Source organism: Paroedura picta, chromosome 1 (assembly GCF_049243985.1).
Source record: "Paroedura picta isolate Pp20150507F chromosome 1, Ppicta_v3.0, whole genome shotgun sequence".
Lineage (NCBI taxonomy): Eukaryota > Metazoa > Chordata > Lepidosauria > Squamata > Gekkonidae > Paroedura > Paroedura picta.
This window is the reverse complement of record NC_135369.1, coordinates 86,805,601-86,949,779: the sequence shown is the minus strand read 5'-3', so window position 1 is coordinate 86,949,779 and position 144,179 is coordinate 86,805,601. Positions and strand designations below refer to the sequence as shown.

The following is a 144,179-nucleotide window of genomic DNA, read 5'->3' as shown; positions in this document are numbered from 1 at the left end:
CATTCACCTTTTTTACCGCTGCATCACACTGCCTACTCATGTTTAGTTTACAATCCACAAGTACCCCAAGGTCTGGTTGACATACTCTCATTCTGGAGTATTTGCCAGTCCTCCCAATTTGGTGTCATCTGCAAACTTGATTAGTAGTCCCTCCACCCCCTCATCTAGATCATTAATAAATATATTAAAAAGTACCGGACCGAGCACCAAGCCCTGAGGTACCCTGCTACTCACCTCCCTCCAATCTGATGAAAAACCATTGACAACAACTCTTTGAGTGCGGTTCTCTAACCAATTCCCTATCCACCTAACTATCTGAAAATCCAGATTGCAGTCCTTCAATTTATCCATCAGAACATCATGGGGAACCTTATCAAAAGCTTTACTAAAATCCAAGTAAACGACATCAACCGAATTTCCACGATCCAGCAAACCTGTCACTTGGTCAAAAAAGGAAACTAGGTTGGTCTGACAGGACCTATTGGAGACAAATCCATGCTGACTTCCTTGGATCACCAAATTGTCCTCCAGATGTTTGCAGATCGCTCCCTTTAATATCTGCTCCATTATCTTACCCACAACAGAGGTCAGACGCACTGGTCTATAGTTTCCCGGGTCATCCTTCCTCCCTTTCTTGAAGATTGGAACAATGTTTGCTCTCTTCCAGTCCTCCGGGACATCTCCAGTCTTTAAAGAGGTCCTGAAGATTATGGACAAGGGCTCTGCAAGTTCTCCGGAAATTTCTTTGAGCACTCTCGGGTGCATTTCATCCGGCCAAGAGGATTTGAACTCATCCAGTGCAGCTAAATGCCTCTCAACAACCTCTCTGTCCATGTCAACCTGCCACCCAGACACTATCTCTTGGCTACTGCCATCTCTAGATGTGCCTAAACCCTTTGACCTGTGGGAAAAAACAGATGTAAAATAGGCGCTGAGCCTTTTCTGCTTTCTCTGCATCCTCTGTTAGAGTTTGTCCATCTGTACCCAACAGTGGGCCTATTGCCTCCTTTACTTTACGTTTGCTCCTCACATAACTGAAAAATCTTTTCTTGTTAAAGTGGGCTTCCCTGGCCAATCTTAGCTCACTCTCAGCTTTGGCCTTTCTGATGATTGATCTACAGTGCCTAGTAACCTGTAAGTACTCTTCTTTAGAGCTCTGTCCTTCCCTCCATTTCCTGAACATTTCCCTTTTCTTTCTTAGTTCCTCTTATTCTCTGTTCATCCAAATAGGCTTCTTAGAGCTCCTGCAGTGTTTTTGTCTTTCTGGGATAGTCATTTATTGAGCATGCAATAGCTCTTGTTTGAGTAGCGCCCACCTTTCACATGCTCCCTTCCCTTCCAGCATTCTCGTCCATGGTATGACACTCATCATGTCTCTGAGTTTATTAAAGTTTGCCCTACGAAAATCCAACATCCGTGTCTGGCTACAAGCTTCCTTGGCTCCCCATCTCAAAAGGAATTCTATGAGGACATGGTCACTTCCCCCTAGGGTCCCCACCTCCTTCACCTCATCCACCAACTCTTGCCTGTTGGTCAGTATTAAGTCCAGTATGGCTGAACCTCTTGTGGGTTCATCTACCATTTGATAAATGAAATTGTCAGCCAGGGAGGTCAGAATGTTGCATGACTGATGTTGCATTCCTCATGCTTAACTATATATTTGGGTATTTATTCCTTGCCCTGCCGTGGATGGCTCAGGTTAGTCCATGTTGGAAGCTAAGCAGGGTCAGATTACCTCATTAGGAGACCACCAGGGAAGTCCAGGGTTGCTACACAGAGGCAGGTAATGGCAAACCACCTGTTTGTCTCCATAAGGTGGCCACAATGTGACAACACTTTCTACCACCATTTATTCTCCACTTCCCTCAAAAACACCTTACAACCTCCTTGTCCCCTCCTTCAGTTATCTTCACAACAATCTTGTGAGGAAATTAGGCTGAGAGAGAGAGAGTGAGTGGACTGAGGTTACCCAAATTGCTTCTGCATAACTGATTAGGCTGCAATAATTATGTGTTCGTGGGTGGGGTTTCCACTTCTACATGGAATTGGGCCACTTCCCCCCTCAGTTGGCCCATGTCAAGGGAACACTCAGAAATCTGCATTCCATTTTTTGCTGCAGGATCCAACTGGGTTTATATTGGGGCTGGGCCATGTAGAAACAGGAAAACTCAGGCTGTCCCCTGTTGGGCATTGCTCCCATCCCCACCCCCAAGTGTCGCTCCTGTCATCTACCTTCACAACCATCCCCGGCTTTTCCCCCCCCCTTAAATTGCTGATTGCAGTACAATGCAATTCCAACATAACGAAATAGCAGCCCCCATGTTTGGTTGGTACCTTTCCTTCTTTCTCTTTTGTCGTTAGGATTCAACTTCATACTTGGTTTTAGTAAGATCGGGAACAGTCTGTGTGTGTTTGGATGGATGAAGAATGGCACAATAAAACAGCCCACTTTTTGTATCCCCTTTTTGTGTTGTTATGTTTTTTGTTATAATGTGATTGTACTCATATGCAACAAAATGATGCTACAAGATGATGAGTTTTTGCTACATGACTATGAGTGACAAGTAGGAAAAAATGGCGGAAAGTTTTTACTTCCTTTTCCAATCATGTGTAGACCCCAGTCTGAGGGCAAATGGAAGGGGGGGGACAGACCAAAGTCTCCCCCATACAGATGTGGGAAAATATCAGGAGAGCTAACCTGAGACAAAAAAACAAACAAGCCCAGGGGATAATAGCTGGGAGAATCCTTCATGTGGGAAAGGTCTCAGAGAGCTTCCCTGGCAGAATAGCGATTTAAACCTGGCTCTCCCAGATCCTAGTCCAGCACTCTAACCACTATACTTGCTGCCTCTCTTGCTGTCCATGAGGGTTCATTGATATCTAGGGGCATGATGTGGGAGGGTATAACAAGCTGCAGCAGGATGGGGAGAGACAAAGTTCCCCGTCATCTAATGTAGGAATAGAAAGAGCTGTGTGCAGGCATAGAAAGCAGGGACAATGCAGCAGGGCAAAATGGAGAAGCTGAGGCCAGGGTAGATAAAATTGTCCAGGAAGCAGAGATAATAATAGAATCATAGAGTTAGAATGTCCATAAAGGTCATCTAGTCCAACCCTATGTTCAGAGACAAATAGATGACCATCCCCCCCAAATATAATACCCCTGAAGACAGAGTAAGAAGTGGGTTGAGAGGCAGGGACCTGAGGGATAGTCAGGAAACAGGCCTGAGAGAGAAGGTGGTTGGTGAGAAGTAGCCCTCTCTCCTTATTTCAGCCCCAATCCTTTCCTGATCTCCTGCACAACAAAACCCGGACAGCTTCAGGGTGGGGTTGGGCTGTTTTTAAAAAGAGGAATAGCTTTTCTGTTCATGACAGCTCCTGAGGAAAGAATAACCCAGGCTCTGAAGGGCAGCAAAATTTTTCTCCACATATTGAAAGAGAACTTTTTTCCGCCTTGTTTTTTTTTTTTTTAGAGGGTGGTGGTGGTGGTTGCGAGATTTTAAAAAGGTTATATCTTTAAAATCCCTTTGCCTGTGGAGAGTCATAGAAGTGCTCGATCCAGCCAGCCGCAGGAGAGACAGGGCCTTTTCGCACAGGGATCTTTGTTGCAAATTGTTTGCGGAATGAAAAATCACCATTTAAAATAGTGGAATTCGTCGTTATGCATACCTGCCTTTGTAGTGGAATCAGTTGCATTTTTTAGCGTTTCCCACAGGCTTCCGGTCTCGGCAGAAATCGCTAGAAAGGAAGCGCTATTGCCAAGCTCGTCCCGCCCCTGGCCGTCAAGCAGCCAATGGGCAGCCGTTAGCATGCTCCCAAACAGCCCCTTTCCCTTTAAGAAAGGTTTTAAAAAAAAAAAACGACCCATAGCAACGAATCTCTGTAGATTCGTTGCTACGGAGAGACCCATCCAGCTGCCTAATGTGAGCTGTCGTTTGATTGTATGATCGTTTGCACGCTGCCTCGAGTGATAAAAAAAAAATCCCCCCCCCCTCTCATGGGCCCGATTTTCGGCTGAATTTATTTGTAAAAAATAAAGGGACTTTATTTCAGCAAACGGGCTTTTCAGTGGTTTGTGCTTAGTGACTAAAGGTGAAGGACTGAAGCCAGGGAAGCCTCTAAACAGAAAGAGGCTCGCTGGTGCGTTTATCCCCGCTCGCTCGGAGAAAAAAAAATGGCGATCGCTTCGCTGGAAGTTTGGAGGAGAGAGCCAGGGGGAGGGACTTTGAAGAACCAGCAACAATGGTAACGCACAGGTCTTTAGCGCTACTGTTGCAGATTGGTTGCAGGAGTGTATCGCTATCCGGAGGGTGAATCCACTTTTCTGGATTCCCCTGAAAGCGCCACAACGAAGCGCTTTTTGCTGATTGGTTTCAGGATTGTTGCAGATTGTCTACGACGTCGTGGGTTATGGCAAATTAGTAGCGTTTCCAAATAGCAACCATTGTGCTACTTTGAAGCCGTGCGAAATGGCCCACAGTATCTTCTCCCCCTGGTGCCTGTCCGGTCTTTATTCACCACACAGCGCCTCCCCACCACCTTCCCTGCCCCTGTCGTGTCTGTCTCCATTCAAGGTTATTGCAGCCTTCCGCGTTACACATGTTGCATCCCAAAGTTAAAGCCAAAACCAGCACTGGAGTGGTGGCTGGTCACCTGCAGCAGGAGGGGGGGGGATATCAAAGTCTCTGGGCAAGCTCAGGAGCCCCACAATTGCCACAGTGCTCCTCGACAGAACAGTTCTTTTATTTTGGGCATTGCCTACACGCCTGTCCACCTATTTATTGCTCCAGGCATGTTGCTATTTTTAAAAAGAAATTCCCATCCCGGGAGAGGGTGGGATGATGCAGACAACTCTAGCATGTTTAAGCCTCCTTACCTTCCTTCTGCTGGTTGCTTGTTGGTTGCTCTCCAGTCGCTAACGCTTTTTAGGATGGTGAATTGACTTTTGCAATTCCCAAAGAAGCACTTTAAAAAGAAGGATGTAACGACCAGTTAGCTGGCCAGATGCTGGATGTGGGCAACGTCATGTGAAGGGTCCGGAATATTCAGGGCCATTCCTCACAACTTAAATGTAGCAGAAGTCTTGCTTTTGGTAAACACTATTAATTCAACATGACATGGTACCACATGACATTGTACACAGTCTGCAGCACTCCTGCAACACTCCCGCAAAAATCGCTTCATTGTAGCACTTTTCGGGAAATCCAGAAAAGTGGATTCCCCCCCAAAAAACCACTAGACTCTTCAGAACAACCTGCAACACATCTGAAAAAGACATATGCATTCTCAATATAATGGCAGAAAGAATGTCCCTCCCTCACTCTCATCTCTGAGCTTCCGGAGACGCGATCGCCATTTTTTTTTGTTTTAGACCGGCGAAAGCAACTAACGAGCGACACTTCTCCAGATTAAGTCCCTCTACAGAAGTGATTAACAGTAAAACAAATCTCCCTATTGCAAGTGTCTTTAAAGTTTCCTGTTCGACACTGCCCGTAATTTCGGCCACAAATCCCACCCATGGGGGGGGTTAAGCGTGTAAACGATTAAGCGCCAGCTCCTACACCAGCAAAAAAGGTCATTCTGACCAGCAAATATTCATTGCTACTGGTGTGTTTGGGTTTTTAAAAAACAGTTCATAAAGGAAAGGGGCTTTTCTGGAGCACGAACACAACAGTTCATTGGCTGTTCTATTGGATTGACGGCCAGGGGCGGGAAGAAGCATGAAAAAAGATCACTTCCTTTGTTGCGATTCCAGCAAGACCGGAAACATGTGGGGAATGAATAGATCACTACTGGGACTTCAATATTCCACTAGAATTAAAGGTATGCGGAATGACGAAATTTCACTATTAAATGCAGCATTTCTGCATACTGAAAACATTTAGCAAAACTGGTCCTTTTGCGGAAAGCCCCTCAGCTTTCATTTGACTGGCATGACATTACATTTAATGGGTGCAGAAAAGCCCTGACATCTTCTTTTGGAGAAGGCCTTGTAATTCCAAGATTAGATGAGTGGATACTGGGAAGATTGTCTGATTGCACCCCAGTTTATGGAATTTTTTTTCACAGTCATTATTTTTATTATCCATGATGCTGAAATTGGATTATTTACTAAATGTCCTTCTATTTGTTAATTGTTATTAGTATGGTATTTTATTTTTTGTAAAATGCTTTGAGAACATTCTTTTATGCGTGAAGGCAGAGCATATTTACTCTAAAAAGAAAAAGTATAATTTGAGGTACCAAAACTTTGATTTTTTTTAAAGCAATACTATGCTATGGCATTAAAGTTAGAAATGCCAGTTTAAGGTCACACAAGCATGTTTACTATACTTTTGTATTAAAATAGCCCTCAGTCTATTGAGTTCTCTCATAACTGAAATTTTTGAAAGCTTGACTTTGAATAAGTTAAAGGCATAATCATCAAGGCTGAGAAATATCTCTTTACCATAGACCTGTACTGGGTGATCAGGCAAGCAGAGACACATATTTACCTGGCATCTGAAAACTGGTTTGTCACTTCTTTTTCCCCGCAGGGGCTTTCTACTTTCAATTGCTATGTTACAACCAGAAAATTTGTTGAAAATCTAGCTTTTTAAAACAAAGCCATTTTCAAGAAAAATGGTAGCAATCACGGAACATATGTTCCCCAACTTCAAAGCAACATTAGCTGATTCTTTGTAATAGATTGTGGTGAATAGAAAGCTTGTTATCCATGAAGGAAAACAGAATTTGTAACACTGATTACCAGGTAACAGAGGGAGAAGGCCTTTCTCTCTGATTCATAGGGGTTAATTGGACTTCCATGGTTTTATTTACATTATTTCTTTAGAACTGTTATATTATTTCTTTAAAACTCCCACACATAAAGGCGAAAGGCACCATAAAATGTATTTGTTCTATCTCCACTTAAAAACATTGGCTGCCCATGTCTATTAATCCTGCACAGCTAATATGTAACCCAACCAGCCAGTAACGCAATGGAAAAGAAAGAGGCTGTCCTGCCCTCCCAGTGAGTCCATGCCAGCAAGAGAACAACACTCACAAAAAATGTGGTTTTTTGTACACATGATAACATTTTTACTATTATTTCTTAAACAGACTAGTGATCTTGAGATTGGTAATGTGCCACCTCTATGCTAACAGGACATTATATTCTGTGGAGTGTAGGTTGATGGGGAGGTGAACAGCCCTCTCCAAACTGTGAGATCTATAAATTCCTGTGTGATCTCTTCTAATTCAAAACTGTTGAAGACAAAATGTGCCCAAAGTTCTCAGATCTACACAGTCCAAAAACTTCCTGTTAATAAACCTTTTTAATGCAAGGAGCTGTCCAAGCCATGGGGCTATTCCGCACGACTTAAATGTAGCAGAAGTCTTACCTTTGGTAAATGCTACTAATTCAACGTTCCGCATGACATCGCACACAATCTGCAACATTCCTACAACACTCCCGCAAAAATCGCTTTTCGGGAAATCGGGAAAAGTGGATTCCTCCTGAAAAAATCGCTACACTTCTGAGCACAAGCTGCAACACATCAGCGAAAGACATGTGCATTCTCAATGTAGTGATAGAAAGAATGTCCCTCCCCCACTCTCGCCCCCGAACTTCCGGAGAAGCAATCGCCATTTTTTCCCCCTTAGACTGGGGAAAGCAACGAACGAGCGAGGCTTCTCTGGCTAAAGTCCCTCCACAGAAGTGATTAACACAGTAAAACAAAGCTCCCTACTGCAAGTGTCTTTAAAGTTCCCAAGCACAATACAGCCCCTGTTCGACACTGCCCATAATTTCAGCCACAAATTGCGCCCATGGGGGTGGGTTTACTTGAGCGTGTAAACGATTAAGCACCAGCTGATATGCCAGCAAAAAAGGTCTTTCTAAAGCAATGATTGAACACATATTCATTGCAATGGGTGTGTTTGCATTTTTAAAAAACAGTTCTTAAAGGGAAAGGGGCTTTTCGGGAGCATGAACACAACAGCCCATTGGCTGTTCCATTTGATTGACGCCCAGGGCTGGGAATAAGCACAGAAAAATCTTGCTTGCTTTGTTGCAATTCCTGCAAGACCGGAAACCTGTGGGGAATGAATGCAACGCTACTGGGACTTCTATATTCCACTAAATGTAAAGGTATGCAGAATGATGAAATTCCACTATTTAATATAGCGTTTCTGCATTCTGAAAACATTTGGTAACATTGGTCCTTGTGCGGAAAACCCCATGATTTTCTACTGCTGCTTATTCTGGAATGACTTCTTGAGACCAAACAGAGCTGCCATGTATTTATTGTGTTAGTGCTTTCAGACAGTCCAGCGTTCAACCAAATCAATTCTATTTAGTGAGAGGTTAACCCAATGCCTTTTGGTTGTTGTTATTTCAGAGCATCTAAAGCAAAGATCCAAGACAGCCTTGTTGGGAGCCCAAAGGAGCCTTGGATTTTCCCAACTCCAACTCATGATCCCAGGGCCCCCCAATTCAGCCTCTTTCTCCCAAGCTTAAATACATATAACATAATAGGCCAAATAGTCTTATGTATCTCATTGGGCCTGCATACTCTTTCATATGAGTGGCTAACGAATCTGTGTCAAACTTTATTGCTATTCACTTTAGGAAGGATGGACTATGGAACCATTAGCCATTGTTTTGGGTTTCTAGCCCTTCAGCCCCTGAATTCTTCAAAATGTGGACCCTGGTTTTAAAAAAAAATCGTTGCTAAACAGGCTCTTCCATCGTCAGTGGCCAAGCACTACATCATAGGAAGTTCCAGAGTGCCTTAAATCTGAACCACCCAAAGACATAGCACTTTTTGGACTCTGAATCTGTAGTTCCAAGGCCACACAGGAAGTCATTGGGTTTGTTCATTTTAAGGTTTTTGTTAGCATTTATAATTTCATCAAAAGTTCTTAGGTATTATTTGCCATACCATCTCTTAGCACAAATCAGACTGTTGATAGATGATGTCATTTACTTGGATTTTAGTAAAGCTTTTGACAAGGTTCCCCATGATGTTCTGATGGATAAGTTGAAGGACTGCAATCTGGATTTTCAGATAGTCAGGTGGATAGGGAATTGGTTAGAGAACTGCACTCAAAGAGTTGTTGTCAATAGTGTTTCATCAGACTGGAGAGAGGTGAGTAGCAGGGTACCTCAGGGCTCGGTGCTCGGCCCGGTACTTTTTAACATATTTATTAATGATCTAGATGAGGGAGTGGAGGGACTACTCATCAAGTTTGCAGATGACACCAAATTGGGAGGACTGGCAAATACTCCGGAAGATAGAGACAGAGTTCAACGAGATCTGAACACAATGGAAAAATGGGCAAATGAGAACATGATGCAATTTAATAAAGATAAGTGTAAAGTTCTGCATCTGGGTCAGAAAAATGAAAAGCATGCCTACTGGATGGGGGATACGCTTCTAGGTAACACTGTGTGTGAACGAGACCTTGGATTGTAAACTAAACATAAGCAGGCAGTGTGATGCAGCGGTAAAAAAGGCAAATGCCATTTTGGGCTGTATCAACAGGGGCATCACATCAAAATCACAAGATGTCATAGTCCCATTGTATACGGCACTGGTCAGACCGCACCTGGAGTACTGTGTGCAGTTCTGGAGGTCTCACTTCAAGAAGGATGTAGATAAAATTGAAAGGGTACAGAGGAGAGCGACAAAGATGATCTGGGGCCAAGGAACCAATCCCTATGAAGATAGGTTGAGGGACTTGAGAATGTTCAGCCTGGAGAAAAGGAGGTTGAGAGGGGACATGATAGCCCTCTTTAAGTATTTGAAAGTTTGTCACTTGGAGGAGGGCAGGATGCTGTTTCTGTTGGCTGCAGAGGAGAGGACACGCAGTAATGGGTTTAAACTTCAAGTACAACGATATAGGCTAGATATCAGGAAAAAAATTTCACAGTCAGAGTAGTTCAGCAGTGGAATCAGCTGCCTAAGGAGGTGGTGAGCTCCCCCTCACTGGCAGTCTTCAAGCAAAAGTTGGATACACACTTTTCTTGGATGCTTTAGGATGCTTAGGGCTGATCCTGCGTAGAGCAGGGGGTTGGACTAGATGGCCTGTATGGCCCCTTCCAACTCTATGATTCTATGATTCTATGATCATGGAAATAGTATGGGACATTCCGCACAACTTTAATATAGCACTAGTTTTGCATTTTGTTTTCGCCACTAAAACTATGTTCTGCATGACGTCGTGAGCAATCTGCAACACTCCTGCAACATTAGCGCCAAAATGGGTTCATTGTAGCGATTTCCAGGGAATTGGGAAAGTGGATTCACCCTCAGAAAATCGCTACACTCTTGCCAACAACCTGCAACACTTGCAAAAAAGACATGTGCGTTCTCAATGTAGCGGTTGCAACAAAGTCCCTCCCCCTGGCTCTCTCCTCCGAACTTCTGGCGAAGCGATCGCCATTTCTTTTCCCTTGGAGCGGGGAAAGCAACGAACCAGCGAGGCTTCTCCGGCTACAGTCCCTCCACAGAAGTGCTTTAAAGCTCCCCTAAGTCCCCAAGCACAACACAGCCCCCTGTTTGCCAGTTCCCTTTAATTTTGGCCAAAACCCGCGCCCGTGCAGGGGGGGATTTTTTTTTTCCACTCGGGGGAGCGTGGTAATGATGAATCGCCAGCTCACACGCTAGCTAGATGGGTCTCTACGTTGCAAAAAATAAAGGCAAATTCGTTGCAATGTGTTTAAAAAAATAAACTGTGCTTAAAGGGAAAGGGGCTTTTCGGGAGCATGATAACAACCGCCCATTGGCTGTTCCATTTGATTGACGGCCACGGGTGGGTACAAGCACAGAAAAAAATCGCTTCCTTTCTAGCGATTCCTGCGAGACCGGAAACCTGTGGGGAATGAATGAAACGCTACTGGATTCCACTACAAATGCAGGTATGCGGAACGCCGAGATTCCACTATTTAAAATAGTGTTTCCGCTTTGTGAAAGCAATTGGCAACATTGGTCCTTGTGCGGAATGGGCCTATGAATCAGACTGTTGATAGATGATCATAGAAACAGCAGTATGCAAAATTAACAAATGTTTTCCATGTGGCAGTAGCTCATTTCCTCCAGTGACAGATATTTCTAGCAAGGCAGGGATTGAATGGGGATCATCCAGGCAAACCATTCTCCCTTATGAATCAAATAACATTCTGTTAGTCAAACCAAGTACTTGCCTAACTTGCTGTTGATAGAGATACTAGCACAGCCCTGGGAATATAGTTTCAGTGCCTCTCTACTCTTGAATTAGAGAGAGTTCTACTGCTATCACAATAGAATAATCATGTATTTATTTACATTCATAGCCTGCCTTGCTCACTGAGACTCAAAGTGTTTTACCCAATTAAAACTAATGTAGTCGAAAAAGTAAAATCAACAGTATAATAGAATGGGCTAGTGTCAGAGTTGGTTACAGGGATTCTACCATTCCTGTGTGGGTTATCCTGTTATTATGATGCCTTCATAGACATCTAAATGCACAACAGCAAGATTCCAGAGTTCTAATTCTTTCCTCACTAGATAATATGTGGGAGCATTATATTTTTCTAAAAAGACCTAAGTGGAAAGATAATATTAAAAGTAGATTTTTTAACAAAGAAAAGACATAATATTCCATAACAAATAGAAAAAAATTCAAATCAAAGTTAATCATTGTCTTTTATGCCCACATAAAAAATAATTACTGGAATAATGAAGGGGGGAGGTTTTCTACTATATTGAGGCCTTATGGTGTTTTCTCCTTTTGAAATCTAATTTCCATGAAACGCTTCTACAGAGTGCACATTTTTTGAATATGAATTTCTTAGTTGACTTGCTAATATGAATTCCTTAATGCCAGAGTTGAGAGAGAGAGAGAGAGAGAGAGAGAGAGAGAGAGAGATGGGAGAGTATATTTTAAAGGAATCCACGATTTTGTGCAAGACACCTTTACTGGTCAGAACCCAAACAGTAAACATAGTACACAGTACAAAGTTTGAGTCCAGTGGCACCTTTAAGACCAATGAAGTTTGATTCTAAGCTTTTGTGTGCATGCACATTTCTTCAGATACACGGTGACAGAGATAATAGTATACACACCCCAACAGAGAGGCATGACTTATACCCTAGTATGATGTTTGTAGATGCACCTACTGACACCTTTCCAGGCCCTAACAAAGTATTTTTAGAAAGTGGGCAGGCAGAGCCAGGGGGGCCTTTTTTCCAGCATGGCTTCTAATTGGCCATCCGACATTTTTTAAGATGTTACTTTTGGCAACAGCTGCCTCCACAGCACAAGGATCTTCACTGTGTGACTGAAGGTAAGCTGTGGCAGCCATTTTGCAGCAGGTTCTGCCGCCTGCAGTAACCATTTTGCAGCTGCACCCACCACATACCATCAGAATTCCAAAGGTGCCTTCAGGTTTAAAAGGTTTGTGGACCCTACCTTATACTGTACTATCAATAACATTTCCTTCATGTGAATAACAAATAGACTCATCTCAATAATTTTGTTTTTTTCTAGGGACATGTGCCCAGGATGACGTCCTTGCCAGTATCTTTTCATAGGCAGCTCCAGCCTGGTTCAGTTTGCATCTCTAAAAAGGTTGTTTACAATAGATTACTGATGAATGCATTTGGCTTCAGTCAGGCGATGCATGTCAAGTTTTTATGTGTTTGTGGGTGTTTTTTATTTTTTTTTATTTTGTGTGTGTTTTTTTGCATTTTATGCTCCCATTCTTACTTTGCACATACTTCTCCCACACATCTTTGTGTGATGCATGCACAGACATCTTTTCAGCTCAATGGTTTAATTTTTGTTTAAGTGGCATTAAGTATTTTGTTGTTGTTAATATAGGATCTGTCATCAGTGATGAGGCCCCATGGAGTAAGGGGTCTGGGAGGAACTAATTGTCAGTCAAATAGGGCCAGAGGAGGCTAGTTTTTTAGGATAAACCTGAGGTTAATTTCTAAAGACTCCAGGGGAAGGGCACAAGGCACTGTTTGCCAAACAACTTTCTTTCCAGCCAAATAATGCAGAGTGAAAATCCAGCTCAGAAACTTAGTAAGACTCCAAAGTGGTTCTTAAGATTAGCAGAATGAATGCTGTCAGATGGTGGGGTTTCTGTGACAGCCTAGATGATGTCCTTGAGAAATACTGTTCAGTCTTCAATGCAGAAATGGGAGCAGAACCAAATAGGGAGCTCCAGTTTGAGGGAACATTCAAACATCACAGCCCTACCTCAGCCTGTCTGTCCATACATTTTGTCATTTATGGCAGACAGCAATTAACAATCCTTGAGCTTTCTGCATATTATTGTCAGGAAGCAATTCCAACTCACTCCAATAATCAGACAAGTGGATATTTGTAAGCCTACTTTGGACAACTAGAAATAATCTAAATAAACTCATTGAGTGCCAAGCAACTTGTGAAAAATGCTCACTCTGCCCCTAAAAATAGCTATCTAGCTATAGGGATCTGGATCAGAGCCATGTTCCAATGGAAGGTGGAGCTTAATGTTTTCCCACCACAGCACCATGTCTATGCACTGCTTTATGCTCTGCTGTGGCTTAACACAATCCATAGAGCATCCTTATTGATCATTTTTTCAATCTATTTGAGCTACGGACTTCCAACATCACAAGCAGTTTGACTTGAAGTTCCCATTTCTCTGTGTCTGCTGCCAGTACCATTTCCAGGTCTTAACATAATTCACATAATGCCTGCCACACTGGTGATATTAAATACATGTTAAATAGTTTCATATGTGAGGCTTTAGTCTAACTACTCTGATTGCAGTTTCTGCACAAAAGAGAGAAAAAGGAGGCATAAAGAAATGTATTCTAGCCTATGTGGGTTATGCGCTCCCTTTACAAATGAGTTTTTGGGCCCGGCTCCTCCCCCAACCTATGGCGTCTCTGCAGGGATTATACACAGGGCTAGCCCGACCTAGCCCACGCCTGCTCCCACAGTGGTTCTGGGCCTATAGAAGAATCTGTGTTTTCCTAACGTGGGTCTTCCAAGGGCCTGGGTTGGGCCAGGCAACGAATGGTGGTGACGTCATGCATAATCGGGGATTTTCCCCAAAGACCTGTTGCCGCCATCACGGGCATTCCAGTCTGTGCATAATTGGTCACAACTTACCTTCAGTCACACTGTGAAGCTCCTTAGTATTTTAGGTTTAAATTAAAAGTGTGAGGAAACATCCCAGTATATCTTTCTTTTTTACTCCCTGAATAGGTGCTTACATGGACAGAATACATCCCAGAATTACAGCTGTGCACAGTGTGTGCTTTGAGGGGCCAGAAGAGATTACTTCAGTAGAAGCATCTTCCGGTGTTCTAGAGTTTCCAGTCTGGAAGGGACAGGACACAGTGCCCCCTTTTAGATAGTGGGAGTCATCTTTTCAGATTCCTGTAGGCCACTTGATATACAAGGCATCTAAGGAAGGGGCCCCACTACGCTGCGGCAACTCAGACCCAAATACTCATACTCAGCCAGTTTGGTGTAGCGGTTAGGAGTGCGGACTTCTAATCTGGCATGCCGGGTTCGATTCTGTGCTCCCCCACATGCAACCAGCTGGGTGACCTTGGGCTCGCCACGGTGCTGATAAAACTGTTCTGACCGAGCAGTGATATCAGCGCTCTCTCAGCCTCACCCACCCCACAGGGTGTCTGTTGTGGGGAGAGGAAAGGGAAGGCAATTGTAAGCCGCTTTGAGCCTCCTTCGGGTAGGGAAAAGCGGCATATAAGAACCAACTCTTCTTCTTCTTCATATTCAAAAAGAAGTCAGACTAAAGTCTAAGGAACAGACAAGTGTGCTTAGGACTGCAACTTCAATTAGTTTGTCAGTGCAATAAATTAAATAAAGCTTTAACTAAAGTTTCTTTTTTAAAGCATAGCATCTAATTGGGAAAGTCACTACTGCTTATTGAACAAACCCTTTTTGTACTCCAAAAAGTACGCTTGATTGAATGAATGCTGCTCAGACAAAGAAAACTCTGTGTTTATCACAGCCGCACTGAAAAGGGATTCAGCCCAGCTGGCATTATTGCAAACAAGTCAAACACATCTCTGGACTCTGCAGACATTAAAGGTCAAACCAGACAATATACAAGATGTATGAATAATTTGCCTTTATAAATAATACGTATTATTACTATTACTATTTTTTCACTGGAAAGCAGCATTACATGCTGTGACTGGAAGTAGAAGAGTGACTTAACCCTTACCCTTCCTTTTGCTTTATTTAATCTCCTACTCCAGTCTGCTTTCTCGCTCCCAGAAGTTTGGAGTCACTGTATCTTGATGTCTGCAAGGTGGTGGGGGGGGGGGGGGTGAGCAGTTCTCCTCTCACTGTTGTACCTGTACTAATGCCATTTTTCAGTAAGAAAAAGATAGGGAGTTGATTCATCTACATTTCACAGATCATTGAAAAATGTTAACAAATATATTAGCTGAATTGTCAGATTATCAATTTTTCACCCTAGAACCTCGAATGACTTGGTTTTGGTGAGGAGGCATGTAAATGCCAGCCTTAGGTTCTTCACACTTTACTTCAGGAAAATGCCTGGGAGCAGCAAAATTGCCAAATTCTGCAGGTGATATCCCTTTCTCACCTCAAGTAGCCAATACCCCAGACATATCTGCTGCTCTTTACAGATGGGTGAACTGAGGGTACTTGGGTGGGGGAGGGGGGAATTGTTACTGCCAAAGCGTGGGGTTATATAGGGATTTTATCATTGTTTTTAGGGGATTTTAATTCTATTGAACTACCCCACTACCCCACAATGGGGTAGTTACTGACCTGGAGCCAGACATCCTGTGCAACCATCTGTGCATGCACAAAACATTTGCAATGCGATTTAGAATAATTGTGAGTGTCTGATAAAAAGTGCACATGATTTCAAGACTTCAGTGTTTCTGCTTGCAATTTGCCATCAAGTTGCAGTTCAAGGAGAAGAGCTTCCTCAATGACAGTAACACATAGGCTGTGTCACCAGCTGTCGAGTCAGGCACCCTTTGAGACTTCATTGTGTTGAAATAAAGAAAAGCATTGATTCTGGCTCCAGGATGGTGTAATCCAAGTACCCTACACAGGATAGTCATTTTGTTATGGTGGTCAACAAAGGAGCATGTAATTAGTGATACTGCTCAAATGTGCAGTTACCTGATCAATGCACAGTTTGGGTCAGCTCTTAAAGCTCAGCTGCATTATGAACCAAGCATCATTTCTCACAGATGCTCTTCATCTTGAAACATTAAGGAAGGTTGCTGTGCATGTTCATTCATGGCATTCAGATGGTTAAGCATCCAAAGCCAGCATCCCCTTGATAAAACTTTCATTGATTGCTCCGCACTACATAGCCAGACTCTGTGACAAAACAACCTTTTATTCATCAAGTTTTCCCTCTATTCAGATTAGGATGAGAATCAGGGACCAGTACAGGCAAGCACCTGATGAAATGCATAGGCCAGCGGAGGGTCCAGTGCCTCCAGTGTCCCCTGATCAGAGCCCATTATGCACACGTTGGTTAATGCACTTCTAATGCACTTTAGAAGTAGATTATCCTGTTCTGCACAGGAAAATCCAGCTGCAAATGACTTTGAAAGTGCATTACCCAACATGCGAATAATGGACCCAGGAAGTGGGAAGTTCCTGAGAGAGAGAGAACTGCCAAGCACAGCTCTCTGACAGATCTGCTGGCTCCTTCAGGGGCAGACATAAATTATCTGAAACACTTTTATGTCACATCTCTACCCAATTAGGATCTCCAAAGCAGCAAACCTGAAAACATGTCAGCATTAAAAATGGCATTTAAAATTATAAAATGATTCAGTAAACACTAAAACTAAAGAGGTGGACCAATAACAGTGATTGGGGTATGCCAAACAAAACAAAAAGGATTTCACCTGCTGGCAGGAGACACTGATAGGGAGAAGCAGATGAATCTCCCTGGCATTCTTTTACATTGTACTGAGGGAGAGGACTGGGATTGATACTGGAGCAGCAGGTGAGAATTAGTAAGGAGCAATGGAAAGGGGCGAGGCCAGCCAAGGGCTGGGTATCTCAACAATTGGGGTATGAGGGAAGTATGGCGGTGGGAGGAGGTGGTGATGAAGAGGAAAGAGTAGGAGATATGATAAGACTCATACTCCTTCTAACCTCCATCCCATCCTGAGAGACGTTAGTGGTGGGGTAAGAAAGAACACCCAACTCTCCAACATTGATGTTGTGCAATGTGTCGTGGTTCGGTCCTTGGTGGCTTGGGAACCGGACCGAACCCCGCCATCAGAGGCGCCCGCGATCACGGAGGTAGGGCATGGTGATCATAGGCAAGCCGGCAGCTGGGCGCCCCACCCGATCGTTGAGGTGGCAATGGCCGCTAAAGAACCTCAATGTCCCCCTCCACCTTTTGACAAGGGCCCGGAGATGGCCCTTTGTTCCAGGAAAATGGGCCATCAGGAACCCCGGAAAACCTCGCATATGTGCATGAGTCATGATTGTATCAGCATGTTCCCTCCGCAAGTACTGGGTGGGGCAATACAGCCTAAGGAGGTGGGTTTTGTATAAAAGGGAGCTTCCACCTGGAGTTCGGTGGAAGCTCTTACTCCATACCAGCGGACTCCACGTTGCTGAAATAAAGCTTGTTCCTGTTGTATCGTTCACCAGGCCTGGCGTGACGTTTTCTTCAAAGGGGCACCCTGTTTTTTTTCAGTTAGCAAGCGGGTCCCCGACATCGTAAGAGCTTCCACCGAACTCCAGGGTCGGCATCGCATCCGAGCGCTTATCGGGACGGATCCAGAGATGGCGTTTTCAAGCAACGGGGCGGTCTCGACCCCCACGAACCCCGGGAACATGAGTTTAATGTCCCCGGGAGATTTCCTCCGAAAATCGGGGGGCCAGGAGCAGCTGTCCGGGACCCCGAGACCCTCGGCAGCGGCGGCCAAGGGAAGGCGCCGGGCCATGGGGTTCCCAAGCACGGCGGGGAGCGCGCCGAGGTCTGGGGGGTTGGCCCCAACCTGGGACACCCAGCTGAGGCAGGCGCTTCGCCCGGTAGGACCTGAGGAATCCCTAGAGGACCTGCGGCGGGCCATGGCGGACTTGGCCAGGCGCTTGCAGGCAGCTGAAGCCCGTGAGCAAGCTCGGGCCGGGCCCGGAGGGACTGGTAATACAACGGCGGAGGGGATCGCGTCGAGTGAGGACGTCTCCAGCGACGAGGACGAGCCCGGCACTGGTGAGCGGGACCCGGACCCCGACCCGGAGCAGTTTTCAGTCCCGAGTAGGCGAGACGGCCAGCGGAGAGGCGAGACAGCAGAGGATCTCGGGGGAGCGGGTGAGCCGACGGGGCGGCGAGAGCCGGACCAACGCAGGAGCGACGTGCAAGGCAGGGAGCGGCACGGCGTCGTTGGGCAAGTTGGTAGCCGGTGGAGCGGAGCAGGACGAGACGGCGGACGCCGAGAATCCCGGATCCGGAGGGGGTCGGACTACTCTCCAAAACGTTCCCCCCCAGAGCTTAAGGCGCGTTTCGACGGGACGCCGGACGACCTCCCGCAGTTCCTCCTCCACGCGCTGACGCATGCCCGGAGGTATGGAGACCGGTATGAGGACTCCGAGGACTTGGTCTGGGGGGTGGCCTCGTGTCTCCAGGGCAAGGCGGGTCAGTGGTACCTAGGGTTGGCCGAGCGCGGCGACCCGGCAACTCGGGACCTGCAGGACTTCGTGGTCGCGCTCCGCCGACGATTCCAGGACCCCCAGGCTGAGGACAAGGCAAAGAGTCGGATCAAGGGACTTCGACAGGGTACTAGGGGGGTTATGGACTATATAGACATTTTCCGGAGGGAAGCAGGCAAGGTGTTCTCCTGGAACGAGGAGACCCAAATCGAGTACTTCCGGGAGGGCCTTAACCCGAAGCTCAGGGAATGGGCCGTGATCAAGGGGACGGAAGAAGATCTGTCTACACTGGAGGGGTGGTGTTTTGTGGTCGCCAAGCTGGAAGCCAGCCTGGGTTGGGCCGCCGCACCCCCCCGGGAGGCCAAAGGCGGGTCAGCCGAGGCGCCGAGACCGGGCCCCGACAACTCTCGCCCCAAACGACCCCCGAACCCCGAGCGGGAAAGGAGACGCCGGGAAGGTCTGTGCCTGAAATGCGGGGGGTCAGGACATTTCGCAGCAGCGTGCCAACGGCAAGGGGGGGAGGACCGCGGGCTCTCCCAGGGGGAGAGGTGCGACACGCCCCCAGCAGGCACGCCGGGCGGAGGACCTCCGCAACGAACCGGGAAGCGCCCAGGCGACGGGAAACGGCCAGGACCTGCTGTAGACGGCGCCGGGCAGCAGGTCCCGCGGTGCGAGGGAAAACCCCTACAGCATGAGGCGCGACCTCCGAACGTGGTAATTTTAGAGCTCCGGAACCCGGAGAACGGACTAAGTTGGGTGGGGGAGGCTCTTTTGGACTCTGGATGCGACCACAGCATGGTCCACCCCCAGATAGCCCGGGCTTTGGGGCTACCGAAGCGCATTCGGAAGGTTCCCCTGGTTTTCGTCCAGATGGACGGCAGCCCGATTCAGGGGGGACCTTTCGGGGAGGAGGTGGGTCCTATCGCCATCCACATAGGGGACCACCAAGAGCTGCGGTGGCTGATCCAGGTCCCCGTAGCGGGATATCGGGCGGTGTTGGGCCTGGATTGGCTGAAGGAACACAACCCCGTGGTGGACTGGCGGGCGGGGACCCTGAAGTTCGACTTGACGGTGGGTGCACGGCATCGGGTCCCCCACGAGAATTCCAGCCACAAGAGGACGGCGGCGCGTCCCAGGGGAGCGGCGGCGGCGCAGCAGGAGATACCAGAGCCCGAGGTCCCGCCAGAGTACCGAGACCTCGCAGCCGTTTTCAGCGAGCGGGAAGCGGACGAGCTACCCCCACACCGCCGCACGGACTGCGCTATCAACATCCCAGAGGGGGCGGTACTACCCAAAGGGCGCATCTACAAGATGAGTGAGGGTGAGCTCAAGGACCTCCGGGAGTTTTTGGGTAAAAATCTGGCCCGAGGTTTCATCCGGCCCGCTTCCAGTCCCATGGGAGCTCCAGTCTTGTTCGTCCGGAAAAAGGATGGGTCCCGACGGCTGTGCCAGGACTACCGGGGCCTCAACGCCATCGCAGCGGGGAACGCTTACCCCCTCCCGCTGATCCCGGATTTGCTGGCCCGGCTGGGCAAAGGGACTCTGTTCACTAAGCTGGACCTAAGGGAGGCGTACTACCGGGTACGCATCCGGGAGGGGGATGAGTGGAAAACAGCGTTTAACTGTCAATTGGGACAATTCGAATTTAAAGTGATGCCGTTCGGTTTAAGCGGGGCACCGGGGGTTTTCATGAGTCTAATTAATGAGGTGTTGCAGGATCTTCTGTTTCAGGGGGTGGTTGTTTATTTGGATGACGTCCTGATCTACAGCCAAGATCCCCAAGAGCACGTGACCCTGGTGAGGGAGGTGTTAAAGCGCCTGCTGGCAAACCACCTATACGTGAAGCTGGCTAAGTGCGAATTCCACCGTCCCTCCCTGGACTATTTGGGCTACCGCATCTCAGCCCAGGGCATAGCTATGGACCCCGAGAAGGTGCAGGCGGTGCTGGCCTGGGAAAGGCCCCGCACCCGGAAACAGCTACAAAGCTTCCTGGGGTTTGCTAACTTTTTTAGAGGCTTCATCCCCAGATACTCCTCCGTAGTGGCTCCCCTCACGGACTTGCTAGGTACCAAGGGGAGAGGTCCTCGCGCCACGCGGCCCAGCGCAGCGCTCGGCTGGAATGAGAAATCGGAGGCAGCGTTCCTGGCCCTCAAGCAAGCTTTCGCGTCTGAGCCCACGCTACTGCACGTCGACCCAACCCAGCCGATGGTGGTACAAGTCGACGCCAGCGACGCAGCAGCCGGGGCGGTTCTCCTGCAGCGAGACAAGGCGGGACAGCTGAGGCCGGCGGCCTACCTCTCACGAAAATTCGCCGAAACGGAGCGGAACTGGTCTACCTGGGAGAAGGAGGCGTTTGCGATTAAGTTCGCCCTCACCGAATGGCGGCATTGGCTGGAGGAAACAGAGGAGCCGTTCGAGGTCTGGACAGATCACAAGAATCTGGAGGCGCTCCGGCAACCGCGATCCCTGAACGCCAAGCAGATGAGGTGGGCGGAGTTCTTTTCGCGGTACAATTTCAAGCTTGGTCACATCCCCGGCAAAGAGAATTTCCTCGCGGACGCCCTCTCCCGTCTGCCGCATTATGGGGAGGGGTACGCTCCCTGCACCAGGTCCGTGTTTGGTGAGGAGCAGCTGGGACGGGGGGTCGTCACTAGGCGTCGGGCCAGGGAGGGATGGGAGCCCGACCCGGCGACCGCCCCGCTCCGAGACCGCCTAGTGGCAGCCTACGGGACAGACGAGGAGCTGGCTGAGCTCCGGGACTCTTTGATTTTGGACTCCGGTCTCTGGCGGAGGGGGGAGGCTGTCTACGTCCCGGAAGGGCTACGACGGGAAGCCCTCAGCCTCTGCCACGATGCTAAGACCGCCGGGCACTTCGGTTTCGTAAAATCCTGGAAGTTGGCCCGGCGGCGGTTTTGGTGGCCCAGTCTGCGGCGGGACACAAAAGCTTACGTCAGTGGTTGTCCTGTCTGCCTGACCTGCAAGCCGGGGGTTGGCAAGCCGAAAGGTCTGCTGCACCCGCTCGAGGTCCCGACCCGGCCGTGGTCAGTGATCTCCATGGACTTTATAACAGACTTGCCTCCCAGCAAGGGGAAAACGGTGATCTGGGTGGTGGTAGATCTATTTTCCAAACAGGCCCATTTCATTCCTTGCGCCAGTGTCCCCAGTGCTTCACAGTTGGCTCGGATGTTCCTGGATCACGTGTTCCGACTGCACGGGCTGCCGGACAAGGTGATTTCCGATCGGGGCTCACAATTCGTGTCCCGGTTTTGGCAAGCTTTCCTGCGCCTGTTAGACATCGAGCAAGGGCTGAGCTCCGCTTACCACCCCCAGACGGACGGGCAGACCGAGCGGGTTAATCAAGTACTGGAGCAGTACTTGCGGTGTTTCGGTTCCTATCATCAAGACACCTGGGTGCCCCTGCTCCCCCTGGCCGAGTTCGCGTACAACAACGCAGACCACAGCAGCACGGAGATGTCGCCTTTTGCCGTCGTCTACGGGACAGACCTGAGACACTTCCCGGAGCTTGGAGAGGTCCCCGCCCGGGAATCGGCCGACCTTCGCGAGTGGGGGAAGCGTGCCGGGAGCTGCTGGAAGTCGCTGCAGGAGCAGCTCCACAAAGTCAAGGCAGCGCAGAAAGAGGACGCCGACCGGAAGAGACGACCAGCTGAAGAGATCCGACCGGGGGATCGAGTTTACCTTTCCACCCGGAACCTACGGTTGAATTTGCCCAGCAAGAAGCTAGGCCCTCGGTTTTTGGGGCCTTTCGAGGTCTTGGCCCCGATCAACGAAGTTTCGGTCAAGCTCAAGCTCCCCAAGAACCTCCGGCACATCCATCCCGTCTTTCACGTGAGCCTTCTAAAAAAAACTCCGGACGGTGACGTTTGGCACCCCGTGTTTTCCCCGCCAGCGCCCGAGGTCCTGCCGGGGGGGGAGCACCACGAGGTGGCGGATATCCTGGACTCTAGACTCCACAGGGGGAAGTTGCAGTACCTCGTGGAATGGAAGGACTTCGCTTTGGGGGACCGGGAATGGGTCTGGGCAGCGGACGTCCTTGCGCCCCGACTCACTGAACGTTTCCACAAGCGGTATCCTGGCCGTCCCGGGGGGTTGGAGAATGGACCTTTGGGGGGGCAGAATGTCGTGGTTCGGTCCTTGGTGGCTTGGGAACCGGACCGAACCCCGCCATCAGAGGCGCCCGCGATCACGGAGGTAGGGCATGGTGATCATAGGCAAGCCGGCAGCTGGGCGCCCCACCCGATCGTTGAGGTGGCAATGGCCGCTAAAGAACCTCAATGTCCCCCTCCACCTTTTGACAAGGGCCCGGAGATGGCCCTTTGTTCCAGGAAAATGGGCCATCAGGAACCCCGGAAAACCTCGCATATGTGCATGAGTCATGATTGTATCAGCATGTTCCCTCCGCAAGTACTGGGTGGGGCAATACAGCCTAAGGAGGTGGGTTTTGTATAAAAGGGAGCTTCCACCTGGAGTTCGGTGGAAGCTCTTACTCCATACCAGCGGACTCCACGTTGCTGAAATAAAGCTTGTTCCTGTTGTATCGTTCACCAGGCCTGGCGTGACGTTTTCTTCAAAGGGGCACCCTGTTTTTTTTCAGTTAGCAAGCGGGTCCCCGACACAATGCCAGGTCCATAAACCATAAGACCTCACCTCTGTAAATCGCCCTAGAACAACTGACCCAACCCGGGTTTTCAGTCCTTCATCAATCTTGGACAAGAGGTGGCAATGTTAGTCCGAGGATCTTTTTCCTTCCTGGTACTTCCTGGCCCAAAGATCCTGGGAACTGAATGTGTGGGTCTTGTGTGGGGCACAGTGGAGAGTTTGGCCATCTGCTTCGTGTACCAGCTGCCTAATATACCAGCAGATGCCCTGCTGAACTTCCTGGAGTTAATTGCTGGGAGGAATAAGCAGTTCCCCAAATTATTATTCCTGGGGGACTCAATGTCCATACAGAAAAAATTTACTCCTTGTAGAGCTCAGACCTATTGTCAGCGATGGCAACACTAGGACTCACCCAATTTTTGGTTGGCCCCACACTTCAAGCAGGCCACATCCTGGATTTTATCTTTGGTATGGGGATAAATGTCAGCCCGGTCCAATTGACTAGGGTGCCATGGTCAGACCACTACACCCTGAAGGCTCGGATAGATACACCATCCCTTCCCTGTATAGGCAGAGCGTGGATTTACAATTGCCCAAGAAGATTCAAGGATCCAATTCGATCAATGATCTGCTGGAGGATTGGTGTGTCTGACTCTCTGAAGCCATTGACAAGATTGTTCCCCAATTCCCTCTCATCTGCTGCCCGAAGCCAGCTCCTTGGTATACACCAAAACAGCACAAGTAGAAACAGGAGCTGAGATGGCCAGAGCAAGTCTGGTGGGAAACTTGTCATGAAGAATCAAGAACATCTTAGAGGACACTTATTAATGCTTATGAGATGGCAGTGAAGGCCACTAAGAAGGAATTGTCTGTCTCTGTGAGCTTATGCCCGGCACAACTGTTCAAAACAATTAAATTGTTGACATCTGTAGGATAATCGCAAAGTTTGAAATTGCCTATTAACTGTAAGCCCCCTTCAAGGATCGCTGCCTTGCTGTGGCAAGGGGGCTTGTGTAGCTCAGTGAAACTATGAGCTATGCCGTGCAGGGCCACCCAAGACAGACAGATCATAGCCGAGAGCTCTGACAAAAGGTGATCCACTGGAGAAGGAAATGGCAAACTACTCCAGTATCTTTGCCATGAAAACCCAATGGACAGGTTCAAAAGGCAAAACGAGATGACGCAGGAAGATGAGCCCCTCAGGTCGGGAGGTGTCCAATATGTTACTGGGGATGAGCAGACGGCTAGTACAAATAGCGCCAGAATGAATGAAGCGACTGGGCGAAAGCCGAAAGGACGCTCAGTTGTGGAAGTAACTGGTGGCGAAAAGACAGTCCAATGCTGTAAAGATTTTTATTCCATAGGAACCTGGAACATCAGATCCATGAATCAAGGCAAGCTGGACGTGGTTAAACAAGAGATGACAAGACTGAACATCGACATTTTAGGAATCAGTGAACTAAAATGGACAGGAATGGGTGAATTTAATTCAGATGACCATCAGGTCATAGCAAACACTCTTTTACAACAACCCAAGAGATGACTCTACACATGGACATCACCAGACGGTCAACACAGAAACCAGATTGACTATGTGCTCTGCAGCCAAAGATGGAGAAGTTCTATACAGTCAGTAAAAACAAGACCAGGAGCTGATTGTGGTTCAGATCATCAGCTTAATAGGCTTAAATTGAAGAACGTAGGGAAAAGCACTAGGCCACTCAGGTATGAACTAAATCATATCCCGATGAATATACAGTAGAGGTGACAAATAGATTTAAGGACTTAGATCTGATAGAGTGCCTGAAGAACTATGGACGGAGGTTCGCAACACTGTACAAGAGGTAGCAACTAAAACCATCCCAAAGAAAAAGAAATGCAAGAAATCAAAATGGCTGTCTGAGGAAGCTTTACAAATAGCTAAGGAAAGAAGGGAAGTAAAAGGCAAGGGAGAAAGAGAAAGATACACCCAATTGAATGCAGAATTCCAGAGAAAAGCTAAAAGAGATAAGAATGCCTTCTTAAATGAACAGTGCAAACAAATAGAAGAAAACAATAGAATGGGGAGGACCAGAGATCTTTTCAAGAAAATTGAAGATAATGTTTCATGCAAAGATGAGTATGATAAGGGACCAAAATGATAGGGACCTCACAGAAGCAGAAGAGATTTTTAAAAAAGGTGGCAAAATTATACAGAAGAACTATACAAGAGCAATCTTAACATCCCTGATAACCACAATGGGGTAGTTATTAACCTGGAACCAGACATTCTGGAATGTGAAGTCAAATGGGCCTTCGGAAGTCTGAGCAACACGATGCAGTAAAAGTGCTACACTAAATAAGCCAGCAAATTTGGAAATCTCAACTATGGCAGGATTGGAAAAGGTCAGTTTACATTCCAATCCCAAAGAAGGGCAATGCCAAAGAATGTTCAAACTACCGCACCATTGCACTCATTTCTCATGCTAGCAAAGTTATGCTCAAAATCCTACAAGCTAGGCTCCAGCAATATGTGGACCGAGAACGTCCAGAAGTACAAGCAGGATTTCGAAGAGGCAGAGGAAATAGAGATCAAATTGCCAACATACGTTGGATCATGGAGAAAGCTAGGGAGTTCCAGAGGAATATCTCCTCTGCTTCATTGACTATGCTAAAGCCTTTGATTGTGTGGAGCACAACAAATTGTGGCAAGTTCTTAAAGAGATGGGAATACCAGAGCATCTTATTTGTCTCTTGAGAAATTTATATGCAGGTCAAGAAGCAACAGTGAGAACTGAACATGGAATCACTGACTGGTTCAAAATTGAGAAAGGAGTTCGGCAAGGCTGTATACTGTTGCCTTGCCTATTTAACTTGTATGCGGAGCACATCCTGAGAAAGGTGGGATCAGAGGAGTCACAAATTGGGATCAAGATTGCAGGGAGAAATATCTACAACCTCAGATATGCAGATGATACCACTCTAATGGCATAAAGTGAAGAGGAACTAAAGAGCCTGTTGATGCGGGTGAAGGAGAAGAGTGCAAAAGTTGGCTTGAAACTCAACATCAAGAAAACAAAGATCATGGCATCCAGCCCTCTCAATTCCTGGCAAATAGATGGGGAAGAAATGGAGATAGTGACAGATTTTATTTCCCTGGGCTCCAAGATCACTGTAGATGGAGACTGCAGCAAAGAAATTAAAAGACGCTTGCTCCTGGGGAGGAAAGCTATGGCAAATCTAGACATCACCCTGCCAACAAAAGTGCGTTTAGTCAAGGTTATGGTCTTCCCAGTTGCAATGCATGGCTGCGAAAGTTGGACACACTGCTAGCTGGGGGGTGGGGTGCTGCCTGCCTCCCATCCCTTTCTCCCTCCCCTTCTTTCGCCTTCTTAATTCCTTCCTCCCATCCATTTTCCCCATTCTTTCTTCTTTCCTCCCATCCTTTCCTCCCTCCCTCCCTCCCTTCCTTCCAACTCCACACTTCCAAGCATTACACTCCACCCTAACACCATGCTAGCGCCCGTTGTATTTTCGGCTATAACGGGCTTAAGCTACTAGTGTATGTATGAAATAAATAATTAAAGATCTGGTTTGTGATAATGTTGGATGATTAACTTAGTTGTATCAAAGATGTAAATATTTGTTTAAAACTTAGTGATGCATTTCTCAGTATTAAAAATGAGTTTTATTTTTTCTATTTGTAAATTCATGGTTCCCTTGATCCATCGTTGAATGATGAAATGACATTCCCTTCTTTCTACCTCATGTTTCCAAATGAACATCTTCAGTATGTTGCGATGATTCTGTTGCTTAAGCACTTTGAATGGGCACAGCTTAGCCTCCTCACCTTCAGCAATTTGAATACAGAAACTTTTCCACAGCCCTTGGCACTGAGGTTCCTTCAGATTGATGTTTTTATTACTTTTACATAAATAATACCAGTTATATTGAATGCCCACTAAATAAAATCTTGGAAGGCATTATTGTCTTCTTTCTGGTTTTATACAAAGAAATAAAAATAACAAAGAAAGCTCAATTTGATATGGTATCTCCTTACCCTGGTAAGTAATTGAAATGGAAAAGGAAGTGGTTGGAGAAAGGGGATTGCCTAAATAGAAGGGCTATGGTTGGAGGAAAAAGGGGAAAGGAGGCTGAGTTATACTCCTCGTCCCAAGGGCCCATCCTGCAACTGGCCCTGCTTGTATTTGACTCTTGTTTTCTGAACCAGCTGCTGAAGAAATGCTAAATGTAAATTAGAGCAGATCACTCATTATTTACACCATGTTTGTGCCTGCAGAATACTTGCATTTTGTTGGTGCAGAATGAATGGTATCCCTGAACTTGCCCTGATCATTATTGTTAGTGCATTTGTTTATCTAATGATAGGCGAAGTGATTACTGTTTATGCTGCATAATGATCAGGCTCCTGTGGGTTGGAAGATGCTATTAAATGTAAGGTTTTTATTATTGTGCTTCTTAATTACAAGCCATATCTTAAAATCAATATTTACAACTTAGCCTTTTACATATAGTAACCTGTGATTGCATTTTGTTAACTTGAACAGAGCTTCTTGGACATTGTTGAGGATCAGCTGAGCCCCCAGAAGATCCGGTATCAGTTTTCTACTCCCTGTACCGCTGGATGGAGCTGTCCACTCCCTAAACCACAGAATGGAGTGGCAGGGGTTCAAGAAGAAGAGCAGCTGTTTTTTGTACCCTGATTTTCACTACCCAAAAGAGTTTCAAGGAGGCTTACAATCACCTTCCCTCACTCTCCCCACAAAAGATACCCTGTGAGATAAAGAAAGCTGAGAGAGCTCTGAGAGAAACTGTGACAGGCCCAAGGCCCCTCAGCTGGCTGCCTGTGGAGGAGGAGTGGGGAATCAAGCCAAGCTCACCAGATTAGAGGTCTCCTCTTAACTCTTAACTGCTACACCATGTTAGCTCTCAAAGCACACAATTGACATCAGAAGCCTGCTGGTTCTAGAAATTAAGAGAGCAATCTCAAAATCAGGCCTGGATAACTGCGACCCCTTAAATTGAAAGCGACAGAACAGCTATGGCCATATGGATAATGTTAACCCACCTGAAGTAAAGGCATGGCCCAGTAGGGACTCTGCACTGGCAGCTGTAAGACTGATGGAATGCCCTAGAAGATTGACAGTTGTAGCCTAACATTAAACCTGCTGTAAATGCAGTGGGAGGAATATTCTCTTTAACTTCTGTATCAACCCCAACGACAATTTCTCCTTCAAATAATGATTTGAAATGTAAATCAGCTGATATGTAAATACTTTAGTCCCTCCACACGGGACAATAGGTCTATATGGTCTGTAAAGCCAAAGAAAAATATTTAATTCTGAACATGTTGAATAATGCACTTTCAATGTGCTTTTGCAGCTGGATTTTTGCACTGAAAATGCATTATCCAGCATGCGCAGAATGAGTGCACAAGGAAGTAAGTGAGAGAAATGATGATGTATCCAAAATATATACTGGTACCTCAGTTACTCTTAATAAAAATGACATTTTCTCAACATATTCTGTGTGGGTTTTGAACAATGGGCACAACTTATTTTGTTGTTGTAATGTTCATGTTGCATTTTTTTTCTTTTCTGCACACGTTTTGTTCTCTCTACTGGTTGCTTTGATACTTCATTGCTATATCACCAGTTAATTCCCAAGCACTTGAAAAGTGCAGGGAAATAAACTGCGGACACAGCAAAGCCCAGGTGGTGACTGGCATTTCCCTGGGCATGCAAGAAAGGCCCGCAAGAGCCAAGCACTGACACAATCCCTTCTGCCCACCCATTCGCAATCTGCCTAAGTTCACAGAATCAGCATTTCTGTCAGATGGCTATCTAGCCTCTGCTTTAAAACTTCCAAAGAAGTAGAGGGAACAAAGCACATGTAGAAAAAAAAGCATGTTTAGGGGCACACAACCAACAAAAATGAGAGGTGTGGAAAAGCCCAAGTATTTGCCTGTGCAAGCTTGGAGTATCTGAGCCAAATCTGGCCAGATGAGGAAAAAGTTGTGGTGCAGAGAGAGTAATGTCTTTCATAACCGGCACAAGGAAGGGCAATAGCAGATTCTCCTACCTGCTTAGCCCAGTGACCAAGCCTAGCCCAACACCAGGTGTAGTCAAACTGTGGCCCTCCAGATGTCTATGGACTACAATTCCCATGAGCTCAGGGGCCGCAGTTTGACTACTCCTGCTGAACATTGTGGAGGTTAAAGAATAAGAGACTTACTTTCTGGGTTGCTACAGTTCCATTGCCGGCATCAACTGGGTGATTTTGTGGTGCATGGGATGACACCCCTTTAGTCCCAAATTTCAAATTGGGAAAGGGAGGGGACTTGACTCATGACAGCTTGCAACTTGTGAACAGATGTACTCCAGCACACATGCTCCAGCTGCTGCTTGAAATGCAGGCCAAGGCACCTCTCTAAATTATTTGACTTGTGAATAAGAGCCCCAAACTGGGCCAGACTGTGGGTTAATGCCCAAGTTTATTGTTCAAATGATAGTTGGAGACCTCTGCCGTGCTTCTGTGCCTGACAAGTTCTGTCAAAAGAAGATGAATTCTTCCTTGCATGCAGAGGTACTTACAAGGACACGCATCAGCTTCTCATATGCCCCATTCTCTGTGTTCTGGTCCTTTTAGTCCTCTATGTACGTGTGCGCACATATTGCAAATTTGTAAACAGCAGCACCAGAATCAAGTAAGACAAACAGGCAAAATGGCAGGCAAACAAACAAAATATTTGACAAGGGGCAGAACTGAAAAGCCAAAGTAAAGAGCCATAAGAGCTCACTTAGGGAATCTACGGTTTTCAGTCTCCAGGAGGGATGCAGGGTTTCCCCAGAATTACAACTGGTCTCCAGACAACAGAGATCAATCCCCCAGGAGGAAATCCCTAAAAGAGGGTGGGATCTCATCCCTGCTGGGCTTTCTCTCCCCTCCTCATATTCTAGCCTCTTGGGACACCACCCCCAAATCCCCAGAAATGTGAGCTGGTGACTCTATGGATTACATCTGAATGCGACTGTGAAAGCACACAGGGAAGTATAATGCTATACTAGGCATAATAATTGTGCATATCAATTTTAATATGAGGGCCCTTTCAAACAACTGTTTGCCTTCAGAGATGATATGGTAGAACAGGCCCTTTCTAAATATTTACTTTGGCTTGGTAAGTGTTTTCTTTTGCTCCTTTGTTTGTCTTTAGAGTGAGAGATTTTCAGGAGGCAGGGAATGCCTTGTCCAGAGCCCCTGGAACAAGAAAGCAAAGCTATATAAAAAGGGAGCAGTGAGGGTTTCACTCCTTCAGAGGCAGAATTTAGACATGGAGATCATCCTAAATCCTTCATTTTCAAAGTTTGGGATGAATGTTTTTTATTTTAAGGGAAATCACACTGAGAGCTATCTTGTCAGCACTTGACCAACAGCAAGGCAAGAAGAGAAACATTCCTGAGAAGAAAACAGCTGGGTTTCCTGCAGCTGACTGGAATGGAGACTCTGCAGATAGACTTAGGCTGCCTGGGCCAAAGCCAGAAGGCAGACTGATTGTAAAGACCAAGCCCCCTCCCCTGTCCTTTAGAAAGAAAACCAGCTGTGGAAAGAGCAAGAGCAATGAACGCACTGGCAGTCATTCAATGCATGCCTGTTCCAAAAACCATCCTGCAGACAGTGAGGATCTCAGTGTACCAGGAGACAGCAGCACCTAAGACAATCCTCAGATCAGCGGTGTGTGCATGTGGCTTTATAGAAAACTAATGTCAACAAAAAATAGAGCTAAACTCAAAGGATTACAGATATTACTCCTCTAGAACAGGACTTTCAGCCACAAAGCCAAGAGTGGGCAGTTGCCTCGCTCTTATGTGATATTAAGGTATAAAGTTAGGATTGCCAGCTCTGGGTTGGAAAATGCCTGGAGTTTGGGTGGGCTGTGGTTTGGGGAGGAAAAGGACCCAATGTTGGTACAATTTCAAAGCAGCTTTTTTCTTCAGGGGAACTGATCTCTGTAGCCTGGAGGCCAGTCATAATTCCAAAAAATTTATAACCCTTTGTCAAGCTGATGTATTTTCAACTATTGACCAGTGGTATGCTCTGAGTGTACCATCTGTGAACCAAATATCTGTGAACCAGTTTCGCTGATGGGTGCTTCAGAGGGTAGACTCTGTCGCCTTTTACTCCACTGAAATTTCTGTCCTCCTAAAGCTTCATCCCCAAATGTCCAGAATGTGGCAACTTTACACCGCCCCCCCCCATACCCTGCTGGTGGCAGTTGTCAGGCAAACCTGACAACTCTAAGGGGCTTTTCGCACGCCTTCAAAATCGCACAATGGTTTCCAATTGAAAACGCTACTGATTTGCCATTATGCACAACGTCGTTGACAATCTGCCACACACCTGAAACCGATCCGCAAAAAGCGCTTCCTTGTAGCGCTTTCAGGGAAATCCCCAAAAGTGGATTCACCCTCCGGAAAGCGCTACACTCCTGCAACCAATCTGCAACACTAGCGGGAAAGTTCTGTGCGTTACCATTGTTGTGGTTTCTACAAAGTCCCTCCCCCTGGCTCTCTCCTCTGATCTTCCGGCAAAGCGATAGCCATTTTTTTTTCTCCGAGCGAGCGGGGCTCAACCCACCAGCAAGCCTCTGTTTAGAGGCTTCCCCGGCTTCAGTCCTTCCCCAGAGCTGTTTAGTCACTAAGCACAGAGAAGCCCGTTTGATGATGTATTTTCCCTTTATTTTTTACACTGTTTTCAGCCGAAAATCGGGCCCGTGAGGGGGGGGGATTTTTTTTTTTACTCGGGAGGAGCGTGGCAACGATGAAACGACAGCTCAAACACACCTGCCAGCTGGATGGATCTCTCCGTTGCAACGAATCAACACAGATTCGTTGCAATGGGTGTGTTTTTTTTTTTTAAACCTTTCTTAAAGGGAAAGGGGCTGTTTGGGAGCATGCTAACGGCTGCCCATTGGCTGCTTGACGGCCAGGGGCGGGACGAGCTCGGCAATAGCGCTTCCTTTCTAGCGATTTTTGCTGAGACCGGAAGCCTTTGGGAAACTATAGAAACGCAACTGGATTCCACTACAAAGTCAGGTATGCATAATGACGAATTCCACTATTTTAAATGGCGATTTTTCGTTCAGCAAACAATTTGCTATAAGGATCCCGGTGCGGAAAGCCCCTAATGATTTGCTGTGTCCCAGCTCTTAGACTGCAGAAGTGTTTCCCCTGTTTGCTCCTTGGGGGGGGGGACAGGGGGCCTGTTTTGAAACCTTGACAGTCTGCATGTCACTATAACACTTTACCAATATTTGATCATCTGTGAGCTGAATCCTGGTTGCAAAAACTCAGCATAGGTAACATGAACCATGGCTCCACATGATGTTTGAATGAAGTCAAGGGCCTATTCTGCACACAATAGATAATGTACTTTCTTTTTTTTTATTCTAAGTTTTTTATTTTATTTTCCAAGATTAAAGATAGTACAATGCAAGTAATCTACATTATTGATACAGAAAGAAAAAGATTATGCTCTTCATTTAATACACTTAATACCCCGTTTCAATCCCCTTTTAACTTATTTTCTTAGGTAAATCAGATAAGGGCCCCATTGTTCTTAAAAAGCCTCTTCTCTTCATTTAAGAATATAAGACCCCACATAGCTACAATATTATGGACTTTTACCCAAATCTTATAAACTTTTTCATGTTTCCACCACATTTAGAAGGAGAAGCCTACTTTGATAATGTACTTTCAATGCACTTTAGAAGTAGATTTTCCTGTTCCGCACAGGACAATCCAGCTGTCAAAGCACATTGAAAGTGTATTATCCTATGTGTGTGGAATTGGCCAAGGTGTGTGAAGCACTGAGCAATAGAAATTCAGTGCATAAATGCTCTGATTCATTATGGCTGAGTTGCAGAATCATATTAAATTGTCTCTGTGCTGTGCTGTTTGGTTAAAAGCATCCAAGACATAAAGGTTCACTTTGAAGAAATTCACGCAAGGTAAAACTAACAAAGTGTTTAGGTGTGGCATATGAAGACATGGGGATAGATAGATGGATAGATGTATGTATGGATAGAGAGACAGACAGACAGACAGACAGACAGACAGACAGATAGATAGATAGATAGATAGATCTTAGCAGTGCAATTCTTTATATGCAGAAACAATAAGAACTTCAGCAATTTTCTTTACCTTCTCAATATTTTGTGCATGGGGGGAGTAAATCCCCAATGAAATACTGAAGTATGTTGCCTCTGAACATAAATAGTCTAAATAATAAAACAGATGAGGATGCATACAGTAAAACGAAAGAATTTCCACAGCATCTAATTCCTTTGTATTATACCCCAGTGTCTCATTGTATTTATAATGGCAATTCCATGGTTGCTCCCTTTAATTTCCTATTAAGTATAATTTTGCTTTAAACATATGATAAACAGATTTATGAAAGGCTGGGAAAAGAGAGACAGGTTCAGTCACTTACACTTATAACTGTTGCCAATTCAACATCTTGAAATACCTCTTGAATGTAAGCGAATGAATCAGTTTTTCAGGCTGACTGCAGAACATGTGCCATTTTGATTACAGCCTGGATCTAAAACTTGACTGCCAAAAAGACTTATACAGGGAGAGGTTTCAGAATGATTTTAAAGGGGTGGTGGTGGAAGTTCCATCGATGTAAAGACTAGCAAATTGAACGGTGCGATTTGCTTTTGAAAACCAAATAAATACATGCTTAGCATTGCACTGGAAAATGTGACTTGCTGAGTTAGTCATAATGGTTTCAGCAGGACCAAGTGCCTGCTGGGGACCCTTTTTTCATAAAAAGGCCAGTAATTAATCCCATCTCTTTTATGCATAAAGTTCCACATGTGGCCATGGCAGTTAGGGAAAGGAAAACGACATTCACATTGGAAGGAGCTGCAAAAATCCACATCTTCCCATTCATATGGCATCTAAAGGCTGAGATCTTTCCAGTAAGATCATACCAAACTAGATCAGGAAATGACCACTACAAAGCAGGGGAAAGCAGAGTGAGTGACACATCATGTGGAAGCTCCTGAAAACTGTTGTGGTCAGGATGCCAAGGTGGAGCAAAGCATCCAGCCCGTGACTTCTGAATTTTTGGCACAGTCCCCTGCTTTGTTACCTCAGTTACCTCATTATCCACTTTAAATATGTTTGCTTGCCGCTGGTAGTTCTGTAATCTCAGCCTCAGATTCATGTTGCCATAGAAACCATTTTCCTCCTCCTTGTGTGGCGCCCCTTAGTGAGTCCTTCATTTTTTGCTTATCCACCCCAAATATTCATTCACTACCTACCTCACTTCTCATTATTCTGTCCAATTCCCCTACCTTTTCTCTTATGCAGCTACAGCAAAACATTTCTTCCATAATCCTATTCCACTTTATCTTTGAGTCTGTCAGAACCCCCTAGTGATGTTTCTTCTACTGCTGAGCAGAAATTGGGTGTGGGGGGGGGGAAGGGGGAGGAGAAGGAGACACATTTGGCAAACATCTCACCCAGAGACATATGTTTTAAAAATGCCACCTTTTGTGAAGAGGTGTTGACTTCTTGGGGGCAGAATGTGTCTGCACATCCAAATGTGGACACAGTTTATCTGTACTGCTTTGCTTAGAATCATAGAATCATAGAGTTGGAAGGGGCCATACAGGCCATCTATTCCAACCCCCTGCTCAACGCAGGATTAGCCCTAAGCATCCTAAAGCATCCAAGAAAAGTGTGTATCCAACCTTTGCTTGAAGACTGCCAGTGAGGGGGAGCTCACCACCTCCTTAGGCAGCCTATTCCACTGCTGAACTACTCTGACTGTGAAAAACTTTTTCCTGATATCTAGCCTATATCGTTGTACTTGAAGTTTAAACCCATTACTGCGTGTCCTCTCCTCTGCAGCCAACAGAAACAGCATCCTGCCCTCCTCCAAGTGACAACCTTTCAAATACTTAAAGAGGGCTATCATGTCCCCTCTCAACCTCCTTTTCTCCAGGCTGAACATTCTCAAGTCCCTCAACCTATCTTCATAGGGCTTGGTCCCTTGGCTTGGTCCCTTGGCCCCTTGCTTGGGATGAGATGTGCATTTGGAAGCACACTGCATGTGCATAACCCTCCACCTTTCTTCTCCCTTAGTCATCATTGAATGTTATTCTGATGGCATCATGATTATTACTTGACCACTGATTAACTTGGAACATACAGCAAAGAAGCCCACTTAAAATAGTAAACAACCAGACAGAGCAGACCCATCATCAGGGAAAGATTGGCTACAAACTATCCACGAAGGTGCAAGGACAGGTTCAAAAAGTAGCACTTTAACTACCAAGTTGTAGCAAACAATAGGTAGCCAAAGAGTTCATTTCCCCCACACTTTCAATCCCTGCTTATGGATAAAATGGACCTTACTAATAAGAGAGTGATTTTGAATGCGATGCAGATGCCACAGGCCTATTTCACTTCAATGGGAGCAGTCGCTGCTTCATTTCTTAATGGAGAAAACAGAATAAATGAACAAAGCAAAGGGAAAGTGCCTGTTGGGGCTTCGGTGCAGAATTGAAAGAAGCAATAAAGGCCACAAATCCAATTCTTCCCTTTCATTGATCTTGAAAGCACAGTAATAGGCATGCAGGTCTTTTTGGGGCTCTCCCTGTGTTAAAAATCTGTCTACCATCAGAAATGCATTTAGGAATCTTTTTGGCTTCTTGTTCAGTGAACAATTCAACTGGGCTTTCCTACCCTTTCCCATCCAGACACTACAATCTGTTTACTGTACACAGCTATTAAGATCAACCAAAATGCCTTAACCCCACAAAGCTGTTCCATCTTTTCTGAAACAATCTTCTATACCCTAGATAAATGCAATTCATGTCAAAGATAGTGAATGATGACAAAGTCTAGCCATCCACTCTGTAGCTGTGGTGGGGAAAGGGGAAAGCATGGATGAGAAAAAAGCACATATCTGTATTGTCTTTTACAGGGTCACATGGATCCTTTACAGTTTGGTTTTAGGTCTGGTTATGGGACTGAAACAGCCTTAGTTGCCCTGCACTGAGAGATAGATAGAGGGAATGCAGCTCTAATGATTATCCTGGACCTCTCAGTAGTTCTCGGTACCATTAATCATGATATTCGGGACTGACATTTGGGTTTGGGATTGGGACATACTATTTTGCAGTGTTTTAGAGTTGGCAACTGGGTGGCAGAAGATAGGGGGCAAGGATGAAGGGGAAGCCAGTGTTGTGTGTGGCATGTGATGTCTCTTCCAGAGAAAGCCAGAAGCAACCTCACCATCTTGGAATTACCTGTTTACCACAGAGTCTGGTGATTCCTAGAGAGACATGATATCACTCCTAGATTTCCCCTGGAAGTGACATCACACACTGTGACAGTTTCCACACTGAGGACTCACCCAGCTGTCATGTTGTGATGCTTCCTGTTTTTAAAGTTTGGTATTGCATCCCAGACCATGAGGCATTCTGGGAAAGGTGTAGGGCATTCACTGGGCAGCGGGGTTTCAGAATAGAGAGTTTAAGGACATAAGAAGTAGAGGTGGCCTTTATCAGGTGAGCTTCCAATGCAATCTGGAGCAAGATCACCACTGTGTCCTCTGCACAGCCCACCTCTGTTTTGTTGACTCAGGCTCAGGTCAGGAAAGCGGAAGTGGGCTGTGCCAGGTGAGCCTCCAATATGATCTGGATCTGGATCGCCACAGAGCCTCAATGCTCTCTTCTGACACCCCCCCCCCCATGAAAGCCCCACACCTTTCCTAGAGTCTCCAGCAATGCAGGGTCCGGCCATGGTCACACAAACCACCCAGAATCTGCCATCCAGCACCACTCCCTGAAACCATTTTGCTTGGCTATTGCATTATTGGATGGGGTTGTCTGCCTTCCAGTAACTGTGGGGATCTTAATGGGATTCTGAAGTGGAGGTTAGAATAAACAGGAGTATGTAGCGGTGGGTTGGGAGGAATGAGTTTCTTATAGTGGAATCACATTATAATGCAAATGTGGTTGCATTTCAGAAAAAAAGCAATAAGATTTCAGATGTGGAAGGGGGCATTCAGAGGCAAAAAAAAATGGTGGTAGCAGATTATTGGCTGTTTTCATCAGGATGGACAAGGAGGGGGAAGAGGGGGGGATGTTGGGGTGGTTGCCAAAGGAGGTGATGCTGCAGGGTTTGGGAACAATGTTAGACACATGGAAAACCAGAATTTCCATGTTTCCCCATTGGCCAGACTCAACTCATTCCCCATTAGCTCCCAGTATAAAAAGAGAGAACCAGATTTCTGAGGATTCCCTTGTCACATGCAACTGAGGGGACAAGTCGGGTCTGCATCTGAAAAGGGGAATTTCAATGTGGAAATGGAGGAATAATTTGACCCAATGCAAATGGAAATCCAAGCCAAAACTCTAGTGTGGAAACTGTTTGTGTGACACTGCCAATGTCATTTTTTCTTTCCTTCTGCTAGGAAATGAGCAGTAGCAGGAAGAATGGGTTGCCATCAGGAGGTCTCCCACCATACGGGGAAACCCGAAAATCCTGAAATCTTGCATGCAGAAGGTAGTACTGGAGGACTGCTGCTATGCTTTTTGGCCTGGTTGTCCAACTTTTCACCAATGTTTTTCAGCACCTATATGAAACTGCTGGGTGGGTCACCCAAAGATTTGGATTGAACTGTCACCAATACAAGGATGACACTCATCTTTATATTGTGCTTTCAATGGATCCAAGGGAGGCTGTAGAAACCCTAAACTGGTCTCTGGGGGCAGTTTTGAGGAAGACATGGGCTACTAACCGAAGCTTAATCCTGACAACATGGAAGAGCTGCTGGTGAGTAGAAGGTCTTACCTAGGATTTAAGGGGTCAGTTGTTCTGGATGGTCTTGCATTCCCCTTGAAGAAACAGGTCCATAACATGGGATTGTTCCTAGACCAAGGCCTACTGCTAGATAAGCAGGTAGTAGCTGTGGGTAGGAGTGCCTTTTACCAACCTTGACTGGTTAGCCAGCTGGGCAGCAAAGATGTGGCCACTGTGATGGATGCCATGGCAACATCCAAATTAAATTACCACAGTACACTCTATTCAGAATCATAGACAGATCCGATTTGCTATTTTACACTATATATACAATTGATTTAATCTTATTTTCCACTTGAAAGTATAAACTACTTAATAAATGAATGCAAATCCAAGCCTTTGTCACCCATTGCATGCATAGTTAACAATTGTGTGGCAGTTTGCACCATGGTAACTTCCTTGGCTACATGGCACCTGTACCCAGACCCCTTGTTATTCTAACTCAGCATCAGAGCAGTAGTGGGAGACTTTGAATGGCCTGCACATTGACAAAGATGAAGCATTGATGCTGATATAACAGCCCCTAAGCAGAGTCATATCTTTGCTCCCAGTAGCATTGCTTCCTGCTCTTCTGGAGGTGTTTTAAAGAGATTAGCGAAAAGGAAACTTTCTGTGCAGGCATTGTGCTCAGATCAGGGTGTAAGAGTACAGAGTGGGTAAAAAAAACCTAAAGCTTTCACATTATTTTAGTCTGCCCAGAATGAAAAGGGAATTTAAAATATTATTATACCAATTATATTATACTCCATGATATACTTAAAAGAACGACAAAAACAGAACTAATAGCCAGTTCATACACATTCCATGTATGGCTTGATAAATATTTGAACAAAACATAATAGAGAAAAGTCTCAATTTCTTTTTACTCACATTTGTGTAACTCAATGGATTTCAGCATGATGACTCCCAGGACACCCTGCTAGAAAAGAATTTTATACTTGGTATTCACTGTGATAAGACTTGGCAGTGAGATATATATATGCATTATATAAGAGCCGAGTCTTACACAGCACAATCTGTACACCGCCCATGGCGCCGCGGGCGCCACGGACTATATAAAAGAGTAAAGGGTTGTGGGGAGGAGTTAGGGCGGGACCAGTCCGGGATAAAAACTCGGAAGCGTCCAATCAGGAGCCGCGAAGCAGCTCCTGATTGGGCCCCTCCGAGTGCCACTCAAGGGCCAAGTGGCCAATTGGGAGGCGCACGTAGCGCGCCTCCCTATTGGCCACTTGGCCCTCCCTGGACTCGCCGCCCACATCCACCATTTCCCCATTTGCCGCCGAGCTGGACGCATCTCCGGCAGGAGCTGCGCCTCCTCCTGTCGCCAGCGGGCCGCCTTGCCGCCGTCCCAAACGGCTTCTTCTCGCCCGCCGACACACTCGCCTGCCGCCCACCCGCCGCCGCTTTCAGTTGCCACGCTGGCCCAGTGCCAGCCGCGTCGCCGCCAGAGCCGCGAAGTGCCACCCGACGCCTCAGCCCGCCGCTGCCGCCTGAGGCCCGGGAGCCGCCCGGCAGGAATTGCGCCCAGAAGCCGCCGCCGCCGCATGAGCCCTGGGAGCCGCCCGGCAGCCTTGCTCCCATCGCCAGGGCGGGAATCGTCTCCAGAAACCGCCGCCGCCGCCCCAGCCCCAGGAGCCGCCCAGCGCCCTCGCTCCCTTCCACAGGCCGGGAATCGGCCCCACAAGCCGCCGCCGCCACCGCCCGAGCCCCGGGAGACGCCCACCAGCCTTGCTCCCTTCACCAGCCCGGGGGCGGCCCAGGAGCCGCCCGGCAGCCGCGGCCAGAACACCTACCGGCGGCACGCCCTGAAACGAGTCTTCACCGACGTGCAGCAGCCCCAGCTCGACGCCAGGAGCCCGGTGAGTGATCTGGAGCCAGCGGCGCCGCTGCCAGGGCCTCCCTGCCACGACAGGCTAGCGCCCATTGTATTTAGACATACAATGGGCTTTTTTACTAGTTTAGTATAAAATGTTTATCATTTGGGGGGAAATTCCCAGTGTTTCATGATAAAAGATGATTTATTTTTAAAATATTAATGTCCCTGTGTCAGCATTTTTCTGAGTTATCCTTAGGCAATTTTTGTGGGGGTCAGTTTTCTATTTTATTAACCTGATGTATGTATCTGCAGGGAGGCCATGGCTAATTTTATGTTGGATATTTGCTGGTACACAACCGATCTGTGTGCACAGATCAGTATTGACATCAGATTGCTCAAAACAATGCTCTTCTTGATTTAGCGGACACATGTGGATCTGTGGGAGCCATTGGTTCTTTGGTTATTTTTCTTATGTGCAGTGCTTAATATAGCTATTACCTAAGATGCAGCTTTGATCTTTGGCCATTTTGTTCCCTTGAGTCAAATCCTTTCTCAAATACTCAGCTGCTGCACGTTGCCTACTGGTATTTCCTCTGGGATCATGAACATTAAGGGCACACCTTCATGGCGCTTCCCTTGTTTCATTCTGGTTTGGCATTCTAGTGGAAGGGTTGCCAGAGATAGGTACTGACTGCCCATCTCTAGCTTTTCCAGTGAAAGAAACTCTGGAGAAGATTTCAGAGACATTCTTCTAATCATGGAGAATGCTAGGCTAGATGGGCCACTGGTCTCACACAGTGTTAAAGAAGTTGTTCTTGAACTTTTTCTTAAGAAGAAATTCCCTGGAAAAGTTAGCATATGGTAGGAGAGACCACTGGAACACTTTAATCATTATACCATAGAGGCTACTAATCATAGGTGACTGCTGAGAGCAATAAGTAGTCAAATGTTAGGGTCCATAAGCTTAGATAAGACAGAGGCAGATGGCAATCTGGTTGAGAGAGCTTGACAACTGACCATTTTTAAGAGCCCATCACAGTAGCTTGTGGAGCATGTAATGAAATATGTTGCAGATCTTGGCATTTTGAAAACCAGGTAGCAAATTTTGCTATGCATGGACTGGAAAAACAGATTGTATCCTAGGTAAATGAGCCTTTGTTTAAACAATTTCTTGCAACGCATATGCCTAAATATATGAAATGTCTTGTTTTGCTAGCTCTCAAATTGAGGAAAAGATGAACTTTGCATTCTCAAGGCATTCACAAGCAGACTGTCTCCTCATAATATTACTTTACACTGGCATGTACCTACAATTAAGGAATTGGTCCTTGCCCTCTGGTAACACTCCCGGACCATGCAAAATCATGCATCAATGTCAAATTAAGTTTTGCCCTTCAGGGTACCTTGTAAATATATCTTGCTGAAGGCACCATTTTGTATCAAAGTACTCTCCCACGATGTAGTACCAGGAATGATTGATTAGTTGTCTACAAATAAAGAATTGATCCTTACGTCCCCCAGATCAGTCTTGGGCCACCCTGGATCATGCAACCATGACACCAACTGACTGTTTCCTGTGTTACATCTTGCTAGCATGTTTGGCCCAAAGCTTGAATTTGGTGCCAAATGCCAAGATCCCTCCCCCAGACCACCACTGGTTTGTGATGGAAGAAATGCATGTACAAATAGGGAAATGACCTTTGCATCCCAAAATGTAACATCACTGATACTTCAGCTACAAATATAAGGAACTGTCCTCTGTATCTCAAGCTTTGGGCCAGAACAAATTATACATCTGTACCGCTGGGTGACTGTACTCAATGGTACACTATTAGCATGTCCAGCTTAATTGTGATGTAAACAGTTCTTGAGTGTGCTCCCCTCTCCTCTTGTTCCAGCCGTGGACTGCTCTAAGCATGAAACTGGGCAATGCATCCTAAAATAAACTTTGAGCCACCTTGCCATACCCTTCATTTTCAGCACAGGAAAATGTGAGAGAGAAGAATTAAGAGTAGGGCAGCTATTCATTACATCTATAAATGCACTGGCATCAGGTGCTGCTGTTGGTAAGTCATGATGATTCTGAATGCCATAGAAGCACCTGCAGGCAGTGGAATAAAGACTTGGTTTTCTGCCCATCAGTGATGAGGATGCTGTTGTATGCGTCAGCGCAGTACTGTGAACAACAGGAAAGGTCAGCTTTGCTTCAACTTAAGAATAGTTTTTATTTAGCTCTCTGGCACATTCTCTCTCTGGCTGGGCCTACTTGCAGTCGGCCTCTCCATCAGTTTGCTCAGCCACTTAATTATATACAGGAGCTCTGCATGGCCAAAACTGAAAGCAGAAACTTACAGATTGCTTGTATGCATTACAACAGTAAGGGACTGCATAAAGGAGTTTGAAACCTTTATGAATAAATCCTTGCCAGGAACTTTAGCAGCTGTACTTGTCTGACATTAAATATCTGGACATGAACATGGTATTGGACAGAATATATTAAATCCGTGGGTTCAGTAAGACATGGACACTCAGCTCCAACAACCAACAACTTTATTAGAATCAGAAGTACTGAACACAGACAATCATTACTGGGGAACTTATATACATGCTCGAGACTCCCTCCAAGACATGCAGTTGGCCCTTAACGAAGGCCCATGATGAGTCCATAAGTCTTCTTGCAGATTGGTTGTAAACCAGAACCTGATGAATCCCTAACAAGAGTTCAGGATTCCAGTCCTTGTTCCAAGCTCAAAGTTTCTGAATGTCCACAGGTAGTGAACAGCAAGCAGGTATGTTGTAAAAAACATTGCATAGAAAATATTTAATCTTGCACAAAGAATCTGTCCCTGTGAGTTGCAACCCCATCAAATTCTGAGGAAGAAGCCGTGTGGAGAGTTCTGCCAGGATCAGCACCAGAGCCACAGGCACCATCAGCCGACTCAGAACTGCCCAAGGAGCCCAACTCAGAATCTGAACCAGGAACAAACACTCAGCCTCTGGCAGAGGCACCGGCTTCGTCTCCCGCACCCAGAGAACAACACTGTGGCAAGCAATGCTTTGTTTTATAGGAGAGATGCCAGTCAGCTGGAATAGCAGATCAATGCAGGAGTGGTCTTCGTGAGTGCTTGCAGAGCCTTTACTAATTAGGCAGCTATTGCTGCTTAGCTGAGCATCAAGCTTAAAACTGTGGTGAGGCACAATCTCTCTGTGATGGCAGCGTCACTTATTCCTGAGCCTGTACTTCCTGTCCCTGCTACTTTGCCTTGATTGGATTCTGTGTGCTTTACTGACCTTTACCTAGTGTCCTGGATTACAGACCCTTGTCTGCACTTGTTGGATTTGTCTGTTTGTGTGACTGATTGTTTTGGGTGGACCCAAGACTTGTGTTACAAGTTGGAATTATCTTCCTGGCAGCACGCCACTCCCGGATCATTTATAGAAACTTGACAGAATCAGGGTGGATATATGCCTTGGTGGATATTGTTTATTGCTCTTTGCTTTTGCTGTTAACTTAATTAAATTTAGGTGAGTGCTATGTCTCCTTTTTTGAGACTTAAGTTTTGAGACTTAAGTGTTTATGAACCTTTTGGTGCTCATTTAGGGTCCTCTGCCATGGAACACACTTCCGCTGGGCTCTAGGCACTTCTGCCCACACAAGACCATTATTGTCCAAGGAACCCCAAGTGCCTAAGAAGAACATGGGTTCTGCAGTGGAGGATGGCCTCCACAACAGATGAAGAGAAGCACATGCTGAAAGAAGGTCTAGAATCCAATCCTATACCAAACTTATTCTCTGCAAACTCCTCAGCACCTCTCATTGGCATATGCTGTCTCTTCTCTCAAATGCCCTTTGTGCCTAGGACAAACATTATTAGTAACTAAGTGGTGATTTGCAACATTATTTAAATTGAAGCTAAACATACTTACAGACATGATCTACCCAAAGCTAAGTATGTTTTAAAGTCTACTGATTTCAGTGAAAGAGTCATTTTTTTAGAACTGTGGCTAGATTTTCCTCCATGGTGTTTTTCCCCTCCAGTTCCTTTTTTTTCAGTGTTAGTCAAATACTTCTGTCATGCTTTTGCCATTGAAATACTGCTTTTCCAAAAGAATTTCAATCCAAGGTCATGCTCTGAGTAATTAAATGCTTCACTCCCCCCCCCCATTTGAGTTGTACATCCATTAAGCAGCATATGCATTGATTTGAAACAACAACAACAAAAACCCATATGGGATCCCTAGGTTTCCTATGGACAGATTTATTGCCCTTGGACTATGAAAAAACAATGGACCTTGAAGTTATATCTGTAAAGCACATAGTTCAAATCTAAGTGCTAGTGGGCTTGGAAAAACTGTTATCCTTATGAAGGGTACGGCACAGGGTTCTGGGCTAAAATTCTGGTTCAGCTACTGGTGTTAATTTCTGTGGTCTGTAGTGGAATGAGCATTTAGGGCGATTCTGCACTTCTCAAAAAATCGTATTAAGCCAGCACAATGGCTTAACAATATGAAAAATTGCCCTCCCTCCTTGCTCTCTGGCTTTCTTCTCCCACATCCTGGCACTCCATACAGCTGATTAAAATTGAGGAGAGGGACTCGCTTAAAGGGAAAGCAATCTTTTAAAAAGTGAAACTTCTTCATTGCTATGCCTATGCATCTATTCATAGATGCATAGTGCTTATTTTAATGCAACCCCCCAGCCTTGAAGCTTAGGAGAAGTAATTTTTTCACCTTTTTTGGGGGGTGGGGAGGATTTAAGAGGCATGCTTGTGCATCAACTATTGGGGGAAATTTCTTTTTGGTATTTCCTGGCTGGAGCAATGAGTATGCATTGCTCCAGGCACTTTGCTAAAGAAAAAAATAGCCCCATTGCTGGGAGAAGGGAGAGGGAGGCGGGGGTGGGCAGGCACTTAACAGATCTCCCTACTTTGTTTGCTTTGGTTATGCACAGCCATTTTGCGAGTGATTGCTGGTTGCTGTCCTGCTGCGCTCACTACAAAACTGGGAGAATCCAGTTTTCAGGATTCCCCAGCTAGTGCTTTAAATTGAAGAATGTAGCTGCTGGTTTTCTGCTGGGAAGCTGGATGCAGACGACATCATTTGAAACACCAAAAATACATGCAGATGTTTGCAAAAGGTGACTCATTATATTTTCTGGGCGTGGAATGGCCCTTAATATTCCCAAAGTTGCTGGTAATGTATTTGGGTTTTATTTTACCTTAATGCTATCACCTGACATTTAAAAAGAAAAGACCTAGCCAAAGTTAGATACTTTTATATCCCATTAAAGTTAATATAACCATATGAGTAAATAATCCTCCATTAATATCAATGTTTCTTTAAAATTCTGAACTTTGGCTAGATTGTTTCCAAGTGTAGTGTCCAAAATTATGAATGCTGTGTTAAGGCTTTTCGTGATAGGATCAATGGTTTCTTTGGATTTCACTTTCTGCCCTTCTCACAGAAGCTAGAGAATGTCCCTTTAAGTGAGAAGAAGAGGTTGGGAGATGGAATATAAGGCTTGTACATTAAGACACTGCCAGTGCCAATTGCTGTGTCTGTGCCAAACTGGCTGAGATTTATGCATAACAAAGTACTGTTTTCAGCCATTCTAAATGGCTTCTCTCATGCACCAATTTGTGTTGAGTTGTTCCACAGCATCTCAGTCAATTACTGACCCAAGATTTATTATCTACTAATTTTCTTGTATGAACAACAAAGGAAGCTGGATGTCAAAGAGGATTTCCTTATCAGAGGTATTTAAAACTCAGAGTTAAGAAATACAAGTGGATCTGGAGAGGTTGATACTACTGCCTGTCAATCTTCCATCAGGTATAGGAATTTCAGAAGGATGAACAGATGAATATAAGAATAGATGCATGGATTCAAGAAGGACAGGTACAGGCAACTTCAGGATCTGTGAAATGCCTGAGAGACTGCCTGTCCCAGGATGTTTCCCAGAGAACATTATGCTCTGCAAATACCAACCTGTTGGTGCTCCCTGGCCCCAGAGATATCTGCCTGGCCTTGGCCCTGGATCCAACCTGGTGGAATGACTTGCCAGTTGAAAGCTGGGCCCTGACAGAGCTCAAAATTCTGCAGGGCCTGTAAGATGGCACTCTTCCACTAGGCTTATGATTGAGGTCATAGCAACTGGAAATAATACAGACCTCCTACCTCCCCTTGGCTCTCCCCCCACACCCATGTTCAGTTTGGTCTGAAACAGAAAGGTGTTGGTGTTGGGGATGGAAACCTAACATAGCCAGGAAGCAGTGATATAAAAATCAAATCACAAATAAATAAATAAATGCTTCCCATGATACATAAATTAAAAGTAGAATAACTTCATGTGCATCTGTTAACGGATATCCAAAATTATTTTCTTGTAAACCTGGATTTTCATGTAGTAGACCAACAGGGTGACCCTATTCAGAGTCAAGTGTGCCAAAGTCAATTGATTTAATATATCTAGACATGCCTTCTGCGTTGGCTGGGACTCGTTGAAACATTTAGCTAGGAGCAGAGTTATGATTGGCATGATGGAAGCTTTTTATCCTGTAGGCATTTATGTGGATAGAAAGGGACAGGAACAGACATCATGCTGGGAAAAACTCTCTTTTCTGCTGCAGCCCGACTGAAGGCTGCTGTCAGGATTGTAGAATCTCTGTCATAAATTAGCCTGAGTTCCTCCATGTCAGTTATACTGCTTAATTGAACCTGGCGCCTGCTAGCCCCGGCCTTGTAGTTTGTAGCAATAAAATAGAATAGTGATGTTATTCTAACCTTATCTTGTTATGGGCACACAGGGTTGTTGTCAATTCTCTCAAGGATGGGAGTTTGGAATCCTGTTGTTGTTTCACATATGTCTTTTCTCACTAACCCCCCTCCTTGGGAACTGTCAAGTTTTGGGCGGGAGAAATGTATTGATAAGCTGAGGCAAATCTGGCTTCGAGTCAGATTTGACTTTCAGTCCAATGCGTATAGTGCTAATCAATAAAACTATTTTCTTTTGAATAAGTTTTGTTGTGAGTTTCCTGTGCGTCTGACATCAAGTCAAATCTCACAACTCCTTTCACCTGCAAAATGCAGGGCGAGGGACATACTTTTTCTGAGCAGGGAGAGGGCCTGGATTGGGACCTCTCCCAGGGCGACGGCGCGAGTGCCGGCCCGCACAGCTCGGGCATGATGCGGGCAATCTCGGGGACAACCCCGGGGCCCGAGGAATTTTTGGAACGACACGTCACCCAGCGCAGGCGATTGTCAAAATACGACCGCCCTACTGGGGATGAGAGGTGGCCGGAGCACCTGGGACTGCCTAGCTACGCGCTGGAGCCTGTGGGTGAGACACAGGACTTGCAGTACAAGCTGGACAGGGTGACTAACTGGCTGCAGGATCTTTCGGGTCGGTTGGATCCGGAGGAGAAGCGCCGAACGCAACGCCTGCTGAAGGAAGTGCGTGGTGGTGGTGCGCACGATACCAGCCTGCGACGAGTGAGTGGTGGGCTTGCACTGCGGGAGCACGGCATGGCGGACACGCAAGCGGCAGCGGATGCTGAGGCGTTGGCCAGGGCCAGGGCGCAGCTGGAAATCGAGGCGGAGGCAGAGGCTCGAGCGAGAGAGCAACGCGAACAAGAAGGCGAGGGCGAGGAGCGAGAGGACGAAGGCGGCGCGGGCGGCGATGGAGCCGGAGGAGACGGCGCGGACGGAGGCGAGGACGCAGCGGCGGCGGCAGCAGCGGCGGCGGCGGCGGACGTTGCGGGAGCCGAGGCGGCGGCGGCAGCAGCGGCGCGCGAAGCGGCGCGAGCGGCAGCGCGAGCTGCGGAGGCAGCCCGGGTGGCGGAACGAGCAAGAGTGGCGGCGGGGAGAGGACGAGGCATCGGCCGCGGTGCAAGACCCCCAGCACCGGCCCCGGCACCGGCGGATTGGGGCCCGGGGCGCCTACCAGCCCACCTCCGGGGTGTGGAGATGCGGAGCACCTATAAATTCAAGGCTAAGTTTTCCGGAGACCCCTCCGATTTTCCTACGTTTCTGGTGCACCTCCAGGCCTACATGATGGAAATGGGGTTCACTTTCCAGGATGATGCTGAGAAAGTGCGTTTCGTGGGCCAAGCCCTAGAAGGCAAAGCAGCCAAGTGGTTTGTGGACTTGTACCGCTATCACCCCCAAGCCATTCGTGACTACAACCATTTCATGAGAGCCCTGCGCCAGATGTACGTGGAACCGTTCGAGCGAGAGACCGCGGAGAAGAAACTCAGGGCTCACCGACAAGGGAAGTTGTCAGTGGTCGAGTACGCCAGGGAGTTTAAAGAGCTGGCTTCCTCGGTGCCGGACTGGACGGAGCCCCAGCGTGTGCTGTCGTTTGTGGGGGGCCTCAATCCTACTCTGGCAGACAAATGCCTCCTCCTGGAAGACCCGCTTACAGTCGAAGGTTGGGTCCAATTGGCTGGGGAGATGGAAAATCGATTGGAGCGAGCTTCGATGGTGCAAGTCCTGGCAGGCAAAACCGTGGCGAAAACTTCCACCCCGGCGAAAACCAAGCCCCGAGCCAAGTTGGAGCCGTCTGAGCGCACCCGGCGCATGGAAAAAGGGCTGTGCTTGGGTTGTGGCCAAGCGGGGCACTTTCTCGCAAACTGCCCCTCAAAAGCAACAGCGACCCCGAGGGCCGTGAGCAGCGCCCCACCGAAAGCCCAGCCTGCCAAGAAAACCACTCCCAAGAAAAGTGCCAAGTCTCTCCTGGTGCCAGTGGCTGCCGTGCCAGCAGTGGACGACTCGGAGGAGGGAAGCGGGCTGGAGGACGAGGATCAAGCGGAGGAGCAGTCGGGAAACGAGGACGGTCTGCTGTAAAGGCGCCCCGCCAGCAGGCCGCCAACAGGGGCAAACGCGTGGTGAGTGATTCCCCCTTACTACTCCTACCTGCCAAGCTCTCCAACCCCAAGTCGGGGAAAACAGTGGGAGTCCGGTGTATCGTGGACTCAGGGTGCACCCAATCCCTAGTGAGCCCGGCACTGGCCGAGACTTTGGGGGTGGGAAAGGTGCCGCTGAGGGAACCCTTGCCCATCACCCAATTGGATGGGAAATGTGCTCCCGGAGGGGAGGCCACGGCGAAAACGCGCCCAATGGACTTGGACATAAAAAAACATTGGGAGCAAATCCAGCCTTTGGTAGCCCCTCATTCTGCCTTCCCTTGTGTGTTAGGGTTGGATTGGCTGAAGGAACATGACCCCCTAGTGAAGTGGAAAGAAGGGACCGTGGACTTTACCTCTCCCGCCTGCGAGCAGCACGCTCGACCGCGGGATTCCCCACTGACGGGGGTTGTGGCCGCTTTGGGATCGGGGGGGACAGCGCTCCCTCCTGAGTATCGAGACTTTGCTGATGTGTTCGCGGAGGTAGAGTGCAACCAACTGCCCCCCCACCGTAAAACTGACTGTGCCATTGAATTAAAGAAAGGGGAACCACTCCCCAAAGCCAAACTTTATTCCATGAGCCCCCGGGAAATGGCGGAGCTTAGGGAATTTTTGGATAAGAACTTGGCGAGGGGTTTTATTAGACCGGCCACATCTTCATTGGCGGCCCCGGTCCTTTTTGTAAAAAAGAAGGACGGTTCGCTACGTTTGTGTACTGACTACCGTGGGTTGAATGCGGTCTCCACCTGCAATGCCTACCCGCTCCCCCTGATAAAAGACTTGTTGGGCCACTTGGGGAAGGCACGAATTTTTACGAAATTGGATTTGAGGGAAGCCTATTACCGAGTTCGGATCAAGAAGGGGCACGAATATCTAACGGCTTTTAACACCCCCCTGGGGCAATTTGAGTACACCGTAATGCCGTTCGGCCTCGCCGGCGCTCCGGGCGTGTTCATGAATATGATTAATGAAATTATGCATGATTTATTGTACCAAGGGGTGTTGGTTTACATTGATGATATTCTTGTGTATTCTGAGAATGTTGAGAGTCATGCTGATCTGGTACGCGAAGTGCTCAACCGCTTGCGAAAGCACCAATTGTTTGCTAAACTGTCTAAATGTGAGTTCCACCGCGATGCGGTGGAGTTTCTGGGGTTCCGTGTCTCCCAAGCGGGGATTGAGATGGACCCTGGCAAGGTGCGTGACTTGCTGGCTTGGGAACCTCCCCGCACCAGGAGGCAACTGCAAAGTTTCCTAGGGTTCGCTAATTTTTACAGGACTTTCATCCCCAATTTTGCCAAAGTGGCGCTGCCCCTCACTGACTTGTTGAAAACCAAACAAGGGGGAAAAACGGCGAGCCGCCCGGGGACGCCCCTTCTGTGGACCCCCCCCTGTCAAAACGCATTCGACAAACTAAAGTTATTGTTTACGTCCGAACCCGTACTGGCCCATGCTGACCCTTCTAAGCAATTTACTGTACAAGTAGACTCCTCGGATGTAGCAATGGGGGCCGTGATCCTCCAAGAGGGGGAGGACGGAAAGTTACACCCGCTGGCCTATCTGTCAAAGAAATTCTCGGGGGCAGAGCGAAATTGGGCAATTTGGGAAAAAGAGGCGGCTGCAGTAAAATTGGCCCTTTCCACCTGGAGGCATTGGCTAGAAGGATCCGCGATCCCATTTGTAGTCTGGACGGATCATAAAAACCTTCAGGCACTTAAGCAGCCCCGATCGCTTTCCGCCAAGCAAATGAGATGGGCAGAGTTTTTCGCCCGTTTCAACTTCTCCCTAAAGCATCTGCCGGGTAAAATGAACTTTTTGGCAGATGCATTATCACGCCTGCCCCAGTACAACAGCAAACGAGACCCATTGGTGGACACCGTTTTCACCCCCGCCCAACTAGGGATGGCCGCCGTGACGCGCAGCCACGTAAAGACTGATACGCCCATCCCAGGGGGCTGGGTCCAGAAGGAGATGTCACAAGATCCGGAGTTTTGCTCCCTCCGCCCTGATCTGACTGAGAAGGGGGGGCTCTTTTTTAAGGGCGAGAGACTCTTTGTTCCTGTTGCGGCCAGGGGAAAAGTTTTGAAACTTTGCCACGACGCAAAAACTGCTGGACACTTTGGTTTTGTAAAAACTCTGCACCTAGTCAGGAGACAATATTGGTGGCCGTCCCTACGCAAAGATGTGGAAAAATATGTGCAGGGATGCCCTATTTGTATTGCCTCAAAACCGGTTGGAGGCAAGAAAAAGGGGCTATTGCAACCACAGCCCACCCCCTCTCGTCCATGGACAGATGTTACTATGGACTTTATTACGGACCTCCCTCCCAGTCATGGGAACACCGTTATATGGGTGGTAGTGGATGCTTTTTCCAAACAGGCTCACTTCATTCCCTGCACGGGGGTGCCTTCAGCACCAAAATTGGCTTCTCTTTTCATTGAACACGTGGTACGTCTGCACGGGATCCCGACACGTGTCCTGACGGATCGGGGCCCCCAGTTCGTTTCTAAGTTTTGGAGGGAACTCCTGAGACTTTTGGGGGTGGAGCAAGCCCTCACTTCAGGCTATCACCCTGAATCAAATGGCCAGACTGAAAGGGTAAACCAAATCCTGGAACAGTACTTACGTTGTTTCATCAATCACCAGCAGGACAATTGGGTCTCTTTATTACCGATGGCTGAATTTGCCTACAACAATGGGGTTCACGCCTCAACTGGGGTATCACCTTTCAAAGTAGTGTATGGGACTGATTTAGCAACAGCCCCCACCTGGGAGCTCCACTCCACTGAGGCTCCTGACATAAATAAATGGGCAGCCACCATCAGTACAGGTTGGCCAGAAATTGTAGCTAGCCTCAAGGAGGCAAAACAAGCCTATAAAGCTCAAGCGGATAAGAAAAGAGTACCTGCACCTGACTGGAAAGTAGGAGACCTGGCCTATTTGTCTACTAAGAACCTGAGGTGCCAACAGAAGTCAAAGAAACTTGGCCCTAAATACGTGGGGCCATTTAAAGTGATAAAACTGATTAATACTGTGACTGTTGAGCTAGCTTTACCAAAGACTTATAGGAATGTGCATCCGGTTTTTCATTCCAGCCTGCTGCGGAGAGCTCCGGTCCCTGACGAGTGGCACCCTCCTCCAGACCAGCCTGTGCCAATTTTCATCGATAAAGACACCCACTATGAAGTCAACCAAATTTTAGACTCTCGTTTGCACAAGGGTCGCCTTCAATATCTGGTCGATTGGAAAGATTTCCCCTCGGGGGACAAAGAGTGGGTGGAGGCAAGGAATGTGAAGGCACCCCGCCTCCTCCGGGCTTTCCATCGAGCATTCCCGGATTGTCCTCGCCCGGTAGATGCCGGCTAGATGGAGGAGTGAAGTTAGTTTTAATGCGGAGGGATGTCAGGATTGTAGAATCTCTGTCATAAATTAGCCTGAGTTCCTCCATGTCAGTTATACTGCTTAATTGAACCTGGCGCCTGCTAGCCCCGGCCTTGTAGTTTGTAGCAATAAAATAGAATAGTGATGTTATTCTAACCTTATCTTGTTATGGGCACACAGGGTTGTTGTCAATTCTCTCAAGGATGGGAGTTTGGAATCCTGTTGTTGTTTCACATATGTCTTTTCTCACTAACCCCCCTCCTTGGGAACTGTCAAGTTTTGGGCGGGAGAAATGTATTGATAAGCTGAGGCAAATCTGGCTTCGAGTCAGATTTGACTTTCAGTCCAATGCGTATAGTGCTAATCAATAAAACTATTTTCTTTTGAATAAGTTTTGTTGTGAGTTTCCTGTGCGTCTGACAGCTGCATCGATAGTTGTCTCATCCATTCCCATCTTTCTTCCATCTCCACTGTCCTATAAAATTGCTACTGTTACACTGGACCAACCAGGATGTGCTTTTTAAAAAGAGAGATAACTCTGTTGCTCACACAGTCATGCTACAGCTATGTCCATGCTTATGGAGCAGCCAAAACAGGGAAATAATTCTCCTTCCATTGCCATTGAGGTATGGAAATATGGGGGGTTGTGGAAGGCAGGAGTCTTTCTTCCCCCTGCAGCAGCATTCTAAGTCTAAACAGGCTCTGATTTATTTTTAAAAGACATCCCCCACAGCTGTTGTGTGGATGCAGGGAAACACTGAGTCCAGGAATTCTGACCCAAGTCTTTAAAAAACTGCACATCCAGGTTGGCCCTTTGAAATCCTTCAAAGTAGCATGTGTGTCAAGGGAAAAGGTTACATATAGAGGTATACAGAGTTGCTTGGATGCAGTCTGTCTGAAAAAACATTTGGGTTTTACAGTGCTATCCTAAGTGGAGTTACTTCAACCTAAGCTTGCTGGTTTCAGTGGCTTTTGACTGGAGTCACTGTACATAGGACTGGCCTTCTAGAGATCCTTTAGGTCTTGCAGCATCCTTGCTATTTTAATTTATTATTTATTTATTTATCATACTTCTATACCGCCCTCCCCGGAGGCTTAACATTCTCAGTTAAGAGGCACTGACTGCTTTGTCACTGGGAAACACCAATGCCTGTCTGCCAGATCAGTTCAACAATGTGCCAGTCACTTTTCCAAAAGTCAAGCTCGCTGCTGGTTCCCTGATGTGCTGCACATTCTAATAATGGTCTGCGGGCACATGGTATGTTTGTATGGCTGGTTGAGCAGAACAAAGATAAACAGCTTGCCTTGGATTCATTGACTTCCTAGTGGTAGGTGGTAACCTGCATGCAAAACAATGACCTTGTATAATGACAGACAAAGAAACATCTCACTGTTTTCCTTTTTCAAGGCTAAGGCTTGTATAGGAAAGGAAATTCGAATGGAGATCAGCTGATGTGGATAATTTGCTGTCCAGCAAAATGTTATGTGGGTTTATGCCTACTCATTTCAATTAGCTTGAATATGTGCTGGATCGTGGCCTAAGAGAAGATTAAGTGCTCCAATTAACCCAGTGGCCCTTAGAGGCACCATTGTAGTTTGGCTGGGTAGAGGGATTTTTGTTGGGAGAGTGTGTATTTTTAGGGGAGGGAAGGATCACAGACCTTTTCTGCAGATGAGTAAAATCCTGTTTCAGCAGTCTTAGACCAGGCAAGATTTCCAAACAAAATTCTGGCTCTAGCGGATCCAAATGCAGTCCCTATTTGTCCAGCAGATTGTGAATCTTTAGCAACCGTGATTTCCTCTCACCTCGTGGAAGGCAATTCATGGTTATCTGATGAGGAACCTTGAGATTTTAATCTGTCACCTTCCTCCATTCCTGCCTCCAGTGTTGTCATCACAGATACCCTTTAACTCCTACCGCCGCCTGACCCCCCTCCCCACCAAAAAGCCTTAAAAAAAAAACCTGAACATGATGGCATTACAATGCAACTCAGAACAACAGTAGCACCCACTTTTATGGAATGCTTGAGAATGTGATCCTAAATAGTTTTGTTTTCTGCCTGATCTCTCTCTCCATTGTTAAGAAGAAGGAGAACTTTTCCTTCAAGAGGGAACCTGTGTTGGCAGTTGTTTGGGGTTGTAAGACAGACTGCTGAGAACTAGGACTCCACATTCTTTCCCTGACTGTCTACCCCTCCAGCATCTAAACACAACTGGGCCCTTTGGTTTTTCACCACATTCCCTGCCACCATGCCATTTTAAGAGATGTAACCCAAGTTGCAGTTTTCCTTTTTCCTTGGAAAAGAGTACTGTGGAACGGGTAGTGTGTTCACAGTACGTTGTTGTATTGCTAAGCCATGGTTTGAAATTTTGTTAGGATAATGATAAATTTTGTTTAGTTTATTTCATGTCACTGTATTATTTTTTACTTTTTTGGTGATAAGCAGCTGTGCAGTGGTGGCCAAGATGCTTTCTTTTCACACATGTGTGCTGATTACAAGTATCAGCATGCAACATTTTTGATTTGTGTCGCCATGATCGTTTATGCACTAGAGGTTTCATGCCGGGCTGCAGGCTGGAGTTTCAGTCATGGCAGGTTGCTCCACCTCTTCCTGCACCCACATGGGGGAGCATTTGGCCCAGTGCACCTCATCCGCCCCCAATTTGTGCTCCTGCACAGGAGCTGGGGCAGTGAAGTTCTCAGTGCGTAAACAGTCCATATGACTGAGCAGGCGCTAGTTTTAAAAAAATGATTTTATAAAAGGTGGGCTTGATGGGAGGCAGCACTGCCCACTTTTCTGAAGAAAGTGCAAAACCTATGCCGTACATTCAATCCTGACCTATGGAAGAAGAAAACCACAGATGGGGAATGCCAGGAGCAATTTTAGGTTGTAAATTTAAAATCTGAAAAAGAGGGGGGAAAGGCAACTCCAAGCCGCAGAAACAGCAAGGAGCAGTGCTTGCTCTTGTCATATTCAGGAGTAAATTGCAGGATAAGTTGCTCTACCGCTTAAGAAGCAGAGCTACTAGTGCTTCAGGAGAATAACTAATTTTTAGACTTATTTAAGTCATTTACACTCCGCCTTTCTTCTCAAGGGGTACTCAAAGTGGCTTACATCCGTGGTCCCCAACCTTTTTATCACTGGGGACCGGTCAACGCTTGACAATTTTACTGAGGCCCGGCGGGGGGGTGTTAGACTTTTGCCGAGGGACGTTGCCACTGCCACCTGAGCCCCTGCTCCACGTGCTTTCCCACCAGTGCCACTGACTTCCCGCTGCCTGGTGGGGGGCGCTGCCAGCAGCAGCTGCGCACTGCCACGCTGAGTGGAAGCCTCAGCCATGGCAGCCACTGAAGAGCACCAAAGGTGAGCCGGCAGCAGAGTGGCAGGGCAACCCCCAAGGCAGCAGCTGGGGAGAAGGACGAGGAGGAGCCACGGCCCGGTACCAATTGATCCACGGACCAGCACCGGTCCCCGGACCGGGGGTTGGGGACCACTGGCTTACATCACTCCCCTCATCTTAGCGTTGTCAGATTCAGGTTGGGAAACTGCTGCAGATTTGGAGGTGGAGCCTCGGGAGGGCCCCTGACTGGCCAAATGCTGGGATTCTGCCTGTGCTGGCTGCTCTGCCATTTCTGGAGTCACAGTGTGTACATGGGGGCTCCATCCCTCACCCTAAAGAAGAAGAAGACTTAGTTCTTATATGCCACTTTTCTCCACCCGAAGGAGTCTCAAGGCGGCTTACAATCACCTTCCTCTCCCCACAACAGACACCCTGTGAGGTGGGTGAGGCTGAGAGATCCCTGATATTACTGCTTGGTCAGAACAGTTTTATCAGTGCTGTGGCAAGCCCAAGGTCACCCAGCTGGCTGCACGTGAGGGTGTGCGGAATCGAACCCAGATCACCAGATTAGAAGTCCGCATTTCCTAACCACTACACCAAGCTGCTCCATCCCCTTGTGTAATCATCAGGGATGCACTGAGAGGTGAAAATTGACCTTCTTGTCGCTACTTGGATCAGATATATTTTTTTAATTACTGTGAAATGTCACTTCAGAGTCTCTTGTGGCACAGGGTAGTAAGGCAGCTGACATGCTGTCTGAAGCTCTGACCATGAGTCTGGGAGTTCGATCCCAGCAGCTGGCTCAAGGTTGACTCAGCCTTCCATCCTTTCAAGGTCGGTTAAATGAGTACCCAGCTTGCTGGGGGGTAAACGGTAATGACTGGGGAGTGTACTGGTGAACTATTGAGTCTGCCAAGAAAATGCTAGAGGGCATCAGACATGACTCGGTGCTTGCACAGGGGATACCTTTACCTTTACCTTTAATGTCACTTCTGGGGAAAACCTAGAAGTACCCTCACATCACTCTAAGAAATGTTATGGTTTTCCTGGAAGTGACATCACAGTACACATGATGATGGTGCGCTTATTTCCCTGACCCCCTGCTGGTTGGTTGCCAGCCATCACTGTGACCCCCTGTGATGACCCTACCCTCTTGATGGAGTGGGGAAAGGAGGAAGAGCAGGCTCTCACAGGGCTTGGGCTGCTGGCTCATGGCAGCTGCTGCTTGCAGCCACTTGTTCATGGCGGCAGTTGCTTATGCCCAACCACTCACTGCATGTGCTCATGCTGCCTTAGTCTTGTCTGATGGCTTGCAGCAGTGGTAACAGTGGGTTGTACTTGCTCATAGCTCGTAGCAGTGGTTGCTATGATATGCCTGCCCTGTATACCAAGGGCTAATGCCTTATGGTGGCAAAGAGTGAAGTTCACAAAGAGTGAAGTTCACCCCTTACTTGGGGCCAGTAGGGTGGCAGGGACTGTTGGATCCCATACTGGATGTTTGTCAACTGTATTGGGAGAAGTGGGGCAAGGTGGCATTTCCTCTTTGGCAAGAGGAAACAGTAATCTCCAGCTCCCTGACAGAAACTCTATGATGGGACAAGATGTCTGGGTCTCCAATACCCATATCACAACTCTTGAGTCACAAAGGGTGAATTATGGGTTCAGTTCTCTCATTCCTACTGGATCTATACAACACAATTTGATTGTCAGTTTAGAGTGAATTCTTTGTAAACTAAGCTGAGAAGTGAAGTCTTTCAGTATTATAGTACTGTGCAAGTGTTTGTGTGTGTGAGCAGAAACTCTCATTGGCTTGTTAACTTTGTTAAGGGTGTTAAGTGCTTTGGAGAGATGATTTTTAGCTCCTCCAAGAATGACATTGTTTCTGTTTTTCTGGTGTCTTTTTTGCCAGTGTTAGAACCCAGCTGCTGCGAGAGCTAAATCATGTTCTGCTCTTAATTGCATTGGGGATGCCACATAATCAGAAGTGCCAGGAGCTTAGCCCTGACAGGCCACAACCTAATTGCAATGCCATTGCTTTGAGAGGAGTCCCTGCATCTCACAAGCCTCATTATTGGGACCTGTGTGTGGGAAATACCTGCTGCTTCATTGTACCATACACCTTGGAAACTGGTTTCTTCCATAGACATGCACAGCTGGTAAAAAGTAATAATTGGCTTCAAAACTTACTTTCTGATTTGTGCTTTAAAAAACAAGGTCTTGAAAAGCCAGGGACTGAAACTCACTGTCTCTCCTATAGAAATCATTAATCGATTTGTATTATTAGTACAGGTAGCTAGGAAATCTGTCCATAGTGAGAAAGGAGTGGAACAAGAAACAATGTCTCCTGTCTTTTTCCACTAACATACAAACGAACTAATTCTGAGGTGCTTCCAGATTCCATGTTTAGCCCATATATATAGCTCAGTGCAACTCTTTTCATGCTACCTTCATGGCATGCAAGCCGCTGCAATGTTCCTTCCTGCACAGTTTGGAACCACTGTCAGGAACCCAGAGTCCCTTATAAGGGTCACTTGCACTGAGAAACTCATATAGACCTCTTAGCAATCTATAAAGAAACTAGAAATCAAGCCCGCTGTATAAGAGATACAGCGGGCGCTAGCGGGCAGTAGGTGGGTGGGAAGGGTGCCCCATGGAGGTGGCCCCCTCCAAATGAAGGGGAGGCAGGCAGGCAGGCACAGAAAAAGGTAGAAGGAGAGAGAGAGAGAGGGAGGGAGTGAGAAATTGTGTGTGTGAGAGAGATAAAGGAGAGTAAGCAATGTGAGAAAGAATGGGAAAGAGGCAGAAGAGAAACGGATGGATGGGAGGCAGAAAGGAGAGTAAGGGGTGGGTGGATGGATCCAGATAAAGAAGGGGAAAAGGAAGAAAGGCAGAAAGATGGGAAGAGAGGAAGCGAGGGGGGAGAAAGAGGCAGAACGGTGAGAGAGGAAGGAAGGAAAGAAAGAGCAGTGTAAAGGGATGGAGGAAGGAGGGGGAAAGGGATGGCGAGGGTGGTAAGTTTTGGGAGGGACCGCTGGGGACTGGGTCAGGGTAGAGATGGGTGGTTGGGTGGGTGTCTGGGGGGTGGGCGGAGGGCAGGCGTGGGGGAGTGGGGGAGTGGGAAGGCCGGGGAAGGCTCCCGCTGGGCCGCAAAGCACAGCCACCGCATCAGCGACGCAAGCGGCATGCTCTGCGGGTCTGCGGGAGTGGCTGGGTTAATGGGGGAGGGGGAGGGCTGGGGAAGTGTTCCGGCAGGCCGGGAAGCACAGGCGCTGTGTCAGCGATGCAAGCGGCATCCTCCCCCGGTCTGCGGGAGCAGGTGGATTCAAGGGGGAGGGTCGGGGGAGGTTGTTGGTGGCCCAGGAAGCACAGGCGCCGCGCCAGCGATGTGCACTGTGTGCTCTCTGAGGCCGGGGGATTGTCGGGAAGGGGTAGGTGGATGGGGACAAGAGGATTCCTCCATGGCGGGGGGCAGGGACCGACCTGTTAGGCGGGCAGCAGCATAATAGTGGCTGGCGGGTGAAGGCGAGAGGGGTGGGCGGATCGGGAGGCGCTTTGCGTCTCCCGACTCGTCAGTCCGAGGGCAAAGTGCCAATTGCCCCCTGACTGACAAGCAGAGGTGCTAATTGCCAGGTGCTCTGCGCCTGGTGATTGACACCTCTGCTTGTCAGTCCATGGGCAAGGGGCCAATGTGCCCCTTTGCCCATCACGGACAGAGCCCACCTTTACCCCCTTAGTGTTTTATTTATACCGTTCCTGCAGAGCGGTTACAGATATGCCATCATCAGTGATATGAAAAAGAAGAAGAAGAGTTGGTTCTTATATGCCGCTTTTCCCTACCCGAAGGAGGCTCAAAGCGGCTTACAGTCACCTTCCCATTCCTGTCCCCACAACAGGCACCCTGTGGGGTGGGTGAGGTTGAGAGAGCCCTGATATCCCTGCTCGGTCAGAACAGTTTTATCAGTGCCATGGCGAGCCCAAGGTCACACAGCTGGTTGCATGTGGGGGAGGTGCAGAATTAAACCTGGCATGCCAGATTAGAAATCCGCACTCCTAACCACTATGCCAAACTACTCCCCCTGGCCCACTAATTCAGACCAAGAAGGCATCTAGCCAAGTACTGTCATCTCTGCCCAGCAGTGGATCCCTCTGTTCCCTAGGTCAGTTTACAGGAATCAGTACTTGTTAAGTTTTGTAAGTGGGAGAAACAGCAGGTTCCTAGGGCTGTTTCTGGAGGACAAAACTGGAAGGGGAGGGGCTTCAAACCCATTTCTCCATGCAGTCCTGGCTTCAAATTATGTTCTTTTGTGCTGGGAAATTTTGAAACTCCAAGACTGCAAATGTCAACCAGACTCAGTCATATTTTCAAAAAGTATATTGTCTAGATACATTTGAGAGTGTTTCATAGGATTTAGTTGTGCCATAGCCCTGCAAAATTTGGGGGTGCCAGTCCATTTGATCAAACTGATGCAGTCACTCTATGCAAACCAAGAAGCCATTGGACGTACACCATTTGGTGACACTGACTGGTCCAAAATAGAGAAAGGAGTGCACCAAGGTTGCATTCCTTCCCCCTTCCTGTTTAACCAACCAACATCTGCAGGGTACCTGCTCCCTCCCTCCCAGAAATCCATCAGTGTATTCTGCCTTGGACCTGTTGTACTGTTAAAATTATCATTGTTATAGTTATCTGTGTTAATAGTATTAATGTTATGGTTATCTATAGGTTATGGAAAGACTGAGTTCCTTGTATTGTTTTATGTAAACTGCCCTGAGCCTCTGGGGACAGCGGTATATAAATATAATAAATAAACAAACAAATAAATAACTTGTATGCGGAGATCATTATGAACTCGAAGAATCAAACACTGAAACTAAGACTGGAGGAAGGAATATAAATAATCTTTGGTATGCTGATGACACTACCCTCCTATCAGAAACTAAGGAAGGCCTAAGGTAAAGGTAAAGGTATCCCCTGTGCAAGCACTAGGTCATGTCTGACCCTTGGGGTGACACCCTCCAGCGTTTTCATGGCAGACTCAATACGGGGTGGTTTGCCAGTGCCTTCCCCAGTCATTACCGTTTACCCCCCAGCAAGCTGGGTACTCATTTTACCGACCTTGGAAGAATGGAAGGCTGAGTCAACCTTGAGCCAGCTGCTGGGATTGAACTCCCAGCCTCATGGGCAGAGCTTCAGACTGCATGTCTGCTGCCTTACCACTCTGCGCCACAAGAGGCTCATAAGGAAGGCCTAGAACAGCCAATTACAAAGGTCAACCAAGTAAGAAAGAAATTTGGCCTTTTCTTAAACATTAAAAAAGTCAAAAAAAATGACCACTGCAAAAAACAGACATGTCACAATAACAATTAATGGTGAAGAGACTGATTGCATTCAAGAATTAATTTGCTTGGATCACAAATATTTGTGAGTGGAGATTGTAATATGGAAATAAAATCTTGAATTGCTCAGCAATGGTGAGCTTGAACAAAACATGGAAAAGCAAGGACATAAGCCTGACTACTAAGTGTAGATTAGTGAATCTATCATACTTCCAATAGCCATTTATGGCTGTGAAAGTTGGACAATGAAACAAGAGAAGAATCAATTCATTTGAACTCTGGTGCTGGATAAGGCTTCTGTGGGTTCCATGGACAGCAAAAGTCACAAACAAGGAAATACTACAGCACATAAAGTCTGATATATTACTGGTAGGCAAAATCATGAAACTCTGGCTCACTTACGTTGGCCATATCATGTGATCCAACTCAATGGAGAAAGCAATTATGCTAGGATTGGTCAGTGGAAAGGGGAAACCAGGCTGACAAAACCAGGTTGATGGACACTGGCCAGAACATTGTATGGCTAAGGAAAGCAGTGTAGGATTGGGGATCATGGCAGCAGCCATGGGATTGCAAAGAGTCAGGATGTTTCTGCACAAGGACCAATGTTGCCAATTGGTTCCACAAAGCGGAAACGCTATTTTAAATGTTATCATGGTCCGAAAAAGCCCCTTTCCCTTTAAACACAGGTTAAAAACACACACACACACACACACACACACACACACGTTGCAACGAATATGTGTTTACTCCCCCGAGTAAAAAAAAATACCCCCCCACAGGTGCGATTTTCAGCCAAAAATAAAGAGAAATCGCAAATGGGGCTGTGTTGTGCTTGGGGACTTAGGGGAGCTTTAAAGCACTTATGTGGAGGGACTGTAGCCAGAGAAGCCTCGCTGGGTGAATGAAGCCTTGCTGGTTCGTTGCTTTCCCCACTTGCTCCGAGGAAAAAAAATGGCGATCGCTTCGCCGGAAATTCGAAGGAGAGAGCCAGGGGGAGGGACTTTGTTGGAACCGCAACATTGAAAACGCACAGGTCTTTTTTGCTAGTGTTGCAGATTATTCACAAGAGTGTGGCGCTTTTTGGAGGGTGAATCCACTTTTCCCAATTTCCCTAGAAGCGCTACAACAAATCGCTTTTCGCAGAACTGTTGCAGGAGTGTTGCAAATTGTGTGCGCGTCTTGCGGAACTGCAAATTAGTAGCGTTTACAATATGAAAGCCTTCTGCTACATTAAACTTGTGCGGAAAGGCCCGATGTCTCTACTGAATGGCTGATAACAACAACAATAACAACAACAAATACTGTCTAGTTAGGTCACCACAGTATAACTGCTCTTCAGTTGTACCAGATTTATATGAAAACTCCCCTGTACAAAGAATTCCCTGCAGACAGAATGCTAGATGTAACGTGAAGTATTCCAGCCTGCTTTTCACAGACATGCTAAGTTTTGGCATAGAAATCTCTTTATGAGGGAATGTTCCATTAAGTAGATCCCCAACAATATTAGATGTCACTGTTGGGGAACATTTTTTCCTACATGGCGAGTTTACAGCTGAGGCTGGAAGGGAGAGTTCTTTTGCAGCCCTTCTGTCAGCTTGGTGTAGTGGTTAGGAGTGCAGACTTCTAATCTGGCAAACCAGGTTTGATTCCACGCTCCCCCACATGCAACCAGCTGGGTGACTTTGGGCTTACTACAGCACTAATAAAGCTGTTCTGACTGAGCAGTAATCTCAGGGCTCTCTCAGCCTCACCTCCCTCACAGGGTGTCTGTTGTGGGGAGAGGAAAGGGAAGGTGACTGTAAGCGGCTTTGAGACTCCTTTGGGTAGAGAAAAGTGGCATATAAGAACCAACTCTTCTCCTTTATAACTAGAGGAACCATCTATAAGCCAAGCTCTGCTGCTGAGCTGTGGCTTCCCTGTGCACAAGGTGCTCATCTTCCACTCATGAGTACCCAGAGTTTTCTGAATGGGAGGCACTCTGGTAGGCCTTTGGCAGGTGCCCCTAGCAAACAAAAGCCTTTCATAGCACAAACACCCATTCAGCAGAGGGCGGAACTAGCAGTCAGCTTCTGATATGCCACTTCCCCCTTCTCCCAGCTCCAAGTGCTGCTGCCTCTGGCAAGCAAGAGCCTTTTATAGTACAAAGGCCCACTCAACAGAGGGCGGAGCTAGCAGTCAGCTCCTGAGTCAGCTCCTGATATGCCACTTCCTTCTGCTCCCAGCTCCAGGTGCTGAAAAGATAATTGGAAAAGATAATTTAGGAGAAGGATATATGTAGCCAGAGTTCCATGTGTTCATAGACACTCTATTTTACACTCTATTTTACAACACATACACACTCTCCTTATAGCTATATTTGGTAGAAACAACATGGCTGATAGATACAAACATGGAGTTGTGGTTAGAATGTGAAACAACTAGTGGGAAAATGTAGAAAGGGAAAATGCAAAAATAGCAATGACCTTAACAGGGCAAGCCAGATGGCTCAAGGGACTGGTTGAGAAAGAGTCAGGCCTACAGGCTGCCAGTTCTAATCTAGCTAGAGGGTGAGTAGATGGCTCAAAGCAATGAAAAAAGGTTACTTTTTCCCCCAAAGCAAAATTCTCATTTAATCCTACCGAATGACATGGACAAAACAGGGTGGCCTCAAGTCTTGGGAGGTCAATAGCTGCAAGGTTGAGTCATGAATAAATTTATGTAAACCGACTACACAGTCCTTGTAGAATCAAGGCAGGGGAAAGGGTACAGAACTGTTGGATCCAGGCCGAAAGAAGGATCAGGCAAAAGGCAAAGCATAATCAGATCAGAGACAGAACAAGACAGAGTTCTATCAAGGCAGACCGAAACAAGCAAAACCTTTCCCCTCCTACTCATGCCATCTGTCTATGAAGCAGACCTTGCTTCTCTCCTCCCACTGTTGCATCCTCCTTTGGTGAAAATTAAGTGGCAAGCTCCTGGGGATGGAGATCTCTCTGTTTTGTTTTATGCTACTCTACAGTATACCATGCACATCTAGTTCTTTGATGATGATGTTATCCATTCAGTCGTGTTTGGCCCTTGCGATTCTATAGGAAAATTTTCGCCATACGTTTCTGACAGTGACTGCTTCTTTTAGTTGGTTCATGGTCATCCCTGTATCAGCTTTGATCGTGTTGAGCGAACCAGTTATTCAGTTGGCTTTTTATGCTGCCTTTCCAACCCCACCAGCACCCCCCCCTCAAGGCAATGCATGACAATTGAAAAACTAATTTGTATTAAAAAGTCAAACAAGAGGGCACTATGAACAGCCCATAAAAGATGGGCCAGGTTCATCATCAAGCAGTTAATCCCAAAACCTTTGTGGGCAGAAAGAGTTTCACCTTCCTTTGGAGGCCCAGAATGTTGGCATTAACTTAACCTCCTGGGGAAGAGAGTTTCACAAGGTGGGGCTGGTAGCTGAAATGTCCCAGTCATGAATCCCCACCAATCTTTCCCCAAAGAAGGCAGATTCTTGTCAGATAAACCCATGAACTGATCTCAGAGCTCAGCCAAGTTGCTAAAGGTAGTCTTTTATGTACATAGGAGATCAGAACCAGGACCTTGAATGGGATCTGGAAGGTGACCAGATTTTAACATTGGTAAAGTGGGACACTATTGACCGGGGGGTTTCTTGATTAAAAATTTAGTCTATATGGAGCAACAAAAAGTTTCATAGAACGCATAGAACGCAAAAATAGTATTGTAATATATATTTTTTAATTACAACATAAGTACAATTTGCCAGGTGCCCCCAGATGTCCCTCCAAAAGTGTGACAATCTGGTCACCTTAATCAGTGTAACTGTAATAGAACAGGTGTTGTGTGCATTTTCTAAAGGGTTTCAGTAAGCACTGGAGCAACTGAACCAAGTAAGGCTTTTAAACTAGTTTCAAGGGCATCCCTACCTTGCAGTAGTCTAATTTACCACCTGGCTCCCCATGGACAATAAACCTTCCAAGTACAAAAGCAGACTACATACCTGCTTCTTTAAGGAGAGTGTAACAACATCCAAAACAGTCTGTATACCTACTTCCACATCAGTCTTATTTCCAATCCATAGTACCTCTGTCTTGTCTGGATTAAAATCTATTCATTCACATCTAGTCTTTTGCTACCTCCAGGCACTGTTTCAGTACTGAAAGGATAACACTGTATTTCATCTGCTTATCTGTGGCAATGTATTCCAAAACTCTAAACTTTCTGAGTAGTGGTAGTTGGGATGGACCTCACCAGAGCCTTATAGGCCAATGGCCAACAGGATGAACTATAATACTTCAGTAGTACGTTCTGGGACCTACCTTCCTGGAAAGATCAAAACCAACACAGGACAAGATTGCCTTGACCCATACTAGAATCATAGAATCATAGAATCATAGAGTTGGAAGGGGCCATACAGGCCATCTAGTCCAACCCCCTGCTCAGTGCAGGACTAGCCCTAAGCATCCTAAAGCATCCAAGAAAAGTGTGTATCCAACCTTTGCTTGAAGACTGCCAGTGAGGGGGAGCTCACCACCTCCTTAGGCAGCCTATTCCACTGCTGAACTACTCTGACTGTGAAAAACTTTTTCCTGATATCTAGCCTATATCGTTGTACTTTAAGTTTAAACCCATTACTGCGTGTCCTCTCCTCTGCAGCCAGCAGAAACAGCATCCTGCCCTCCTCCAAGACCATTTATGCACTGGAGGTTTCATGCCAGGTTGCAGGCTGGAGTTTTAGTCATGGCAGGTTGCCCTACCTCTTCCTGCACACACACAGGTGAGCATTTGACCCAGTGCACCTCATCTGCCCCTGATTTGTGCTCCTGCACAAGAGCTGGGGCAGTGAAGTTCCCAGTGCATAAACGGTCCAAGTGACAACCTTTCAAATACTTAAAGAGGGCTATCATGTCCCCTCTCAACCTCCTTTTCTCCAGGCTGAACATTCCCAAGTCCCTCAACCTATCTTCATAGGGCTTGGTCCCTTGGCCCCAGATCATCTTCGTCGCTCTCCTCTGTACCCTTTCAATTTTATCGACGTCCTTCTTGAAGTGAAGCCTCCAGAACTGCACACAGTACTCCAGGTGTGGTCTGACCAGTGCCGTATACAATGGGACTATGACATCTTGTGATTTTGATGTGATGCCCCTGTTGATACAGCCCAAAATGGCATTTGCCTTTTTTACCGCTGCATCACACTGCCTGCTCATGTTTAGTTTACAGTCCACAAGTACCCCAAGGTCTCGTTCACACACAGTGCTACCTAGAAGCGTATCCCCCATCCAGTAGGCATGCTTTTCATTTTTCTGACCCAGATGCAGAACTTTACACTTATCTTTATTAAATTGCATCTTGTTCTCATTTGCCCATTTTTCCATTGTGTTCAGATCTTGTTGAACTCTGTCTCTATCTTCCGGAGTATTTGCCAGTCCTCCCAATTTGGTGTCATCTGCAAACTTGATGAGTAGTCCCTCCACCCCCTCATCTAGATCATTAATAAATATGTTAAAAAGTACTGGGCCGAGCACCGAGCCTTGAGGTACCCCGCTACTCACCTCTCTCCAGTCTGATGAAACACCATTGACAACAACTCTTTGAGTGCGGTTCTCTAACCAATTCCCTATCCACCTAACTATCTGAAAATCCAGATTGCAGTCCTTCAACTTATCCATCAGAACATCATGGGGAACCTTGTCAAAAGCTTTATTAAAATCCAAGTAAATGACATCAACCGAATTTCCCCGATCCAGCAAACCTGTTACTTGGTCAAAAAAGGAAACCTGGTTGGTCTGGCAGGACCTGTTGGAGACAAATCCATGCTGACTTCCTTGGATCACCAAATTGTCCTCCAGATGTTTGCAGATCGCTCCCTTTAATATCTGCTCCATTATCTTCCCCACAACAGAGGTCAGACTCACTGGTCTGTAGTTTCCCGGGTCATCCTTCCTCCCTTTTTTGAAGATCGGAATAACATTTGCTCTCTTCCAGTCCTCCGGGACATCTCCAGTCCTTAAAGAGGTTCCGAAGATGATGGACAAGGACTGTGCAAGTTCTCTGGAAAGTTCTTTGAGTACTCTCGGGTGCATTTCATCTGGACCAGGGGATTTGAACTCATCCAGTGCAGCTAAATGCCTCTCGACAACCTCTCTATCCATGTTAACCTGCCACCCAGACACTGTCCTTTGGCTATGGCCATCTCTAGATGTGCCTAAACACTTTGACTTGTGGGAAAAAACAGATGTAAAATAGGCACTAAGCCTTTCTGCTTTCTCTGCATCTTCCGTTAGAGTTTGTCCATCCGCACCCAACAGTGGGCCTATTGCCTCCTTTACTTTACGTTTGCTCCTCACATAGCTGAAAAATCTTTTCTTGTTACAATGGGCTTCCCTGGCCAGTCTTAGCTCACTCTCAGCTTTGGCCTTTCTTATGATTGATCTACAGTGCCTAGTAACCTGTAGGTACTCTTCTTCCCTCCATTTCCTGAACATTTTCCTTTTCTTTCTTAGTTCCTCTTGAAGTTCTCTGTTCATCCAAATAGGCTTCTTAGAGCTCCTGCAGTGTTTTCGTCTTTCTAGGATAGTCATTGATTGAGCATGCAATAGCTCCTGTTTGAGTAGCGCCCACCCTTCACATGCTCCCTTCCCTTCCAGCATTGTCGTCCATGGTATGACACTCATCATGTCTCTGAGTTTATTAAAGTTTGCCCTACGAAAATCCAACATCCGCGTCTGGCTACAAGGTTCCTTGGCTCCCCATCTCAAAAGGAATTCTATGAGGACATGGTCACTTTCCCCTAGGGTCCCCACCTCCTTTACATCATCCACCAACTCTTGCGTGTTGGTCAGTATTAAGTCCAGTATGGCTGAACCTCTTGTGGGTTCATCTACCATTTGATAAATGAAATTGTCAGCCAGGCAGGTCAGAAAGTTACATGACTGAGGACGCTTCGCAGAGTTTGTTTCCCAGCACACATCTGGGAAATTGAAGTCACCCATGATGACAAGGTCCTGCCGCTTGGATATTGTCTCAAGCTGCTCACAAAGTGCAGCATCCACATCCTCTCGTTGGTCAGGCGGTCGGTAGCAGACACCAACCACCACACTGTTTGTTTTCCCCTCGCTTATTTTCACCAAGATGCTTTCCACTGTAGATATGCTCTCCTTCACTAGAATTTCCTGACAGGTAAGCCCTTTCCTCACATACAGTGCCACTCCTCCACCTCTTCGATCTATTCTGTTTTTTCTGAACAGTTCATATCCATCCACCATTACATTCCAGTCATGAGAATCATTCCACCACGTTTCTGTGATGCCTACTAGATCATACCTTTCCATCAGCATGAGAAGTTCCAGCTCTTCCTTTTTATTGCCCATGCTTCGGGCGTTAGTATAAAGACATCTGAATCCTTTTACTTTTGGTTCCCTATGAGCTGGCCTTGCCGGTTGGGCTGCCTCCGATCGTTTTCCTTCCATACACTCCCTATGTTGATCGTCTCCTTCCCCTAGTGGCTTTAGTTTAAAGCTCTCCTGATGAATCTCCCCAGGTTCCTGCCAAACACATTCTTCCCCAGTTTCGATAAGTGCAGTCCATCAGGTGCTAGTAGGCCTTCCTCAAGAAAGCCTATCCCATGGTCCCGGAAACCAAATCTCTCCTGCTGGCACCAACTACGCAGCCAGTGATTCACCTCCATTATCTTCCTCTCCTGACGCATTCCTCTTCCCTTGACAGGCAAGATTGAAGAGAATACCACTTGTGCCCCCATTTGCTTGAGCTTCCTCCCCAGATCTTGATAGTCTTTTTTTATAGGAGCGATGGTATTCAGGGACATGTCATTCGTTCCCACATGGACCATCACAAATGGGTAGCGATCCGTAGATTTGAGGAGTTTGGGCAGCCTTTCTGAAACATCTTTAATTTTCGCCCCTGGCAAGCAACACACCTCTCGGGTTAGGGGGTCGGTCCCAGCCACATGGCGATCCATTCCTCTTAGCAGGGAGTCTCCAATTACCAGTACTCTCCTTTTTTTTTTCTTCTCAACTCCATTTCCTTCTGTCCCCGTGGCCTCTTCCCTTTGTCTTAGAGTTTGTTTTGGGACCTCTTCCCTTGTTGACCCTTGCACCTCCTCTGCAAGGGCCTGAAATCTATTCTGGAGCTCCAAAGGCCCCGAGAACTGTCTCGCCCGTCGCCGTTCAGTCTTTTTCCGAACTGCCTGCAGAGGCTCCCTATTGTGGTCAATCTCCTTATCCTCTTCAGGACTGGTTGTATTCTCTTTATTCCAAGTTGCAGAGCTCTGGACTATGAACTCCTCCCCTTTCTTACTTTGGGCCAGAGTAAAAATTCTGTTTTCTAATCCCCTAATCTTTTCCTCCAAAAGTCTTACCAGCTTACACTTGGGGCAGCTGTAGTCCATCTTGTCTTCTGGGAGGAAGGCAATCATGTCACACTTACTGCAGATGATGGGATGAGTGTCCTGGAGGTCCATTGGAATGACTAGGCAGTGGAAGTACTAGGGAAATACTAGGGAAATATAATCTACTGATTCTAATTGCTCGGCCAAGAACCCCAGGCCAAGAGCCCTTTGTCTCTCGCCCTTCTGGTGAGGAGCAGCCCTTTATAATCCTCCCAACAATTACCCAGCAATCACCTCACCCAGGCAGCACAATAGCCTCACCTGGTCAGCAGCAACTCTCCCCAGTAGCTCTCTCCACGTGCTCTCAGTTGTCTGAGCTCAAAACTAGTCAGAAGGACACCGTGGCTGATAGTATCAAGCAGTGCCTCAGGTATGTAGGACCCAAACCATGTAAGACCTTGAAGGTCAGTACCAAAACCTTGAACCTGACCTGGAACAAGATTGGCAACCAGTGCACCTGCCTTAGGATTGGCTGGATGTGAGCCCTCCAAGATGTCCCCATGAGGAACCTAGCAGATGCATCCTATGAGGACCCTAGCAACTGCAAATGGTGCCTGCTTGCAGCTTTATTTTCATTGCACCCCTTAATCCCACCATTCTGTGCTTTTGATCTGTCCTCCAAAGTGTCCCAAATGTAATTCTTTTTTTTAAACTGAGTTATAACTTTATAACACTGCTGTGTAAGACTGCTTTTTTAAAATTTAGAAACAGCTTTGTAACACAATCATCCCCCCCCCTTTTAAGACAGATTTTTCAGAATGGAGGGAGGGTGAGGAAGGGATGGAGATGGGAGGGAGGATGGCAACAAGGGAAGGGGTGTTCTCAAACAACTCAAAATGGCGAATGTGAAGGAAAACCCAATTGCACGCATTTCCGCATTTGGCAGCCCCAAATTAAACCACGTTAGACCCCACTTAAAAAAATGAAAACAATTTTTCTGGGGATTCCTTTGCTGCAGTGGTCTGCACCCAAAGAGGTGAATTTTCAGTGAAAATCTGAATCACAGAATCACAGAGTTGGAAGGGGCCATACAATCCATCTAGTCCAACCCCCTGCTCAACGCAGGATCAGCCCTAAGCATCCTAAAGCATCCAAGAAAAGTGTGTATCCAACTTTTGCTTGAAGACTGCCAGTGAGGGGGAGTTCACCACCTCCTTAGGCAGCCTATTCCACTGCTGAACTACTCTGACTGTGAATTTTTTTCCTGATATCTAGCCTATATCGTTGTACTTGAAGTTTAAACCCATTACTGCGTGTCCTCTCCTCTGCAGCCAGCAGAAACAGCATCCTACCCTCCTCCAAGTGACAACCTTTCAAATACTTAAAGAGGGCTATCATGTCCCCTCTCAACCTCCTTTTCTCCAGGCTGAACATTCCCAAGTCCCTCAACCTATCTTCATAGGGCTTGGTCCCTTGGCCCCAGATCATCTTCGTCGCTCTCCTCTGTACCCTGTGTGTCCTTTCCTCTGCAGCCAACGGAAAGATATCCCTAGTGTGGAAAACAGTCTGAAAGATCCAGGAGAACAAACAGAGAGACACACAGCCATACACACACACACACAAATTCCCCAGGTATATTAGGTTTCTGGAAAAAGGCTGACAGAGGGGGCAGGTAAGAAGACAGAGAAGCAAGTCAAATTCAGATCTTGAAAATTTAGTACAACAGATCTTGTACAATTTTAGGATCTTATGGTCCCCTGAATAGAATACACGCTTAAAATATGACATTTCTTGTCAGTACTAAACTCCATGTGGGGTGCGCAGAAGGTTTGAAGATGAAAATCATTTGTAGTAACGACACTGTGATGGGCTGCACTTTTAAAAGCTTAGAAGCACTGTAAACAGATAACATACTGTGAAGGATTAATTCTCCACAGAAGAGAGACTTGAGTGACAGGTTGTTCCAAGAGATCAGATTGGTTAGCAGCAGCAGACCAGAGAAAGATTCCTGAACAGGATGCTGAGAAGATTCAGTCTGATTTTAGCCCTAGCTGAGAAGAGTTGAATACTGATAGTTTGGGAATTCAACCCTGACTGAGAGCAGTTTAACAGATAGAGACAGAGAATTGGGGGAAAGTTGGCAAGAACAAGTGGGCAGTTAGACGGAGACTCCCATTCAGGACAAAGTAAATAGTAGATCTTCTAGTGAGAGGAGAATTCCCCTCCCCAGTTAAAACAGGAAAATAGCTCTAAAGACTGGAGAGATCTCTGGTCTGGTATGGTTAGAAGCTGCCTTTAGATACTTTAAAATACCATTTACACACTGGGAACTTCACTGCCCCAGCTCCCGTGCAGGAGCACAAATTGGGGGCGGATGAGGTACACCAGGCCAAATGCTCTCCCATGTGGATGCAAGTAGAGGTGGAGCAACCTGCCATGACTAAAACTCCAGCCTGCAGCCCAGCATGAATCCTCTAGTGCATAAACAGTCATAGTCAGTTTAAAAACTCAAGACAAGTACTGGTGTTTCAAGAGAAGGGGTTTGGATACTAGAAAAAGTGAACTAGCCTTTTGGAAACCCAAAGAGAATACTAAAGAGAGGGCACTGGAATATTCCTCTGTTATTTGTTTGTTTGTTTATTTATTTGTTTGTTTATTTATTTTTATATACCACCCTCCCTGAAGGCTCCGGGCAGTTTACATATAACTGAAACTATACATGGATCTATACATATAACAACTATAACATTCATATTATTAACTGATATAACCGGGTAACAGTATAAGAGAGAAGGTTCTGGCTCTGGTCGAGGCTAGGCGAACTTCTTTTGGGCCAGGGACCAACAGCCGGTTGGTGGTGTTCTTTTGGGGGCATAGGCAGGGAAGCGGTCTCTCAGGTACACTGGGTCCTGACTGCGTATGGCTTTGAACGTAATTACCAAAACCTTTAACCTGATCCAGAATTCAACTGGTATGTATTGCAACAAAGCCCTTTCAGCATGAAGAATTTCAGTAACTAATAACTTAAGATACTCTCATAAGACTGAAATATAAGAACTAAAGTCTGTGCATGTTCTAACTCTCTTTTGAGTTACCACAGGAATTTTACCCTTGATTTCATCTTTCCCCTCTATGTTGAATAAAATATTTTGTTAATTTGGAATATAAAAACTTTTAAAATGTCATATAAGTTAAAGGGGATTCCCATTCCTTTGCTCAGATTCCTGGGCTGAGCAAACAACCAAACTATTATAATGTGACAGGGGGGGACAGCCAGAATTCTTCAGGAAAACAAATACCTAGGGTGGCTCAGTCACAAAAGGGAAAGAAAAACAGAGGGAAAATCTTTCCTCTGAGAGAGGGAAGTGGATGGGGGTCAACATAGACACTTGAAATGTTTATAGAGCAAGTGTTTGGCAAGTTGAAGTGTGATTACAAAATGTGCATGATATTAGATGACTCACTTTTGAGAGAAAACAGGGTGGTGCACAATAGACCACAAACAGGCAGGATGTTTGTTCTATTCTGACGTATCTGTCTAACCAAATATGAACATGCAATTTCTTCTCTGATAAGCAAATATGCATATATGAAGCATTCAAAGCAAATAGTTGGTTCTATCATTTGTTCTGTGCTGATGTGTTCTTTTCTCTGATATTGATTGGATCCTGGAATTTGTGACTTAGCAGTTGATGTAAGGCACAAAGAACCTGCTTTTCCTTTTTATATTCTAACTTCACACTGCCCTCCAGATTTTAAATGTAACAATGGATTTATGTGATGCTATAATGCATGGGTGAGTGATCAATCTGCAGTCCGATGTTATGCATCTTTACTCAGGATTTAGTCCAGGGAAACTTACTGTTCAGGAAATGAGCTAAGAATTGCTGTCAGAAGTTATGACTAGGATTGGATAGATTCATGTGGGATACGTTTGTCAGTGGCTACTAGCCATGGTGACTGAGGGAAACCTCCACATTCAGAGGCACTAAGCCTCTAAATCTCAGACCCAGGAAACAATGTCAGGTGATAGTCTTAGGGGCTTTTCGCACGCCTTCAAAATCGCACAATGGTTGCCAATTGAAAACGCTATTGATTTGCCGTTATGCACAACGTCGTTGACAATCTGCCACACACCTGAAACCGATCCGCAAAAAGCGCTTCCTTGTAGCGCTTTCAGGGAAATCCCCAAAAGTGGATTCACCCTCCGGAAAGCGATACACTCCTGCAACCAATCTGCAACACTAGCGAAAAAGACCTGTGCGTTAACATTGTTGCGGTTTCTACAAAGTCCCTCCCCCTGGCTCTCTCCTCTGATCTTCCGGCGAAGCGATCGCCATTTTTTTTTCTCCGAGCGAGCGGGGATAAACGCACCAGCGAGCCTCTTTCTGTTTAGAGGCTTCCCCGGCTTCAGTCCCTCCCCAGAGTCACTAAGCACAAACACAGAGAAGCCCGTTTGCTGATGTATTTTCCCTTTACTTTTTACACTTTTTTCGGCCAAAAATCGGGCCCGTGAGAGGGGGGGGGATTTTTTTTTTTCACTCGGAGGGAGCGTGGCAACGATGAAACGACAGCTCAAACACACCAGGCAGCTGGATGGGTCTCTCCGTTGCAACGAATCAACACAGATTCGTTGCAATGGGTGTGTTTTTTTTTTAAAAACTTTCTTAAAGGGAAAGGGGCTGTTTGGGAGCATGCTAACGGCCGCCCATTGGCTGCTTGACGGCCAGGGGCGGGACGAGCTTGGCAATAGCGCTTCCTGGCTAGCGATTTTTGCCGAGACCGGAAGCCTGTGGGAAACGCTACAAAACGCAACTGGATTCCACTACAAAGGCAGGTATGCATAACAATGAATTCCACTATTTTAAATGGCGATTTTTCATTCAGCAACCAATTTGCTACAAAGATCCCGGTGCGGAAAGCCCCCTAGTCTCCATGCCCTGTTATTGGCCATCCAGAGGAACTGGTTGGTGTCTGTGTGAGGCAGGATGCTGGACTAGATGAACCAGTGGTCTGATTCAGCAGGGCTCTTTTATGTTCTTATCGCTCTATACACATCAAAACCACACTCTGTATAAAGGAAATTTTTTACTCTCCATACATCTGCCAAGGCAAAAAAATCCAGCAGCACCTACTGTAACGTACTGGCTAAGAGGACAGCCTGTTCCACCCATCGCTAGCTAAAGGATAAAAAGAAGAAGTGTTTTGGCAACAATGATAGTAAAAGGCAAAGAAGGCCACAAGAATGCAACTGGCTCATGTGCGAAGAGAAGCTCAGCAGCAGTGCTCTTTGCAGTTGAAGACTGTCTCACTGCTTGTTTCCTTGTCAGTGAAAATTTCATCTATTGAAGGTTGGTGTGTCTTGTTGGTGCAAAGATGCATAGGTGGAAGCAATGTGAACAGTATCAGTCTTTTATCAAAGGCAAAGGAGCAGTGGCAGGAAAGGTGTCAATCCTACATGAAATGCAGACATCTGTATCATGGATTTCAAAATTGAATGTGGATGCACTGATGCAAACATTACTTGAATAAGTTTGAAGCGCATGGTAGGACTCCTTGACAACAACCAGATCATCAAATGATGGTGTGTGTCTCTTATCAGCGGTCTATGGCTTCTCCCTACCCCCAAAGAAATCAGACTGTGGGTTAGGGACTAGGCTGATGCAAAAATTAAAAATCCACCACTTGGCCAGCTTGTAGATTTATCACAATAATGTGCCACCATGTGTGGAGCCTAGATCTGTTCATTCCATACTGTGCTATAAGAGACAACTTACTGGCTCAGCATATTGGCATTGAATTGCACTTTCCTCTGGCAAGATTTCCATCTGAATTAGTGACAGAACTTAAAATAACTTGGTGACTCTGACAGAAACCTTTGTGATTTACTCAGGTTATGGTTGGCAGGTTTTGTCTGTTTGAAATACTATTTGTCTTCATTTATGTATATTGCAGGTTCAGGAAAATGTCAAAAATATTCAAGCAGACAAACATTCAGATAAATGGAATCTGCCTCCCACCTCATATAGCTACTGGGAATTTCCATTCCCTTCTAACTGACTTCTTTGGTCTATTACAGCATGGCTTTTGAAAGCTTTAGAAAATCATGTATTATTAATTAATATATAAATAGATCAATAAAAACAAAATAAAACAAAATGAACAAAATAAAAGAATAAATAAAAATAATAATTTATTTCTCTTGTGGTGGTTAAAATTTATGTGTCAAAACTGCTCCTTTTATGGAAATGGGTCCAGTACTGCCTGAAGTGCTGGCCAGCCTGACCTCCGAATTAAACCAAACATGCCTTGCTATTCTCTCTCTCTTTCTTTTCAGAATACCGGAGACTATTTCCCAGGACAAAGATGGAACAAGAAGGCATACGGATAGGATAAGATCATAATAGTTCCGTGATTTGTGAGGATGAAAAGGTCTTCTAGCCATCTTCCCCAAAGAATAGAAAGAAGAATGATCAATATCTGCATCCAGATCAGAGAGGATTAGACCTGGAAAAATACTCATATAACAAGATCAGGAAGAAACATATCTGGACAATAATATTATAATGGTGGGGGTATCCAAAAATCTGTAACTCGAGGAAATAACAGATATATCTAATTTGTACAATTCTCAAAAAAGACAAAAACAAAAAGTTATAATTAAAAAAAAGAAAATCAGGTAATTTTAAGACAGTCTCAACTGAACTTTATCAAGTATCCAGGATGGTTATAAAGACCCACATAGGATATTTCTTCCTGTACAGCTATATGTGGAAACAGTACACATGCTGGGAAACTGAATTTGGTAGTGCACTCTGTGAATCCCCACAGAACTGTTCAGGAGTGAAAGATTATCCCACATGATTCTCCACTTGACAGCACTAGGGACCACTATAAGTTGTTCCATGTTCCATGTAAGTTACATAATGTTCAGCGTAAACCGCTCAGAGCTGCAAAGAAATGGGCGGTATAGAAATCTAAATAAAATAAATAAATAAACACAGAAGCATTTTCTTTAGGCTCCAGGTGCCAACTATAATATCTGAAAAGATTCCAAACCACAGTCCTAACAACAGTTCTCACTCAGGCTGAATACCAAAGATTATATTCCAGGTGTGCGTGTCACAACCCCCATCCCCCACCCCGAAACTGCTTATTCCTTGACTTTTCTGTTTTGACTTTTATTTTGGAGAACTTCAGTGTTTAATTAATTACAATTCCTCTACCTCTCCCAGTATGCTCCACGATGACAGCTTCAATAATGGGAGTGAATGCTGGCAGGGGCTCATAGGAATTGTAGTCCATGGACATCTGGAGGGACGCAGTTTGACTACCCCTGCCTTAGGTGGTATCATACAAATGGGAAAGATCAACACCTGCCCATCTCAAAGTATTCCCTGTAGTGGCCCCTTACCAAGTGGCATCATCTGCCTAATGAAGTCAGGAGGGCTTCTCCCAAGTGCCACTGGACAGAATATGTAAAACGGAACTTTTAGGAAACCATTTCTGTAAAAGGGAGATTATTGTGATTTTTAATGTCTGTGCCTCTTGTGGCGCAGAGTGGTAAGGCAGCCGTCTGAAAGCTTTGCCCATGAGGCTGGGAGTTCGATCCCAGCAGCCGGCTCAAGGTTGACTCAGCCTTCCATCCTTCCGAGGTCGGTAAAATGAGTACCCAGCTTGCTGGGGGGTAAACGGTAATGACTGGGGAAGGCACTGGCAAACCACCCCGTATTGAGTCTGCCATGAAAACGCTGGAGGGTGTCACCCCAAGGGTCAGACATGACTCGGTGCTTGCACAGGGGATACCTTTACCTTTAATGTCTGGGCATTTTTAAAATTGTATTTATTGTTGATATTTAATTTTGGGTCTTTTGTGAGGAAAATGGACTGCAAATGAATGAAGTAAATATATAAAGTGCCCTAGATCAATGGTCCCCAACCTTTTTCAGGCCAGGGACTTGGGGGGGGGAGAGGGAGGCACGGGCGCTGCGCTGGGAGTGATCGGCCACTTCGGGAGTACTTCCTGATAAATTTCCAAGGAACCTCTTTGTTCCCCAGCACAAGTTTGAGTCCTTGGCATAAATATTCAAGTATAGCTCAAGGCGGAACTCAACAGTGTATGTAGATAGATAACAAAAGTGGGCACATGAAGAAATAGTAACCTGCAGCATTTGCCCATGTTGTGAGGAGAATCAGTCAACAGAGGCAGGAAAATGATAAAATTCTCCTCAGCAAGTAGTTGGATGGCCAGTTCTTCATGTATCCATTGCACTGAAGACCAAACTACAGATTGAATATAAATGTATACTGGTTCTAGTATGATGCACTGCTCCAAATAATTCCTAAAGCGGTTCTTTCTTTCTTTCTTTCTTTCTTTCTTTCTTTCTTTCTTTCTTTCTTTCTTTCTTTCTTTCTTTCTTTCTTTCTTTCTTTCTTTCTTTCTTTCTTTCTTTCTTTCTTAGCTAGAAACATATTTTAACATACTTTAACACATTTATTAATGATCTAGATGAGGGGGTGGAGGGACTACTCATCAAGTTTACAGATGACACCAAATTGGGAGGACTGGCAAATACTCTGGAAGATAGAGACAGAGTTCAACGAGATCTGAACACAATGGAAAAATGGGCAAATGAGAACAAGATGCAATTTAATAAAGATAAGTGTAAAGTTCTGCATCTGGGTCAGAAAAATGAAAAGCATGCCTACTGGATGGGGGATACGCTTCTAGGTAACACTGTGTGTGAACGAGACCTTGGGGGTACTTGTGGATTGTAAACTAAACATGAATGCCATTTTGGGTTGTATCAACAGGGGCATCATATCAAAATCACAAGATGTCACAGTCCCATTGTATACGGCATTGGTCAGACCACAACTGGAGTACTGTGTGCCCTTCTGGAGGCCTCACTTCAAGAAGGACGTAAATAAAATTGAAAGGGTACAGAGGAGAGCGACGAAGATGATCTGTGGCCAAGGGATCACGCCCTATGAAGATAGGTTGAGGGACTTGGGAATGTTCAGCCTGGAGAAAAGGAGGTTGAGAGGGGACATGATAGCCCTCTTTAAGTATTTGAAAGGTTGTCACTTGGAGGAGGGCAGGATGCTGTTTCTGTTGGCTGCAGAGGAGAGGACACGCAGTAATGCATTTAAACTTCAAGTACAACGATATAGGCTAGATATCAGGAAAAAATTTTCACAGTCAGAGTAGTTCAGCAGTGGAATCAGCTGCCTAAGGAGGTGGTGAGCTCCCCCTCACTGGCAGTCTTCAAGCAAAGGTTGGATGCACACTTTTCTTGGATGCTTTAGGATGCTTAGGGCTGATCCTGCATAGAGCAGGGGGTTGGACTAGATGGCCTGTATGGCCCCTTCCAACTCTATGATTCTATGATTCTATGATTCTAATCTTATTTATACTTTGATTTATATCCTGCGACTTTTACAGAGTGTCTTGTGGTGAGTAACTATCAGTAGAATTGTTATTGTTGTTAGGTGTGAAGTCGTGTCCGACCCATCGCAACCCCATGGACAATGGTCCTCCAGGCCTTCCTGTCCTCTACCATTCCCCGGAGTCCATTTAAGTTTGCACCTACTGCAGTCACTCCATCCAGACACCTCATTCTCTGTCGTCCCCTTCTTCTTTTGCCCAGAATCACTCCCAGCATTAGGCTCTTCTCCAGGGAGTCCTTCCTTCTCATGAGGTGGCCAAAGTATTTGAGTTTCATCTTCAGGATCTGGCCTTCTAAGGAGCAGTCCGGGCTGATCTCCTTTAGGACTGACCGGTTTGTTCGCCTTGCAGTCCAAGGGACTCGCAAGAGTCTTCTCCAGCACCAGAGTTCAAAAGCCTCAATTCTTTGATGCTCTGCCTTCCTTATGGTCCAACTTTCACAGCAGTACATTGCAACTGGGAATACCATAGCCTTGACTAAATGCACTTTTGTTGGCAGGGTGATGTCTCTGCTTTTTAGGATGCTGTCTAGATTTGCCATAGCTTTCCTCCCCAGGAGCAAGCGTATTTTAATTTCTTTGCTGCAGTCCCCATCTGCAGTGATCTTGGAGCCCAGGAAAATAAAATCTGTCACTATCTCCATTTCTTCCCCATCTATTTGCCAGGAATTGAGAGGGCCAGATGCCATGATCTTTGTTTTCTTGATGTTGAGTTTCAAGCCACCTTTTGCACTCTCCTCCTTCACCCGCATCAACAGGCTCTTTAGTTCCTCTTCACTTTCTGCCATTATAGTGGTATCATCTGCATATTTGAGGTTGTTGATATTTCTCCCTGCAATCTTGATCCCAATTTGTGACTCCTCTAATCCCAACTTTCTTATGATATGCTCCACATACAATAGGCAAGGCGACAGTATACAGCCTTGCCGAACTCCTTTCTCAATTTTGAACCAGTCAGTGATTCCATGTTCAGTTCTCACTGTTGCTTCTTGACCTGCGTATAAGTTTCTCAAGAGGCAAATAAGATGCTCTGGTATTCTCATCTCTTTAAGAACTTGCCACAATTTGTTGTGCTCCACACAATCAAAGGCTTTAGCATAGTCAAAGAAGCAGAAGTAGATGTTCTTCTGGAACTCCCTAGCTTTCTCCATGATCCAGCGTATGTTGGCAATTTGATCTCTAGTCCCTCTGCCTCTTTGAAATCCTGCCCGAACTTCTGGAAGTTCTCGGTCCACATATTGATGGAGCCTAGCTTGTAGGATTTTGAGCATAACTTTGCTAGCATGAGAAATTAGTGCAATAGTGCGGTAGTTTGAACTTTCTTTGGCATTGCCCTTCTTTAGGATTGGAATGTAAACTGACCTTTTCCAATCCTGTGGCCATTGTTGAGTTTTCCAAATTTGCTGGCTTATTTAGTGTAGCACTTTTACTGCATCGTCTTTTAAGATTTTGAAAAGTTCAACTGGAATGATGTCACCACCACTAACTTTATTGTTGCTCAGACTTCCGAAGGCCCATTTGACTTCACATTCCAGAATGTCTGGCTCCAGGTTAGTAACTACCCCATTGTGGTTATCAGGGATGTTAAGATTGCTCTTGTATAGTTCTTCTGTATAATTTTGCCACCTTTTTAAAAATCTCTTCTGCTTCTGTGAGGTCCCTACCATTTTGGTCCCTTATCATACTCATCTTTGCATGAAACATTATCTTCAATTTTCTTGAAAAGATCTCTGGTCCTCCCCATTCTATTGTTTTCTTCTATTTGTTTGCACTTTTCATTTAAGAAGGCATTCTTATCTCTTTTAGCTTTTCTCTGGAATTCTGCATTCAATTGGGTGTATCTTTCTCTTTCTCCCTTGCCTTTTACTTCCCTTCTTTCCTTAGCTATTTGTAAAGCTTCCTCAGACAGCCATTTTGATTTCTTGCATTTCTTTTTCTTTGGGATGGTTTTAGTTGCTACCTCTTGTACAGTGTTGCGAACCTCCGTCCATAGTTCTTCAGGCACTCTATCAGATCTAATCCCTTAAATCTATTTGTCACCTCTACTGTATATTCATCGGGGATATGATTTAGTTCATACCTGAGTGGCCTAGTGCTTTTCCCTACTTTCTTCAATTTAAGCCTATTAAGCTGATGATCTGAACCACAATCAGCTCCTGGTCTTGTTTTTACTGACTGTATAGAACTTCTCCATCTTTGGCTGCAGAGCACATAGTCAATCTGGTTTCTGTGTTGACCATCTGGTGATGTCCATGTGTAGAGTCATCTCTTGGGTTGTTGTAAAAGAGTGTTTGCTATGACCATTGTTTTCTCATGACAAAATTCTACCAGCCTGTGCCCTGCTTCATTTTGTACTCCAAGGCCAAACTTGCCTGTTATCCCGGTTATCTTTTGGCTTCCTACTTTAGCATTCCAATCTCCCATGATGATAAGCACATCATTTTTTGGCGTTGCTTCTAGAAGGTGTTGTAGGGCTTCATAGAACTGGTCATCTTCATCCTCTTCAGCAGCAGTGGTTGGGGCATAGACCTGGATTACTGTGATGTTCAGTGTTTGCCTTGGATTCCAACTGAGATCATTCTGTCATTTGGGGGATTGTATCCCAAGACTGCTTTTCCTACTCTCTTATTGCTTTTTCTACTCTCTTATGAAGGCTACTCCATTTTTTCTGCAAGATTCTTGTCCACAGTAGTATACCTGATGGTCATCTGAATTAAATTCACCCATTCCTGTCCATTTTAGTTCACTGATTCCTAAAATGTCGATGTTCATTCTTGTCATCTCTTGTTTAACCACGTCCAGCTTGCCTTGATTCATGGATCTGACGTTCCAGGTTCCTATGGAATAAAAATCTTTACAGCATTGGACTGTCTTTTCGCCACCAGTTACTTCCACAACTGAGCATCCTTTCGGCTTTGGCCCAGTCGCTTCATTCATTCTGGCGCTACTCGTACTAGCCGTCTGCTCATCCCCAGTAGCATATTGGACACCTCCCGACCTGAGGGGCTCATCTTCTGGCATCATATCGTTTTGCCTTTTGAACCTGTCCATTGGGTTTTCATGGCAAAGATACTGGAGTAGTTTGCCATTTCCTTCTCCAGTGGATCACCTTTTGTCAGAGCTCTCGGCTATGATCTGTCTGTCTTGGGTGGCCCTGCACGGCATAGCTCATAGCTTCACTGAGCTACACAAGCCCCCTTGCCACAACAAGGCAGCGATCCTTGAAGGGGGCTTACAGTTAATAGGCAATTTCAAACTTTGCGATTATCCTACAGATGTCAACAATTTAATTGTTTTGAACAGTTGTGCCGGGCATAAGCTCACAGAGACAGACAATTCCTTCTTAGTGGCCTTCACTGCCATCTCATAAGCATTAATAAGTGTCCTCTAAGATGTTCTTGATTCTTCATGACAAGTTTCCCACCAGACTTGCTCTGGCCATCTCAGCTCCTGTTTCTACTTGTGCTGTTTTGGTGTATACCAAGGAGATGGCTTCGGGCAGCAGATGAGAGGGCATTGGGGAACAATCTTGTCAATGGCTTCAGAGAGTCAGACACACCAATCCTCCAGCAGATCATTGATCGAATTGGATCCTTGAATCTTCTTGGGCAATTGTAAATCCACGCTCTGCCTATACAGGGAAGGGATGGTGTATCTATCCGAGCCTTCAGGGTGTAGTGGTCTGACCATGGCACCCTAGTCAATTGGACCGGGCTGACATTTATCCCCATACCAAAGATAAAATCCAGGATGTGGCCTGCTTGAAGTGTGGGGCCAACCAAAAATTGGGTGAGTCCTAGTGTTGCCATCGCTGACAATAGGTCTGAGCTCTACAAGGAGTAAATTTTTTCTGTATGGACATTGAGTCCCCCAGGAATAATAATTTGGGGAACTGCTTATTCCTCCCAGCAATTAACTCCAGGAAGTTCAGCAGGGCATCTGCTGGTATATTAGGCAGCTGGTACACGAAGCAGATGGCCAAACTCTCCACTGTGCCCCACACAAGACCCACACATTCAGTTCCCAGGATCTTTGGGCCAGGAAGTACCGGGAAGGAAAAAGATCCTCGGACTAACATTGCCACCTCACCCACCTCTTGTCCAAGATTGATGAAGGACTGAAAACCCGGGTTGGGTCAGTTGTTCTAGGGCGATTTACAGAGGTGAGGTCTTATGGTTTATGGACCTGGCATTGCACAATATCAATGTTGGAGAGTTGGGTGTTCTTTCTTACCCCACCACTAACGTCTCTCAGGATGGGATGGAGGTTAGAAGGAGTATGAGTCTTATCATATCTCCTACTCTTTCCTCTTCATCACCACCTCCTCCCACCGCCATACTTCCCTCATACCCCAATTGTTGAGATACCCAGCCCTTGGCTGGCCTCGCCCCTTTCCATTGCTCCTTACTAATTCTCACCTGCTGCTCCAGTATCAATCCCAGTCCTCTCCCTCAGTACAATGTAAAAGAATGCCAGGGAGATTCATCTGCTTCTCCCTATCAGTGTCTCCTGCCAGCAGGTGAAATCCTTTTTGTTTTGTTTGGCATACCCCAATCACTGTTATTGGTCCCCCTCTTTAGTTTTAGTGTTTACTGAATCATTTTATAATTTTAAATGCCATTTTTAATGCTGACATGTTTTCAGGTTTGCTGCTTTGGAGATCCTAATTGGGTAGAGATGTGACATAAAAGTGTTTCAGATAATTTATGTCTGCCCCTGAAGGAGCCAGCAGATCTGTCAGAGAGCTGTGCTTGGCAGTTCTCTCTCTCTCAGGAACTTCCCACTTCCTGGGTCCATTATTCGCATGTTGGGTAATGCACTTTCAAAGTCATTTGCAGCTGGATTTTCCTGTGCAGAACAGGATAATCTACTTCTAAAGTGCATTAGAAGTGCATTAACCAACGTGTGCATAATGGGCTCTGATCAGGGGACACTGGAGGCACTGGACCCTCCGCTGGCCTATGCATTTCATCAGGTGCTTGCCTGTACTGGTCCCTGATTCTCATCCTAATCTGAATAGAGGGAAAACTTGATGAATAAAAGGTTGTTTTGTCACAGAGTCTGGCTATGTAGTGCGGAGCAATCAATGAAAGTTTTATCAAGGGGATGCTGGCTTTGGATGCTTAACCATCTGAATGCCATGAATGAACATGCACAGCAACCTTCCTTAATGTTTCAAGATGAAGAGCATCTGTGAGAAATGATGCTTGGTTCATAATGCAGCTGAGCTTTAAGAGCTGACCCAAACTGTGCATTGATCAGGTAACTGCACATTTGAGCAGTATCACTAATTACATGCTCCTTTGTTGACCACCATAACAAAATGGCTATCCTGTGTAGGGTACTTGGATTACACCATCCTGGAGCCAGAATCAATGCCTTTCTTTATTTCAACACAATGAAGTCTCAAAGGGTGCCTGACTCGACAGCTGGTGACACAGCCTATGTGTTACTGTCATTGAGGAAGCTCTTCTCCTTGAACTGCAACTTGATGGCAAATTGCAAGCGGAAACACTGAAGTCTTGAAATCATGTGCACTTTTTATCAGACACTCACAATTATTCTAAATCGCATTGCAAATGTTTTGTGCATGCACAGATGGTTGCTGCTGTTCTCGGTCTGCTCAGTCCTCCTGAAAGAAACTTCATTTGCAAAAGCAGGACTGTCTTTGGCTGTATCAGTCTTGCTGGGTGGAGGTGGGAGAAGTTATGTGATTTGTATTTCCCAAAGTCACATATGTCCATGGCCATAGCATGACAAATACTTTGCACATTCTTCAACTGCTGCCTGGGAACTGTAGCTTGATCCGGTCCATTCTGAATATGCACTATCACAATGAATGCCAGCAATGAATGAATGTGGCCAATGATGCAATTGTAAAAAAAGCACAAACATGATGGGACCTGTAGCTGATTTTGAACAATGCATGACCTACCCATGGAGGCTTGGGGGCACACATGATCCATGCAAGTCTGTAACTGGTGAGCATGCAGCCGCCATCATGAAGGCTGAAGGCTGCTCACAACACAGATGGGAAATGTCTCGGCATGTGGTACGTCTTCCACTGTGAACAAATCATCAATGTGACTGTATCGGGTGTTCAGCTTGAAAGAAAACAGTTATCGTGAGCAAGTGAAGTTCAATTTTCGGATATGTCCTTTGCAAACATTGAATCACCACTAATTGCTTATTTTCTGCACTCATACTTAACAAACCAATCTTAGTTAACTTAAAAGAAAATTTTGCCCGTAGCTTCTACCAACTTCTAAGGCTAGAATTCCATCCTTTGCTCTTATGGCCCTTTTAATCTTCAAAGTGCTTACAAACATTCATGGCATTAATTAAGTCTTCTCTCCTTCCTTCCTGCTAATAAGGTTTATTAAGCTGAACGCATTTTTCTATGGGCATCTAGGATGAACAATCCGATGAAAAAAATTCTTGTAACATTTAATAGTCAAGATGTGAAAAGGAACAGGAGCTGAAAGGAAGAGGGGGAGACTAATGATTCTCCACAGCTACCAAGGAAGCCATCGGGTTGGTGCCCACCCGCTTAACTGGCCATCAGAGAATCCCACTTAAGCCACTTGGGCTTCTGTGCAGTGATCTGGGCAAAAGCCCCATTCTTCACAGTGGGCCTGCTGTTTGAGAAGAACAGCCCAGGGTTGGGCCATGTCATGCTCCTGGAGAGCAACTCCCTCTCTTTTGAGTGTTCATTGGGAAAAAAATAGTTTTCTATGGTTAATAATGAAGAAGAAGAAGAGCTGTTTTTTTGAACACCGCTTTTCACTACCTGAAGGAGTCTCAAGGCGGCTTGCAATCGCCCACCCGTCCTCTCCCCACAACAGACACCCTGTGAGGCAGGTGAAGCTGAGAGAAACTATTCCTAGCCCAAGCTGTCTGCAAGTGGAATAGGAGTGGGGAATCAAACCCAGGTCTCCAGATTAGAGACTGCACTATAACAGGTATGTTGTTGTTGTTGTTGTTGTTGTTAGACATATATGCCACACCTCCCAGCTAGCCAAGAGGTTGGTTTGCAAAGGCCACTTAGTGCCCTTATTTTGAAGAATATACCTCAGTTGTCTTTAGTGTGCCCCCCATGGATATTCTGTCAGTGCAACCCACACATGCATACAATACATGTGGCAAACACCTCGCCCCCTCCTAAAAGCTAACAAATGTATTGTGAATAAGTTTGGGCTTTTTAAAAACTTGTTTTAGGCAAGATCCATATATGCCGGCTGTGTTGTGAAGACTAGCCTTTCTGCATGCCATAAATTTAGGGTCACACGTACCTTGTGAAGATGCTAATTTCTGAGCGCTCTGCATGACGTCACCCACACCCCGTGTGTCTCCAGCAAACTGCTCGTTAAATCTTCCATTTTAAAGCACTAGTTGGGGAATTGCATAAAGTGGGTTCCCCAACCTATTTAGCGCTAGCTAAGGAAAAGCAATTTCCTTTTTCCACATGAGAAATGGGTGATAAAATGCCCCTGGAAGAGTCAGGTGACAGGGATTTGAAGGAGGTGGAAAATGGTTATAAAAACTTGCCAAATGACCTGATTGGGAGAGTCTGGGGTGTTTCTTTACTCTGGATGGGGGAGGGGGGTTACCTAAGCTAGTAGAAAGTTCCAGTGGGATTTTCCTTTGTTCTTTTGTTCTAATATTTTACCAAGATGCTGTGATCTAAACTGGGACCCAAACTCCTCCACAAATGAGCAGCAGGGAGTTTGGGGATGTCTTTGCTCCATCTGGGCAACTCACCGCATGAGAAGGAAGGACTCCCTGGAGAAGAGCCTAATGCTGGGAGCGATTGAGGGCAAAAGAAGAAGTGGACAACAGAGAATGAGGTGGATGGATGGAGTCACTGAAGCAGTAGGTGCAAACTTAAAAGGACTCCAGGGAATGGTAGAGGACAGGAAGGCCTGGAGGATCATTGTCCATGGGGTCGCGATGGGTCGGACACGACTTCACACCTAACAACAACATTAACTGTAAGGCTTTTGTGAGTTATTTCACGGAGAAGATCTTGCTGCTCTGCTAGGACTTTCCTACCAGATTTGATGCAGAATGTGAAATAGAAGCCCTTCAACCATCTCAGACCACTGTGAACCACTTCAGTCCACTCTTCTTTGTGGAAGTAAACAAGACCTTGGCAGCGGCCCAGCCAATCCCATGTGCTCTTGACCCTTGTCCCTCATGGCTGGTAAAAGACAGTGGTGAGATCTTGAGGACCTTCCAAAGAACAAGAACTGGATGCTACTTTTCTGGCTAATTACCTCCCAGTGTTGTATTTAATGCTTCTGGGTAATGTAATTAAATGTGCAATTGCAAGACAACTCCAGGGATTCTTAGAAGAAACTTCATCAATTGACCATTTCCAGTCTGATTTTTGGCCTGGTCATGGACTAGAGACAACTCTGGCTACCCTGACAGATTATTTCTGGAGGAAGTTGGATCTCAGCAGGTCAATGCTGCTGCTTTTATTGGACCTGACAGCAGTATTTGACATGTTTGATTACAAAGTTCTGTCCACTGCCAAGCTAAAATAGGAGTTAAAGACACAGCCTTAAGATGGCTGGAGCCCTTTCTCCAAAATCAGGGACAGAGGGTGGAAGCAGGGGGAAGTATATTCTAGCATAGGACCCTGAATTGTGGGGTCCCACAGGGAGCCATTCTTTCCCTGATATTGTTCAATGTCTGCATCCAGTCCCTAGCCCATCTGATCCAGAGTTTCAGGCTGGTTTCTTGCTAATATGCTGATGACACCCAGCTGTTTCTGTTAATGAATGACCATCAACACTCCATGATTATCTGGCCAGGTGTCTGGAGGCTGTGACAGATTGGCTTGAGCAGAGTTGGCTGAAGTTCAGTCCAGCCAAGACAGAGGTCCCCTGGCTGGGTTAGCATATAGAAAGGTGAGTAATATAGCCCAGCACATGAGGGGGTTCAGTTGACCTCAGTGCCTACCATCAAGACTTTGGGCATGATTTCAGACTCCTCATTATCAAAGGAAGGCCAAAGACAACCTGCCTGGCATTTTCCCATCTGCACTAGGTGAGACAGCTGGCACCGTGTCTCTTTGAGCTGGACCTAGCCAGAGTAATCCATGAGACAGAGACTTTTAGACTAGATTTCTGCAACTTGCTCTATTCAGGGCTGCCCTTGAAACTGCTCTGGAAATTCCAATTAGTCCAAAATACAGCAGCTCAAGACCTTACAGGGACTCAATGAAGAAGAAGAAGAAGTTTTATACCCCACTTTTCACTATCCGGAGGAGTCTCAAAATGGCTTACAATTGCCTTTCCTTCCTCTCTCCGCAATAGACACCCTGTGATGCAGGTGGAGCTGAGAGAGCTCTGACAGCAGTGCTCTGTGAGAAAAGCTTGAGTCCTGAAAAGGACCCAGTTGAGAGCACACATAACACCAGTTCAGCTGCATTTGCTCCAGATTGGAGGCCGAATCAACCTTTAAAGCCTGAAATGGTCTGGGACCAACATACCTATGGGAATGCCTTTTTGCTTTAAATCTCTCTCTCTTTAAATAGCCTCTCTGCTAGGAGAGGTTAGAGAAGAAATGGATGGAAGTTCGGCTTTGTGCCAACCCCCCCCCTCCATTTCATGTTAAGGGACATAACTTTTAACTAGATTGTAAATGTTTTTTTAATCAGTATATCATTTTCGTGTTGTTGCCTGCCCTGAGTGTTGCAGAAGGGTGAGATACAAATAGAAATGTATTTATCCATTCATCTGTTTCCTGTTGGAGAATACCCACAATAATGGTGACAAAGGAGTGGGTGTACTTTACCACGATCACTGTCACAGAGTAAGCATGATAGTATGCTCCTACCTGAGCTCAGTCACTTTCCTCCACTATGGCACTGGTCCAACCAGTGGAAGTTTGTTGAGTAGCAGCTGTTCATCATGAGTCAGAGAACCTTTATTGGCACACAGAGTTCACCATGAGATCAAATGGGCCTCCACTCAGGGCCATTCCACACGACTTTAATATAGCACTAGTCTTACATTTCGTTTTCGCCACTAAAACTGCATTCCGCATGACATCGTGAGCAATCTGCAACACTCCTGCAACACTAGTGCCAAAATCGCTTCAAGGCTTTACACAAGTTGGGACCCACATACCTGAGGGACCGCCTATCGCCCTATGCCCCTTGCAGGGCCTTGCGCTCTGCAGGTGAAAATCTGTTGGTCGTTCCCGGCCCCAGGGAAGCATGCCTGGCCTCGACCAGGGCCAGGGCCTTTTCAGTCCTGGCCCCAACCTGGTGGAATGAGCTCCCGGGAGAGCTACGGGCCCTGCGGGATCTTTCAACGTTCCGCAGGACCTGCAAGACGGAGCTCTTCCGCCAGGTTTATGGTTGAGGCCGGGGCTGATAATAGATCTATGCCCCCCCTGGGGACTCGGGTTCCGGACCCGAAGCAAAACATCATCAGGACCTCCTCTCCACCCACTAGTAGTGGGAGGGAGGGTGGGGGAAGTGGAGCTGCCGTTCTTGCCATGCCGGTAATATTGGCAATGTTATTATTGTTTTTATGGGGTTTTAATGGGGATTTGTGATATTGTTACCCGCCACGAGCCACAAGGGAGTGGCGGGATATAAATCTAATAATAATAATAGTAGTAGTAGCAGTAGCAGCAGCAGCAGCGATTTTCAGGAATCGGGAAAAGTGGATTCACCCTCAGAAAATCGCTACACTCTTGCCACCAGCCTGCAACACTTGCGGAAAAGACCTGTGCATTCTCAATGTAGCAGTTGCAACAAAGTCCCTCCTCCTGGCTCTCTCTTCTGAACTTCCAGCAAAGCGATTGCCATTTTTTTCCCTCAGAGCGGGGAAAGCAAGGAACCAGCGAGGCTTCATTCACCCAGCGAGGCTTCTCCGGCTACAGTCCCTCCACATAAGTGCTTTAAAGCTCCCCTGAATCCCCAAGCAAACAAGTGAATGTGCAAATGATTGTCAGTGTGTGGCATTTTGGTATAAAGTGATACTGTGCTTTTTGTCTCCACCCTGTTATTTCACAGAAATTGACTCAAATTCTGTATACCTCATATTAGAGAGAGGCGCATAGAATTACTGAGAAAACCCTTCCACCCCGGTACCCACTTCAGACACTCTGAGATACACAATCACAGACGTGAAGAGCTGATTTGTCATAGAAGAGCCACACAATAACCTTTTCAACAAATAGAGAATAAAACTGCATTTTAAAAGAATACTACTGCAACAGAGTACGGTATGGAGTTTTGCTGTTGTCTCAGTGGGATGTCCCTTTCTCTTTAGACACATAGTATATCCTCTCATCATTATACTGGGCTATTAAGTAATTAGTTCCTGAAGTTGAAAATGTCAGCATATGGAAATCAGTTACCAGCAACTCTCATTTGCATAGATGCCCTCCCTTGAAAACACTTTTACTTTCTCAAACTCCAAAGCAGTGAAATGGTAGTCAAAATAGAAAAGGAAGATTAATGTGTATGGGAGGGAGGGCAAGCAGGCAACAGGTGCATTTTAATCAGAAAAACCTTGCAAAGTAAAGAGGTGGAGAGAGAGAGAGAGCGCAATGCCTCGGTGTGTGGAGGTACTATTTGGCCAATTCTGAGTGTGCTCATTCAACTAATACCCACCAGGACCCGACCTGGTAGAAAGAACTCCTGGGAGAGCTGAGGGCCTTGACAAAGTTCTTGCTGTTCTGCAGGACCTGCAAAATGGAGCTCTTCTACCAGGTCTATGGTTGAGGCTAGAGCTGTTAAGATCTGGGCTTCCCCCCTCCTGACCAAATAATATCTGACTACCCCCTATTAACCCCCCTCCCAAGGCGTCTTATGTTCTCTGTGAGTGGGGATGGGGTTGGGTTTTTAGTCCACTGCCATTTTTTTCCTGGGTTTTAGTGTTTGGATTTTTGTTCTTTTAGGGGGATTTTATTGTGGGGTTTTATCTGTTATTAGCCACCGCGAGCTGGTTACAGAAGTGGCAGGGTATAGATTAAATGATCAAACCATCAGTTGCAATCTTAGGTTCTAAAAATAATCTACTGTGCCTTGGAATACACCTTAAGTCAGTGGTTCTCAACCTTTCAAATGCCTCAACCCTTTAATACAGTTCATCATGTTGTGGTGACCCCCAACCACACAATTATGCAAGTGTTCTTTCACAGAAATTAAACCAAAACTGACCAATGGTGTGAGGATCCATTGTTCATGATTGTATATAAATTGGTTTTTTCCCAGGGTTTCTCAATTCAGTTCTGCCTCCTGTCCCACCATGCCGATCTCCCTCTTTTCCGCCTTCAGGAGCGGCAATGGTGGCGTCTCCCCCCTCCTTCCCCGGCCAAGCTGCTTGCCCTGCCGCAGCTCCTGTGAAAGGGTCATTCGTCTCCCAAAGGAGTCCCGACCCCCAGGTTGAGAACCACGGCCTTAAGTGAAGACCATGTTCCCAGTTACCAGCCATGACTGCTTCATGATCAGGGGCACTCTACCTCTGACAAGCATGTTATAGATGAATATCAGAGAATGGTCATCATTACTACCATGCCCTGCCTATGACCCTCCCATGGCCATCAAACTGACTGCCATTGGACATAGATGGCCCTCGATCTGTATTCACAGGCACATTCTCTTAACCTTTCTGAACTATTTCGTGCTTCTACATCTTCTGAGCCACCACAGTTGAGAGGATTCATTGTTAGAGAAATATAACACTTCCCCCCTTCCCCCGCATTGCTACTGATTATTATATGGGACAATGATTGGGTGTTTCCTGTGATTCAGGTAGTGGCAAATTTCATTGCTTGTCTCCCATTGTGCCTCATTTCTTTTTAAAATTATATTTTGATTTTAATTACAGAAAATGTTTCTCTGCAGCAGCACATGAATACTCATCCAATAACATGTTGTTTTATTTTATTATTAATTAATTAATTCAATTTACTAGATTTTTTGGCCACCCCTCTCCAAAATGGTCTCAGGGTGGCTAACATCATTAAAATCAAATACAATTTTTCTGAGATTATAAAAACCCATTACAAATTGCTTAAAAATCCTAAAAAAGGAGACAAACTGCTCCATCATAGAAACCACCCATGAACCTAAGTGTAAACTGCACAGAGCTTTTATTCCAACCCCAGATTGATTCAGTCCCTGCCCTCTACACAGAATGCGATTTCCGTTTATATTTGGGGTGATTTAAAATTTCCTTCTGCAGCAAGAAGGATTGATCCGGAGTGACCCTACCTTTATTGTGCGATATCTTGGAGTGCTGAAAATCCTGAATAAAGAAAGCTCCGTGGTAGAGAACCTCTGATAGGCTACACCTGGTCATGTGACACACTTGCCTTAAAGGAGAAGCCCCTCATTTCTCTCAACTTCTGTCGGTCCTGGATTTTTCCTCCCTCCTCTGCCTTTTTCGATTCTCCCCCCCCCCCCCCTCCAAGAAAAGAGTCTGCACTTACTTTCTTTATTCCATTGTCAATCCTGTTGAATTCAGATCGCTTTGAACTCGGGTCTTCCTCTTCCCCCCCCCCTCCCCATTGAAACAGGAAAGTCTTCTGCACGTGGTTAGGGAGGCTCAGAAGAGGGGGGGGAGGCAAATAGAGACTCTTTCTTTCTTTTCTTGAAGGGGGGGGAGAGGATCCAAGAAGTCAGAGGAGGGAGGAAAAAAATCCTTTCTTTTCTTGAAAGGGGGGGGGGGAACAAAGAAGGCACAAAAATAAATCCAAGGCCGACAGAAGTTGAGAGAACTTAGGGGCTTCTCCTTTGAGGCAGGCTTGTCACATGACCACCTGTAGCCAATCACGGGTCCTCTACCACGGAGGAGAGCCCAGATTCAAAACAATGCGATTTTATAATATATTGAGCATTAAAAGCACTCCAAGATATCGCACAATAAAGGTAGGGTCACTCCGGATCAATCCTTCTTGCTGCAGAAGGAAAATTAAAATCGCCCCAAATCCAAACGGAAATCACATTCTGTGTAGAGAGCAGGGACTGAATCGACCTGGGGTTGGAATAAAAGCTCCGTGCAGTTTACACCCTAGGGTCAGTAAATCCAGATTAAAATTATAATCTCCAGGTTCAGATGGGAGGGGATACATTGCAGGCAGGGGGGTCCATTTAGTGATGTCACCAAGTGCTGGCATTGGCCTCGACCATATGCTTGACAGAACAGCATTTTACAGGTCCTTCAGAATTTAGCTTGCTCTGAAAGGACCCAGATCTATTTTGGCAGCTCATTCCACCAGGCTACAGCAAGGGTCAAAAAAGTGGCTCACTTTCACAATCACTACCTACAAAAACTTTTTTGAAATTGGATTGTCTTCCTTTTTCCTAATGGAACACTTAAAAGACAAATATCAGGAAGAAAGATCCATGCATAGATCAGGCTTCCATGTGCACAGCTGAGGTAGATGCCCATCTACATGGGCATCTGCAGCCCCCTTAACTGTATCCAGCTATATAGATATACCTTTACCTCTGTGTCTGCTACTTGTTTTTGGACTCTGGTTGCTTATAACAACAACTAGGTTTTCATGAGTGGGAGAAGTATTTATAGGTAGGGTATTATTTATTTCTTGGGTGGGTAGGGCCAACAATGACTGGCTCCCAACTGAATTCCAGATCAGGCTTAAAGTTTTGGTTCTTACCTTCAAGGCTATACGCGGCCTGGGCCCAGTGTACCCGAGAGACCATCTCTCCACCTATATTCCCAAAAGAGCATTACGCTCCGCCATTGCCAACAAGCACATCAGTCCTCAACAAGGGCTAGGGCTTTTTCTGTCCTGGCCCCCACTGGTTGGAATGAGCTCCCTGAAGAGACCAGGGCCCTGCCCAAACTCCCGGTTCCACAGGGCCTGCAAAAGGAAGCTCCTCCAGCAAGCAATTGCCGGAGACCAACCACAGGTCCCCCTCAGACATCCCCTCCATGGCCTGAACCAGTCTGACCTTTCTAAGTGTGTTAGCTAAGTTCTGCTCCTGTCAGATTGTTGTTTGGGATCTCTGAAGTTGTGCTGTTTAGAAACACTGTTGAATTGTTGTTGGAATTGACTATGTTGTATGTTGATTTGTTCCATGTATCCCCCCCCCCCCCCGGCTGTGGTCAGGGGCAGACTGGCAGTGATTGTGCCAGATTGCCCTTGCCAGGTTGTTAGGGGCAGGATGCTAGCAGGGTTGCATGCATCCTGATTGGCCTAGAGACAGGATATGCAGGCCAGACAGGAAATGAAGGCCGGACAGTCTCCAACCAGGAGGTGTCTGCTCAAATATTAACAGCAAAAGCTGTTACAGATGGCATGCTCTTCAAGTGATAAATGTAATTTAGATGTAATGTAATTTAGGCTTGGTATGTTGATATCACAAATATTTATTTCTCCCACAAAACTTCCACCACCCTAATGCCTCTCTCCGCCCCTGTGGCTTAAAATCTCCATATTCAGAGACAGAGTCCCGCTCAATGCCATCCACTGGGAACAAACAAATCAAGAATGTGCTTGTCCTCATGTTTTGCTTGTAATCTTCCAAGGGGCATTTGCTGTTAGAAACATCTTACTTGACAAGCAGCTCAGGGCCGCAAACTGAGTACAACACAGAGGTGAGATGAGTTCCAAACATCAAAGATCCTAATCATTTTCTCTTTAAACGTAATTCGGCAACTAGATACTTCCCACACATCACCTGCCAGTGAAACCTGGCAAGTGCAGTAGACACACAAGTCGTTTTCATAAGGCACGGTAGTCAGCTATTGGACAGAGAATGTGGTCTTGGCTTAAATGAAGGACTGGCCATTCTCTATGAAACTACATAGCATACTCCAATTACATGAGTCCCACTCACTGTGCTCTCTACATTTCCACTGACTGGTACTGCCATAGATTTCTTACTATTTATATTTCTTTTAATCCAGCCATTCCCAATAAGAGCTTAGATTTCTTTGTTTCCTTGCCTACAAAACATGCATTGTTCATCAGTGTATACGACGACTAAATGGGAAATCATATGGCTTTTAAAATTGGTCTCAAAAGTTCTCACAACATGCCTGAAGACAATATGCCTTTCTTACTTCAGGGTTGGCTGTGCAAAGAAACAACACAAATAAAAAAAGCATTCTATGCAGACATGTTAAAGTGTGGTTTAAACACACTGGCTTGCTTCGCTATCTGAATGCAGTCTAACACACTGAATTTGTCAGTAGGCACCAAACTGAAAGTTCCCATGATGATCCATGGCATGTTTGTTAACCACAATTCATACTGATTATGACTTGTTGTGCTGTCTGAATTCACAAACCATGGGTCTGCTTTGTAGCCCCACCCCTTTGGGGTGCTCAGCCATAAGGACAGTAGTATAGGGCAGTGGTCCCCAACCTTTCTGAGGCTGGGGACCGGCAGGGCATCGGGCCGTGCCCGCACATTGCGCATGCGTGAATGCGCCATGCGCAATGCACGGGCGCGGCCCGCAGGTTGGGGACCACTGGTATAGGGCACCCTTTTTCAACCTTTGAACCATGAAGGAGTCCCTGAAATAATTTTTCAGACTTTGAGGAGCCCCAGGAGTGATGTCAGCTGGCCCAGTGATATCACTACTTGCACCCTTAGCCCTCCTTTTGCTCCCTTCCCCACTTTTACTACCACTATGGTTGCTCTGCCTCATGTAGGCCAGGAATAAAAGTAGGAGCTAAGAAGACAACCCAGACCCCTCCCCCCAACATGCCACTTCAGAACTCCCGTGGGCCCCAAGGGGTGCATAGACCCCTGGTTGGTAATCCCTGCTATAGGGAATAATCCAACCTGCTGTGAGATGGAAAGGATGCAAGAAGAAAACGGGACCTTATACCCAAACCAGGGCCCATTCTGCTCACATTAGATAATGCACTTTCAATGCCATATGGAAGTAGATTTTCCTGTTCTGCACAGGCAAATCCAGCTGTGAAAGCACATTGAAAGTGCATTATCTGATATGTGCAGAATGGGCCCAGGGCTCATTGTTCATGCCTGGTAGAATAACCAGAGATGCAGGATTTAAACAACCCAGGATTTAAACAAAATATTTCCCCCCCCCATTTATTATGACATCCAAAGAGAGCCTTAACTTTGTTAGCTGAAGCATACTTCCAGCATAATCTTACCACTTATTCATCCCTTCTGCCACGCTGTGCTAACATGATCCTGAATGTGTTTATATTTTCTTCTCCCCAGTTGCATGAGGTAGGACTACAATGATTGAGAATGAAATGAGAGGCACTGTGTGCGTAAGCTACAGCTTCCTGGGCTGATGTGGCCTTTGCTGTGTTTTAGTACCAGACTCTTCATCCTTATGTGTTCCCTAGGTAAAGGTAAAGGTATCCCCTGTGCAAGCACGGAGTCATGTCTGACCCTTGGGGTGACGCCCTCCAGCGTTTTCACGGCAGACTCAATACGGGGTGGTTTGCCAGTGCCTTCCCCAGTCATGACCGTTTACCCCCCAGCAAGCTGGGTACTCATTTTACCGACCTCGGAAGGATGGAAGGCTGAGTCAACCTTGAGCCGGCTGCTGGGATTGAACTCCCAGCCTTATGAGCAAAGCTTTCAGACGGCTGCCTTACCACTCTGCGCCACAAGAGGCTCTAATGTGTTCCCTATATAAACATTAACCAAGTAACCACTTGCATAACCACTTTAGTGGCTGAATACTCCATAATCTTCATTACCAGCAAGCCTGGGTGGAATGTCATTTATAAGATGGCAAACAGAGATTCTGACTTGTCCTAAGCTGACCTAGTAGCCAAAGCAGAGAGCCAAAGCCCAACTCTCCTATATCTACCTGATGCAATCAAGCTATAACCCAGAGATCTGTCTTTCAGATGAGACACAATGGTGTGCTCTCCTGTCCATTAATCTCTCCTTTTGAACAAGGTCCTCCAGCCTTCCCACCCCCAATTGCGCTTGATGCCGATGGTGTCAGATTTAGTATTTTGAAATCTCTACATCAGGTTCTCAAAACCTGGGCTCATGTTCCAGCCATAGGCTCTTGTTAATTGCTCCCCCTGCTGATAAAACTGTGTATGGCAGCAAGAATCAGACAATTTTTAACATGTTGGTCTTATAGGATAGATAGAAGTGCATGCATCCTTTCCAAATGTTCTGGCTAACTTTGTCCTGCAATATTAACCCTGAAGGATATTACAAACAGTAACATTCATGGACAAAAGTTGATGTTGCCTAACCGTAACATGTATACTGTGTCTAAGGCCTGATCTACCTAGAATGAATTATAGTAATAAGCAGGTGGTAGAACAGACTATACCACTTCCCATTACAGGTAGATTAATAAATGCTCTTCCACATGAAACCTTCCTCTAAGAAAATCGACACAGTAGGGACAGCTGTTCTGTCTTATGCCTTCCCATTATACTACTTTTCTACTTCAAGGGAATGTTTTTATGTTGAGGAACAGTAAAAAAAAATGTGACGTCCCACTTGGAGTGGTTCACTGTGGTCCATTTCCGCAGGGTTCTTCCACCTCACTGTCACCAATTCAGGCCTGATTTAAAGATCCTGCTGGCTGGTGAGAATTTAACCCCATGCAACCCTGCACACCTGCAGTGTGTCATTTAAATTGAGCTTTTAGCTTCTCCACATCTATCAGCTCAGCAGTACCAGAACAGACTGCATCACTTCAAATGGAGAATTACATTTTTAAGCACCCCTTTGCATTCATCTCAAACACATCCCTACTAGCAGTTAACTAACCCGGTAGGGTGTGGTGGGGGTTCTCACAAGCCCTTTACCCTTCACACACCCCTTTGAAGAACGATGCAGTGGCCCAAATAATTTCTGTTTGTTTCATGATTGTTTATGCTGTGGTAAGAGCCTGGCTTGAACATTAAAAAAAAAGCTGTTTAATGTTATGCTGTTAGTAATATTATAGGTTCACAATTATGTTTTCTGGGGAAGATGGTGGAAAGGGCTGCAGCGGATGAACTATCGGCTTTCCTAGAAGAAGCTTAAGTCCTAGACCCATCTCAGTCAGGTTTCCAGCCTGGCCATGGGGTAGAGACAGTGCTAGTCACCCTGATGGATGATCTCCATCACCAGCTGGACCGAGGCAGGTCAGCGCTACTGGAACTACTAGATCTTTCAGTACTTGATCTTTCAACAGTCAACAACAAGCTCTTAGCTCGCCGCCTTGCCAATGCCAGTATACAGGGGACGGCCCTCCAATGGCTAATCTCCTTTCTCCAAGGTTGCAGATAGAGGGTAGCAACAGGAGAGAGAACATCAAACCACTGACACCTTACTTGTGGAGTTCCACAGGAAGCAGTTCTCTCTATTTTATTCAACATCTTCATGTGCCCTTTTGCCCAGCTGGTACAGAAGTTCTGGCTGGGTTGTCACCAATATGCAGATGACACTCAGCTCTTCCTTCTGATGGATGACCACCCTGCCTCTTCCCTAGAGGCATTAGCCAGCTGCCTGGAAGGAGTGATGAGATGAATCAAGCAGAGTTGTCTGAAGCTCAATCCTTTAAAGACTGTGGCTGGGTAGGAAGGGCCCATGTGAGGAAGCGCACCTACTCAACCTGGATGGTGTGCAGCTCTCAACGGCTCACTCTGCCAGGAACCTGGGCATGATCCTGGATGCTTCCCTCACAATGAAAGCCCAGGTCACAAAAGTAGTGTGGCTGGCATTCTACCACCTTCACCAGGCCAAACTACTAGCTCTCTACCTGGCCCCGGAACACCTAGCCACAGTGATCCATGCGACGGTCACCTCTAGACTGCACTTCTGCAGCTACCTCTACACAGGCCTGCCCTTAACCTTGATCCAGAAACTACAGCAGTGGCCAGGGTCCTCACAGCAAAACCATGGAGGTTCCACATTCGGCCCATCCTGCACCAACTACAATGGCCACCAGTTAAATTCCGGATCAGGCTACAGGTTCTGTTAATCACCTTAAATGCCATATGCGGTCAGGGGCCCAATGTACCTGAGGGGCTGCCTCTCTGCTTATGCCCCCCCCAAAAAAAGAGCTTTCCACTCAGCCACCGCCAACCAGCTAAGGATCCCTTGCCCAAAAGAAGCCCGCTTTGCCTCAATCAACTGCCCTGAGCCACAAAGGAGGGCGGTATATAAATATAATAAAATATAAATAGGTGAATCAGTTTTAACAAAAGTTTTAAAAAATATAATATAAATGGTGATTTTCCACAGGAATACAAGAATCACATGGTCTCTTGAAAATTATGGCATTATCTCTTACAAATGAGTGTCAAGGGTACCAATGTAACTGTACAAATATTTTAAGAACCCTTTCAAGAGGGGGGGAAATAAATACTCTGTTATCAATCCTGAGGAGTGCATAGTCTTATATGCCGAGGGAAAGTCTCTTATGTGCCCATTCAGTTGAACAAGCCTCAAGTGCTGTAAGGCAATACAAAAACCATTTATAATAACAGGCACCGACTGCCCTGAGAGAGCGTCTTCCATGAGATTCTGAAACAATAAGGAAGGACTCCTCATGCTCTATACTTTTCATCCCCCTGTTTCAGAGTTTTGTGGTAATGAGTGTAGTCACTGTAGAGTTCCTTCAAGACTTCCCTGACTCCCATGGGTAGAGATGCATTTAGGAATTTGATATCACGTTCAATGCAAAGGTCAAGAATCTGATAAACTCCTTCAGTTAGATGCTTCTTTACAGCTGGGTGCAAGGTTACCTAAAATAAACACAAAATGACTTGTTAGAGTTGGTTTCAAAACACACATGGTTTGGGAAAAGCATGATCTTGTTAGTTTATGAGCCTATCCGTTGGAAGGCCAATCACTTGTAGTACAAAAGCACCATCCCTCGATCATCTTATAGATAGATCAGATTACAGAGAGACTAAAATGAATGCAAAATTGTTCAAGAGAGATATAATCCTAATTGCATAGCAGAACCATTCCATATAGTCTGTTCTAAAGTTCTTACTACCAGGTTTTGGAAATCATCCTTCAAATTATAAAGGAAGGTATCTTATCAGAATATTTATCATTACATGTTATTTGAAGCCAGGCAATCAATTGTTACTGTCATGATCACAGATCAGTCAAGACTGACACTCAGTCATCAGCACATCTAAGCACCATAAAATTTCAAAATCCCATAATGGGTTATTTCAGTGTAACCTAAAGTAAGATGATGTTCCTGTTCAAAATACAAGACGCTCAAGTAGACAAGACATTAACGTTTATTCTGCAGTAAAAGTGCTACACCCTCAGCCTTTCTGTCTCCACAGGCAAAACATGCATTCCTTATCCATTATCCTCTTAAACCAGAAAAACTAAACCCAATAATCATCAAAGCTCCAGGCAGAGCTAGAAGTAAAATCTTCTCCACCTGGGCACCAGCTGTTTCCTTCAGACACAACTGGCCCAGGCTCTGCAACAAAACATCAGCCCTAGCAGCTTCTGATGGGCCACGGCTACCCTCTGTAGGAAATTGAGTTATTTTTACAATGGCAAGGTACTTGCTCTATGCTGAAATTAGCTTCAAGCTGCCAGACCTGTTGTTCTAAATTGCTGGAATGACAGAAAGGAAGCTAGAGGCTGTCGTTAAAATCCAGGTTTTCCTCAGGCAAGTAATAAACTTCCTAATGCAGGAAAATTTTGCTTGCTCTGACAATGCAAATAATGTCACAGAGGTGGGGAAGAGACAGTTGCTATAAAAAGAATAAAATGATCAACATGTTACCATCAAAGCTCTGAAATGTATTGACACGAAGAAAACTGACACAGTTTATAGGAGTTATATTTAATGGGGTTCTAACAGCTTTCTGCTGGCCTCAATTTTCCACCTTACAAGCTATTTCGAAGATGAGTTTCCCCTAATCAACACTTGAAAATTACAACAGAAAATAACAGCAGGAAGCAAAACAAATAAATCAGTAGATTTGACACGGTGGAGTCTGACAAGAGCATCCAGGTAATGCTATCAGGAGTCCAGCAAGAGCAAGATTCAAGTTATTAGAATCACCTAATCTGCTTGCACGAGAATAGATATGGGTTGTGAAGCTTTTGTTCATTCCTGTTAAAAGAAAGAACTTTGTATGGAAGAAAAGGGTTGTGATGCAATAAACCACTTATCTATTCTCTTACCACGTAGGGGGCCCCATCTGGCATTGAACAGGGCCCAGATTTTTTCCACTGTGGCTCCTCCTTAATGGAATGGGCTTCCTGAAAGGGGGGGGGGAGAGAGAGAGACGTCCTCTCCGTGGAGATCTTCAGGAGGGTTGATTCTGCACCAGTGGCGCTGCTCTGGGCCACCACCAGTGCATTGCAGCAGAACAGCACACTCTGCTGCTTCCTGTGTCCTGATGGGGGACCTCTTACTGTGGTGGACCCATTCCGCCCCTGATTTCTGCATCCCAATGACACAGCTACGGCAGAAAGGTTTTGCTGCACAGCATTGCAGGGTTTTTTGCTTTTATTTGCAGGAAGGTGGAATTGCATATCAACAAGTTTCTCAATTCCTGGCAAACAGATTGGGAAGAAATGGAGGTAGTGACAGATTTTATTTTCCTAGGCTCCAAGATCACTGCAGATGGCGACTGCAGCAAATAAATTAAAAGATGCTTGCTCCTGGGGAGGAAAGCTATGGCAAATCTAGACAGCATCCTAAAAAGCAGAGACATCACCCTGCCCACAAAAGTGTGTCTAGTCAAGGCTATGGTCTTCCCAGTTGCAATGTATGGCTGTGAAAGTTGGACCATAAGGAAGGCAGAGCATCAAAGAATTGAGGCTTTTGAACTCTGGTGCTGGAGAAGATTCTTGCGAGTCCCTTGGACTGGAAGGCGAACAAACCGGTCAGTCCTAGAGGAGATCAGCCCTGCCTGCTCCTTAGAAGGCCAGATCCTGAAGATGAAACTCAAGTACTTTGGCCACCTCATGAGAAGGAAGGACTCCCTGAAGAAGAGCCTAATGCTGGGAGCGATCGAGGGCAAAAGAAGAAGGGGACGACAGAGAATGAGGTGGCTGGATGGAGTCACTGAAGCAGTAAGGTGCAAGCTTAAATGGACTCCGGGGAATGATAGAGGACAGGAAGGCCTGGATGATCATTGTCCATGGGTCGGACACGACTTCGCACCTAACAACAACAAAAGTTTTTTTAAATGCCCCATTTGTCCCTGCGGCACCACAAAGTGCTGCTGAGCTGACTGGGGCATTTTTGTCCCTGCTGGCATGCCATAGATGGGGAGGAGCTGAGCCAGGAAGGCCCGGCTCTCCTTCATCCATACAGGCCTGCACCTGGCTAGGCCCCATTGGCCCTCCGGGCGAAAATATTCTATAGTGCACCAGACCCAAGAGGAGGCTGGGCCAGTGACATCATATGGGAGAGGGGATTAGTCCCGCTGCCATATGAGCACTCACCACCTCACCCCCCTGCGCATAATTGGCCAATGTGTTGCAAAGCTTGCTTTCTTTGCCTGGGCTTTGAGATTTAAATAGCAGGGAAAGGGAGGGAGAGCTTTGGGATTTGCAATTTTATTCTAGTTTTAAATGTAAATTATTTTTAACTATTATTTTTAACTATTACTGCATGCTGCCTTGAATCACAATATAAAGCTAATAGAGAAGAGCTGACTACCCTGAAGGAGTCTCAGAGTGGCTAACAATTGTCTATCCTTCCCCTCCCCACAAAAGACACCCTGTGAGGCAGGTGAGGCTGAGAGAGCCCAGAGAGGACTGTGACTAGTCCAAGGTCCCCTAGCTGGCTACGTGTGGAGGCGGAGTGGGAAATCAAACCCAGTTCTCCAGATTAAAGGCTGCCACTCTTAACCACCACACCAAACTGGCTCAAATGGGATAGAGCAGCAGCTGTGCATAAAGACCTAGAGGAATGGAAACCTTGGCCATACTGGAGTGAAAATGTCAGCTGGTTAAGTAGCCATAGTTCAGGAGCTGACATTTTCACCAAGTCTTAAGTGCCATCAAGCTGTAGCAGGTGGGAGTACTGAAATAGAATCTTGGAGATCCAAGTCTGAATCCCCTCTTTGCCATAGAAACATGCTGGGTGACCTTGAGCCAGTGACACATTCTCAGCTGAACCTACCTCACAGGGTTGTTGTGAGGATGCAATTGAGGAGAGAAAAATTATGTAAGCTGCTCTGTTCCCTTTGGGAAGAGGAGTGGGATAAAAATAACAAACAATATACAATATATTTTCAGGTTCTTCTGCATTCATGTTTTACCCGGAGAGTGCTGCAAGCTTGCTCTCTATAAATGAGAGCGACAATTATCCAGATCATCAGAGCTAACAGACAGCATCAGGGATGATATTTGCTCAGTGGTGCAAACGTAAGTGGGAAAAGAAGATAAGAACTCTGGGTAGTGAAAATCAGATTATAAAAACCAATCACCTCCTCCTTCTCTCTTTGATCTTCTGTAAAACTAGGTGGTCTGTACCTGTATAGCCAGCTTGGTGTAGTGGTTAGGAGCGAGGACTTGGTGATCCGGGTTTGATTCCACGCTCCCCCACATGCAACCAGCTGGGTGACCTTGGGCTCGCCACAGCACTGATAAAACTGTTCTGACTGAGCAGTGATATCAGGGCTCTCTCAGCCTCACCCACCTCACAGGGTGTCTGTTATGGGGAGAGGAAAGGGAAGGCGAATGTTTCAGCCTCCTTTGGGTAGGGAAAAGCGGCATATAAGAACCAACTCTTCTTCTTCTCTTATAAGTCCTACAGATTTCAAGCTTGTTCCTAAGCAGACATAGATTTGCAGCAGCTCAACTATCACTGAACTGGGTATCTCTAAGGCATGGAAGATATAGGTGTACAAATTCTAACATCTACACAATTGGAAGCAAATATCTTTTTATATTTAGTACAATTATGTATATCTTTAGAATAAATAGCCATTAATTACCTTCTGCAGTTCAGTCACATACTGGCTCACAATAAAGGCAGAAAAAACAGTGAATTCTTCTGTTTTTGCAGCAATGTAACTATACATCCGTTCTACCAGCTGGGCACACTTAAGTATAACTGCCAATTCATCAGTCATCCCTTAGAAAAAGAAGTTTAAAAAATGCGATTTAAATATGTACACATACATTGGGATTTCTTGTAAAGGTCACTTATTAGAAATTGGTTAATCCAAGCACCTGAAGATGTGGTTAGCTTCACCCACCTCAGGATTACAATGCAATACATGGGAGATGAGCTACAATACTCTAACCCACATCTACACCTGAATCTCCACTCTTCTCCCTCTCTTTGGCTTCTTTATCCTCCTGGCAGGCTTGCTTTCTTCTTCTTCCTATTCCTGCTCCCTTTAAGCTCCCCCTTCCATACAACTGGATCTCTGTGCTACCTCTATCGTCCACTCCTCTGTGGTCTGTGTCTTAGCCAGCTCCTGCTCTCCAAAACCACATCCTGACTGAAGCCATTATTCACTTGCTTAGGTTGCCTGCTATCTCCATGCCTTCTAAGCCTTCCTGTGGCAAATTGGAGAAGGTGCCCTGTCACTGAGGCTATACCATCTTCTTTCAATATGCACTTCTAAGAGCAGCTGCCCCTCTAAGTCACACACAGGAAATAATTCTAAATTGAGGCTTCTGCAAAAGGGAGTTCTTCCACCAGACATTTGGTTGAGACTTAGCAAACCAACAACATCTACAGGGCCCCTGCTCCCTCCCTCCCAGAAATCCACTCATGCGTTCTGCTCTAGACTAGATTGTTATAGTCTGTTACCTCTGTTATAGTTTTAATGTTAAAATTATTGTTGTTATTAACACTAAGTTCCATGTACAATTTTCTACATTTTATGTAAACTGCCCTGAGCCTCAGGGGAGGGCAGGATATAAATATAAATATGAATATGAACATGAATATGAATAACAGGTGGAAAGAACAAGCCTCTGTGTAAATATTTACATGTGCGTAGTTGGGAAGGGGGAATGGGCAGGGCACTGCAGCAGTTGGCCTATGGTGATAAAACTGCTCCTTTCAGATTTCTATAACGAAAACTAATTCAATAAGCAACAAAGTAACTAAAGAACTAAGTTTGAAATTCTGCTACATATAACTTGCCCCTATTATGCAAACATATTTTATGTAGGCCAAGATAAGAAAAGGAAACAAAGCAATAAATCTCAGACCTCCATCTCCTTTCTGTCTTCCTTCATGCATAACAGAAGCCACCAATTTATGGAAGCCGCACAGGAAAGATGGAGCAGCTTTTAGCATCACCTGCAAAGCAATTAATTAAATAGGACACTGCAACATTTTGACATGCTTAAGATTAGAGCTGTGAATGTTAAAGTATATCTGGTGTGATATCCCAAATCCCAAATTTATATGTTCAAAATCTTTCAAAATATGTCATATTTTTTCATCTAGAAAATGTATACTCACTTTAGAAACGTATAAAACAGTTTAGAAGAGAAGAGTTGGTTCTTATATGCCGCTTTTCCCTACCCGAAGGAGGCTCAAAGCGGCTTACAGTCGCCTTCCCATTCCTCTCCCCACAACAGACACCCCGTGGGGTGGGTGAGGCTGAGAGAGCCCTGATATCACTGCTCGGTCAGAACAGTTTTATCAGTGCTGTGGCGAGCCCAAGGTCACCCAGCTGGATGCATGTGGGGGAGCGCAGAATCGAACCCGGCATGCCGGATTAGAAGTCCGCACTCCTAACCACTACACCAAACTGGCTCTCCAGTTTACAATAAAATGCAGATCATATTTTAAAATGTCAAAATCCAAAGCCCATAATAGAGTGGATTCAAACTGCAGGTCTAAAAATAACATACCACTATCCAAAGACTTCCAGAATAAATATTTATTACTCCTATGTCACTCTTCCAGAAGGTTTCCACAAAAAGCAACAGGACAAGAACCCAAGAAAGTTCCAAGCCAAAGCAGGGGAAGGAAATGTGGGACAGCTAGAATCTATAGTAGCCCATCATAAAAGCCCTGCAAATATTAAAGGCAATGGAACTGAGTCTAGCAGTATTGTGTAAAGCAGAAATAACATTCCAGATGCTATAGAATGCTAATCAAGCCCCAAAAACTCATTTTTCAATATTTATTTTCATCATCACACATCTGCATTGCTTTCTCTTTACCAAAAAATGCTTTCACTATCAAACCAAAGAAGGTATGAAAGCATATTTATGGATGCGAAACAGGTATTCCCATTTTCTTGGTTCTGCATTATCAAGCCAGTATGGATTGGCCAGATGCCTATTTGTTTGCTCACACAGAAGTACTTTCAGAGGAACGTGGAAACTGAGGATGTGTCATAGGAATAATGAGATGAAGTGACAGTGGTCTGAGCTTTAAGACAGCTAAGGGACACAGAATTCAGCATCCTCAGAATGAAAGCTCTGAAGTGTCAGAAACCAGGGCAGCCAGCACTTCAAAATTAGATATGACTGCCCATTACACAAGTGCATTTTTTTAAAAGCATGATGCACAAACCCAGCTTTAAGAGCTCTATTAATGAAAGTACAACTTGAGAGATGCCCTTCTCATCCTGATGTAAAAATGTCTTTGCTGGAGATCAGTCCTTGGGTGCCATGACATACAAAGCATGGGATCTAATTCCGGCTACCTACTGGTACTGCTTTGCGGACCACTTCAGAACCACCAGGCCAGAACAAAAAGAAAGAACGGTGAATTAATTACCTTAGGGTGGCACTGCAGTATGGAAAAAAGCACTTCATGAATTCCCAAGAAGACGCTGTAATAGTCTTCTGTTTTTAAATGGTCAAGAGGGACAGTCAGGAGAATGCTGAACACGAGGCTGACATGATGAGGATTGGAGAGAATCCCTTCTCCTTGCCTCAGGAGGATGGCTGCTGCATCCAGGATAGGCACAATGAGGGTGGGGATCATTGTGTGGTCTTCAGAAGCCTCTTGGGCCTGCATCTAACCCGGAAGACACAGGTAGGGGGGAAAGATGGTGTGCATGATATCAAACAATGAAAACAGGGCTACCCAAAATATATGCTGTACAAATGCAGTAATGCCTGTAAATGCATATCCAACACACCTCAGGTTAATTAATTCAGAAGACCTATGTTTAATACCACATCTCAGATATGACTTGTAAACTCTATATATTTCTACATTAGGCTACCCAAAGACAGACAAGGGGCAAGAACTCCGTAGACGTCTTAAGGCTGCACATCTACTACAATGAAACTGCATTTTCCCCTCCCAGAAAAACATGAATTACAGTCTATACCTGAGAAACTGCAACACTTTCCAGAAAATGTATCTATTGCTATTGTTATTGCTATTTGGAATGTGTTTGGCATGGCTGCCACAGGGATGGGGATGTTCCCCAAAAAAGTGGTTTGGAGTTCGCAGCAGCTCCTGCCAGCAGGAGAAAGAGAACAAGAATGACCTTGGAAGGGACTTCCCTGCTACCTTTTGAGAACAGGGGGAGAATGCCCAGGAACATCAGTTTTGCTCCCCCCTGCTTCAAAGGGGAGGGGAAGAACAAAACAGAGAGGATTAATACTGCCAGTCGGCTATTTAAACCTAACAGCTGATGGCTGACCCCCGGTAGCTCAGCTGTCAAGTTTAAATGGCTTGCTCTGAACAGCCAAACCAGACACAAGTCCAGGAAATGTTAGGGACGGTGCCTTCTCTGAACATCAGTTTGTGAACTCTGAACTGGCTCGAGTACAGGCTGAATTTTGGATTGTGCCCACCCCTATGGCTGTATACTGTCTGTGATGGGAGTGGTGATTCAACTGGCCATACTCCCACACTGGTTTTTGAATAGTTTTCACCTTTTTTTTTGCCATTGCTGACTATGTGCTCCCTCATAATGAAAATCCAGTGGAAGAAAGGTCACCCAATTTGTCTTCCAAACCAAGCCCAAAACAACAAGGCTATCTTTCTCTACCAGAACCACCTATCACTATTGATTTTTAATATCATGAGTGGCTGCATGCACTAGTGTTGGGTGCAAATCCAACATCATTTAAACAAAACAGTGCACAGAACAACGTGACTACCCTCTTCATGCGGTAACTTAAATAATAGTGCATATGTGCAAGGCAAACAGAATCAACTGCAACAGTAGCTCCGCATCAATATGGCCTAGATCAGAGGTCCCCGACCCCTGGGCTGTGGCCTGGTGTCAGGCCACGGAGGCCTCGGCATCAGGCCGCAGCTCCCTCTCCCGGCCCCCACCACCCAGCGAGAAGCTCGCCAGGCCGCAAGCAAATCGGCCGCCGAAGTGGCTGATTAGCTTGCAGCCTGGCAAGCTTCTTGCTGCGGGATGGGGGTGGGGAGAGGGAAGCGCGGCCACCGGCACGCCAGCGGCGCAAACACACATGTGTGGACCTGCCACACATGTGCATTTGCGCCCGTCGGGGCCACAAATGCGCACACGCAGCAGTTTCATGCATGTGTGTTTGTGCCCCCGCTGGGTGCAAGCTCATATGCACAGCAGTTCCGCACATGCTCGTTTGCATGGGGGCTGCCGCACATGTGCGGGGTCCCGGGTCGCCCTCCCCCCCTACCCCTTCGCAGCGGTCCGCAACTTGAAAAAGGTTGCTGACCGCTGGTCTAGATTGTAGTAATACTTACAACTAAAGCGGTGATTAACTGTGGACTTGAAAGCCAGAAAGCTTTCTCTTTCTCTCCACTTAAAGGGCAGCCAAGTAGCAGTTTAACTAGAGTAACAGCTGACAGTACTTGCTGCAGAAAACAAAGCAATACAATAATTGAAAAAGGATACTGTTCATTTTTAATGGTAGGGAATTCATTAAAATTGCAGAGGGAAGGACAGATAATCTGGTTATGTCATTGATTCTGATAATCTTTTTGAAGCAGGTACAGAATTAGAGAAGCTAACTGATTTATGCATTCACAGACAAGTAAGACCATCATACTTACTTTGTTGTAAGTGTACCAAAGTTCGGTCCAGGGTGTTCCCAAACTAGACCCCTGAACCAAACCAAAAGCCGTGAAACACTGACTGGTTCAGGCCAGTCTGTTTCACTTCTCCCCACTTAGAAGCAAAAGAGACTGCAGAGATGTTTGGCAGCCATTTCATCAATTAGTTGGGCTGCCTCTTGATTTGAAGTGGGAGGGCGAAAACTCAGTTACTGAAATGTTTGGCAGTCATTTCAATTGTCCATTTTGTTTCCCCCACGTAGAAAGCGGGGGAGGGGGGAGTGAAACACCTGCCCTTAGCCAACCAGGCTATAAAAATAAAATTATTACTACCTTTGACTCTGCTACCACTAACTTAAAGTTGTTCTGCAATATTTCCTCTTGCCTGATGGTTTTCATTTAGAATAGAACAAAAGAAAAAAATACGATGTTTAGAGCAAAAAAAGATAATTATTGACCCATGCCTAACATTTGGTTGGTCCCAAAACTGTCTGGCCAGGGAAGATTATCTGATTTCCACCCTCCATTCAATGATACAAGATGGGACTGGAAAGGGAAAAGATAGCACAAGGCCTGTGTTAAAAGCTTTACTTTATACACAGTGTTGCAAATAGATAAGCTTTTGAGTCCAGCAATTCTTTTACCCATTTCATGACAGAATCCTTATCAGAATTAGTTTTTTCTGGGGTGTGGCTAAAGATGTCGTCCTGAGAGGGTGGCAGGGCATCTGCTCTGCTATCTCTGAAGCCTGACAGGGGTCAATTGCGCAAGCAATTGGCAGAAAAGAGGAGGGGTACGCAAACCCCACCTCACCTTTCTACCCAGGAAGTTCTTGGGGCCGTCTCCAATCCTTTAGGGAGTATATCTCCCTGGATTATAGGCTGTCAGCATTCCAGGTCCAGAGGACGACTGCCATTTTCTATCTCGGACTTTCTTTTCTTTCTTTAATCTTAAAGTATCTGCTTCAACCCTACACGATGATTTACCACAAATGAATGTTTTGAACTGAGGGGAGGACATCGGCTGAGTTCCAAAACATCATTTACTGCAAGTACCTCTCATTGTTTTTTTTTCTCCGTCTCTCTTCCTGCATCAAAGCCCTTTGTTTCCCCCCTCCTCTTACTCTGCTCTGCCCGAAGCCACCTCGTTATGAGGCAGGCTAATTCTCCTAACTAAGCAGAAGAAGGACTCAAATCAACTCGAATTAATTGGCAAAAGCTCTTATTGTAATTGTTTTGTTTTTCGGAGATAAGAGATAAGAGCTGTGAATGGGAAGATCTCACGAGAACTCTGTGCCAGCACGAGAATATCTGCCTTAACTGACTTCAATACGTGTCATGCCAGATGATAAAACAGAGGACCTCTACTGGCCACTTGTAAAATTGTTTGAGGCCGTTTTTTTTTAAAGTCAAAAACATGTCTATGTTAAAAAGATTGGCTCATCTAATAGAGATACAAACCCAAGATTTCAAAGTATTTATAGATGGATTGGTCAAAAATATCTCCAAGGAGATCCAAGATGGCAAGGAAGAAGTCTCCAATAGGAATGATGGATCGATAACAGTGGCTGATGACTGCTTTAAACAAGGTGGAAAACCAACAGCAGAAGAGAAATCTGAAATTCATATCTTCAAGGAGATCCAAGATGCCAAGGAAGAAGTCTTTAACAGGAATGATGGATCAATAACAGTGGCTGATGACAGCTCTAAACAAGGTGGAAAACCAACAGTAGAAGAGAAATCTGAAATTCTGGAGACGGAAAATGGGATGCCGGAGTTCTGCAGCCCAGATAAGGACACCCTTTTTAAAAAGACATACAGCCATCTCAAAGCAACAGTGTACAAAAATCAATCAAAAGAAATATGGATCTGCAGTGAAAGTAACCGATTTAAAGGAGCTCTTTGGGGGAAAAATTGTATTGATACTGGAGTCCAGGAGGTGCAACGGCCTCAAGATTTATCGATGCATATTCTACGGGAAAGAGTACAACTGCACTTTCTACGTCAAAGGCCAATGGGACAGAATATAAGTCTACGGGAACGACAAGATGTAACAAGCCTCGAGATGAGACCCCCTTAAGAAGACCGAAAGCTCATATTGTTTTATGTTTAATGTTATACTGTATTCTATATTTCTATTTTTATGAAAAAGGGGAAGCAGTGTCTCTTTCTCTCTTGTTTCTTTTCCTTTGTAGGCATATAGGTAATATAATCATTAGTGTTGGAAATATAAAATGGGGTTCTCCCCCCTTATTTTTTCTTTCTTCTATTAGTGTATTGTTCTAGGGCCAAAGCCTACACTGACCTGTAGAAAATGTTTAATGTTAAGATTTCAACTTAAATCTGAAAATATACCTGTCAGGATGGCTCTTAGAATGGGTCAAGTATAAATTGTTTTGTAGATGTATCAGAATAAGGATAAGGAGAAGCTATAGAAGACTGAAAGCTTATATTGTTCTATGTTTAATGTTAAGCATTTAATCTAAACCTGGAAATCTTATTATTCTCTGTATTAACAACATATACTGTATCCTACGTTGCTATTTTTATGAAAAAGGGGAAGCAGTGCCTTTTTTCTCTCTTGTTTCTTTTCCTTAGTAGGCATATAGGTAATATAATCGTTAGTGTTGGAAATATAAAATGGGGCTTTCCCCCCTTATTTTTTTTTATTGGTGTATTGTTATAGGGCCAAAGCTCATATTGATCTGTAGAAAATGCAAAGCTCTCAACTTATACCTGTCAGGATGGCTCTTAGAATGGGTCAAGTATAAATGGTTTTGTAGATGTATCTGTATTAAGGATAAGGAGAAATTATGAAATCCTTTTGTAATTTTTTTTCTTTGTACATCTTTAAGGCAAAGCCCTACTTTCCTCTCCCTTCATCAGGGTACTGATACAGGGCCAAAACTCATACTGTTCTATAAGAAATGTTTAATGTTAAGCATCTAACTTAAACCTAGAAATATCTGCCAGGATAGCTCTTAGATTGTATCAAGCAGTTAACGTGAGGTCTACGATCTCTCAAGTAAGTTGATTAATAATAACTTTTCTTTTGTATATCTAAACAGGCCTTTTTTTTTTAATGTAGTGGAAATGTGGATGGCTCTTAGACTCATGGCTCTTAGAGTTTGGGGCAAAAGTTTATATCACTGTGGAGTCAATGTGGGGTCGTATATTTTCAAATGATGATTATATTTTATTTACTGCTTTTTGTATCAATAACTCGTGTTGCATCCTATATTTCTATCTTTATGAAAATTTAAAAAAATCATTACAATAAAAAAAGAATTAGTTTTTTCTATACAACAGCAGACATTTACTAATAAAGCTATTCACTGTGACCAAGAATCATCGGATGAGGCTAGTCTGTGTGATAAGAGCATCCTTTTCAAAACCTTTTAATGTCAACGTATCTTTTTAGAAAAACATGACCATCAACAGAAAAGCTGTTGGCTCAACAAGCAGCAAGAGATACTCTATGAAACTAAAATTTGGGTCATTATTTCTCTGTTAACTCCCACATTAAAATAATCAATAGTTCACAAATTAAATTAAAACATCCTTCTGATGAGAGAGGAGATGTAAACACAGAAGGGTGGTAAGGGGGTTGATGTTCCAGTATTGTCTCTAACTCCCAACTCTGTCAGGTAAATTAGGCTAAAAGAGAATGCTTGGTCCTGTGTCACCCAGTGAGCTTTATCTATGATGATTTAAAACAAGCTAAAGAGGAATGCACGGAACTGCCAGGTCTCCTTTCACAACAGCAGCCCATATTCCAAAGATCCCGAACTGGAGCCTCTGAAGGGGCAAAGGCTCATATTTTTGGTCACTTCATTGTTGGTACCAGAATACCAGGGCATGGCATAGCATATCCAGTTAGAACAGGACACTTGGATTCCTCACTTGAGTACTTTGGGGAAGAGCCAAAGGCTATATAATAGGGCACATGCTTTGTACATGGATGGTCCCAGGATTAATCCAGTACCCACCCGCCCCTCCAAACAAGAAAAGAAAAGAAAAGGACTTCAAGATAGCAAGGCTGCAACTGCTCAAGACCTTAGAAGATGGCTTAATATCTTCATTTTTAAAAATCACATCTGTAAAAATCAAAGCTACATTCTGATGTCTCCTCCCAAATATGTGGAAAAATATATGATGGAACTGGGGCATAAATGAGATATTCACTGATACACGTATCTGATGGACTCATGAAAGCTCATACCCCAAATATCTTTTTGGTTTCTAAAGAACTACTGGACTCCTATTTAGCTCTTCTGCTGATTCACATAATAAGAGATTATAAATCAGAAAAACCTTACCTCAGAATTTTGTTTCCAAGCATTGCTGATGTCCAGTCCCTCAAGCACCAGCCTCAGTATGGCACAAAAGTTGTCACTGGTACAATTCTTCACTAGCTGCGCAATCAGTTCTGACAGCTGCATTTCTATGCTTTGAATGACTTGAAGTGTGATTCCTGGACCTGAATGGTTCAAGAGAAAGTCATCATCTGAGTAGCTCAGGTCCCTGGAACAGTGCTAGGTTTTAAGCATCCTAGGAAACAGGCCTGGGTGAACATTAATGCTTTCCAAGCACAGGGCATCTCACACCTCCCTGTGCCTGTCACCAACAACACAGAAAGGCACTGCAGTGGTAATCCAAGAGTTTTTTTTAATTAAAAGAGACTAGTTTTTTCACAATTGGGGGAGTGTGTGCCATTAATTACTAACATGGACAGTTTTATTTCTCTGTTTTTGCGAACTACAACAGAACTCAAAAGGACCGATTAGCTGTTTTAGCAAAGAATTATCATATGGCATAATATGGCATAATTTGGATACTATGACACAGTTTACTAATTGGGCACTAATTTATCCTTTTCTATATAGCTGCACTTTCATGATCCTTGTTCCATTTTATCTAAGGAAGTGTGCCTGCACACAAAAGCTGATACCTTGAATAAATCTTTGTTGGTCTTAAAGGTGCTACTGGACTCAAGTTTTGTTCTAGTCAGTATTTTACTTGATATTCTATATTTTCATGGTGGTCACATGTCCAATGCATAGTTTATCTTACATGGAATACTGACAAATATGTATCTATTTTTGTAAACAATTTTGATCCTGCCTTTTAAATATTGTTTTTAACAATTTTGGAATAATTATACTATGGGATATTAAATATAAAATTGTATTTTTATACATTCCTCTTGAAGAAGAAAAGTAGGGTTTTTTATACCCCATTATTTATTTATTTATTTATTTATTTATTTATCTATCATACTTATATACCGCCCTCCCCGGAGGCTCAGGGCGGTTTACATCATAACAGAGAATACATAAAACTGTAAAACATGTATAACTGATAACTAATAATTGTAACCAAATAACAGTACAATATAACTGTATAATAATATAGTAATACAAACAGGTCCAGGGCTTATTGATGGGATTCTGAGGGGGGTGGCTTATTGATGGAATTCTGGGGGGTGGGTGGGAGGGGAGCAGGTGACCTTTGGTCGTTGTTGATTACGTCTGGTCTCGGCCAAATGCCTGGTGGAGGAGCTCCTTTTTGCAGGCCCTGCGGAACTGTTTAAGCTCCGTCAGGGCCCTGATCTCCTCTGGGAGCTCGTTCCACCAGGTAGGGGCCAGAACAGAGAATGCCCTGGCCCTAGTCGAGACCAGACGGACTTCTTTAGGGCCAGGGATCCTTAGCGGATTGGATGGCCCGCTTGAGACGGGGCCAGAGAGGGCGTCAGGGAGCTATCTCATCAATGGCAGTCTGTTATGCCAGTCACTGACCAGGCCATTGAGAGAAGTGCCGGGAGGTATTGGTTCCCACAGAGCATTCAGTAATCCTATTGGATCCATAAGTCTCCGTGGGTGAGCTAAAATTTGCTCGGCGCCCAACTGAGGAAGTGTTGGGAGCCTTACCCGCATAGGCGGGGAGGCGGTCCCTCAGGTACACTGGGCCCTGACCGCGTATGGCCTTGAAGGTAATTACCAGAACCTTTAGTCTGATCCGGAATTCGACTGGTAACTATTGCAGCTGATGGAGAATAGGCCGGATATGGGACCTCCACGGTGTTGCCGTGAGGATACTGGCTGCTGCATTTTGAACTAGTTGTAGTTTCCGGGTCAGGGCTAAGGGCAGGCCTGCACAGAGTGAGTTACAAAAGTCCAGTCTAGAGGTGACCGTCGCATGGATCACTGTGGCTAGATGTTCCGGGGCCAGGTAGGGCGCTAGTAGTTTGGCTTGGTGGAGATGGTAGAATGCCAGCCGCGCTGCCTTTGTGATCTGAGCCTCCATTGTGAGGGAGGCGTCCAGAATCACGCCTAGGTTCCTGGCGGAGTGAGCCGTAGAGAGCTGCACGCCATCAAAGGGTAGGCAGGCACGCTTCCTCGCATGGGCCCTTCCTACCTAGCCACAGGACCTGCGTCTTTGAAGGATTGAGCTTCAGACGACTCTGCTTGAGCCATCTCATCACTGCTTCCAGGCAGCTGGCTAATGCTTCTGGGGGAGAGTCAGGGCGGCCATCCATCAGGAGGAAGAGCTGGGTGTCATCTGCATATTGATGGCAACCCAGCCCAAACTTCCGTACCAGTTGTGCGAGAGGGCGCATGAAGATGTTGAATAGGATAGGAGAGAGGACCGCTCCTTGTGGGACTCCACAAGTAAGTTGCCGGCGGTCTGATGTTTTCTCTCCTATTGCAACCCTCTGTCCATAATCCTGGAGGAAGGAGATCAGCCATTGAAGGGCTGTCCCTTGTATTCCAGCATCGATGAGGCGGCGAGCTAGAAGCTCGTGATCGACTGTGTTGAACGCCGCTGAGAGGTCTAATAATATCAGCAGTGCCAACCCGCCTCAATCCAACTGGCGACGGAGGAAGGGATGAGTCTAGGACCGAAGCTTCTTCCAGGTATTCCGTCAGTTGGTTTGTGACTGCCCTTTCTATCATCTTGCCCAGAAACACTAAGTGCGAGACGGGCCTGTAGTTGTTAGGCTCTTGTGGATTTAGAGATGTTTTTTTCAACAGTGGACGTACCACAGCCTCTTTCAAACCCTCCGGGAATTCTCCTGTTGTGAGAGATAGGTTGATTATCTCCTGGAGGGGGCCCTTTATCCTTATGTTGGCTGTTTTTAAGAGCCAGGATGGGCAAGGATCTAGTGGGCACGTAGTTGGTCTTGTTGTCGCTAGTATCCTGTCCACTTAAGTCAGCGTGAGTCGTCTGAAGTTACTCATAGTTTTCTCCAAAGACGGCCAGGGGGCCTCTAGTTCATTTTTAGTATCTAAGGTTGGAGGGAGGTTGTGGCAGAGTGTCGAGATTTTGTCCGCAAAACGACTCGCAAATGCCTCACAGCTGATGTCCAATTGGCTACTGTTTTGTTGCCCTTCAATCAGGGCAGTGAGGGATCGAACTACCTTAAACAATTGAGCTGGGCGTGAGTCTGCAGATGCGATGGTAGCCGAGTAAAAATTGCGTTTTACTGACTTCACCGCCATCTCATAGGCTTTCACTTAGTTAGGAGAATTAGCCTGCCTCATAACGAGGTGGCTTCGGGCAGAGCAGAGTAAGAGGAGGGGGGAAACAAGACACGAGTCTTCCTCCAAACTCGCTCTAGCCGTCTCAGTTCCTGTTCCTCAGCTCCTCGGTGTACCAGGTGGCCCGCTTGAGACGGGGCCAGAGAGGGCGTCAGGGAGCTATCTCATCAATGGCAGTCTGTTATGCCAGTCACTGACCAGGCCATTGAGAGAAGTGCCGGAAGGCATTGGTTCCCACAGAGCATTCAGTAATCCTATTGGATCCATAAGTCTCCGTGGGTGAGCTAAAATTTGCTCGGCGCCCAACTGAGGAGGTGTTGGGAGCCTTAGCCGAACCTTTAGAGCATAGTGGTCTGACCATGGCACGGCTGTTGTTGTGACCAGATCCACATCCAAACCTACGCCAAAAATAAGGTCCAGGGTGTGGCCTGCTTGATGGGTGGGGCCAACAACAAATTGCGAGAGCCCCAGTGTTGCCATGATTGACACAAGGTCCTGTCCAGTTCTAGAGGACAATAGCTCAGCATGGACGTTAAAGTCCCCCAGGACTAGTAGACTGGAGAACTGTAGCGTCCAGGCCGCCACCGTCTCTAGCAGGGCAGGCAGGGCATCTGGCGGTGCATTGGGCGCGCGGTACACTAGCCAGATGGCCACGCTCTCGGTTGATCCCCATCCGAGGCCAACACATTCAATGCCTGGTATTGACGGCGCAGGAAGGGTTCTAAAGGAGAAAGCCTCTCGGGTTAGGATTGCCACCCCTCCTCCCCGCCCCGCTGTCCAGGACTGGTGGAGGACAGAGAACCCAGCAGGGGCTAGGTCTTTGAAGGCAACTGTTTCTCCCTCCCTGGTCCAGGTTTGTCACGCACGCCAGGTCCGCTCTTTGCTCCGCAAAGTAGTTTTGCAGCGTAGAGATTTTGTTGTTTATTGACCTGGCGTTGCACAGCACCAGTGTCAGAGGCGGGTTGTTTACCTTTGCCTCCACCCTAGTGTCACGAGGGATGGGGTGGAGTCTGGAGGGGGCCCGAGTATGGTTGGTTTTCAGCCCCCTTGGTTTGATGTATCTCCGCCATCCGCTGTCCCTGCCTTTGCCCCTTATTATTGGGATCCCTGACCCTATCAAGGCCCCTGCTTTTTCTCCTTCCTCAGTTTTGTTAGGCATTATGAGCTCTATGGACACTGTTGGTTCAATTCTTAGTTCTATGGTTTGGCTGGGGTTGATTGTTAAACCCCAGTTCTGTCTTTGAGTGCGTGAGTTTGTGTATCTGTGGGAGGTTGGCCCTGATTGCTAATTTCAGCCTCTCAGGGCTTCCCAGTTCCACTTGTGTGTAGTTATGTGCTGGGTGTAGGGTGTGTATCGTTGTGGGTGCCTGGAGGAGTGGGTCCCGATCGCCTGTTGTGGTACCTCAGGATTGCCCAATCCAGGGGTGTGTGGTGTATGAGTGGCCTGTGTGTTATTTCATGTTGGGTTGCAATTGGAAGTTATGGATTGGGTGGTGGTTAGTTGACAGTTAGGGTTGTTTGGTAAGTGGAGGGTAAGTTGATAGGTTGGTTGGATTAATTACTTCGGCTGGGTTCAAGTAACTTGATTTTTGGAATTTAATTGTTTTGGGTGGGTTGGGGTAGAGTTTGGATTGTTGGGGTGGGGGTTAGTTTTTTTTATAGAATTGATTGTTTTGGGTGGGTTTCGGTATTGGGTTGGTATAGATTGATAGTAGTTGATTGAATATGGTGGGTGGATGGGCAAAGTGTTAATTTAGTATGAAATCAATCAGGATTAGTTGATTGTATTGGTTTGGAGTAGATCTGTTGGTGGCAATTTATTGTTTTGGCTGGGTGGGGATGTTGATTTAATTCGGTTTGGTTGGGTAGATGGGTGGGGATGGGTGATGTTGATTTAATTTGGTTTGGTTGGGTAGATGGGTGGAGATGTTAATTTAATTTGGAGTCAATTAGGTGTGGGTTGGTAGTTGGTGAAGGGAACTCTTCTTATTTCTCTCCTGTCTCTCTCTTCCCTCTTTTTTCTTCTTTCCTCCCTCCCCCCTTGTTTTTCTCTTCTTTCCCCCCTCCCCTCTTTTTTGGTCCTTCTTTCCCCTCTTCCCTTCCTTTCCCCTTCTTTCCCTTCCCCTCTCCCCTTTTTTCCCCTTTATTTCCCCCCTCCCCTCTTTTCTGTGCATATCACAATGTTCCCGCCTAATTCTTTTCGCCGTTGCTGGTAGTTTGGCTGGTATCTTCTTTTTCGCTCTCTCTGTCCTCTCCCCTTCCTTCCCCCCCTCCGTTTTCTGTTTGCAGCTTTTTTATTTTCCCGCTTGATTATCTTCCCGCCCTATTTGTTCCCGCTCAATTTCTGACAGTTGTTTAATGTCCTTTCCCCCTTCTTGGGTGGGTTTTCACCGTTTGAGATCCTCTCCCTCCCCCTAATTTGCTTCCCGCTCAATTATTCCCGCTCAATTTTCTAGACGTTTGGTATCCCTTCCCCCCTCTGGTGTAAGCAGCGTCCGTCTGTGTCCCTCTCCCTCCCCCACGCAATCGAGACGCTATTCCCGCCCAGGACCCCCAATCGCTTGTAGACAGTCTCCCCCCCTTTACTATCCTAAGAAGTCTCCCCCCCTTACTATCCTAAGAAGTCTCAAAGCAGCTTACAATCATCTTCCCTTCTTCTCCCCAGAACCGGTGGGGCTGACAGATCTCAGAGAAAACTGTGACTAGCCTAAGGCCCCCCAGGTGGCTGCACATGAGGGAGTAGAGAATCAAACCCAGCTCTCCAGATTAAAGACAACTGCTATTAACCACAATACCATGCTGGCCTATATGGAGAAACACGTAGGGAATTTGTAAAATAAATCTATTACTTTATCATCTGGCATTCTTTCCTCGCAGGTCTACTCTTGCCTTGGGTTGAAGCCTATTCTGGGACAGGGGAAGGGAACAGAAAAGACTGTTCTAATAGGCCACTCGTTCTCACAGAAGTGCAGGAAGCAACATGGGGAGATTTCCTAGCAGCCAGAGGCTTTCTCTAGAACTCAACTAACCAATCAAACCAAATTGCAGTCGTCTAAGTGCTGCCTAATGAACCCAGGTTTTAGACACACATTGGAAAGAAATGGGAACCATCTCCAGTTCCACAGTTCACAATTCTTCTGAAATAAGCTGAACCACACAATAGGTCTGAATATGGTAAATTAGACCAATGTTTTAATTCTATTTTACTTGCATTATAGAATTATCAGTCAAATTCTAGATCAGACTTAAGGTTTCGGTAATCACCTTTAAGGCAATATGTAGTCTGGGCCCAGGGTACCTGAGGGACCACCTCTCTGCCTCCACCCCTCAAAGAGCTTTATGCTCCACCACCTCCAACTGGCTGGTGATCCCTGGCTCCAAGAACTTCAACCAGGGCCAGAGCTTTCACTGTCCTGGCTCCCAGCTGGTGGAATGAGCTCCCAGAGGAGATCAGGGCCCTAACAGAACAATTCTGCAGGGCCTGCAAAAGAGATCTCTTCCACCAGGCATTTGGTTGAGGTCCACCGAAACTAACAACATCAACTGGGCCCCCTGAACTCCTCCCCATGAAGTAAACACCCTGAACTGTCCAATCATGGGACTGTTAAAATGTTGATGTTGTTAAAGTGGAAAGACATGCCACTACACCGGCACCATTATTGGCATGGCCAGTTGTTGTACTCCCTTGTTGCCCCAGCTGACAATCATTCCATTATAAGAAAGGCTTATATCTTTTTACCACCATGTTGTATTTTTTTCTGTAAAATTCTATGGGATTATTTTAATGGGGTTTTATTGTATCTGGGTCGTTGTGTAACCTGCCATGAGTAGCCTTGCTGAGAGTTGCAGGTAACAAATCAAATCAAATAATAAATGAATAACATTGATGTTATTAAACACTGTTCTCTGTTATCACTGTTACTCAATTTGCATGGGTACCGAGTTATACTGTATTGTTCCTTGTTTCCCACATTCCATGTAAACCACCCTGAGCCAGAGGGGAGGGCGGTATATAAATATAATTAAATAAATAATTTTTGAGATGGTTTTAATGTCTTTGAATTAAATCTGCTAAGTGTTGTTCCAGTTATGTTAAAACAAAGGAGACAGTCTGGGCCTCATTAGTGAGGAGAAAAACGTACATGGAGGCACTTACCATGGTGGGCACTAGAAGACAAGCTGTGAAGAAGTACCACCACCTTCCTGATGAAGACTGACCCATATTTCCTCTAGTTATTAACTATTAAGCAGAAACCAAACATGTTTCCAATTCTGCTGACAACAATGAAGGAGAGAAACTTGCCCTTTTTAACATTTAAAAAAAAGATTTTGCAAGTCTATGAATTTTATGTTTTTCTGGGCAACTCCCAGACTCCACCTTAGTGGACACAGAATGCAGCCCATTATGAGATTTTTAAAAAGGGAGCCTGGATACTGGGATGAGTGCCAAGAAACCTTCTACAGAATACATGCTGCTAAGAAAAGTCAATCTTGTCCACACACAACAGTATCTTTGTAATAACCTTTGTGCCAACATTACCCGTTTTAGAAGCAGAGACACATTTGTCATCCTTTCTACAATTCCTAGACAGACGACTTAAACAGTTTTAACCTGCCATTGTGCCTCAATATTGAACACAGGGAAGGGAAGGAGAATGACAACTTACCAGAAAGCAGTTTCTTTACAGAATGGAATACTGCAACAGAAGTTTCTTGTGCAGGAAAAAACTCAGACATGGAACAGAAGGCAGCTAAGAAATGCAGTGCAGAGCTAAGGAACTGCATGCTGCCACTTGCTAAGTCCAGTTCTCTTAATATCTGAGTATAAAATCTTTGGTATAAATCCCTGTGAGAAAGCTGCTGGTGTCTGTTTGATTCTTGAAGCCTCCTTTGCTCATCCTCCCCAGTCAAAAGCCACACTGGCTGGGTACAAGAGGAGTCTGCTTTCAGAAGGGTTGTGACACACGGGATAAAGGCTAAAGGCAACGGCTGGCCTTTGGGACTGTTTCGAAGGAAAGCCTGGATGGTCGCTCCTGTCTGAAGCATGGCCTGCTGGAGAAGAATGAGCAATGTTTCTGAAGCCTTCCAGTTTCTGCTCTGCTTTTGGACATGCAAAGTCAGAACATGACACTGGGCACTTAGTGCCACCAACAGAAGCTGATCCGCAGCTGGGCTCCAGTGTTCGGTGAGTTGACTGCTGACTGCATGTGGCTGACAAGTAGCTAAGAAAGATGTGAACTTTTCCATGTTCAGTTTCACACTCAGCCGCCTTTCAAGAACTATCTGAAGATAGTGTTCCAAAAAGATTTGGATCCCACGAAGGAATTCCTCCCAAGGAGCAGCTGTCAAAGCACTAGCAGAAGTCTGGCAGACCACAAGCATAGAGGTGAGGACAGCTTCAAGAGCATCGCTGGCATGAAAGACCTTAAAGGAGGCACTGACATTTCTGCCAGTCTGCAGACGTGCCAGCAGGTGGAAGCAGGTTGCCAGGAGTTGCAAAGGCCAGGCCTCACTACAGACAAGGTCAGCCTTGGTATTGACAATCAAAGAGAAGAGTGAAAGGAACAGACGAGCATGGTCTGTGGGAAAGAGGCTGTCCAGATGCAATTTGGAAACAATCTCAAGCAAATCCAAAAGCTTTCGGATTTGCTCTTCTTCTAAAGTAACAAAAGATCTCACTTTCACCAATGACAGCATATTCTGTGCCACTTCCTCCATTACTGTCCAGCATACAGATGGTTCGTCTTTCAGCCTCTCTCTGGCAACGGTGGAGGAAAAACCAGCTTCATACCATGGAATGCCTTCTGCAGAGAGCTGCCGAAGAGGCTGACTGGCAGCATCCAGAACTGTAGGGTACAGCACATTAGCACAATGCTGAACAATGTGGCTTATGAAAGAGGTGTGCAGCAACCTCGTCTCCGGAAGAAGTGGCCTGTGCAGGAAATCTTTAGACACCTTTCCAACAGAGATTAAAGAGTCATCGCCGTCAGAGGAAGCTGCCTGCACTTGGTTCCCCAGCAGTGTCTTCAGAAGCACGTCTGTAACAGAGAGTGCATCATTCACAGACAAGAAGGGAATCAGAACCGGAAGGTTTGAGATGACAAGGTGCCAGTGAGCAGTTGGGTAAGTGGAGGTATTTATGGCACCTGCATCGCCATCCCACGGTTCAGGCTCGACTTCAGTCATGCAAGACTCCCCAGAATGAAGGATAAAAGCTGCTGCCTCCCGCATAGCCTGAAGCAGTGCCCCTGTGCAGCAGCTGGAGGACATTGACAGCCTCTTCATCTTCTGAAGCATCAGCCAGTCTATACAATACCGACTGCTTGAACAAGGACAACTTAGACGCTTAGTTATCTTTTCCCAATACTGTGCATCAAAACCAGGGAGAACAGCTGAGAAGTCTGAAATATTTACAGGCGAATCAGCAACACTCAGGGCTGTTTTGCCTAATGGGGAGACATACTTGCTGCAGTTTAAACCAAACAGAGTATCTGCTGCTATCCAGGTGCACGCAAGCAGGAGAACAGAGTCCTCGGTCTTCTCAAGCCAAAGCTCTAGCTCTGTATCTTCCGCGTGACAGTCCTTCAGCAGATCTAACAAAGCTTGGATTATCCCCCTCAGCATGGTCTCCAGCAGCATCTGAGTCCGACGAACAACAGGCAATGGGGTGGAATCGTCTAAACTCTTCATGTTGAACAGAACAGCATGAAGCAATGAGCTCATGGACTTCAGCTTCAAAGCCATGTCGGAATTGCCTCTGACATCAGGAATAATGGAAGTCTGACATTTCTCCAGCATGAGGTACAGAATGTCCAATATCTGATTGGGCGGCAGTTCTAGAAGGCACTCACAGAGCTTGGCCTTGATGCCAGCAGGCAAAACAGGGAGCCTTAAATGTTCTGCAGCAGGACGGCAGATGACAGACAAGACCTCTTCAAAGAGTTTGTGGAACTGACGCAACTTGGCATAAGTCTGAAAGAGAGCATTAACAAGAGCCTCCTGAGCCTTTTTTGTACGTGGCTCGGAAACCTCAGCATCAATCCAAGCTGAAGCCACCAGGTCATCTAAATCAGGCTCCACAATCAAATGATTGAGTGAGATCAAGGCCCTGAAACACCTAAACCAAGCAGGGATGTGGGCTTGTGGGTGGTTGACCAGTGTCTGTGCCACCTGACGGTAGAAGTGAAACTGGACCTCCTTGTGGCGAATTCTGTCCACAGCAACGTTATAGATGCTGCTGCTCAGCACCAAGTTCAGAAGCTGCTCCACTGCAAGGAGCTCAGATGGAGAAAGCTGGTCAGTCCAAAGGTCCCCCTGAAGATGAGCAACTTTTAGGCAGCCAAAAAGTTTGGTGAGCATGTGAAAACAAGCCAAGTGGTCTTCAGACTTACTGTAAGACTCCAGAAAGAGTTTAAAGAGAAGAGGCACTGAACTTGCTACTGCCTTCTCATGAACATCTGGCTGACAAAAGCTAGTGTCCCCCATCACCATCTGGATAGTACCAGCTGGCAGGAGGCGAGTTTTCAGAGCCCCTTTCTTTACATTGCAGGATTCCTTCTCTGGCAGCAGCTCTTCTCTATAAGACGGCAAGAGCACTGGTTGGAAAATGCCAGCCTTCAGCAAAGCCTCTATGCCATTCCGGATCTCCCTGTTCAGGTGTTGACGTCCATGGCCATCCTCACCCTGTGTCCACACCCTGGCTGTCAGCAAATATCTCAAGAGCAGGCATGGCTGAAGCAAAACTTTGGTCACTTGTCCAAACACACGGTTGGCATTGGCTTGCTGCCTCTGAATCCGAAGGTAATGCCCAAGGGTCAACTGGAGGACTTCAAACAACTGGGAGGACACAGCATCTTCTGATGATAGCTGCCCACATGCTAACCAGGACAGTTTACTTAGAAGATCCACCACAAGGTCGAATTTTGCAGTATAAACTATGGCAAGGGGAGGAATGGAAAGGATAGACCTGCAACAATTTAGTACTGTGCTGACACTCGTCAGGGCTTTTTGATCATAAGAAAAGGAAAGCCTTTCATTTATGACCTGAAAAATAAATAAGAAGAACAGAATGATTAGTGGTGAACATTCTATGCTCAAAAGGTCAGTGTTTCTTGCAAGCTGTATGACATTACTTATGCATGAATAAATTAACATTTATTTATGTTAATCTAATATCAAGTTCTCACCCACACACCCTGTATTGTTCGGCTATTAAATATGGCTATTGAACACATCCACAGTTGCTCAGCTGCTCATGAGTGGAGACCCAACAGCTACCCTGCAGAGAATCTGGAATACCCTTGAGATGGTTGTGAGGAAACTCAGCCTTTCTGATGAACTGAACCTGGCACATATACCAAGTACAAATAAAACTGTATAATGTTTGCAGAGAATTAAAGATTTTCCCTTTTTTCTGATAGCGTTTCCCCTTTTTCTGACAGCAAATTGTGTCACTGTGAGCTCACATTCTGTACTCCAGACATTCTATACTCCAGACGCTTAAATATTATAATTTATGCCCTAAAATCATAAAAAGGCATTTTCAGAATAGACAGTACCAACTATCCTGCACGTCAGCTTAATTTCCTTGGTGGTAAGGGTCACATAACCAGGTAGGTACTTATTCAAAGGCTGTAATCCCAAACATACTTCGAAGATCAGCCCCAAGATTTATTTCTAAGTAAACATGCATGGGATCAGTCTATGAGTAATTGTTTACTCCCATAATGTGGAGATGAAAAACGGCTGGCATCTAAATTGAAACATTTAAATAATTTGGTTCTTACACATGCCATATACTTTTGGGGGGAAGAAATAAAAATAAAGTTCAATTCTAATAGCCGTGGTTGGCCCCCATGCAGTTTAAAAAAATCTCTCTCAAACGTGTCCAGCCAGATTAGGCTTCTGAAAAACTCCGGGTTTACTCTGAAATGTTAAAAAATACTGATGGGGGGAAAAAACACAAAGTAAAGCAGTGTCTGTAAATGAAGAAAGCTGGTACGGCATAGTGGTTACGGTGCTGGACAGGGACCTGGGACAACTGGGTTCAAATCCTTGCTTTGCCATGGAAGCTTGCTGAGTGATCCTAGGCCTGTCACAATCTCTCAGCCAAACCTACCTCACAAGATTGTGGTTGTGAGGGCAGAGTGGAAGAACAGAGAATTTTGTGAAAAGCCACTTTGGGTTCCCATCAGGGAGAAAAATGGGCAGCCAGCTACTGTCACATTCCACACGTGGTGTTTCTGGGGAAGGTGGTTGGGCCGGCTGCTGCAGACCAGTTCCTGGCATACTTGGAAGAAGCTTCTATCCTGCACCCATTCCAGTCTGGCCAAGGGGTGGAAACTGTGTTGGTCACTGTCAGAGATGGGCTGCCCCAACTCTCCTGAGACCCCTTGCCCAGCAGGCAGTGACACCCCACAACAAGCCTCAACCTCAGTCACCAGAGTTTGTAGAGCCTGCAATGTCAGCTCCAGCCCCCCATGCTGCCACATCTGGAGACACCTGACAACTGAGAGGGGAGAAATGGCCAGCGAACCTCCAGAGGTGTTCAGGGGCAGGCCATAGGGAATGGGGAAGCAGGGCCGAGTGACAGCAAGTTTAACTATCACTGCCCAGGAGAAAAGCCAAGGACTTATAGTCAGTGGCAATCCCCATTCTGAGTCCAAGCCGTCCTCTCAAAACGTTCTCTCTCCTCTGCATCTGGCCCCCACACAAAGTGGCAGAGGGTGAGACCCTGATAGTCACTCTGTTGGATGGCCTTTGGAGGCAGCTGGATCCAGGTGAATTGGTGCTGCTTGGGGTGCAAGATCTCACGGCAGCGTTCAGTGTTGTAGACCACAAGCTGCCAGCTCACTGCCTAATTGATACAGGAGACAACACTGCAGTGGCTGACCTCCTTTCTCTGGGGTCGAGGAGGAGAGAACTCTAACAGAACTGTGACTGGCCCAAGATCACCCAGCAGGCTGCCTGTGGAGGAGTAGGGAATCAAACCCAGTTATCCAGATTAGAGGCCACTGCTCTTAACCACACCATGCTGACAAGTGAGAGCAGGCAAAGGTGTTAGGGAAATGAAAGGGGGGCAGGAAGCTACAGCCAGGAGCTTTGGCTAACAATAGTGACTAATAAATTGAAAAATAAATTAAAATAGTCAAAAAAGCAGGGATGGTATTTCCACCTTTCCACAAATCCATGCGGGCCTCCACTTTGTGTTCTCTATAATACCAATCAAACCCCATTACCTGCCATCCCCAGACAGCTATCTCTCCTATGTATCTGCCCTTTTCACCATGCTAATATTTTACATATCTAATTATTTATGCATACATACATACTGCACGCAAAACTGCTATGTATAAACTTGGTTGTGTGGACATCTCAAATATCAAAATGGAACATGGCAGACAATGACATCAGCACTAACAGAGATTGAAATCAGGAGAGAAACGAACAAAGGAAATGACACTGGGAAGACAAGAGGCATTCTGTGTGATAATCAATGACTCATACAATCCTATAAACATGTAAGCATTAAATTACCTGTGCAATTGAAAAACGTAGGGTGATTGTTTTTCCATCCTTAAGAAGGCTCTGTAATTTTTTGCTACGAAGAATGTTGTCCAGGTATGTCCAAAGCTTCTCAATGATTTCATCTGACAATTCAAGTTTCTTGTTGTAACAAGAAACCAGTGTATGACTCACCCAATCCAGTAAGACCTATGTTCCAAAAAGCAAAAAAATATGACTTTTTAAACATGTAGAGTTAGGGAGCCGGGGAGGGTGTGTGAAAATATGCTTTAATTAGATGAGAGTTAATCTGACTGCAGACCAGACCAGTACCATTAGTTAGGGTAAATCAAACTAAAAATCAAACTAATAATACTGTTTTCTGATTTGATACCCAGGCAACAGAAAGAAAGAAATGAAACTCTATGCTGATGGGACTTGGAGTGCAGAGGCCAAGAATAAAGAAGTGCATTCAGCAAGCATATCACCATTTCCCATTTACACACAATGATCTTCTGATCATCAATAGAAAAGCAGAATACGGAAATAGATACTGTAATAGCAGCAGGCTCAAGATGAGAGGTACATAATGAAATCACCAGCCTTGTAAATAATCCCTTGGAATCTACTAACTTACAAAAAAGCATCAAGCCCATCTGTCCCTATATTAGTATTTAAACATGCTGACAATCTGAAGAAATTCTTTAAAATAAAACATAAAGGACTCATGCATTATATCATAACATTTTAGAAAAACATTCCCCGCCCCCCAAATTGTGGAAATCCATTACTTGTTCTTTATTTGGAAGGAAACACTGGTGAGAAATCCATGCAAACTGAGCAAGCTTGAGTTTGTCCTCCCAAGGTGTCTTTGAGCTTTTCAGCTTCAGGTGAATGCCAGAGTAAATTGCAGCCATGGAGATATTGCCTAAACACATATTTTTGAAAAGATTCAGTTACTGCATTATTTGTACTAAAAGCCACACTGTTTCTTGTCATAGAATATCTCTTCAAGGCAGTTTTGTATATTCAAGAGGCACTTCTAACCAAGAGGCACTGTTAGATTGATTAGGGCCTTTTGTGTTGTTGCCCTTTAAAATCAGCCACTCTCAGTAACCTGAAACAAAAAAAGGGGGGAGGGGGAGTTCCTGTGGAATCCGGTTAATAAACAATATCTGCTGAAGTCTGAGAGCCAGTTTAACCAGTAGCAGAAATCACAGGCATAGTGTTTTTAGGAAACCAGACAGGCTCCCTCGCCCATTTCTTCTGTTCCCAGGAAACCATATAACGCTAGTTCTGCGGCAGCCCCTCCCCCAACTTCAATGCTACTATGCAGGGGCAGGAGGAAAAGCGAGCTGTCTTGCCCTACCCACTTCACATAGGCGTGAGGGACAGTCCTCCCCTAGAGCGCCTGCTTCTTTGCCTCCTCGAGGTCAGAAGGGAGCCTGAGGTGTCACGGGGCGCTTCCCCACCAGTCTGACTGGTCGCTCACTCACGGCAAAGGTGCCTCAGTCCCGCTCGCAGCTCCCGGCCTCTGGCGCCGCCCCCTCGCCCGGTCCCTGCAGCACGTGCGCCTGCTTCCGGCCCAGCCGAGCTCTCTCCTCTCCGTCACCTTTCGCCGCACCAACGAGTTGGGCGCGGGAGAGCGCCGATTGGCAGGCATTGCTGGTCGAGAGCCGAGTGGAGAGCTTTCCCATTGGTCGGGGACCTGCGACTGCGCGCTCGCCTCCTTTCCCTCCCTCGTTCCTCCAGCCGTGCTCGCTCGCCTCCTTCTCTGTGTCAGCCCGTCAGTCATGGAGCGGCTGCTAACAGCCGCAGCGGCAGGAAGCGCGGCCGCCCCACCGGCAGTAGCCGCCCGGGACGCTCAAGCCTGCCGTCTTCGCAAGGAGCGCGACCAACGAGGAGAGGCTGCGCGCGCCGGGCTCCACGATAGCCACAGCGGCGTCTCGCGCCACTGGGCGCAGTGATTGACGGGGCGAGCGAGCCCAGGAATCCTGTCTCGTGCCTGCCGCAGGCGACACCCCCAGCCAGCCTCTCGCCCTGCTCCCCCCGCCTGCGATGCTCCAGTGAGTGCTCCTCTCCTTCCCCTCCCCTCCCCTTGCGCATGCCGCAGCCGTAGCTGCTCTTCCCGGGCGGGCGGGAGGGCGGCGGGATGAGCCAAGCGTGGCGCGCGGAAGGGCCCTCCCTGGCTGGAGGCGGGCAGCCGTCGTCGTCTTCTTCCCGCAGCTGTCGAGGTACCGGCAGGCAGAGTGGAGCTGCTGTGGCCCCATCTGCCCTCCGTGCTTCCTGGATCCTTTTTCCCGAGCTTCCCGTTTTTCTCTTTTCCCACGTTGCTGCTGTGCAAGTGCATGGGGTGTGTGTCGAAACATTTTTCTACAGCTCTGCACTGGTTGCAAAGTTTAGAGCAAGAAGGGGCTTCGATCTTTGGAACCGCTTTGTTGGCGAGGGTGGTGTGGAGTGGGACAGGAATTGCTACCGGGGATGTGCCATCGATGTACTCAGTATTTAGAGACTTCCCCCCAAAATTTGTATGTCTGTCCTGAGATTCTTACATTCCATTCACCATGTGATTTGGCAGTTAATAGTAGCTGTTGCATCTACTGTGGCACTCAAAAGATTACTGTGCCATTTGTAGTAAGTACATTAGTATCATGCACACCCTTGAAGGGGTGGTATATAAATCAATCAAATCAAATGAATACATAAAGTGAATAAATACTGATATTTCTCTGTGAGAGAGAAGATCTGATTATCTTTCCTGGTAGTAATTGGAGATGGCTTCCCTAACGGAAGATAAATTATTCTGTTGCCAAATTGCTAGTGATATTTGATGATATCTGACCTCCCTCCAAGGAATCCATGCACCTGATTTGAACAACCATGTTTGATATTCTGTTAAATTGTTATTCTCTCGTTATAATTATTATCATTGTCATTGGTGTTACTTCTATTTGATATTTAAAAACTCTATAGGTCCTTTTCGTTTCACGTGAACCACCCTGCCTGAGCTTCAGGGGAGGGTGGTGTATAAAGGTAATTAATTAAATAAATAAAATAATGTTACTCATAGAGCTTCCAGATCTTCCATTCAGTTTGTAGGTACCAGACTTTATTAATTTTTGCACATTTAGTCTCAGATATGAAGAATATGACATCCTTTGTCTAGCTATTATGAGTTGGCTGCTTGGTGGAGTGTTGAAGGTAAAACTTGACCTATTCTTGCATTTTGGATCCAAGTGAATGTTAGATCTAGGCAAATCTTAGCTGCATTGCTTTTGAGTTTGTCAGAGTCAACATTAGAATAATTGGGGGCTGTTTCATTCGGTCTTCAGTTATGTTCAGAAATAACTTGCGTGTTGAAAATAGTTTCTCCAATGGGCCTAATTCTCAATAAACACAACTCCTAACTTTTCCATTTATTCTTTTTTTATAGAAGAACCAGAGTGTGGTCTCAAATGTATATAATGTAGCAGCAGTCTTGTAGAAGCTAAACAGGCTTGGGTCTGGTCAATGTCTAGATGACAATTACGTATGAATGTTTTCTTGCAGTTGCTGGCAGAAAAGTGACATATAATATATATAACTAACGAATAAGCTCTTTAACAGTTCTTATATCCAGAATGTTTTTCTGTTTTACACTGTTTCATTAACTTTTCTGGCAATCTCTGTAGGTTTGACACTCAGATTCTATGATATGCCTTTGTAGTCTATCATTATGCAAAAGTGAGAATTTTTCTTTAAGTTTATAAATATGGACAAAGCCATAACATCTGTAAAGACTAAAGGTGAACTTGAAAGTGAAATGTATTTTCGACCTTATCTAGAAATAGAAACTGCTTGACAAGTTGTTGCATTCTGACTTATTATGAAACCTAAATGATGCGGCCAGTTTCCGTTTTGTTTAATTGTTCTCTTTCGCTGACTCTTCATTTTTCAGGACAGATTGGAAGACTGAAGAAGTAGGGTAAATAGTGCAGAATAATAGCATCTGTTTCAGACCAACAATATGCCAGTGGTCAACTGCAGAGAACTCTGACATAATATTACTGTACTTGCTTATTGTTAAAATAATGCCTTAAGAACATTACATATCTGAGTCTCTGTATATAGTAGGAAATCTAAAGCCAATCCAAAATTGTCACCAGCATTAGGTCACGATTTTACACAAGTGTCCTAAAAGCACTTCAGTATTATAAGGCTGCTCCTCTGCTCTCAGCTGGGCTAATACAGGTTTGGTGTTTTGAAGGTATATTTCATTGGGTATTTTAAGGGGTGCATCTTGTATTCCAGAAACATTTGCATTGAACAATGGGAATGCTTAATCAATTTTCCCCACAGTTTTCTAAAGAGGTAGCTGTGCGTCAGGAAATTACGATCCTAACAACTTCATATTATTGCACTCTTGGTGACCCAAACCTGCTTCCTTTTCTTTTGGAGGTCATGAAACGTGTACGCTCAGAACAGATTCAGATGGCAGTTTCCTGCTACCTCAAGCGCCGGCAGTATATAGACTCAGAAGGCCCTCCGAAACAAGGACTGCGCCTCTGCCAAACTGCAGAAGAAATGGCAGCTAATCTAACAGGTAACCAACAAGATGTCTTTATGAATTCATAGGAACAGAGGAAGGCAAGTTCCTATGAAGCTTGTTCTTGAGTAGAGTGGAACTGCTGAGCGCTAATTAGAAAGAGACTACCATACAAATAATCATGTGGTTCTGTGGCACCCAGGTGCAACACAGCTGTGTCCAAAGGCTGAAAAGTTGTAAATACCCAGGGTGAGAGTAAAGATTTCTACCATATGGTAGTGTCTTAAGCAGAAAGATCAGACTTTAGTAACTCCAATTCTTGAGACAAGACTGCACAAAACTATGAAACATGAGGCAGACATTTTGTCTAGTGTTCTGAAACGACTCAGTTGAGAGCTGTGTGGCTAAACTATTAAAACCCGGAATCCTAAGGAAAACTGTGTTTTTGATGACATGGGACTAAATGATTCAGACCTCTTTCTGTAGGTCATATCAACGAACTATTTGAGGTAAACAGTGGAGTCAGCTTAGTTTCTCTGTTACATAAAATTTACAACAAATACCACTCTCTCTCTCCCAGTTGTTAGCGTTCATACACTTGGGCTGTAGACAAACTTGCTATGAACCAGAATTTTTTCCTTGGTTTATTGTTGGGCTTATCCATGCTAACTCTCTGCCTCTTTCTTCTCCCCACATACATCAAGATGCAATTGGAAACTCCAGCTTAGGAAATTGCCAATCTAATGCCAATTTCTGGTGGTGTTTGAAGGTGGGCCTTTCAGTAAGATGGGATATTGTTTCGCACTGCTTATAATTTTGCAGTGATTTCATCCTGGTTTAGAATCCTGGTTTCAGGGAAAGAAACAAACTTGATTTTTTGCTTTTAGGCAATCACATTCAGATGTCAGAACAAATTGGAGTTAGATCAAAGATCCTGGAACCCACAAAGCCTTCAGTGAGGAACTGCACACAGAAGTTGGAGGAAAGGAGCACATAAGCCATACAATAAACCAGGCTTGTGCTTGTCATGAACAACTTGGTTATTTGATGCAGAAATGCAGCCTGATCATCAAATCAAATGCTCTTGCCAGTTCCGTTAGCTGCTATCACCTGCTATTTCTTTCTGGTTAAAAGGCCTAGGAAATCTAACTAATACAGGAGAAATGTATGGAAACTGAATGATTTCCTGTGTGAGGGTAAAGTGGAGGTAGGGAGAACTCTATATGGAGTACTGAGCTCCTTGGAAGACAACCAAAATAAACATTTGGTACATGGACAAATCCTGCCCTTCCTTCAAGGAGCTGAGGATGTGTCCATGGTTCTCCTCTCCCCCATTTTATATCTGCACAGCCACAATTGGGAGGTAGCTGAAGCTGAAAGAAAGTGACTGGCCCAAGGTCACACAGTGAGCTATCACAGGAAGGAGGGATTTGATCACTAACCTCTACACAGCAGTGAACAGAAGTCTTCAGTTGCAGCTCCAAGCATGAGGGGAAGAGCAAAGAGGCAAAGACAGGGAGAGCACACAAGTTGAGTGGTGGTATTTTTTAAGAAGTTATAAGTAAACCTGTAAGCAGTGATGCCCCAGTTTGGAGGTGTCTAATAGGCTTTAGCGTGAGTGGGACTGGCAGTTAGCAGAGTGCAAGTACCTTCTTATTTAATAGTTCCAACTACTAACAGGTGTTTAATTCTGTTTATTACACAGGCCCCCAGTGTAGTTTACTCCAACACCTTTCCTAGCATTCACCAAGTGTTTTTGAAAGTGGAGGTGGCTATTGCCTAGCAGAGCTTCTGAGAGCCAGTTTAGTGTAGTGTTTAAGAGTGCAGGCAAGTTGTCCTGGCAAGCCAGGTTTGATTCTGCACTCCCCCAGCTGAGTGGCCTTGGTCTCGCCATGGTTCTGATAAAACTGTTCTGACCGAGCAGTGATATCAGGGCTCTCTCAGCCTCACCCACCCCACAGGGTGTCTGTTGTGGGGAGAGGAAAGGGAAGGCGACTGTAAGCCACTTTGAGACTCCTTCGAGTAGGAAAAAAGAACCAACTCTTCTTCTTCTGTGTGTCTGGAGACCTTGAGAACCAGTGGTAATGAATACAGAAGAGGGGATGCAGTGTTGGTGTGAATATGGGAATGATGGATCAGATGTACTGATAGAAGAATGAGCCAAAAGACCAAAAATCTCATGTGAAAGATTTAGGGGCAGAAACTTATTTAAAATAAAGTCTTTGGACAGTTTTGTTCATATGTACAAGGATAGTTTTTAACCTCGGTTTGAAAGTAATTTGTGAATATTTACCTTCAGATAGGAGAATTATTCTTCTCTGTCTTTGATCTCCTTTATGTTTGTGTCTGGGATAAATTGAGAACGCATGGCCCCCCGCCCTGCCAACAAATGAAGGAAAAACCTAACTGGATTCAATGAGTTACATTCAGTACATATGGAAAGTTGTTTGTAACAGACTAATCTGTATACCCCCAATGTGTCTCAGATCTTTTCGATTGCTGCTGATCATTGAGTAGCTTTCCTGAATCCCTTGTTGTGAAATCCCTAGAGTGCTGTCTACTCTAGACAAAATAAAATCTGTTAGAACTTAATTGACTATGAATCAGCTGATGTTTGTAGAGAACAAGCTGATGCTGGACTGTGATAATTGCTTTACTGAGTAATCCTCTGCACAGACTGTAATCTAGAAAAGTTGGAGGGGGGTATTTACAACTGTAGCAAAATATTCTGTGCTTGATCTTACTGCCTGGGTCAACTACTGCCTCTTTGATTGTCCCACAAGCAGTGACTCCCCACTGCCAGAAGAATGATCTTAACCAAAACATATTCAGTCGGTTCTTACTAAGCTGCAAGCAAGTCACCATCATAGATGTTTCTTTCCTTCCCCAGTCATGTCCTGGGGCCTCAGAAAAGCTGGTGTCCAGAATCCTGTGGACAATCACATTGAGCACAAGGGACTCTGTGGGAGAACAGGATGTAGTTACCTCCCCACATTTTTGCTGATAGAGTTTCTGTTGACACAAGAGAGAAAGATTGGGGTGATATTGTCTATTTCCTCTTCCTTTGTGTGAGCCCTCTGTGACTCATGGCATTTTGTTCGTGGTGTTCCCATGACTTTGAACATCAGCTTTTCATAGACTTCCAGGGGAAAGGGGAGGTGCTAGAGGTCCATGAATACCATTGTTCTTTGGGGAACCATCCCATCATGTTTGAGATGGTATCTGGTGAACCAAAGTCTCTGCTAGTGGCACTTGGTTTGTGATGGATGTTTCAGATTAAAAAGTCCTCACTCCATGATGCATATTCAGTTGATGATAGTATGTGCGATCTTGTGTTGCATTTTGTAAATAGCTTCTCAGCTGGGCAGCATATTCACTAATCAGATTCTAGTATGCAAATTCAAATACAGAGGTTTAAAAAAGGGGATCAGCATTTGAAAAAATCCCAACAGGTACAACAATGCTGCTTGTAGAGTTGTGAACAAATGGCCACTTAGTGTCTAAAGGACAGGTGATACAGTTTAATGACATTGAAAATCTTGCATTTGCACCTTGATTTGTGGGCAGCTCATGTGCTAGATTACTTTTGGTCAAGTTTTTCATGCAATTATTTGGGCTTATTTGGGGGCTGCTACTGCTTTGTCAAAATGTTTGGAATGTTCTTGTTTTGCATTGACCTGGGGCTTACTATGTTGTCTTAACCTTTGTTCCCTCAGTTCAATCGGAATCGGGTTGTGCCAACATTGTCTCTGCAGCACCCTGCCTAGCAGAGCCACAACAATATGAAGTACAGTTTGGGCGATTGCGCAGTTTTCTTACAGGTGGGTGGCATCTTGAGTGGATGTATCCATCTCAGGGCTTGATAAACCTATATACGTCAGATTTCACCACTGGAGAAAGGACTACCACTTCCGCTATCCTCTTGGGAGTTTTCCTCGATTGTCAGTTCCTACATCACCTGTGGCATTTGTTCTTGAAGCTACATACCCTGTACTTTTATTAATTCTCAGTGTTCTCTCTGGGGAGGCTTTACTCTCCATTGTGAAAGCAAGAAAGTAGAACTTAAGCATAAACACAAATTGGAATTACCTCACAAGATAAAGGGGTTAGTGGGAGAAGAGGTTGGATTCTGAGCCAGGCAGAGGCACCCCATTCCGCCTGTAGTTTCTCCACTCATAACATTTATAGTATGTGTCCGTTCGACCAAGGGAAGAGAGCAGCCTCCCTCTTATCCTGGTAATTAATGCCTATGTACTGTGATTCTGCTACAGCGCTTTTCCCCAAGTTGGAAAGAATTTTCCCAGCTCTCTGTGTCAAAAGGTACTGTCTGAGTCCCAAACAATCCTTCCAGCCAGGAGTTCACCCTGTGGTGGGATGGGGAAAAGAGGGGAGCAGACAAGCAGCTGTGGCAAGTAGTAAGCTTTGCAAGGCTGAAGAAGAAGCCCTGCTTAGGAAGAGATGGTTTCCATCGTTTCCCAGGAAGGAAAGAAAATATTCAGATGGCATCAAATTTGTTAGTAGATAATGTAGAAACACTACCTGCTGATTTTTTTCCCTGACAAGAAAATCTGTAATGCTGGCCCATTCCAGCACACTCATATGCTGCCCACTGCATCGGGAAGGCAATGGCCCCATGAAGGTGCTGGAATGGAGTAGGGCAGATATGCAAATTAGTCCACATTTTGGCCAGGATGTGGCAGAAAGCAAGCAAGCAGAAACCTGAGATAAAACTCTTGACGCACAGCTTGTAGTAGCACTGCTGAACAGAAACTGTTTCTGAAGGCAAATGAATATATTCCCAGACCAAAGGCATGTCCTGAAATGCACCAAATGTAATTTGTTGGAAAAAACAAGAGGCTCCCTCCAAAACTGGGTCAATTGAATTCTGAAGCCCATCTTGGAAATAACTCTCTCTATAATTAAAAGTTAAATATGGACAGCAACAGGTAGAAGAGCTCTTGTATTAGTTTTAGAACTGCTGTGCACCCATGGGTGCAACATGTGGGGTGTATGTGTGTTAGAAGCACTAACAATGATGATCCTTAAAGGAGGCTTGTTTTGCTTTTGTTGTAATCCCTGGAGAGTATGGAATAACCTATTTTTGCTTTGGTTTTAGAATCAGATTCTCAGCATAGCCATGAAGTGATGCCTCTCCTGTATCCCCTTTTTGTCTACCTCCATATCAATATGGTCCAAAATGGCCTAAAGAGCACAGTGGACAGTTTCTATAGTCGCTTCCATGGAATGTTCTTGCAGAATGCCAGCCAGAAGGATATCATTGAGCAGTTACAGACCACCTTAACTATTCAAGACGTCCTCTCCAACTTCAAACTCCGGGCATTTCTGGACAACAAGTATGTCGTCCGCCTTCAAGAAGACAGCTACAACTTCCTCCTTCGCTACCTCCAAAGTGAAAACAACAGCGCTCTTTGCAAAGTCCTCTCCTTGCACATTCACTTAGATGTGCAGCCAGCCAAGAGGATGGACTACCAGCTGTATGCCAGCGGGGGTTCCTCACGCAGTGAGAGCAACGGCCTGGAGCCTGCTGATATGCCTGCTTCCATCCTGCAGAATGAGGCAGCCTTGGACATACTGCAGGACAGCATCAAAAGGGTCAAAGATGGGCCTCCTTCGCTCACCACCATATGCTTCTACGCGTTCTATAACACTGAGCAGTTGCTGAACACAGCAGAGGTTTCACCAGACAGCAAGCTGCTTGCTGCTGGCTTTGATAATTCATGTGTGAAGCTATGGAGCTTGCGGTCCAAGAAGCTGAAGTCTGAGCCTCATCTGGTAGATGTGTCACGAATCCGCCTGGCCTGTGACATCATGGATGAGGAGGTCTGAATATCTGGTTACCTTTGTATATCTGGGAGTTTGGGTGGTGGGCTTGATGGTCACATTTGAATGGTTTACTAGATGGGTTGTGAGCACCTGTTCTAGTGAGCTTGCTAAAGGCTATCTCACTGATTCTTTCCTTCCATCCGCTAGTCATAGCTGCCCAACTTGGAGAGAAATGGTAAGAATCAGTAGGTTGAGTTGAGCAATAATTCAGTTCACCATTCAGGTCCCTTCGACTTAATTGTGTGGAATTGTGCCAAGTCCTTGCTCTGCCTGTCCCAGTTAAAATGTACTTGTATTCACATCTTGATTAGCAGCTGCCCATCTTTTCCTATGAAAAGGAGCTTATTGTAGTACATCTAGACATGAGGCAGAGAACTAGAGAGGTGGAGGATAGAATTGATGCTTGGATAGTTCGAGTAGTAAAACTTCAGTGCGTTTTTTTAATGTTATTTATCTTAGTTCATTTAGACCCCACTTTTCACCCCAGCAGAGATCAAACCTACCATTGTCCCCCCTCACAATTTTCTGGTGAAGTAGGCTAGGGATAAGAGGATGTGATTGGCACAAAACATTCTCCGAGCTTCTGAAGCAAATGGGGGGAGGACAGGGGGGTTGAATACAAGTCTCCCAGATCAGAGTAAAAGATTATACAAAAGCCCTGCTCCTTCACAAAGCATAGACAACTGAAATATTTACAGCTTGCTCCTGTGAATAGTTATTCAAAAGTAAGCTACATAAGTATATGATTCAGAAAGTTGCAAAAGAGGATAGCTATTGTGTGCATTCTCATTCTAGCTTTCCTGCTTGAATGTCTTGCCAGAAACACCTAGCATATTCCATACCCTTTATTACCAGATTTCTTTCCATATTCCTTTTCCAGCCCTTGCTATCCATCCAGTTTGGAGAAATGAAATATACAGGTTTTCCTTGGTTTCCTTCATGGTTACCTAGAAAACTCTTCTGGATCTCTGTAATGCCATGGTGTTGTACAGGCACATGAACATTTTAGAGGTCCATTTTGGGGTAGCAACCAGAGCACCTGATGTATGGGCAAGTTTTCAGCTTTGAATTTATATTGGAAAAGATAAGGAGTAAACATGTTTCCTCCCAGTAGGGGACTTGGCACATGCAGGTAGTTTGTCTTGGATTGCTCTGGGCTTCCTGTTGCTGTTAGAATCTGTACATAATGGAATTCTTGAATGATTGTGTTTTTCATATAAAGAGGTTTCTCTTTTTTAGTAATAAGGTTTAATTTAGGATTCTAAATATACTTGAACATTTTCTGTTCAGCAACAAGGAGTAATTTGGCTAATTGCAATTCCTGATCTTCAATTAAAAGTTAGACTTTTTCATAAAGAAAATATATCCTTTTACACCTTTCTTGTTGTGGGATGTTTAAATCACCTGGCATTTTAGAACAGAGTGTAACTTGAGCCCAGAGACTGTGAAGGCTTAGAAAAGAAATTGAGCTATGGAAGAGAGGTTTGTTCTAACAGGTAAATCAACAATTTGAAGTAAGGAGATGCTATTTCTTGCTGTCGTGGATAAGAGCAGTGGACTTTAATCTGGAGAACTGGGTTTGATTTCCCCACTCCACCACATGCAGCCAGCTGGGTGACCTTGGGCCAGTTGCAGTTCTCTTAGAGCTGTTCTCACAGAGCAATTCTCTCACAGCTCTCTCAGCCCCACATACCTCACATGGTATCTGTTGTGGGGAAAGGAAGGGAAAGGTGTTTGTAAACTGCTTTGGGACTCCTTCAGGTAGTTAAATGTGTGACATAAAACCCCCCCAGCTCTTCTTCTAGTACTTACTTTAACCTTAGAAATAACTGCAATGGTGTCATAATTCCTTTCTTGTTTCAAAGTAGTCCATGCTATCTCCTTCAGTGTCATATTCCAATAATAAATTGTCACCAGTTGTTCTGCTTTGTAATAAGTAATGCCCTCTTATAACTGATTTCAGGAAAGCTGCCAAAGTCTTGGATGCTTTTTCAACACTGATAATATTTTCATCTTAGTTATGAAGAAAATCATATGACAAACTTCTGTACGTCCTGCCCTAGTTGGTCAGAAAAAGAAGATAGGGATGGTATAGTTCCTCCAGACTCAATAAGTTGGCCTTTGTTATTCTGCAACATATATGTCCTTTAAGGTAGTGCCCTATTGGTTTAAAGGTAAACTTGGAATATTAAAGCATAAACTTCCAGTTCTACCTTTTTCCATACCAGAAGGTAGTAAAATGATTGCATTAGTTTAGTCAAGTTGGTATAATGTAAAATTTGTAAAGTAATGTTTCTTAGAGGTATCCAACGAGAGTCTGAAGATACGTTGAATTGTTCATAACTGTTCCAGAGAAACTTTGGATAAAAAGCACTTAAGAATTCACTGAAGGCTGTTCTTTTCAATGCTGGAACTGTTCATAATACTCATGAGCTGTAACAACTGCTGACATTCTAAAATCTTGTGCGTTGTTAAAAAATAGACATCCAGAAGTCCTGCAGAAATCTTAGTTCTTTGGAATACAGGACATTTTTCTGCAGAGAACCATGGCCAGTTCAGACATCAAATGTAAGGATTGGTAACAGGATTACTCTGTCTGTTTAGAAGGATTACTTTGTCTTTTGGCTGTACTTCCAACAGCTAAACTAGTGGTCAGAATGAGGCTTTCCCCAAAGATCTTCTCATATCTCAGCTTCTACTTTGAGAAGTGAGGCCTACTAAAGTTATTCTTTAAAAATAGGCATTCACTAAGTGCTGTATTCTCCACGGCTCACAGGCTTGGTTTTCCATTGACTTGTGTTGCGTTTGTCTGGTTTTGTGTATGTGTTGTGTTGTTGATTAGGAATTCAAAATACACCGTGGAAGTTCAGATGGTTTTTAAAAGAGCACGGTATTTTCCTACACCTGGGGAAACTTTATAGGCAATTATGAATATGACTAGTAAATAAGCCCGCTCCAGTCTTAATGCAGTGGGCGCTAGCGGGGCTTCAGGATCAGCGGGGCCGGTGCGGCCGTGGAGCGGGGCAGCGCAGCGCCGTGCGGCTTGTCCAGGCCCCAGGAGTTGCCGGGCCCGATGCGGGCGTGGCGCGGCTTGTGCCCTCCCCCCCCCCGCAGCGCAACTGACCTGGGCCCGTGTCGAGCATTGTGGTGACGGGGCGGAGGCGAGGTGGCGGCGTTGCAGTGAGGTGGCGACCTAGCGTTGCGGAGGCTAGGCAAGTAATAGTGGTGTGCGGGCGGCCGCAGGCGAGGAGGAAGGGGGGCGGATCAGGTGGCGCTTTGCGCCTTCCGATTAGTCAGTCTAGCGCCTGCCGATTGGGCCCTCCGATTGTCAGTCCGGGGGAAGGGGCCTATGGGCACCCTTCCTCTTCACGGACAGGGCCCACCTTTGGTTCCCTTAACAAATTATTTTATTATTTTAAAGATAATACAAAGGCAGTGTAGGTGTGGGTGATTACATACACTGAAAATACTGGTTTCTATTGCCATCAGTTACTTCTAGGGAAGTGATGCGTCAAAAAATAGTGTGGTCATTCATGCTGTACGATATATCTAATATCTGGGGCTAGAAGAAAAGGATCACTAACCAACCAATTTGTTATAGCTTCTAAAACCACAGCTACAGCCACCATTGACTTTTCAAGAGCTAAAAATGCCACTAGAAAGCATTATATGGGCAGTCCTATATTACATACCATACGAAACTTTGGCCTGCTACCATGGTTAGAGAAATCTCAGGTTTTAATCTCTGTATGTTTTGAACAAATTAAATTGCTTTCTTTGCTCCTCCATTTAGGATGAAGATGATGAGAATGTGGGTACGGAAATGAAGATACTCCGAGGGCACTGTGGACCGGTGTATAGCACAAAGTTCTTGTCCGACAGTTCAGGACTTCTGTCGTGTTCTGAAGACACATCCATCAGATACTGGGACCTTGGATGTTTTACAAACACTGTGTTGTATCAAGGGCATGCCTACCCCATCTGGGACCTAGACATCAGTCCCTGCAGCTTATATTTTGCCAGCGGTTCCCATGACCGCACAGCCAGACTCTGGTCATTTGATCGGACGTACCCTCTGCGGATATATCCAGGCCATTTGGCAGACGTGGACTGCATTAAGTTTCATCCCAATTCTAACTACTTTGCAACAGGATCTACAGACAAAACAGTACGTCTGTGGAGCACTCAGCAAGGAAATACTGTGCGCTTGTTCACAGGTCACCGTGGCCCTGTGCTGTCACTTGCATTTTCTCCGAATGGTAAGTATTTGGCTTCAGCAGGTGAAGACCAGCGGCTAAAGCTGTGGGATTTGGCCTCTGGCATTCTTTACAAGGAATTGAGAGGGCACACAGATAATATCACCAGCCTTACTTTTAGTCCGGACAGTAGCTTGATTGCTTCTGCATCAATGGACAACTCGGTTCGGGTTTGGGACATTCGGAACACTTACTGCAATGCTCCCATAGATGGCTCCTCCAGTGAGCTAGTTGGTGTATATACTGGACAGATGAATAATGTACTGAGTGTACAATTCATGGCCTGTAACCTCCTTCTAGTGACTGGAATTGCACAAGAAAATCAAGAACATTAACTTTTTTTTTTGTAAGGGGGGGGGGGTCTTAAAAGCCAGAGTCTATTATAAACTGAGATTATATATAATTGACTGTGAAAAATGTCTCTCCCATTGGTGGGTATGTCCAGAATAATGGAAATACTGTACTTGAAGATAGTTTGCATTGTTACAAAAAGTCAAGAGAAGGGAGGCCAAGAGAACTTTATTGTCATTGTGTGATAGTAGTGCAAGGGCAGGAAGCAATGGGGGGAAGCCAACAACCCAGAATATTACACTCTAAGGGATAGCCCCAGACCTGGTCTAAACTACCAGATCATCAGCTTGGCATTTGCACTTTGCATATGCACTTAAATATATTCCATTATGGGCACATCCTTCTTTCTGCTAGCAGAGGCTGGTGAGAGTATGTCTGTAACAACTGTTCAGCTCAGTTGACTATTTCCCCACTGATTTTTCTGTGGGACCAGGATTCATGTCATCTTATATTGGTTAGAAAACCTATTTCATTCTATGGGTGTTCCCCCAAAATAAATGACATTACAATAATGTTTAAAATAATGTTGGGGCAGGCTTCCAGCTTGCTTTTAATTCTTTAATTATAAAAAGGCGATTTGAATGTGACTGTAGCCTATCTCTGTGAAGAGATACAATTTGGATTTGATTTGCTAATGCTGGCTATAATATTTGTAGCTGTTGATGTTGATAGATGGGAAGTTTGGGATTTTTCCAAATCTGCACTGTGACAATAATACAAAATAGTAGATGATTAACCTGGGAGAAATAAGTAGCTATTGAACATAACTTTAAAAAAAAAAGTTTGCATTTCTAAAAGCATGTTTAGACTCTTAACAGAAAAGGGCACCATTTACCTCACCAGAAATACTGTCTGCAAATGATAAATGTGCCCAGAAGATGGGGCACATTCTAAATTATTGTGAAAAGGTATGGGTCTGCCAATTTCTGATGTTTTCCACTGAATAATGAAATATATGTTTCATGAAGTGTTCATTCAGGAGTGTGAGCATGCAAAATGAAAAGATTTGCAGGGGGAAGCAAACTTTAATTTTGTCATTCAAAGAGAAGATTGAATATTTCTGCTTTCAAGAAAGAGATTTTGTATTTTTGTTTTTCTATTAAAGCATTTAGTTTAAAGGAAGGTTTGGCATCTCTGTTTGGAACTGAGTGGGGAGACAGAAGTCCATTGCCTCCATCTGTGTACAGCTTTGAACCAGGGAGACAAGTTTGTCTAAATGTACAAGGTGGAAAAGTTACTAATGCTGTCAGGCACTAACCTATATGAAGGCACTGTCTACAAGCAGATTGTGGATAACAGCAGCCAGGCTGATTGAGTTCTCAGGGAAGCAGTGCACCGATGCTATCATGTTTATTAGACCAAGTATTTCAGGAATTTTCTGAATTTTCTACTAAAAGCCAAATTAATGCCTGACAAGCACAATTCACTTGTCTAAAGCTACCAGCAAGGACTGCGGGCGTCAGCCTGTGTACCTCCAATCCAATTGAATGCTTCCTGTTGGGCTATAGGGAATTCAGCATGAACATGCCTATAAAAGAAATCAACATACTTCTGCATATGCAATCAACCAATTTCTTCAAGAACTGTAGTTGGTTTGAAAGTAAATTTAGAAAAGTGGAAGCTCAGTGAGTATCTGACCAGCTGAAACAAAGGAATTGCTGTCAAGTACCTGGAAATGTAGAGTCTGGATTCTGTGGAGACTGCAGTTCCATGAGGGCATTGTGGGAGTACCAAATGGTAGCGGTACTATCCTGACATTCAATGCAGTGTGGTGATTATTATGTCTGATTAGGATCAGGAGGCTAGGATTCAGAGCCTAACAGTGTTTTTGGATTTTCTTCTGAGACTCTGCAAGGCTCTAGATATCACGGTCATCTTGGTTAAATGTGGAAGTCCAGTATAAATAGTGGCATACCATCCAGAAAGTTTTGGAGCTGAAGCAAGAATTGGTGGAGGGTAGAAGGATTTAAATATGCACCCAGGTGAAGAATGTTCATTCTGCTGATCAGGGGAAGCTCAGACACTTTGCTAATTTTTCTCTTGACAGCTGAAACTTCTGATTTGCTGCAGTCCTACTACTTTAAGTCACAAAGATAAGGACACTCAAAATTCATAGAAACACCAGAGAATTCAACATTTTTCTTGGCTTTTGATCCAAGCACATAATTACATTAATTTTGGAGATGAGATCTAGCCATGCAGATTATTAGATCAAGCATATATGCTTCTGTAGTCACATAATTACTCTGGTGTATGGTTCCTTATTGTAAAGTTCATGTTGTTCAGATTGTCACCATAATGAATGCAAAGAGATTAAGAAGAGGATAAAGACAAACTGTTTTTTTGTACCAAACGTTTTACTACTCAAAGATGTCTCAAAGTGGCTTACAATCACCTGCCCTTTTCCCCCACAACAGACTCCCTGTGAGATAGGTGGGGTGAGAGAGCGGTGACAGAACTGTAACTAGACCAAGGTCATGTGGAGGAGGGGGGAATCAAACCTCATTCTACAGATTAGAGGCACTGGTCTTTAACTACTACACAAAGCTG

General features: G+C 45.4%; 2 protein-coding genes across 5 annotated transcripts; one reads left to right on the top strand and one right to left on the bottom strand.

Moving 5' to 3' along the window:
* Positions 1-98,872: 98,872 nt before the first annotated feature.
* Positions 98,873-128,307, bottom strand: URB2 (URB2 ribosome biogenesis homolog). 4 transcript variants are annotated; one of them, XM_077346437.1, is made up of 10 exons: positions 128,023-128,307; positions 127,445-127,581; positions 126,687-126,863; positions 120,818-124,193; positions 112,929-113,089; positions 108,302-108,412; positions 106,382-106,624; positions 104,854-104,944; positions 103,620-103,759; positions 98,873-99,428 (listed from the first exon to the last, which is right to left on the bottom strand). In XM_077346437.1, exons 2-10 carry the CDS (start codon positions 127,568-127,570, stop codon positions 99,231-99,233), a joined length of 4,623 nt encoding a protein of 1,540 aa, XP_077202552.1. In that variant the 5' UTR covers positions 127,571-127,581; positions 128,023-128,307; the 3' UTR covers positions 98,873-99,230. The 4 variants fall into 4 exon arrangements, with proteins under 4 accessions (XP_077202552.1, XP_077202558.1, XP_077202551.1 ...); XM_077346443.1 differs by having other exon boundaries at positions 128,027-128,307; XM_077346436.1 differs by having other exon boundaries at positions 128,150-128,307.
* Positions 128,308-128,407: 100 nt separating this feature from the next.
* TAF5L (TATA-box binding protein associated factor 5 like) lies at positions 128,408-142,747 on the top strand. The gene is made up of 5 exons (XM_077346456.1): positions 128,408-128,719; positions 131,091-131,235; positions 134,895-134,999; positions 136,295-137,019; positions 140,816-142,747. The coding sequence occupies exons 2-5, from the start codon at positions 131,094-131,096 to the stop codon at positions 141,611-141,613; spliced, it is 1,770 nt and encodes a 589-aa protein (XP_077202571.1). The 5' UTR covers positions 128,408-128,719; positions 131,091-131,093; the 3' UTR covers positions 141,614-142,747.
* The last annotated feature ends 1,432 nt before the right edge of the window (positions 142,748-144,179 follow it).

Coding starts and splice junctions, on each gene's coding strand:
- TAF5L (XM_077346456.1), top strand. CDS start 131,094: ATGAAACGTGTACGCTCAGAACAGATTCAGATGGCAGTTTCCTGCTAC. Junction 135,000..136,294: donor ATTGCGCAGTTTTCTTACAG/GTGGGTGGCATC, acceptor CTTTGGTTTTAG/AATCAGATTCTCAGCATAGC. Junction 137,020..140,815: donor GTGACATCATGGATGAGGAG/GTCTGAATATCT, acceptor TCCTCCATTTAG/GATGAAGATGATGAGAATGT.
- URB2 (XM_077346437.1), bottom strand. CDS start 127,570: ATGGCTGCAATTTACTCTGGCATTCACCTGAAGCTGAAAAGCTCAAAG. Junction 126,864..127,444: donor TCCTTCCAAATAAAGAACAA/GTAATGGATTTC, acceptor TTTGGAACATAG/GTCTTACTGGATTGGGTGAG. Junction 124,194..126,686: donor TACGTTTTTCAATTGCACAG/GTAATTTAATGC, acceptor TTTATTTTTCAG/GTCATAAATGAAAGGCTTTC.